Here is a 126,433-nt window from a genome sequence, read left to right as displayed (position 1 = left end):
CACCATTCAACATCCCCATGAATTAAAATAGGTTGTCACTGAGCTGTTCTGGGGACCACGGCCGCCCAAGAGGAAAGATCTGTTTTCAGACAGTCGAGCAGGAAAGGCTCGTCCCTGCCACGGGCAATCAGTCCCCCAGAGTCAGATCCAGGCCGAAGAGGGCAGACAGGACTCAGGCGCCACTGCGCCGGGGACCAGGGACAGGGCTCCCTGTGGGGGCCGCCTGACGCGTGCCTCCTCGCAGATGCGGGCGCGGGCCATGCTGGGCGCGGTGCTGGCCATCACCTGTGCCGGAGCCGTCTTCTCGTTCCTCCTGAGACCTGGGGGCCTCCTTTGGGGTGAGTAGCAATAAATTACAGTCTTCTGAAATCATAAAGGAACTGCTTGCAGCCACCAGATCAGAAAGCATCGTGAGTTCTCCAGAGTCAGGTAAGACTGCTTCAGTGTTCCTTTGGCTTTCCAAGAAAAGAATGATAATTCTTGAGTTTAGAAGGATTAAAACACAACTCTTTCTGAAAAATAACTGACTTTCTTATGATTACACAACAGAAAACTTCCATTTTACTTGCTCGTATATTTAAAAAAACATTTCTTTGGGAGTCGGTGTGTGTTCCTTGACCACACAATCATTTCTCATTAAGTCACTTCTGTGTCGTATTTTCTGGAATCGGGGCTGCAATGCCAAATTCAGTTGAGAAAGGTGCAGCTGTGCTTTGGTTGAAATTGTCACAGCTCAAACTCTGCTTTTGTTTTGGAAAAAAGAAAGAAGTCTCAAACACGGAGAAAGATGTTCCTGGAGGGAACAACACAGGAGGGCGTCTCTGGGAGGCTCTCTGGCCACCAGTGTCTGCACCAGGGGCCTCGCCGGTAGGCTTGCCTGCTGGGGTCATCAGGGGTGGACGCTATACTCCCCCAGCCCCTCCTTAGAGACCCTGGTCATCCGCAGGCCTGGCGAGCCGCCTGAGTCCCTACAGTCAGCTCCACCCCTAGGGAGCCTCCTGCTGGGGGCCCCCATGTCTCCAATGTCAGTGAGTGTGGGCTTCGTAGCCACAGGGACAGTTGCACCAAAGCCCTTCTTGGACTCAGGTGCTCCTTGAGAAACCGGCCTGGCCTTTGAGGCCGAGAGGAGGCCAGTGTGCAGCTCCGTCCCTGCAGACGGCTGACAGGGCCACCTTCCTGTCTGTGAAATGGAGAAAACTGGAAAGTTCTCTACTGTGGTCCTATTTGTGAGTGTCACTGAGATGCTCTGTTTCAAGTACTGAGTGCATGCTGTCTGGACAGCACAAACTGGCAAACACAAGCGCCACCTCCATTAAATGTCCCCCACCCTCCAAGCCCAGTAAACCCACCACCCCAAGACCTGGCGCAGGAGGAGTTGCAGTAAATGCTTGTGAACTAACTGGTCGTTTCATCTCACACTTATCAAAGTCCTAGTTCTACAGAACCATAGCAACAAAGCCATCACAAGCAAGAGCTTTTCAATAAGATAGAAAAGCACCTGTGCACAAGAGCTCCAAGCGTGGGAATCATGCACGTTTGTAAGAGCTGGGAAAGACGGCAGTTACAGCTTTGCTAGAGCAATTTTTACTCTTTCCCCACCTTTAAGAGGTTTTCCCTTAAACTTTCAGTATACATATACATAATACACAGCACAGAATTTGATAAAAACACTGTACTTTGCACTGATGTATTGTTCATTGGAGCATTTCGAAGCTAATTACTCATTTACTTTTGAAAATTTCTTACTTAGAAAATATTATTAGTCATACTGTTTATAAAGTTTATAACCTTTAATACAACGACGCTTTTTCCAATTGACAAGCCATCAGTCATTTAAACAAAACAATTGCATGTTAACTTTCTGTTTATTTATTTTTAATGGAACTGAACTCCGGGAGTTGGTGATGGACAGGGAGGCCTGGCGTGCTGTGATTCATACGGTCACAAAGAGTCGGTCACGACTGAGCGACTGAACTGAATGAACTTGATTTAGGGCTTCCCAGGTGGCGCTAGTGGTAGAGAATCAGTCTGCCAATGCAGGAGATGCAAAAGACACAGGTTCAGTCCTTGGGTCGGAAAGATCCCCTGGAGGAGGAAGTGGCAACCCACTCCAGTATCCTTGGCTGGAAAATCCCACGGGCAGAGGAGCCTGGCGGGCTGCAGTCCCTGGGGCCACAGAGAGTCAGACAGGACTGCGCGCACAGCTGACTTAACGCTGTGCTGTCAGATTTGGGTGTGCAGCAAGGGGATCAGCTACGTGAGCGGTGCTAAGTCGCTCAGGCGTGTCCGATTCTCTGTGACCCCATGGACTGGAGCCGCCAGGCTCCTCGTCCACGGGATTTCCCAGGCAGGAATGCTGGAGTGGTTGCCATTTCTTCCTCCAGGGAGCTTCCTTACCGGGGATTGAACCTGTGTCTGTCTCCTGCACTGGCAGGAAGGTTCTTTACCCCTAGTGCCACCTTGGAAGCCCATACTTACATTTGTGTGTGTGTGTACACACGTTCTTTTTCTGATTCTCTTCCCTTGTAGGCTATTACAGAATCCTGAGCATACAGTTCCCTGTGTTATACACTAGGTCGTGATTGGTTAGCTATCTTTCACACTGAAGGGTTGAACTTTCTTTGACACATCGCCTTCATCAGCTACATCTCTCCACAGCCACAACCTCCATGACAGACCAGCAGACTTCTTGTCTGAGCTGGGCTATATCACTCAGGCTCACAGACACGAGCTGTCGGTGGCTCCGTCACCTGCCCAGAGCCCGCGGAGGGCACCGGGCACGAGGACCAGGCCTGGACCACGGGTGTCCGTGGGAGTCCAGGGGGCGCCCCTCAGGGTGGGGCCTCTGCTGGAGGGCTGCTTCTCCCCATGGGGTCTTAGAGATGGCACGGCTGGGGCCAGGCTCACACCCAGCTCCCGGGGCCACACGAGGACACAGCACACACGTGGCAATCTGGCTGATAAGCACTCAGGAACAGGTGCCCTTAGACTGAACTGTAGGGCTGTTTGTGTCGAGTCTTCAGGTCCTTTCCAAAAACTCCACACAGAGTGTTTCTCGTGGAAATCACGTGCCTTCATCACCACATGGATCGTGGTTCATTTCTAGGGGTTTGTGCAAAGTTGAGACCGAAGCGCAAGGATGTTTATGGCAAACGTAGCTGTTAGGAGAGAAGCAGATGGGAAAGAACCAGGGACAGTGGGGGCCCTGATGGGGGGAGGGGAGGAGGGAGGCGGTTGGGGGAGGGGAGGGAGCAAGGAGAGTGGCAACGGGATGGAGGCCCAGAACCACCTGGTCATCACTGCATCAAGCTGGACACAGAAAAGAAACCTAAAGGGGCGCAGACTTTGTGAATTTTGAGTTTGATCCTGTGATCCTTTATCGTAGGAGAGACCGAGGAGTCTCAGGTCAGGGGCATCGTGGAGGCAAGCAGGCTCCTGGTGGACAAGTCCATCTACGCTGCGATGAGAAGGTCTGGTGCCTGGGGGCGGGCGGTGGGGCGTCTGCATGGATCTGCTGATCTTCATCTTCATGACGTCCCCCATTCTACAAATTAGGAGCTGAAACTCACAGGGTTTATTCATGCTTCTAGGATCGTGTGCAAGTAGCTGGGAGCCTCATTCGGTCTCAAAGTCTCTCTCTTAGCAAAACAGAGCAAAGGGCAGTGACGCAGTGGGAATTCAATGTTTCCCGGTTAGAAAGGCAGAAGAGTGAGCCTGGCTCCTGGAAAACTGCCCACAGACTGGGGTGGAGGGCATCTAGACACACAGGTGTAACTTTACCTGGGGATTAAATCTGCCCACCAGTCTTTTTGAATAGTTAGGAAACACCTTGATTTTAAACAGAACCAGCTTTGAGGGTATCATAGGCTCTCATTTGTTGTCATTTAGTTGCTAAGTCATGTCTGACTCTTGCAACCCCATGGACTGCAGCCCAACACGCTTCTCTGTCCGTGGGATTCCTCAGGCAAGAATCCTGGAGTGGGTTGCCATTTCCTCTCCAAGCACTGCTGCTGTTGCTGCTGCTAGGTCGCGTCAGTCGTGTCCGACACTGCGCGACCCCATGGACGGCAGCCCACCAGGCTCCGCTGTCCCTGGGATTCTCCAGGCAAGAACACTGGAGTGGGTTGCTATTTCCTTCTCCAATGCGTGAAAGTGAAAAGTGAAAGTGAAGTCACTCAGTCGTGTCCGACTCTTAGCGACCCCATGGGTGGCAGCCCACCAGGCTCCAACTAACAAAATCTAAAACGCAGGTTTTACCTTCACAAGTGTGCTCTTTTGTTGGAAACTAGGCAATCATTATATAAGCTCTCAAGACTCAAAATATCACAAGGCAGTGGTCGATTTATTTCAAAATTTCTATTATTCCCACCAGAAAAAGCCCCTATTGTCCACATTGGCTGCAACCAAGTTTTATTTATTTTATAAAAATTTGAATCAAAGGGGAAAAAAGAGAAGAGCTATTTCCCATGAAGTCAGACTATGTTAGCATGTCCACAACCGTGGTGTCAGCTGTCCATGAAGTTGGGGCAAGGACAACCCCGCGGGGCTGTGAAGGGCTGCCCCTCCTGTCCGGAGGTGACCTGCCTTCCCGGAGGGGGACCTCACTCCTGACACACAGAGTTCACAGCATTTGTGGCCTGGGGGCTTTGTTTTAAATGCAGATGTTGAAACAAAGGCTACTTGCTTACTATGCTAACAGTGGATTTTAGTAACAGCAGAAGAAAAGCGCTAGAAACCTTGAAAGCAGGCCGCCCCACTGAAACCAGAGCCCCCAGACAGCTGAGTCCTGTTGCTGCTCAGCCGTGAGGAGCTGCTCCACTGAACGTATGCACCCGCAGCATCACAGCCTCGGGGCCTCGGGGTCTGACACCAGGACGGCTGCTGGCTCCCAGAGCCCCGCCCAGTGGTGGGGACCCACACGTCCAGCCAGATTTTTTTCAAGTTATATAATTTATTCACAGTGATAGCCTCAGAAAGATTAATTAGTACTTAAAATAGCCTCATGTGCATGTGTGTGAAGTCGCTTCAGTTGTGTCTGACTCTTTGTGACCCTGTGGACGGCAGCCTGCCAGGCTCCTCTGTCCTGCCATACCCTGCTGCAGGGGCTCTTCCTGACCCAGGGATTGAAGCCATGTCTCTTGCATCTCCTGGACTGGCAGGCAGGTTCACCAGAAGCCCTTAAAATATCCTTAAATAACATTAACATTATTTCACAGTAGGCTAGAAAACTTATCAATTTAAAATGTGAGGCCTCCTCATCTAAACAAAAAGTGAAAGTCTACTGCAAAGGATAGCGTGAATCCGTGGCAAGCACACGGTGAGCCGCTGTCTAAAAGCGCCAGAGTCTCTGCTTCCACGGCGACGCACAGCAGACAGGCGCCGAGCAAGTCCACTCACTGCCTGGATTTTGACGAGCAGGCTGACCTCACACGGCTGTGACAAGGGTCAAGTGAGCTTGCTTGTGCAAGTCTGTCTCTTCCCCTCCCGGCAGACTGTCTGCACTCGGGTCCTGTCCCTTCACTCACTCCCTGGCCTCACATGATTGATTATTAAGTGGTCACCAAGCACCACAAAAGAACAACTGACTTCACATCTCCTCTTCGTGGGCTCCCCAGGTGGTGCTAGTGGTCAAGGACCCTCTGGCCAGAGCAGGAGACAAAATGAGATGTGGGTTCAACCCCTGGGTCGGGAAGGTCCCTTGGAGGCACCCCACTCCAGTATGCTTGCCTGGAGAAGCCCAGGGACAGAGGAGCCTGGCGGGCTGCAGTCCCTGCGGTCGCAGAGAGTCGGACACACCTGAAGCAACTGAGCACACAGGCGCTCACTCCTCTTTGTGCCTAGAAACCCCCACAGGAGGGAAGTTATTTCCCCATCGCAACTTCTGTCTTTTTCCAAACTCCCTGAGCCCACAAGCCGCGCTGCGTCCCGGGCGGCAGAGGTCATGGAGGCCTCGGTTCAGGAGGCCGTGAGACGGGGTCGCCTGAGGTCTGGAGCTGCCCAGCCGCCCACAGGTGAGCACCCAGGGGGCAGGGCTGAGCGCAGGGAGCTGGGGAGGGCCCTAGCAGGGCGAGAGGCCTGTGCCACCCGCTGGCTCACAGGACAGGCGAGCAGCTCTCGAGACACTGATCAAGAGCCACGACATCCTGGCTTTGCTTGGTGGGAAATCACTGTTGCTCTGCTGTTGAGACTGGGTTTGGAGAGCCAGCTCAACAATCTCAGCATCCTGCTCTATGGTGTGAAATAACTGAAAGATTCTTCCAAGGCCCCCACCGACCCGGTTAAAACTTGAGGAAACGAGTTTCTGGGGGAGGCAGCATGGTCCAGGGAGACTAGGATGGCCGCCCCACTTCTGAGCAAACTGCTTCTGAGGACCTGCCGGGGCCTCTGGGGTCGAACGTGTTCCCCCTGAAAGGAGCAGTCACACCGCGGTCCACTCGGCTGGGCGCAGGCAGACCAGGAAACGGGGCTGTGTCCCACCAAGGACTCCGCTGACTTAAGAATCTGAGTGGCGTTTAAGTGGAATTCCATTCCGCTTCAGAACGGAAGTGCTTTCGAACGTGAGGCCCAGCGGTGAGTCCTAGGACGAGGAACTGGAAAAACAGGATCGGTTTCAGTGAACTTCTGAAGACTATTCCAGTGTGGTACCATGAGCTACTTAGTCTCTGAGTTTTTCCTCCCAACTAGCTGTAGGTTAGTTTAATGCTGATTTACTTTAGAATGAGACAGACTCAGCTAAATTGAGGTTAACCAGAAGTCTCAGATACTAGGCTTAGCAGTTCAGTTTAACCAACTTTACAGCAACCAAAGACCCACTTGAAAACCATTTCGAAGGATGGTCGGTCCGTGGTCCTGTCCTGCGGTGATGACTGTGGCCATCAGTCCTCAGCCTGTGTTCACGCTGCAGAGTCTCAAAGTCATCACCCGGGTCTGCGGGTACGGGTGTTCGTGGAGCTTCAGTGGACGGGTTCGGTCCAGGCCAAGGTGCAGAAGTGAGACCCTGTAATCTAGGGCGCTTCTTGTTATTCCCATCATCAGAATAGTCTAGAAGATTCAGAATGCAGCGCCAGTGCAGGATCCAGACGCCCCTCCCAGCCCATCACCGGCTGGCACCGACAGCCTCACACTGGCGCCCTCCCTCCCAGGTTCATTGGAATGCTGGGTTTGTATTAATGCAGCTGCAGTCATGGCCCTTCTCGTGGGCCTCGTTTGTTAAACTCCCGTGTGAGCTTGAGCATCTCCTGGTATGATGCATTTTTGCCCGTTTTGTTCAGGAATGCCTATTTCTCCATCAGCTGAACAAAATCGTGGCCTAAGCTTTATTCAGCTGTCCACAGAGTCATTCCATAGAGGTTGTACAGTGAACATTAATAATTAAGAAGGTATTTTGTTTCTCCTCCCTTTGAAATCGGGATGTATGCCTTCCGGTGTTTTGTTAGTGAATATCTCATTTCGTTGGTATCTGGTCAGTTTTACGGCATTGTCTTTGAAGATTTATACGAACCATCTTGGAGAAACGATTTCTTCAACTAAGAGTCCTTGCTTGTATTTGTCACAAATGGCAACAGAATTGGCAAAAACCCAGAATAGACCATTTTCTGGGGGCCCTAAAACTAAAAAGATTTATAAGAAGGACCCAACATCATCAACATGAAGGGAAAAGGAGGGTTTTGTAGAGGGACACGTGAGCATCGTTAGGAAGCATCTGAGGCAGGGTTGGGGGCTGATCAAGGCCATGCGGTCACTGCCTTCTGGGGCTGGGGTGGCGGCAAACCAGGGGTTCTACAGCCCGGCTCCCAGTGCTCATCTCTGGGGCCAGAACACTCAGAATTGCTTTTCTAAAAGATCACAAAGCAAAGAAAAAAATTTAAACCCCACATTCCTAGCAGTGAGGACACTCAAGAAGGGTAAATGAGAAGGGTTGATTTCAAGGAGAAGGACGGGCTTCCCTCCAAGAGGGACAAAGTCTCCATGTGAATCCTGCCAGCAGGGGTGGGGACAAGGTGAGGATATTCCCTGGGCAGGCAGGCTGTCTTCGCAGCAGAGGGCTGACGCCCAGGGCCTTCCCTCAGATGCTCTCTCGGAGGCGCTGCTGAGCACGATCGCGAACCTGTCCGGATGCCTGCCGCACATGCTGCCACCCAGATGTCCGGACACCTGCCTGGCCAACAAGTACAGGCTCATCACGGGCGCCTGCAACAACAGGTACTTCCCGGGGTCGTCTCACCTGCAAATTGGATTTGAACGTGGCAGATGCCATCAGGAGGGACGGTCCCTGGATCATCTGAGATTTTGTTAACGCGCGTACTGACTCTACACAGTGACAAGAAGCGGCCCAGCCTCTCCCTTACATACACGTCCCCAGCACTCCTGTGTGTGTCTTTCACAAGACACAGGTCTCAAAGGCCTTCAGCTCCCCACAGACAGGAACCACTTTCACCAGGATGTTAGCTTTAAAACTCCCCGGCTTCCCTGGGGCCACCCCAGTTCTCTTCCGCCTCTTCCTCTGCATGTCTGCCGTCCACACTCAGCCCGCTCCGTCTGGAGGTCAGTCAGTTGAGGCAGCGCCCAGGTGTCCCAGGTGACCCCTCCACCTCCCGGTCCCTGCACCGTGAGCCCCACGGCCCGGTTCCGGGGAGACTGTACCCACAGACGGGTGTGGAGCCGTGGACGGCAGGACCAGGCCCTAATCTCCTCTGCCCAGGGCTGCACTCTGCTGTCACCCCAACCCCGACGAGGGGGCGGCCCAGCCTCCCTGCTGGTGGGCTCGAGTGGACACAGCATCCAGGGAAACGAGGGTGAGGGCCAGCCTCTCCTTCCGTGGTGCCAACTGCATCTTGCGTCCCAGTGTTTACAGTGACCAGATCCAAAGGACCAACAGGAAAGTCACGCTTCCTTTTCTGCCCAAATCATAAAACACCTGCCCAGAGATCTGGAGTGACAGTACCTTGAAGCCGGGTTTGCTGTCTTATAAATAAGCCACTGGGGCCACTAGGCTGAGGGTCAGCCCTGAGGTCACTGGTTCTCTGCAGGCTCAGACCCGCCCTCTCTAAACCAAAGTATTATCACATCCAGTTCTTATCAGAAGAGCCTCAGAGACTGTCAGGCCCCTGGTGCCCGGCAGAGAGGAGCTGGTGCTCAGACAGCTCTTGGCGGGCAGGGGACACTTGTCTCCCTGTGAAACTCCCCTCCAGAGACGTCTCCCCCCACTGCTTGTCAGCTCTGCGATCATTCCCAGTGAGGTCACTAATGCAAAGCTACTAAAGGAGCCACGTGCTGGGGACTGGGTTATCCCGCCCCAGCCAAGCAGCTTCCAAGAGCGGGGCCAGGAGCCTGGAGGGGGCCCGACTCGGGGCCACGAGGCCCCCCCACGGTGCCCCAGGTCCTGCCCAGAAGGCTGGGTTCTGAGCCCAGAGTGAGACAGTCACGAAGACCAGGGGCCCTCCCAGGAGTTGCTGAAACCCAACAGTCAGTCAGCAAAAACCCCGTCGCCTGAGCAGTTAGGTTAACACTTGCGTGATTCTTGAGTGAAAGAGCAGCATTTTAAGGGATTTCAATAAAGAGCAGCCGCTGTAGCCAATCAGAACACCGCGTGAAGGCTGACTCACTGCAGCTGATGAAACTCCGTCCTAAAGTGAGCCCCTCGAGTGGTGCTGGAGAACAGCGGAGGGTTGATGCTAGAATTCATGCCCATCCCATCCTTCAGATGTGCAGAAGGGAGCGTCACCACCTTCTGCTGCTCGTCACGCCCGAGAGCTGGGCTGGGTGGGAGTCACGGGAGAAAGGAAGCACCTTGTTTCCAGGGTCAGGAGCCACGGGTGGCCCTGCCTCAAACAGACGCTTAGAGACAGTCCTCAGCGCACGGCTCCTCTACCTCTCAGGCAGGACACCAAATAAGTCACATTCACGTAGGAATGATGGACGGGTGTTATAGTCCATTGGTAATAAGTTAGTGTCAAAACCACTAATTTTTTAAATAATTTATTTTAATTGGAGACTGATTGCAATATTGCAGTGGTTTTGCCATACATTGACATGAATCAGCCATGGGTGTCCATGTGTCCCCATCCTGAACCCCCCCTCCCACCTCCCTCCCCATCCCATCCCTCAGGGTCATCCCAGTTCACTGGCCCTGAGCACCGTGTCTCATGCATGGAACCTGGACTGTTGATCTATTTCACATACGGTAATGTTTCAACGGTATTCTCTCAAATCATCCCACCCTCTCCCTCTCCCACAGAGTTCAAAAGTCTGTTCTTTATATATCTGTGTCTCTTTTACAGTCTTGCATATAGGGTCATCATTACCATCTTTCTAAATTCCATGTATGTGTGTGTGTTAATATACTGTATTGGTGATTTTCTTTCTGGCTTACTTCACTCTGTATGATAGGCTCCAGTTTCATCCACCTCATTAAAACGGATTCAAATACATTCTTTTTAATGGCTGAGTAGTAGTCCATTGTGTGTATATACCACAGCTTTCTTATCCATTCATCTGTTGATGGACATCTAGGTTGCTTCCATGTCCTGGCTATTGTAAACAGTGCTGTGATGAACACTGGGGTACACGTGCCTCTTTCAATTCTGAAAGCCACTGATTTTTCAATATTTATATTTACAAATACTTTAAAAGCTTTAAAAACCCTCAGCAGGTTGCCCCAGTTCTTGAAGCCTTCACTGCCTAGATGTTCTAAGTGCCTGCACATCAGATGCAGGGAAGAAGCTGGGAAACCTAGATCCTGGTCTTCTCTGACTCAGACGACTTTGCCACATAACCTCAGAAAGCCCAGCACAGCTGTCACCTGTTCACCTGCAAACTCCAGCCTCGCTCCTGTCTTTCTGGAAAACTCTGTAACCACCAAACACTCCAATGGCTATTACTGCCATAGGGCTGTGTTGATAAAGACCAGGGGACCTTGGATACCACAACTTTGAACAAAAGAATCCATTTTTACAGAACAGAGCAAATTTTTCTCTAACAGAAAACTTCCATATTTTTCTTTTCTCTTTGAACAAACATTTCCATTCTAATTTGATTTTTTTCCTACATCTAGGATACTTTATGATTAAAAGGATTTTATTTTCTCCTTTTACTTAGTCCTTTACTTTTACATATGTTCTTTAGGTATCTTATCCTTATATTTTGTAAATGTTTATATTCGTGTGTTTATTTTACATATTTACATATTTGATCACATATATATAGATTTACTATTCATGTCTGATTTGCTCAAGGACTAGTTACCAACCATTCGTCTCTCATTTTCTTGTTGTGAGAAACATTTCTGGGACATTCTGATTCTTCAGCTCAGTTCAGTTCAGTTGCTCGGTCGTGTCAGACTCTTTGCAAACCAATGGACTGCAGCACGCCAGGCCTCCCTGTCCATCGCCAACTCCTGAAGTTTACCCAAACTCATGTTCATTAAGTTGGTGATGCCATCCAACCATCTCATCCTCTGTCGTCCCCTTCTCCTCCTGCTTTCAATCTTTCCCAGCATCAGGGTCTTTTCAAATGAGTCAGTTCTTTGCATCAGGTGGCCAAAGTATTGGAGTTTCAGCTTCAGCATCAGTCCTTCCAATGAATATTCAGGACTGATTTCCTTTAGGATGGACTGGTTGATCTCCTTACAGTCCAAGGGATTCTCAAGAGTTTTCTCCAACACCACACTTCAAAAGCATCAATTCTTCGGCACTCAGCTTTCTTTATAGTCCAACTCTCACATCCATACATGACTACTGGGAAAACCATAGCTTTCACTAGATGGACCTTTGTTGGCAAAGTTATGTCTCTGCTTTTTAATATGATGTCTAGGTTGGTCATAGCTTTTCTTCCAAGGAGCAAGCATCTTTTAATTTCGTGGTTGCAATCAGCATCTGCAGTGATTTTGGAGCCCAGAAAAATAAAGTCTGACACTGTTTCCACTGTTTCCCCATCTATTTTCCATGAAGTGATGGGACCAGATGCCATGGTCTTAGTTTTCTGAATGTTGAGCTTCAAGCCAACCTTTTCACTCTCCTCTTTCACTTTCATCAAGAAGCTCTTTAGTTCTTCTTCACTTTCTGCCATAAGGGTGGTGTCATCTGCATATCTGAGGTTACTGATATTTCTCCTGGCAATCTTGATTCCAGCTTGTGCTTCATCCAGCCTGGCATTTCACATGATGTACTCTGCATAGAAGTTAAACATGCAGGGTGACAATATACACACTTGACATGCTCCTTTCCCGATTTGGAACCAGTCTGTTGTTCCATATCCAGTTCTGTTGCTTCTTGACCTGCATACAGATTTCTCAGGAGGCAGGTCAGGTGGTCTGGTATTCCCAGCCCTTTTAAGAACTTTCCAGTTTGTTGTGATCCACCCAGTCAAAGGCTTTAGGGTAGTCAATAAAGCAGATGTTTTTCTGGAACTCGCTTGATTTTTCGATGATCCAGTGGGTGTTGGCAGTTTGATCTCTGGTTCCTCTGCCTTTTCTAAATTTAGCTTGAACATCTGGAAGTTCACAGTTCACGTACTGTAGAAGGCTGGCTTGGAGAACTTTGAGCATGACTTTGCTACTGTGTGAGATGAGTGCAATTGTGCGGTAGTTTGAGCATTCTTTGGCATTGCCTTTCTTTGGGATTGGAATGAAAACTGACCTTTTCCAGTTTGATTGATTCTTATCAATTGATTCTTATTAATACCTTAATATTAATATTGATTCTTATTAATACTTTTTACCTTGAGACACCTTCATGACACAAAGTCAGACTCAAAGTCATTTGTAACATCAAAATGACAGCAGGCAGAACTCTGCCTCATCAGGAACTTTATGTTTTTGTCAGTAAATCTTGACCAGTAGAACGAAACTGCAGATCCGTCTGTTTAAGGAAAATATTCCCATTTTCCTCTTTGGCTGAGTCCATCTCACTGTCTGATCCGCCAACCAAGTGACACTTGGTCTCTCTCAGAAAAGGCCTGACTCACTTTTGATTCAAATAAATGGATGAATGCAGCCATCCCACTTCTGAATAGAGAACACTTCAGGCAGTTCCAGCGACCTCACTTTCTAGCAGAAACTCTGTCCTCCAAGTAAACACGGGCGACGGGAGAGGGCGGGTGCCCTGAGAAGCAGGACGGGCGCGCCTGTGCGGGGAGCCCCGGGCGGCGGTGCCCGTGGCGCGTCCCGCGTTCCCTGAAGAGACGCGGCCTCGCAGGGGAGCGGAAGCGGAAGCGGGCGCCGGCGCGTGGGCGCGCAGCACGCGGCGCGCGGGTGCTGGGCGGGCGCACGTGCGGCCGGGGAGGCAGTTCTCGCGAGACCACGGCGCCGCGCGGCCCCCGAGCGTCTCCGCGCCGCGCGGGCCTCGCCGGTCCCCCCGGGAGCAGCTGCACCGCATGCCTTCCCCAGAGACCGGTACGCCAGGTCACCGCCCCGGCCCGTCGCTGCCTCCCGCCGCCTCCTGGGCTCCACCACAGCTCCGGCCTTCTGTCTCCACAGAGCCCACCCCCGCTGGGGAGCCTCCAACACAGCGCTGGCCAGATGGCTGCCCCCCGCCTACGAGGACGGCGTCAGTGAGCCCCGAGGCTGGAACCCCCGCCTCCTGTACAACGGCTTTCCCCTGCCCCCGGTCAGTGCTGCCCGAACAGGGCTGCATGGAGTCCCAGAACTTGGCAGCCTCCCCTCCCCTGGGGGGACCCAGCCTCTGATGAGGCCTTGCCCTGCAGGGCCGGCCCCTGCGGGTGCCCCTGTTGGGGTGGCGGGGCTGGGTACTTACCTTCTAGCCCAGGAACTCTGGCTCTGTTTAGCCAGAGAGCGGACCAACGCAGAGTCAAGTTACAAGTAGATGGAAAACAAGCCACGCTCAAAGATGCTTATAATTGATGAATTCACTCATTTACGCAAAGATGGCAATTTCTACCTACTCCCAGAGGCAAATCATTGGTCAAACTCATACCTCATCTGCTGATCCCTTGGGTCCAAAAATGGGTCACCGGTCCCCAGTCTGACTGGTTGCTTCGATGAATAAAACAGCGGGTGGTCTCCACATTCCTTGGCTCATGGAATGAGCGAGGCTGCACCTCTGTGCCTTTGCTCCAAAGTCGCATCTCCTGTGAGTCAGGGAAGGGTCTCCGGTTTTAAGGACCCATGTGGTTAGATCAGATCCCCCTGGAATCTAGGCTCACCCCCATCTCCAGTTACCAAACCTGCTAAGTCCCTTTAGCCATGTGATGTTGCCATGGGCTCCAGGGGTGCAGGCGTGGACATCTCTGGGGGCCATCACCCTGCTACCAGTCCACCCTCTGACCCCAGAAATGTCAGACCCAATCCATGTGCAACCCCCCCACCCCATCCAAGGCCCCCATAAACTCAGCCATCACAGATCAACTCAGAATCCCATCTGATCTAACTCTCACCGTTTTCAGCGTCCCAAGTCTCATCCTTTGAGTAATCAGAATCAGGGCTGGGAAAGCTCTGGGTGCGAGCCCTCCTGGGGCAAATCCTCCCTCCTTTGGGGCCAGTGAAACCAGAAAGCAAGTCTGCCCCAAAGTGCAGTAGTGGGACAAGCATAGGACTGCAGGTGTACACGTGCGGGGTCACAAACACAGAAGTGGAAAAAAGAAGCCACTGCCACCAAACAGGTCTGAGCTCAGGCCCGCAAGCTCCACGGGCTTCAATGCCGGGGAGCACCCCTCTCCCTCACCCCCCGGGCACCACCCGGGCACCAGGCACCCCCTCTCAGCCATGGACTATCTGGAGCTAATCTTTGGAGGATTCAGTCTAATCTCCACACCACTCCCGGAAGATGAACATTTTGTATTTATTTACAAAAGAAGAAACTAGTTCAGTTCGGTTCAGTTCGGTCACTCAGTCGTGTCCATCTCTTTGTGACCCCATGGACTGCAGCACGCCAGGCCTCCCTGTCCATCACCAACTCCCAGGGTTTATCTCATGTCCGTTGAGTCAGTGATGCCATCCAACCATCTCATCCTCTGTCGTCCCCTTCTCCTCCCACATTCTTGGCCCCAAATCAGCACAGAGAGGTTAATCTCGAGGAGGACAGTCGGGGGGGTCCCCAGGGACCCCATCTTCCCCCAGGAGCTCCAGGGCCCTAAGCACGGCACGGAGCCCCTGAACGCAGGCTCACTCCTTGGCCCCTCACTGCCAGGTGCCAGCTTCCCCACGCCCGCGGGCAGGTGGCTACTGCACGTGACGGCCAGTCTGCCCCTCCAGGTCCGGGAGGTGACCAGACGCGTCATACACGCCTCCAATGAGGCTGTGACGCACGACAACCAGTACTCTGACCTCCTGACGGCGTGGGGCCAGTACATCGACCATGATGTCGCCTTCACGCCACAGAGCACGGGCCCCGCTGCCCCCGGGGCGGGGGCCGACTGCCAGCTCACCTGTGAGTCCCGAAGCCCATGCTTTCCCATACAGGTAGGATTTCCGAAGGTCCCTCACTTTATTATGAAACTAACAGATACCACTTTAAAATGTCAGACACGGGTCACTCTTGGTCCTGTTCCCAGGGCGGGGGTGTTAACAGCTGTGATGAATTTCCTGTCTTTTCTGCCAGAAACTATCTCCACATGTATGGGTATGAAATTGTGTGTGAATGGGCATTTCCTGGTGGTCCAGGGGCTAGAGTGCCAGTTCAGCCCCTGGTGGGGGGACTGAGACCCCACAGGGCCAAACAAAAGTTGAAATTATCAGTCCACGGGGTCACAAAGAGTCGGACACGACTGGGCACGCACACACACCTTTCGTCCATCTCTTGTGTCCTACTGCGTGCGTAATGTGAACGCGGCCTGAGCCGCTTACTAATAAACCTGATACATGGCTCCACGTCATCAAATGGACAGAAACTGGGCTGTTAAACGACCCTCATTACTCAACTGTGTTCAAATTACAACTTATTTAACCAGTTCCCTTACTGGTGAGCATTGGGGTTGGTTGGTTCCAGCTTTGTCGCTATTGTCAGCTGTCACATGTAGTGAAGCAGAGAACAGCTCTGCCCTGAATCCTGGGCGCACCTGCCTTCCTAACAGACCCCTGGGATTCAACCGCTAACTTTCAGGCAGGAGCTTGGGAGCTTCTGACGGAGCTAGCAGAACGGTTCTCTGTTAATATTCTTCTGGTTTCCCCCCTGCCTGCAAGGAAGGAGATGTACAGTTAGGGTTTTTACTGGACTCCTCCTACAGTGACTTTTCCTAAGAAAGTACCTCCGAGGCTGGCAAGGGACATTTCCTCCCCATGAGCAAAGACTGCGTGGGCTGGGAGGCCTCACTCACACTTACTCCATAACCCTCAGCTGAGCAGCGATTCCCCACGCGGAGCCCTGAGCTAGGCAGGGGACTTGGAGGGACACGGGCCCCACCCAGGAGGAGCTTCCCGGTGGGGGTAGAGGCAAGGAGAGCCAGCATACGGGGCGCCCCCCAAGCCTCACACCCACACCGCTGGAATCCGCAGGGGTGGCCCCCCCAAGCCGGGCAAAACCAGAGGGACGTCTGGGGGAGCGGGCGTCTGCGCAGCTGCGGGTCAGTCCGATCCCCCTGACCTGGGGGAGGGCTGGGCGCAGGAGAGCGCCCGGGCAGGCAGAGAAAGGAGGTGCTGTCGGTCTGGGCAGCCCGAGCGCCTAGCGCCTCTGGGGAGGGACCCAGGATGCGCGCTAACCCGACTCCCGCTCCCCCGGCGCTAACCCGACTCTTGCTCCCCCAGCTCCCCGCAAACGCCGCGGGCCCCGCCTGTCTGCCCTTTTACCGCTCCACGGCCGCCTGCGGCACCGGGACCCAAGGCGCCTTGTTCGGCAACCTGTCTTCCGCCAACCCGCGCCAGCAGATGAACGGGCTGACCTCGTTCCTGGACGCGTCCACCGTGTACGGCAGCTCGGCGGCCTCGGAGCGGCGGCTGCGGAACTGGACCAGCGCCGAGGGGCTGCTGCGCGTCAACGCGCGCCACCGGGACGCGGGCCGCGCCTTCCTGCCCTTCGCGCCGCCGTCCGCGCCCCCTGCTTGCGCGCCCCAGCCAGGCGCGCCCGGAGCCCGCGCACCCTGCTTCCTGGCCGGCGACGGCCGCGCCAGCGAGGTCCCCGCCCTGGCGGCCCTGCACACGCTGTGGCTGCGGGAGCACAACCGCCTGGCCACCGCGCTCAAGGCCCTCAACGCGCACTGGAGCGCGGACACCGCCTACCAGGAGGCGCGCAAAGTGGTGGGCGCTCTGCACCAGGTGCGCGTGGGGGCCTTGTGAGCGCCGCGCCTGGGTGCGCGCGGGGCTGCGCGGGCCCCTGGGGCGAGATTTACACCCCCCTCACTTCTGAAACACTAGGCCCCTGGCACCCCAGTGGAAGCTCCGCCTCCCTGGGGAGGACAATTATCCCTCTGGCGGTGATCGTTCCACAGGAGACCGCAGCCGCCGCAGCCATAATAACGCACGGCCCACCCGTGCGCCCCAGATGCCAAGACCATTCTAAGTGATTCGGGGGGATTAGCTCATTTAATCCTCATGGCAGCCCTTTGAGAGGGATCCCCCAGTTACAGTGATTTATTTCGGAGACAATGGAGAAAATCAAAAGGGAAAGCAATCTGTATGAAATTTGCAAATTAGCAAAAAGATTGATTATGATACTTTAAACCTCAAATCAGAGGATACTGGATGGAGTGTCAAGTTGGCCATTCTCAGCTGAGTGATGTTGGAAAAATTACTTGCACCGGTCAGACACCATTACTGAGTCCACTGGTCTCACGGGGCTGATGGAGGGTCTTGTTTTACGTCGGTGGTCTCAGCTCTCGGGTCTCTGATGTGGCCACTCCTGCAGCAGACCCTCGACGGCAGCCCTTTAACCCCTGTGTTACAAAGGAGGAAGGTGGGTCTCCTTCAGGTCCACACGGTGACCTCAAGGTGGGATGGGCCTGCTTCTTGTCCACCTTTGGTTCCCGGTAGTCCAGGCACTGAGGGGTCAGAACAGAGGCCACTGAGCCCTGCTGGGCCAGGCCTGGCCTGGAGGGCGTCTGGGGCTATCTCTGACCCAACTCCACAAAGGCCGAGAACTCGGGAATTTATTTGGAACAGATAGTGTTCCTGTCTCCTGTTCCCCTGCCAGGTGGCATGCCCCTCAAAGACAACCCTGGGGGTGCGGCGGCCCCCAGGCTTATGCAGGAAGAAGCCCCTCCCCGTGGCCCAGGCTGGGACCCAGTGTCTGGACCGGGCTCCCATCAGCTCTCCTTTGTCCGCAGATCATCACGCTGCGCGATTACATCCCCAGAATCCTGGGCCCTGAGGCCTTTGGGCTGCACGTGGGCCCCTACAGGGGCTATGACCCCAGCGTGGACCCCACCGTATCCAACGTGTTCTCCACAGCCGCCTTCCGCTTCGGCCATGCCACCATCCACCCACTGGTGCAGCGGCTGGACGCCCGCTTCCAGGAGCTCCTGGGGCCCCTGCCTTTGAGGGATGCCTTCTTCCGGCCCTGGCGGCTCCTTGAGGAAGGTGGGCACCCCCAGCCCACCCTCAAGAAGAGGAGCCAGGTGGCATCCTGCCTGCTGGTTGGATGCGCTTGAGAAAATCAGCACAGCCAAAGCGTTTTTTAAATGGCAAACATGGTTCATCAGACTCTCTCCCGGGTTCTGAGTTTCCAGAATTCCCAGGCAGGGCCCTGGGCGCCCTCGGCCGTCTAGGCTTCGTTCACTGGTCTGCACTTTAGACTCAGCGAGTGCTTCCTTCTGCTGTCATGTTTCTGTGGCTCAGAAACAAACACAAACACCCTGCCCCTGAGCCGCCATTTGGTCCCTTCTGATGCACATGGTGGTCGGGCTGTTGGGGTCCGGACAGGGGACTCCACCACCAGGCAGCACCCTAAGGGCCGGAGACCTGGGGATCCCTGCGGGGGGATGGAGTTCCTGAGCCCATGAGAGACGTTTGTTCAGAAGCAGCCGAGTTTGCCGTCGAGGCCTGGTTCTGTGTCCCGGACTCACCCGAGGGTGCACCTTTCTTCTCTGCCACCTCCAGGCGGCGTGGACCCTGTCATACGGGGTCTGCTGGCAAAACCGGCCAAGCTGCAGGTACAGGACCAGCTGCTGAACGAGGAGCTGACGGAGAGGCTCTTTGTCCTGTCGGACGCGGGGACCCTGGACCTGGCGTCCATCAACCTGCAGCGGGGCCGGGACCACGGCCTGCCAGGTGGGCCTCCATGGGCAGCGAGCCGAACCTGCGGCTTTGCCCACATCTAGGAAGCGGCTTGTAAGGCACATTAGTCGTGAGACTGAAGGCCGTTCAGCTTTTCCCAGACCCTGGAGCAGCCGATGTCCTGAGTCCCCACCCGGGGAAGGGGCCCAGGTGTCCAGCAGGAGTGAGTCGGGGAATTGAGGCTGTTTCCCGGACACACAGCAGCACGTCGGGTCCCAGGATGCAGTGTCCACCTCCCCCCGATCCTCTCTGACTGTCTCGGGGCCAGTGGGCACTACCCCACTGCCTCCAGACTGTCGCTGGTCCAGTCTCCTGGTCGCTGGGGAGAGTGAGGACCCTCTTGTCAGACCTAGACTCTGTGATAAAGACACAACAGTGCTTTATCTCTCCTTTGTCCAGGGAGGGAGACAGGTGGGGAGACAGTCTGCCAGGCGTCCCTGATGCGGGCAGGGATGCCCGCTGCCCAGAATGCATGTCCCAGAGCCTGTCCCAGCCGTGGCGCCGGGCTGAGGCTGAGCCCTCCTGGGGGAACCGCCCAGGCCAGCAGCGAGCAGCAGGGCAGGACTCCCCGCTGGTCTGTGGCCAGGCTCCGAAAGCCCCTGCCTCCCGGGCTGGAACGTTCCGGTGCAAGGTTTGCCGGGTGTGGGGCCTCCAGGCGCCGCTGTGACCTGGACCCTGTGACCACAGCCCCAGCTAGCAGGCGGGCGGTGGGTGTCCGCATCCCCGGGACAGGCAGCTTTGGCTGTCTCCCCCAGGGTACAATGAGTGGCGGCAGTTCTGTGGCTTGTCCAGGCTGGAGACCCGGGCTGACCTGCGCGCGGCCACCGCCAATGGGAGTGTGGCCGACAGAATCCTGGACCTGTACGGGCACCCCGACAACATTGACGTTTGGCTGGGTGGCCTGGTGGAGAGCTTCCTCCCGGGGGCACGGACCGGTCCGCTCTTCGCCTGCCTCGTGGGAAAGCAGATGAAGGCCCTGAGGGATGGCGACCGGTAGGGGCCCCAACCAGCTCACTCTGAGGGGCCAGGGCGGGCGGTGCAGAGGGCTCCCCTCCCAGGGAGGGGTTTCATGCAAGGGGAGAAGGGAGCGCTCTGGGGCTTAGGTCCGGTTCGGGGCTCTAATGGCGATGCGGCATCTGGCGAGGAAGGGAGCCTGTTTGCAGCACTGGAATTGCCCTGCGATCCTTCCGTCGGGCTGGAGGAGGGCCCCGGGCTGGTCCTGCAGGGTAGGCCCTCCTGAGGCTGCAGGCCCTCTTGAGGCTGGAGGCCCTCCTGAGGCTGCAGGCCCTCCTGAGTTGAGGCTGGAGGCCCTCCTGAGGCTGGAGCCCCTTCTGAGGCTGGAGCCCCTCCGCATCACTGTCACTGCCAGGTGGGGGCAGCCCTGCCCCCAAGACCCCGGACAGCCCAGTGCGGTGCCCTGCGGTGGGTCTCAGGCCACGGCGGGGGCTGTGTGGGCATCGGGGTGGGTAGGCGTGGTCGGCGGGCCTGGCCTGGGCTCTCACAGGAGTGTCCTCATGTGTGTCCCTGCAGGTTCTGGTGGGAGCATCGGGCAGTGTTCACGGAGGCCCAGCGGCGTGAGCTGGGCCAGCACTCGCTGTCCCGCGTCATCTGCGACAACACGGGCCTCACCCGCGTGCCCCGCGATGCCTTCCGGGTGGGGCAGTGGCCCCAGGACTTCGAATCATGTGACCACATCCCGGGCATGGACCTGCGCGCCTGGCGGGAGGCCCCTCCTCCAGGTACTGGAATGAGCTTCTCTTCAAGGGTCAAGGTCAGGGTCTGGGGACAGGAGCCCTGTGTCTCAGAGGGGAGGGGAGGCTTGGTCTGGGGGCGTCCTCCTGCTCAGCTGCCCCCTCGGCCACAGCCTGTGCGTGCCCAGGAACCGCTGCGACTCCCAGGCTCAGGAGGGTGGTCAGATGGCTGAGACCCGTCCCCCGCCATGCGCGGTGTGGACTGTGGTTGCCTTTGATTAATGGGGTTCCGGGGGATGGGCGGGAAGCTGGGCAAGGCTGATAGGAGGGGAGGAGTTAGAGGCCAGACCAGGCCAGGGGGTGGCGGGAGGGCCAGAGCTGGGCAGCCCGGAGGTGCGTCCTGCCCGGAGGGAGGAGACTGGGGACCTGACCCTCCGGGAGGCTGGGGGTGCAACCCCAGAGGAGGGACCTGAAGGTTGCCGCTCTGACTGTGGTCTCCGGCCGACCTCGCCCAGACGACCCCTGTGGCTTCCCGGACGCAGTGGAGAACGGGGGCTTCCTGCTCTGCGACGAGTCTGGGCAGCGGATGCTGGTGTTCTCCTGTCATCACGGATTCCGGCTCCAAGGACCGGAGCAGGTCACCTGCACCCAACGTGGCTGGGACTCCCGGCCCCCGGTCTGTCGAGGTCAGTGGCTCAACGGGTGTGTCTCTGCAAGACTCGACCCCAAAGTCTGCATTTTTCAAATTAGGAATAACTTGTATAATATTATAATGTAACATAATATGCTGTTCATACTGTTCATGGGGTTCTCAAGGCAGGAATACTGAAGTGGTTTGCCATTCCCTTCTCTAGTGGGCCATGTTTTGTCAGACCTCTCTACCAAGACCTGTCCGTCTTGGGTGGCCCTACACGGCATGGCTCATACTTTCATTGAATTAGACAAAACTGCGGTCCATGTGATTAGATTGGTTAGTTTTCTGTGATCGTGCCTTTCAATCTGTCTGCCCTCTGATGGAGAAGGATAAGAGGCTAATGGAAGCTTCCTGATGGGATAGACAGGTCGGTAGATGCCCAATATGCTACTGGAGGTCAGTGGAGAAATAACTCCAGAAAGAATGAAGAGATGAAGCCAAAGCAAAAACAACACCCAGTCGTGAATGTGACTCGTGACAGAAGCAAGGTCCGGTGCATAGGAGCGTGGGATGTTGGGTCCATGGATCAGGCAAATTGGAAGTGGTCAAACAGGAGATGGCAAGAGTGAACGTCGACATTCTAGGAATCAGCGAACTAAGATGGACTGGAATGGGTGAATTTAACTCAGATGACCATTATATCTACTACTGTGGGCAGGAATCCCTTAGAAGAAATGCAGTAGCCATCATGGTCAACAAAAGAGTCCAAAATGCAGTACTTGGATGCAATCTCAAAAACAACAGAATGATCTCTGTTTGTTTCCAAGGCAAACCATTCAATATCACGATAATCCAAGTCTATGACCTGACCAGTAATGCTGAAGAAGCTGAAGTTGAATGGTTCTATGAAGACCTTACAGGACCTTCTAGAATTAACACCCCCAAAAGATGTCCTTTTCATTATAGGGGACTGGAATGCAAAAGTAGGAAGTCAAGAAACACCTGGAGTAACAGGCAAATTTGGCCTTGGAGCACGGAATGAAGCAGGGCAAAGGCTAATAGAGTTTTGCCAAGAGAACGCACTGGTCATAGCAAACACCCTCTTCCAACAACACAAGAGAAGATTCTACACATGGACATCACCAGATGGTCAACACTGAAATCAGATTGATTATATTCTTTGCAGCCAAAGATGGAGAAGCTGTATACAGTTAGCGAAAACAAGACCAGGAGCTGACTGTGGCTCAGATCATGAACTCCTTATTGCCAAATTCAGACTTAAATTGAAGAAAGTAGGGAAAATCACTAGACCATTCAGATATGACCTAAATCAAATCCCTTATGATTATACACTGGAAGTGAGAAATAGATTTAAGGGACTAGATCTGATAGATAGAGTGCCTGATGATCTATGGCTGGAGGTTTGTGACATTGTACAGGAGACAGGGACCAAGACCATCCCCAAGAAAAACAAATGCAAAAAATCAAAATGGCTGTCTGAGGAGGCCTTACAAATAGCTGTGACAAGAAAAGAAGCGAAAAGCAAAAGAGAAAAGGAAAGATATACCCATTTGAATGCAGAGTTCCAAAGAATAGCAAGGAGAGATAAGAAAGCCTTCCTCAGTGATCAATGCAAAGAAATAGAGGAAAACAACAGAATAGGAAAGACTAGAGATCTCTTCAAGAAAATTAGAGATACCAAGGGAACATTTCATGCAAAGATGGGCTCAATAAAGGACAGAAATGATATGGGCCTAACAGAAGCAGAAGATATTAAGAAGAAGTGGCAAGAATACACAGAAGAATTGTACAAAAAAGATCTTCACGACCAAGATAATCACGATGGTGTTATCACTCACTTAGAGCTAGACATCTTAGAATGTGAAGTCACGTGGGCCTTAGGAAGCATTACTACAAACAAAGCTAGTGGAGGTGATGGAATTCCAGTTGAGCTATTTCAAATCCTGAAAGATGATGCTGTGAAAGTGCTGCACTCAATATGCCAGCAAATTTGGAAAACTCAGCAGTGGCCACAGGACTGGAAAAGGTCAGTTTTCATTCCAATCCCAAAGAAAGGCAATGCCAAAGAATGCTCAAACTACCGCACAATTGCACTCATCTCACACACTAGTAAAGTCATGCTCAAAATTCCCCAAGCCAGGCTTCAGCAATACATGAACTGTGAACTTCCAGATGTTCAAGCTGGTTTTGGAAAAGGCAGAGGAACCAGAGATCAAATTGCCAACATCCACTGGATCATCGAAAAAGCAAGCGAGTTCCAGAAGACATCTATTTCTGCTTTATTGACTATGCCAAAGCCTTTGACTGTGTGGATCACAATAAACTGTGGAAAATTCTGAAAGAGATGGGAATACCAGACCACCTGACCTGCTTCCTGAGAAACCTGTATGCAGGTCAGGAAGCAACAGTTAGCTGGACATGGAACAACAGACTGGTTCCAAATAGGAAAAGGAGTACATCAAGGCTGTATATTGTCACCCTGCTTAGTTAACTTATATGCAGAGTACATCATGAGGAACACTGAGCTGGAAGAAGCACAAGCTGGAATCAAGATTGCTGGGAGAAATATCAATAACCTCAGATATGCAGATGACACCACCCTTATGGCAGACAGTGAAGAGGAACTCAAAAGCCTCTTGATGAAAGTGAAAGAGGAGAGTGAAAAGGTTGGCTTAAAGCTCAACATTCAGACAACTAAGATCATGGCATCTGGTCCTATCACTTCATGGCAGATAGTTGGAGAAACAGTGGCTGACTTTATTTTGGGGGGCTCCAAAATCACTGCAGATGGTGACTGCAGCCCTGAAATAAAAAGACGCTTACTCTTTGAAAGAAAAGTTATGACCAACCTAGACAGCATATTAAAAAGTGGAGACATTACTTTACCAACAAAGGTCCGACTAGTCAAAGCTACGGTTTTTCCAGTAGTCATGTATGGATGTGAGAGTTGGACCGTGAAGAAAGCTGATCGCTGAAGAATTGATGCTTTTGAACTGTGGTGTTGGAGAAGACTCTTGAGAGTCCCTTTGACTGCAAGGAGATCCAATCAATCCATCCTAAAGGAAATCAGTCCTGAACGTTCATTGGAAGAGCTCATGTTGAAGCTGAAACTCCAATACTTTGGCTATCTGATGCGAAGAACTGACTCATTTGAAAAGAGCCTGATGCTGGGAAAGATTGAAGGCAGGAGGAGAAGGGGATGACAGAGAATGAGATGGTTGGATGGCATCACCGACTCAATGGACATTAGTTTGAATAAACTCCGGGAGTTGGAGATGGACAGGGAAGCCTGGCGTTCTGCAGTCCATGGGGTGGCAAAGAGTCAGACATGACTGAGCAACTGAACTGAACAGAATATAAATTATATAATTTGTGTGCATGCATGCATGCTAAGCCACTTCAGTCATGTCTGACCCTTTGCGACCCCATGGACTGTAGCCGCTATCTGAGGTTATTGATATTTCTCCCGGCAATCTTGATTCCAGCTAGTGCTTCTTCTAGCCCAGCATTCCTCATGATGTACTCCGCATATAAGTTAAATAAGCAGGGTGACAATATACAACTTTGACGTACTCCAGGCTCCTCTCTTCCTGGGGATTCTCCAGGCAGGAATGCTGGAGTAGGTTGCCATGCCCTCCTGCAGGGGATCTTCCCAACCCAGGAATCGAACCTGTGTCTCTTTCATCTCCTGCATTGGCAGGAGGGTTCTTTACCACTAGCGCCAGCCCATGATAACTTTTATAATATAACATATAATATTATAATGTGAAATAACTCACATAATATTGTCCAGCAGCTGTACTTCAATTTAGAAAAAGAACTGAAAGGAAACCCCCGATGCACACACACATAAAAGCCACTCACGCAGAAGTGCCTGTGGGCATCATTGCCTTCCAAGGACTGTTTGCCTGGATAAAGGATGCCCTCCCAGGGCGACGTCTGGATGTGTCTGCTGTCACGTTAATTAGCTTTCCATTAACCAGCTCTCCATCACTCCCAGGGTGGTGTGTGGTCATGCAATTTGTGTGTAGGACACGTCGAATCTCTGGACGCCTGCCCCAGCCCAAGTCTCCGGGAATCGGCCCAAATCGAGGGCTAGTTACTTAGACACGGAAGCCTGAGGACTTGGCGTAGTCGTGGGTTCAGGCAGGAGACCGCGGGGGCTGCACACGCTCCCCATTTTGGGGGCTCAGCTCAAGCCCGGGGGGCAGGTCTTGGCTCCCGCTGCACGCCTGGCGTTTCCTCGGTGGTGGAGGCCCAGTGTGGACCGTCGGGCTGGACGGGGCGGGCTGACACGGACGGCGCCAGTGTCTCCCAGGGAGGCCGAGTCTCCACGTCTGAGCAAGGCCCAGTGGCCTGCATGACCTGTGCCTCCAGGCCGTGTCCTAGGGGCCTATCCCAGGCCAACTGGGGGTCACGGGCCTGGTGGCTGCTATAGACGGGGCGGGAGAAGCGGTCAGGCCAGTGGGGCAGAAGGCGGCCACGGGCCGAGCTGAGTCCTGAGGGACTGAGGGGCCCCGGGGGGGTTTCAGGGAGTGTTCTCCTCAAAGGGCAGGAGCCAGGAGGTATGGCCCCGGCCTGGGGTGATGTCCCCCTGCTCCGGCCGAGAGACAGGACTGGGGAGGGGCTGGCCTCCTGGGGAGGGGCGTGGGGGCTGGGCACTGACCTCCCGTCGTGTGTGCAGACATCAATGAGTGTGAGGATGAAGTGGACGCCCCCTGCCACGCGTCCGCGCGGTGCAGGAACACCAAGGGCGGCTTCCAGTGTGAGTGCAGCGACCCCCACGTGCCCGGCGAGGACGGCAGGACCTGCGTGGGTGAGACACAGCCTGTGTGCCAGCCGGGGGGGTCTGTGCCACGCGCGGGTGAGTGCAGGCCATCGTCTGCCCTTGCTTTCCCCACTGCCTTGTCCTCTGACGCTGGGTGGGAGCAGGCCTGCAGGCTTGTGCCTGAGACACAGGAGGCCATGAACCCTGGGGGGCGGTGGAGACCCTGTTGTAGACGCTCAGTCTCAGCCCCCTGAACTGTCTGTGAGGGGGATTCACGCTGTTTGAGACTTGTATGCTGAACAGAGAGGGTCAGCAGCTTGCTCGGGGTCAGACAGCCTCGCAGCTGCAGATCTGGAATCTTGACTTGACTTCCAGCTCCTGCACCAGCTCCTGTTACCAGGGCAAGTCATCTCAGTAAACTCCCGCAGGGGGATCAGAGCTTAGCACAGAGCAGAGCTCCGCTCCAAGAGCAGCAGAGGCGAGCCGGGAATGGATGGCCAGCGGGACAGAGCTTGCTGGGCTCGCAGGGTTGGGGCACCCAGGCCAGGTCTGGGGTCGGGTGGGCAGTCTGGACCCAGTCATCGGCTGGCAGGCTCACCGGCCGGCTCCGCCCTTGTTCCAGACACCGGGAGGCTCCCGCGGGCGTCTGTGGTCTCTCTGGTGCTAGGCGCCATGCTCATCTGCAGTCTGGCCGGCCTCACCTGGACAGTGCTTTGCAGGTGGTAAGTCCCCACTTTGCAGCAGCTCCCCACCTTGGGCCTGGCTGATCTGAAGCTGGTAGAGATTGCCTGCTATCTCCTGATGCCCGACTGTGTCTAGAGCCATCTGTTTCCCGACTTGCCTTCAGCTCCAAACAATGAGGGTGGAGCGACCCTACACAGCAGAGGGCGTCCGCCGTCTGCATGGAGACTCGGTGATCCCAGATCGCTGGTCCAATTAAGCAGTTGTGCTGAACGACTCTCATTAGGAGTGAAGGTTCTTGTTATGAAGGTTTCTCAGAGAAGAGAGATCATTCCTGAATAAAACCTTATTCTTCATTCCTCTCCCTTCCCTCAAGAGCAGATCCCTGAGAAACTGGGAAATTGAAAGGTGAACTTTTATGTTACAAATGGCCGGGTCTGTGTGTTTCTGGGGGTGAGAGCCCAGTGCAGAGTTCCCCTAGGGGGACCCCAGCCCCACCCCCCACCCCCCAGCCTGCTGTGGCCTCCCATCTCCCGGCTCTGCTGCTGGGTGTCCAGTGCCACTTAACAGTGGCAGTCACTGTGGGCAGACTGGCCCAGGGCCCAGGCCCACCGCCCTGACCAGCCTCTGACGCCGGCGGACCTGCAGGTCAGCCTGGGGGCCAGCTCTCCTCTGCTGGCTGCAGGAGTCCTGCTTCTAAGACCTGGGTGCAGCACCCAGCCTGTGTCCACACGTCACGTTGACCCTCTGCTCCCGGGGGCCTGTGCCTCCCTCACATTGGTAGATGACTTACCCTGACTGCAGACCACGAGTCTTAGAGGCGGGTGGTGTCAGGAAACGGCCCTTGTGTTTTCACAATCCCTTAGTCCTGAAAGCTTAGCTATTACCAGTTCTTAAAACCCTTGGATACTGAGAAATCAGTTAAGCAATGAAAATGCAAGCAACCCTAATCAGCTGGCCCTGTAGCCACCTGCTAAACGCGCCCTCTGTGAAGCTGGTGTTACCACAGCATGGCATTCGGGTGCAGTTTTGCGTTTGCAGAGCTCACAGTCAAACGTCAGTCACCTTACTGTTATGAAGAATGCTGTTCCTCCAGCCCCCACGCTCGGGAGAGGCAGCTGTTTTCTTCATTATCAGCAGCGTGGTTGAAATGAGCACCTTCCTGAGGGACTCTGGGAGGGAAGCACCTGCCACACTTGACTGCAGACTCTGGAGCCAACGTGGCTCTTACCTGAGTCACCTGTCAGCCCGTGGTGGGAGGGAGACTGCTGGTGGAGAGCGGAGGGGCAGGAGTTCTTTATGGGGCCACGCGGGCCTCTGCACGAGCCCCCGAGTCCCCGTGGGGCCCTGGACACTCTGCATCCTGGAGCCGTGATGGGGGGAGCCTAACCCACAGCCCCTCCTCCCAGAGGCTCCTCTGACACTGCGGCCCCGATGATTTCAGCCCCGCGGAAGGGAGGGGGCTGATGGGAGAGACAGAGAGACAGACAGGGAGACACCTCTCAGGACACCGCGCAGCTGCTCTGGGGGCCTTGACCTTCATTCCGCGTTGATTCTCCCGCCCCCCCCCCCATTTATTCCTCCCCTATTATTCTGGATCTAAGCCTGTACATTTTGGGTTAATGACTATTAACATCATTATTTCAACCAGAAATATGCCAGCATTGACATGTTTCCACTGAAAGACTGATCCACAATCAACTCCATCAAACCAACTGTCCAATCAGCTTTCTTCATGCAATAAAAATACACCACTGTTTACATTGTTTATCTCATTGAAATTATATTCACCAAGATAAATATTTTTCTGTGTAACTTTGGCACGAAAAGCTTGATTGTGGTCGGTTGTCTGGGCACATCCATCTTGCTGATCAGCCTCCAGTCCTGAGAGCTTCTCTGCCTAGTTACTCCTGCGACCTGAACTTCTCAGGTCAACCCTTCCGGGCTAAATTTCATCCAGATCGCGTGAGTCAGTCATCAGTCTGCCAGCGGGAACAGAGAAGTGTACACCTCAGTTCCTCCCAGGTGCTCTCGTTTCATCGTCTGACCCAAGTTTAATTTCCCAGCCTGAGTCTCAGGGCCTGAGGCGGAAGTCCTGAGTCTGTTTAGGACAAGCCTCATCCTGTGCCTTAGGCAGCTGGCAGCTGCATTTTGCACTGTTTCTACTGGAATGCGATTGTAGTGGGAAAGAAGTGTTAAATCACATGCTTCCCACTTACCCTGAGAAGCTGGGGTGGGGGCCCAGGCGGGGCAGCCTCCCCTGGGCCCAAGGGCTAACCTTCTGTGCACATATCTGCTTCCCCATCCCGCCTCCTCGTTACGGGGAGGTGACCCGCTGGGAGGCTGTCCTCGCCCGCTCTGCCAGCCAGAGCCCAGAGCTGGCCTGAAGGACCATCCCTCACTGTCGCTGTGAGAGCGGCTGCAGACGGCGGAACGTGTCACACAGAGCAGTGCTGGTTTGTTGCTGTCAGTGTTTTGCCATTTATCAGCTTCTCTTTGAGAAACGCATAGAGCTATGCTCTTGTGTTAAGAGGCTGAGGGGAGGCAGTTTCAGCCCAGTTTTCCTGCCCCGCCATCCAGCGAGGGGACCCGGACTCGGGCGTCCTGCCCCACTATCCAGGGAGGCTGGTGTCCCTCGTGGCCCCTGGCCCAGCAGAGCCCATGACTCCGTGTTCCGTGGGTCCCATCTCAATCGCCCTGCCTCCTCCCCTCTGCCCCGCACAGGGCCCCGGGACCCCCTACTTGGGACCCAGCCCCTTCAACACCCGTCCCTCCCCCCACGCCCTCCCCCAGGGTCGCTGGGAGCTGAAGGCTGATGGCCCACCCTGAGTCGGGCATCCTCACCTCTTTGGACGCATTTTTGAAAGTCCCCACTGGCTCAGTGTGAGATTGTGTCTGAGAAGCGGTCCAGTCACCCCCACTTCCACACCGTGACCTCTGCTGTCCTTCCCGCCCTTCACTCGGGGTGGTGCTGGGCTCCCCGAGGCAGAGTCTCCTCAGATGCTCCAGCAGGGCCCAGGCGTCTGCCTCCAGCCGCGCTCCACAGAACTTCCAGTTTTGTTTTCTAAACCAAGATGTTGGCCTGAATCTAAAGCATGGCTCCGTGTTTGATGAGCGAGCTGGTGCCCCTGGGAGTGGCCCTTAGAGGCTGCCCGGAGCAGGCCCCTCTAGGTGACGACCACTGAGAGGGCATGTTTATCCACAGGACACTCGCCGACCCCAAGTCCTCCCTGCCGCCCCTGGAGGGAGAGGGAGAAGGGCCTTCCTGGCTGGGCCGTGGGAAGACCCGGGACGTGCGCGCTCCGCCGCGGGACACTTCCGCAGGGCTTGCAGAGCAGGTGGGTTCACAGCGGGCCTTCCTGAGGTTTGCAACCTCGTGAGTGTCTGTCAAGACCCATGGAGTCATCAGAAGCACTGGGGCTGCGAGCGAGCGCATCAGCCTGGCCCCTCCTGTGTTTCTATCTAACGCCAGCTCCACCCCCCAGGGCACCTTCCCTCTGCCCGGTTCCTTCTACGAACTGCGTTCATGGGAGATAACAATTTGTCAAAGTGTTAACCTACTTGTTAAAAAGTAGAGGCACATTGGAATCAATGACCCGGAGGGAAAGGACTGGAGATACCTTTCATTTGTACGAAAGGCTTCCAGCCCAAGGGTCCCTCTCCGGCAGCAGCGTTCGCTGTCTTTAAGTACCACTTGACGCTGCCTGGAAAGGAGCCAGAAGCTGAAAGAAAGCGTCGACTTTTACAGTGCGCTTCTTAAGAAAAGGAAACAGTTAAAATCAGTGTGAAAAAATCAGTCTAAGCTTGCTTTTCACTACTTTTACCTTATAAGCGTGAATGACCCCAATGGTGTTATATTTAAAAAGTCACTGCTATTCCCCGGGGCCTGCCTGGAACTCAGGGCTAGGTGGTGTTCAGAGCCAAAACCATCCCGTCCTTGGAGGCGGGGTGGAATCAGCCTTGGCACCTGCCTGCAAGCCTGGAACCAAGAATACTGCCCCGTCCCCGTCCGAGCAAGGAGGGGCCGCGAGGCGCCCAAACCAGGCCTTCGTAGCGACCCCGGAGCAGCGCCGCAGTGGGCGCTTCAGCAGCCTCCGGGGGCCGGCGCGTGGCTTCCCGTTGGTCTGAAGCTCAGCAGGGCTTCTCTCCCTAGGGCCCGGCCTGTGGATCCCAAGGCCTCCTCCGCAAGTAGGAACCCCCACCCCTGTGTGGGGCGCGTGTGCCGCTCGCGGGCCAGAGTCAGACAGCGCTGACGGCCACCTGGACCCTCGCACGCCGCCCACTGCCTGATCAGGACACGCTGACCGGGTCCCAGTGAATAAATCCCACCACCTTACGGTCGTCTGGCTCTGTTTGTAAAGCGCAGGGGGCGGCCCCTCCTGGGGCGGGCACGAGGGATTATTTACACATTATACATACATGTTTGTAAGCGCACCGGACGGCCCCTCCTGGGGCGGGGCATGAGGGATTATTTGCACATTATACATACATGTTTGTAAGCGCACCGGACGGCCCCTCCTGGGGCGGGGCATGAGAAGGTGTTTACAATTTTACCTGTTTCTGTTTCTGAACCGTCCCCTCCGGGGAGCAGCGGAAGCTCGCCTCCCGCCCCCACACCGGCCTCCCCGCCTCTCGCATCCGCCGCCTCTTCCGCGACCCCCGCCTCCACCCGCGCTTCCTCCCAGCCCCGCTCCTGCTCCGCTGATTCTGCGGGCGCCTCGTCTGTCCCCGCGGGCGCCTGGACCCGCGTCCCTCCTCCCTCCTGTCCTCCCGGGAGCGGGGATGCCCGCGGCTGAGGCTGGGACGGGGTCAGGGAGTCGCCCGGTCATCTGGGAACCTGCCGACTCCAGGTCCCACTTCCCAGCCCCGGCCCCACAGCTCCGGGGGGTCTCTGCCCCTCCCTGTCCCTCCCTCAGCTCGGTCATCCTCCAAGGGACCCCCGTGGGCTCGTGGGCGGTCCTGGGGGAGCATCACCCCTGTTCACACAGGGAGCTGGTGACTCGGGGACACTGGGCAGGGAGTGACAGCTGGGTGGTGGCGCTGGGCTTGGCCCCAGACAGGCCCCCCCCACCCCGCTGGGTCCTTCCTTCTCCAGGACACAGGGAGCCTCCTCCTAGTTAGAACCGGGAGCAGAGAGGTGCCAGTGGCCTGCGCCTGTCTGGCTCTGAGACCACGGGAAGGTGGGGACAGACAAGATCCTGCAGCTCAGCTCTGTGCCAGCAAGGAGGGAACCCGAAGGTTTGCTCTGCATGTTTAGGTGTTGGGCTGAGAAGCAGCTGTTACTCTTTGTAACCTGAAAATACCACCTCCCCTAGGTCCTGGGTCAGCCTGTCCGTGTTCCTAGGTTCTTATTGTTGATATAAGACCCGTTAATGACATAACGATTAGGCCACCACAGGAGACCCCTGACCACCCTCCCTTCCTGCCCCAGAGAGGAAGCTGGTCCCTGAGCCACCCACTCTGTGGGAGGATGGCACCACCTGCTGGGGGACTGGGGCATCTCTGCCCACGGCTCTCTGCCCAAGCATCCCCAGGTGTCCACTGAGAGGACCGCCTCTTTGGGGTCAGTTCAGTTCAGTCGCTCAGTTGTGTCCGGCTCTTTGTGACCTGGACAGCAGCACGCCAGGAATCCCTGTCCATCACCAATCCCCGGAATCTCATCCTCTGTCGTCCCCTTCTCCTGCCCCCAATCTCTCCCAGCATCAGGGTCTTTTCCTATCTGTGCCTCAAACACGGGCAGCCTCTGCCTCTACCTGCTTCCTCTCCTGGGATTCCAGTGTCACCACCGTCCTGTCGACTGTCACCCTGAGGGGCCGGGTCCCGTTGGGGTCATAGCACAGCGGGCCAGCAGGTTGAGCGGTGAGGTGATGGGGGAGGAATAGCAGCTTTACTCAGAAGCCAGCAGGCTGAGGGAGGTGGACTGACGTCCTGAAGAACCATCCGAACTTGGGGTGGAACTCAGGCTCGTCTGTACACGGGAAGGGGAAGTGGAGGGTTCCGGACTGGGGCTGAATGTGTGGGGCAGCTCTTAGAGCCCCAGCTTTAAGGACGCACAGCACGTCCATGTCCCTCTGCCTTTCCTGTGTGAATGTGTGGGGCAGCTCTCAGAGCCCCGGCCTTAAGGACGCACAGCACGTCCATGTCCCTCTGCCTTTCCTGTGGGCTGGCCCGAGGTCCTGCACACTCTTGAGTTGTTAGCACATTTCTACACTTACCTCTGCTTATTCACAAGGCTTCCAGGCTGAAAGCGAACTTATCCACAGTGAGTTTCAGCCATGAAACGTGTCCCTGGAAACAGCGGTGTTTCTCTGATGTTTGGCTCTTGAAGAGCAGGGCTCAAGTGACAGGAGACAGGCCCAGAGAATGGGGCGGGGCGCCAGTGTGTGTCAGCACCCTTCTGCTCGCTCCAACCCCTCTCCTGCCCAGGCCTCCGGGCACCCCACAGGCATGCGCCCACCGTGAGGGCCACCCTGCCAGGTGCCCCAGCTTTGGGACAAAACACACTTCCCATGGAGGGAATGTTCTCAGAAAGATTCCCATGGGAGTCAGAGAGTTTATTTCACTGCGAACATTCTCAGAGTTGTTTATAATCAGTGATAAACTGCAGGAGGCGTCTTACCTGAAGGTCTGAAGACGAAATACTCGCCAGTGTCCCGTCCTGCACGAAGCCTTCCTAGCCCCGGCCTCCCCCGCGGGTGAAGGGGAATCTGTGTCCAGGGACCCTCTGCAGTGAGAGACACTCGGCTTGGTTGGTACTGAGCTCATGGGATGAAAAAGAAAAAAACAGTAAATACACAGCAGAATGAGACTGGGTGGAAAGCTTCGTCAAAATCTCCAAGAATGAAAGTGGGGGCTCCCCCGGGGATGGCCAACCGGAGTCCACCCACGCACCTCGTGCCCCACAGGCCCCACCCGGTGCAGCGCCGTCTCCCAAGCCTTTCCATGCCCGCTGGGCTCCGGGGGGACGTGTCCGCGCTGCTTTGGGAGGATGGAGGCCCCAGAAAGCCAGAAAGCCTCTGCAGAGGCGGGGCCGCGGGGCCTGGAAAACCCCAGGGCCGCGCATGTTTCAGTCCAGGGTCGGGTGACTTCTGTTAGAGTTTTGCTTTTACTACTTTCATTGCAAAAGAAATGGGTAGCGCTTTAAGCTGGTAAAGAATCCACTTGCAATGTCTTGGTTTGATTCCTGGGTCGGGAAGTTGCGCTGGAGAAGGGCAACTCTGTCCCAGCTCCCCCTCAAGGCTGAGCCTCTGGCCCCAAGGCCGTGGAGGTGCGGTGGGGGAAGTAGCTTTCTCGAGGGTGGTTGCTTGTCCACCAAACCCGGCAGGGACTGGGCGGGGGGTGCCGCACGGTGTGGACGGTGCAGGCTCGACCGCGTCCGCCAGCGGCTCCGGGGTCAGTGCTTTGACCCCCAGGCTGGCCCGCTGGGAAGCCGGACATGGTCCCTCAACACTGGCCCTGCTGCTGCAGTGGAAACCTCAGCTGGGAAACCTATTTTCTTAGCGGGCGGAGGCACTCCTGGAGATGTTTTACAGTTTCCGGAACTTTTGGGGCCAGGCCGCGGCGCTTTGATCCGGAGCACAGCGGGCCCGCCCCGTGGGCGCCGGCCCGCCACAAGCTGGACCGCTTGCGGCTGCGGCCTCTCCGGGGCTCCCATCCGCTGAGGCCTCTCCGGGCCCGGCCCCAGGGTGCGCTGCGTCAGGACCCAGCACCACCCGTCGGAGGTGAGCGAGCAGGGTGCGCTAAATACCCGCAGAGAATCGGCGAGGGAGCCCTCCCGGTGCGAGCAGGCAGCCCCACGGGGTGCGGCTCTCGGGTGCCCCTGTGTCCTCTGGCCACGGCCCCCAGACCCTCAGGGGGCACCCTGCCCGCGGGTGGCACCCAGGCGTTTTCCCCGTTGGGCCTGTGCTCGGGGGGCCTGGCCTCCCGGCCCACGTCCACGGCCCTCCCAGGGCGGACGGCAGTCTGCCGCCGCTCTCCGTGCTGAGGCCTGGATTTACAGCAACCTGCATCGGGGCAGCTCACCTTCGGGGGGACACGGTACTGTTCGTAAGAAATGCTTCCTTCAGAAGCTTCCATTGCCAGGGCTGACCACAGAAATTCAGAGGAAGGGGAGGAGGCAGAGGCCGCGACGATCTATAGCCAGAAAACGAAGGTTTGGGGGAAATAGGGGGTGGGGTGTTGAGCTTGGCAGCGGCTCACGTCTTCGCCAGAGAGAAAGCGAGGCGGTTTGTGCAGTTTCACCGCGCGCCGGCCGGAATGCGTCTCTGCAGATTCAGAAATCCGTTCCTCCTCTCGTGTTACAGACCCAGCCGAGGGCTGAGAGGGTCGCTCACATTTGCAGTTGTGTGTTACTGAACTTTACGAGGGAAATTACCCGGTCTGGTGGACTCCGAGTCTCGGAGCCGCTCCCCCCGCGAGCGGGAGTCTGGGGTCCTCGGTCGCCCTCCAGGTTCCACACCAGCCTCCCCCGGGCCCCAGGCCTCAACAGTGGGGGCAGGCTGACCTCTTCTGAGGCCTGCCTGCGGTCAGCAGCCCGGCCACCTCAGCAGCTACTTCTGTCCGTCGTGTCACTGCACAGGCTCAGTATGGACGGACAGACGCGATCCGCCGGTGCCCGCGGGAACCGGGAAACACGGAACCCCCGTCGGCCAGGTGTGCAGAGAGGCCCTGGCCGGCGAAGCTTGGGGGTGTCACAGGAAGTGAAGTCGAAGGGACCGCTTAAGTAAGCCAACATCACTCAGCATGGCACCTAGCGGAGGGCCTGCTCTGGGAGAACTGGCGGGGGCCTGGGGTGGGGGGCAGGAACCTTCTGCAGGGCAAAAAGAAAGACTGAAGGAGGGAAACAGAAAGGGAGGGTCTGGGGCGCCTGGCGGCCCTGTTTGGGGTGAGGAGCCCAGTGCCGGCCTGGCGCATGGGCTGTGCCAACCACGGCGCTGGGCCGGGGGGAAGTGGAGCCTCTGCAGGGACATGGACGCTCCTGAGGGTCCCGGGAGGAGCGACTCCATCTGGGGCCTGGGAGGTTATTTCAGGACAGAAAACTTGCTGTTTCATCCCCTGAAGTCCACAAACCCGCAGATCCACTGGGGAGAGGAACAGTGGGTGCCAGGCTTCACGGGAGCTCAGCACTGAAGGCAGAGAGCAGGTGGGCAGCTGCAGGTCCGGAGCAGACAGCAGCCAGTCCCAGAGCCCTACCCCCTGCCCGTCGTCAAAGGGATGCGCAGAGGAGTCTGCCTGCACACCGCTCCCGTCTCTGAGCCTGGGGGTCCTGTGTGGGGCCCGGACGCCACCCCTCCAGCCGCCTGGTCACTCTCGGGCTCAGCGGGTCTGCAGTGATGATGGTGACAACAAACTTGACGAGACGCACGCAGCCCAGTGTTCACTGCGGCCAGGACATGGGAGCAGCCCGTGTCCGTCACTAGCGGATCGGGGACAGAAGATGCGCCAGGTGCAGGCAGTGGGCTGTCACTCAGCCATAAAAAGAATGAAATGATGCCATTTGCCTTTATGGACCTAGAGATTATCATACCAAGTGAAGGAAGTCAAACAGAGAAGGAAAAATATCATATGATATCTCTTAAGGTAAAATATATTAGAAAAAAAAAGGTACGAATGAATTTACTTACAAAATAGAAACAGACTCAGACCAGAGAACACAAGTGTATGGTTACCAGGGGGGAACAACTGAGGGAGGGATAAATTCGGAGTTTGGGATTAACGTATACACACTATAAAATAGATAAACAAGGTCATACTGCATAGCACAGGAAACTATATTCAACATCTTGTACTAACTTAGAATGGAAATCAAAAAGGAATATAAATAAATGCACACATATATGTCATATATAAAACCAAATCACTTTGCTTTACTTACGAAAGCAATACAGTATGATAAATCAACTGTACGCCGATATAAAACTATTAGTTAACTGGTGACAGTGGCAACCCTGGGGGTCCTGACGTGAGTCTCCGTGCAGGTGGACCCAGCTCACTGGTGGGCTGGTGTGAGTTTCTCATTTCTCTTTTCTACAAACACCTCAGACACTGAGCACAAGCTCATTCAAATCTTTCAAAAGCTGGGCTCTGGACTGTAAAAGTCCTTCTTGAGAAAATAGAGTTGTCTCAAACTGCCATGTGAACTATTTTTTGTTGGCAGTGTTTAAATCCACTTTTCTGCAACCCCCAAACTGGAAAAACAATTTTCGTTTGGAAACGCCTGGGCTGACTGGTTGTTGAGACTGATCTTTTCCGGGGTTTGCGGTTTTGCCCAGGGGAGTGCTTCCACGTGTGTGTGGCGCGCTGACTGGTTTTGCTTGTTTCCAGCCAAAATGTGTGTGCTTCCTGCTCCGACTCAGAGCCTGAGGTGCTGGGAGGTGGACGGTCCACCCTGGAGGGCCTGGGAGGCGGTGAGCCCTGTGGTGGCTCAAGTGGGAAAATGGGAGCTGCTGGGTCAGGTCAGCGAGCGTGGACCCGCTTCCTGGGGACGTGCCAGGTCCCCGGCCCCTCAGATGCTGGGGAGCTCGTGGTCCCTCCGCTCCAGGTGAAATGTCCTCCATGGAGCCGGCCAAGCAGGGGGTTGGGGGGCTGTGAACAGAGCCATGGGGCCCAGCAGGGTGGCTCCTTCGGATGAAGTGGGAGCTGGAGATGTACACCCCGCACTCGGCTCCTACACAGAGGGGACAGGGCCAGCCGGGGATGCCAAACTCGTCCAGGACCACTGCCCCCTGCCAGGACCACTGCCCCCTGACGGGGCCAACCGGGGTGCCAAACTCGGCCAGGACCACCACCCCATGATGGGGCTAGCTGGGGGTGCCAAACTCGGCCAGGACCACTGCCCCATGATGGGGCTAGCCGGGGGTGCCAAACTCGGCCAGGACCACCACCCCCTGACCCCACGTGGCCAGCCGCCTCCCTCCTCGGTCTCCTCCACGTCTGCAAATCACCTATTTTCTGAGACGCATTCATGACCCTGAATTGAGACTCAGCATCTCAAGGCCACCGACGGGCATCACTGAGCACGGTCCGCGCCCAGCTGAGGTCCGAGCGCAGACTCTGCTCCAGCTGGCCTGGGCACAGGGGCTCCCTCACCCCCGCTGGGTGCCGTCGTAGTTCTGTGCTCGGGGTGATGTTTCTATTTAAAGTGGCCCAAGCACAGCGCGCAGAGTGGCTGCGGGTCCGCGGTCCAGGAGGCAATGACGTGCCTCAGGAGCAAACACATGGCTGAGCATCCTGCAGATGCCGGGCTGCCGGCCGAGATAGCACGGTCCCTCAGCCGTCTGTGTTAATATGGCGTCTTTGCACAGAAGCGCAGGAGGACGAGGCTGTGTGTTCCTCTGCTGACCAGTGTGACCCCAGGCCAGCCCCGGGTCAGCTAGAGCAGAACCACCAACCTCTGATCACCTCCCAGAGCTGTGTCTGGGTTCCCCAGCACCTGGCCTGAAGGCAGGAACAGGTGCCTCAGCCCGGAGGGTCTGGGAACGCCTGGTCAGCCCCAAGGTGGCCAGCCTGCCCTCAGCAGCTCTGAGGATCTGTCCTTTGTCTTCACGGCCTCCAGCCCTGCGGGCTGTCCCCTGGGCGTGTCCAGGGCTGGTCATGCCGCCCTGACAAAGAGTACAAGGAAACCATGACTCGAGCACTTCAGGCTCAAGGAATCGCACCCCTGGGAGCAGAGTCAGCCGCCCACCCACTGGGGTGTACGCCCAGCCCTGCTGACCTCCTGCTGGGTCAGAGTGCTTTGCAAGCTATTCCCTGAGCAGCCGGCCTTCCTGACAGCAGTGACCGCCTCGGGGCCCGCCCCTCATCCTTGTTTTGGAGGCTTCCACGGTGACTCAAACACCCTCTGTCTTGGCGAGGCTAAGAAACAGAAACAAAACAACAAAATGCATCCAGTGGGGCCCTGCCAGCACCCCCCTCAGGGACCCCAAGACTCTGCCTCTCACACCACGATCCACCCTCTGCCACCAGGAAAGTGAAGCTGAGTGTTTCCAGACAGAGGCCACTCGCCAAGTCAGGGCTGGGCTTGCTTGGCTGGACGAGAATCAGGGAGACAAGGAGCTGAGACCGTGCAGCACCTGCAACAAACAGATCAGAGGCGCACCCGCAGATGGGCGCCGCCCGCTCTCTGACCCCACCCCGTCCTGCGCCGGGCACTCAGCGCCGGGCACTCAGCGCACCCGCAGATGGGCGCCGCCCGCTCTCTGACCCCACCCCGTCCTGCGCCGGGCACTCAGCGCACCCGCAGATGGGTGCCGCCCGCTCTCTGACCCCACCCCCGTCCTGCGCCGGGCACTCAGCACCGGGCACTCAGCGCCGGGCACTCAGCGCACCCGCAGATGGGTGCCGCCCACCTCTGACCCCACCCCGTCCTGCGCCGGGCACTCAGCGCCGGGCTGCAGGAAGCAGGCTACACACTTCCGGAGGAAGTCTGATGATTCAGTGCAGGCCCGTTCAGACCGTGAACCTAACCGGGAGCCCCCAGACTGAGCCACATTGTTACCAAGACAGCTACCGTTAACACAAAGGAAGCCATCTGTATGGTCCAGGCTTAACAGTCCAGCAATACAAGCGAAAACTATCATTTGTGAACTTTTGACATTTTGAACTGTGAAATTGCTCAATTAGATAATTTGGTGCAGTTACACACCAAAAGTAGTATCTTCAAAATGGCATAAAGAAAGCAGAAAAATAGTCCTAAGTTTACTGTAATAATTAGATTCAAAAATTCTCAACAAACCATTTGTGAGTACCAACTCTATTTATGAAAAAAGAAAAAACAGAGGCTGACCACCTACAAATCACCATCCAGGCCAAGAACAAGCAGGACATCCAATGCCATAGAGGACGGGAAGGAAACAAACAGAACTGTCCTTATTAAAAAAAAAAAGATTGGGTGTGTATAAAATCTAAAACCTAAGAAAAATATGCAAAATCTTTGGAAAAGACCATAAATCCGTGCCAAAGCCTATTAAAGAAACTGTTTAAAAATGTAGGAATATGTCATGTTTATGAATGGGAGGATTAAGTGTTTACAAAGTCAACTGAATTCTAGACTCAATGTGATACCAACCCTAACCGCTGCAGGGAGTCAACAGGCGGAAACCAAAACATGCTGGGAAAGTCCAGGACCCCATGGACACGGAGGGTCCTGCAGAAAAGACTCAGTTGGATCACTCCCGCCCGGGCGTTGAGAAGATGCTCGCACCCCTGTACCAGCTCAGACAGTGGGCACTGGCGCAGGCTGTAGCAAAGAGACGAGGGACAGACACAGAAACACTCAAACAGGGGAAACCCCCCGTCAGAGCGGCCACCGGTGTGGTGGGGAAGGAGGGTCCTCTCCGTGGGACAAGGGCCCTACCCCCAGGACGGGGCAGCAGAGAGGGGGACTCACGCTGCCCCGCTCCAGAGGCTCCGATCTGTGAGAGAACATGACTCTAGCTTAGGTTCCTGCTCCCCAAATGCACGCGTGGGCTACACGGGGGCTCAGCTGATAAAAAATCTGCCTGCAATGAGGGAGGCCTGCGTTCGATCCCTGGGTTGGGAAGACCCCCTGGAGAAGGGAAAGGCTACCCGCTATAGTATTCTGGCCTGGAGAATTCCATGGACTGTACAGTCCATGGGGTCACAGAGTTGGACACAACTGAGCAGCTTTGAGTTCACTGATGCGCTCTTACTGGGAACCCAGCGGGCAGACCCAGTCACCACGACACAGGCATGAACCAGGGAGACGCGCAGGTGGATGTGAGTGCCAAGGACAGTGATGGAGACGAGCCGGGGCGGGCAGAAGGCGCTCTGGATCCGCAGGTCGGGGCAGGTCGAGCTGGGATGCGCGAGATGCCCGGGACCCACCACGCGGCCCTCCAGGCGCAGGCAGGGGCCGTGGCCAGCTCAACTTTCTGTCACAGAAGCAGGGTTGACGGACAGCCCCAAGTGCAGGGCGCAGGTGGCAGGCCCGGCAGGCTGCGGAAAGGAGCACCCCTCGGGCGGGGCTTCCAGGTCACCGAGAAGGTCGCTGAGCTGAGCGCAGGGCAAGCAGAGGTCCCGGAGGGTGTTCGGAGGAGACTGGAGATCCAACCGGGTCTCTGCCCAGCACGGGGGCTGCTGCCCGGGATGCTGGGGGCCGCTCTGAGCCGGGTGGGACGCCCGGCACCTCCCCCCAAAGATGCCCCTGTCATCTGAGGCATTGACCAGTTTCCAAGCTCAGAACCTGCGCGCCATCCTGGATGGAGCGGACAGCGCGAGAGAGGGGCGGGGTGGAGGCAGGGCTGGCAAGGAGAGGCGAGGGTCCCTGGGACGCGGCGGGCCGGCCGCAGGCCTGAAATCCACGGACTGACTCCGCCGGCCTGCCCCGCGCGCAACCCTGGACACAGGTCCCTCCGGCGGTCAGTTCTTCCACAGCAGGGAGCTTCGGATGCGGGGTGAGGACCCAGCAAACACAGCCCAGCTCTGTCTGGAGCAGTGTCTCTCATGGCTCTGTGGCTGGGAAGCGGGAATCTCTGTAGGATGAAGCCTGGGGCCGGGTGGCACGTGGACCAGAAGGTTGGGGAGAGGGTGGTCAGGAGGCTTCATCTGCTGAGATGAAAGCCCTGGGCAAGGTCATGCCCAGACAGCGCACACCGGCGGCTCTGGGACTAATCTTCAGCGCCAACAGCTCCAACTCTAGCCAAACACCAGAGACGCCTCCCAGAGAGAGCCCCAGTGCGCAGCCTCCTGATGGAACCCACACCGCAGGTCCAGCTGCCCCGGCTGGGAGATCCCAGAAGCCTGAGTGGGACCGAAGCCATCGCTCCCGGTTTATGGACAATCCAGGTTGCTAATGGCTTCCTGCGCACCAGTGATCACAAGAATGCCAGGAAACCAGCTTCCCACGAGGGCACCGCGGGCGAATCTGCAGGAAACACATTGAGTTTCGTAAGATCCCCTGACTGCTGCCCTGAGATGAGAAACCCCAGCGGGGGGCGAGGCGAGCAACAGCTGCCAGCTGTCCCGAGAGCAGACGCCTGCGCTGCTTCCTGCCAAGGACCTCGGCTCCCTTGTAGCTAAAGGTGCGATTTGCCCGTGAGGGACTCAAACACGGCCGTGACGACAGCTTGCACCCCGGCTCTGTGTGGCCAGCATGCCCACCCCCTCCCAAAGACCCCCTACTACTGGAGGGCAGCTCCCTCCCCAGGAGGGGTTTTGCATGTGAGGGGCTGTGTCCTCAGCCCACGGGGGTGGCCCCGGCGGAGGGCACTGCCCCAGGCCACTCGATCACAGCCGTTTCCCAGGCCATGAATGGGGCCTGGTGAAGGGGACGGAGCTCATCTTTCTGGGGGAGCCGATGACGGGACATGGAGGCCACCGAGATCCACGTCTTCGACTGAGAGTCGGGGCAGCTGCGAGAGGACGCAGACAGGAGCTCGCCCACAGCCAGCCTCCCTGAGTGCGTTTGCTTTCCCAGGGCCTCCCAGGGAAACTCGTGTCCCTTCCGTGGGCTGAGCTAGATGTCCATCATTGGCAAGGAGGTTCTGACAGCTCTAGGCTGTAAGGCTGGGGCTCCACGCTCACCTTCTGCGTTTCGGCCGGAGGGTGTCAGCGCAGCCTCCGAAACATCTCCCGGCGTCAACGAGACTCAGTGTCTGACTCCAGGGGTGGAAGTGAAGAGGAAATCCACACCCAGTGGCGTCTCCCTGCACGAGGAAGGCGCTCTTTGTCCTGTTTCACATGAAGAGAAAGGGAACCGGGAGAGGTCAGGCCAGGCCAAAAGTTAGGCAGGTGGGATGGAGGTGTCCCGAGAAGAACTCAGAGCAGGCTGGCTTCCGCCCAGCACACTGACTCTTGTAAGGAACAAGAAGGAAATCAAAGAAGCTCTCAGAGCCCAGAGGCGGAAGGGTGGTGTTTGAGATGCCCTTGTGGTGCTGTTTCGTCGCTGTCATGTCTGTCTCTTTGTGACCCCGTGGACTGCAGCCCTGCAGGCTCCTCCGTCGGTGGGATTTCCCAGGCAAGAATACTGGAGTGGGTTACCATGTCCTTCTCCAGGGGCTCTTCCCGACCCAGGAATTGAGCCCAGGTGTCCTGCACTGGCAAGCGGGTTCTTTAGCCACCAGGGAAGTCCTTGAAACACCCAAACCACAGGTAAAGCTTAGATCGTCCCCAGGAGCCGATCTCCTTCCTGTTCTCTGACCCTGCGAGGCTGCAGCAGTGCTGGCCGTGGGCGAGTCACGGGAGCGAAGGACCCAGAGCCGAGGGCGCCTGGCTCCCCGGCCCTGCAGGGTCTCGCCAGGGCAGCAAGGGGCTTACGGGCGGTCCGCAGAGCTGCACCAGACTGAGACTCGGACGGCCATGCTCCCCATGGTCCCCACGTGCTGACCCAGTCCGGCTGCCCCCCAGCTCCCACGGATCTGCAGGTCTGCAGCCCCTTGTGCTCCAGAAGGCCAGCTGAGGGCCTGACTCCAGGGGTTGTGCCTGGTCGTCCAGTGGGTAGGCCACAGTTTAGAGTGGACTCGTTGTATTGTAAGATTTAGAGAAGAAAATGAAATTTCTAGGGCTTTTCCTGGACCTGAAAACAGAATGTTTAAGGAGAACGGATGGTGGGACTGTTCTAACTCATTTTTAGGAAAATCAAGGGAGGTCCTGCAAGACCTCCCTGGGGTCTCTCTTCTCCAGGGCTCCATCGCCGTGGCCAAGAGGAAGCGGGAAGGAAGCACATTCCTTGTCTGCTCAGTGAAGGGGAGCAAGTCCGCCCCTCTTGAGGAGGGCTGCTGGCATCAGGGCACGAGGCGAGAGGGCACCATCCCATCCCGGGGGCCAGGACAGCAGCTGCAGTGACCACAGGGGGCGCCACGGCCACGCGGCGGCTGGCAGCAGGGTCCCTGCTCCCCGCACCCAGGCCCGCAGCCTCTAACCCTGTCCAGCGACCTCGTAGCCTCGCCTGTCTTCAGATATGTTATTTGCAAAAAAGGATCATCACAATCGGCCTCCTGGTAAGGATCTTCACCTTGAAGAGCAGTGGAGCCACTGCTGATGGAACATGAAGAGCAGAATCAGCAGTGACTTTGTAAATTCAATTTTTACTTTATGAAGATGTAGGTCAGGAAGATCCCCTGGAGGAGGTCATAGCAACCGACTCCAGTGTTCTTGCCTAGAGAATCCCATGGACTGAGGCACCTGGCGGGCTCCAGTCCATGGGGCTGCCGAGTCGGACACGATTGAAACAACTTGGCATGCACGCAGGCATAGTTGATTTACAGGACTGTATGTAGCAAAGTGATTCAGTTTCACAACATTGAGGCCTCTGACACAGTCCAGCAGCCTCATCGCCTCGCATCCAGGGCGCCCAGGCCGTTCTCCGGTGGAGGCCGTTGCAGCGTTGAGCAGAGCTGCCTGTGCTGCCCTGCAGGCCCTTGTTACTTGTCTAGTTTAGATAGTGTGTGCACGTCAATCCCAGACTCCTGGTCACCCGTCCCCACAACCGTTCCCCTCTGGCAGCCGCAAGTTGTTTTCTGTGTTGTCAGTGGGTCAGTTTTCTCTCTTGTAATAAGTCCACTTGTACTGTTTTTTAGATTCCACATGTGAATGATATGATGTTTGACTTATTTCCCTCAGGATGGTCATCTCCAGGTCCATCTTTGTTGCGGCCAGTGGCGTTGTTTCTGTCTTTCTTGTGGCTGGGGAGCGGTCCATAGTGTGTCTGTGCCAAGTAGGAATTCACAGAGACAGACGGAGGGGCTCCCTAAGGAGTCTGTGCCTGGCTGGGACGTAAGAGCTCAGGAAAGACACGTGGTAAGTGGACAGCAGCTGCGCGGAGCACTTTCCTGGAGGGGTCGGTTGCCAGGGGCTCAGGCGGGGAGCAGAGGAGGGTGCAGGGTCACAGGAATAGCTCAGGTAATGAGGATGCAGAGAAGGGCAGACGCAAAAGCAGGACAGGGGCATGCAGGGGAGGGCCCGGGACTCAGTCCCACAGGGAGGAGGCGGGGGTGGATGCTGCATCCATGAGTACCCCCCGCCCCGGCGAGAGCTGGGGTCCGCTGTCGGCCTTCCGTTTCCAGTTACTCTGGGTCAAACAGGCGATGTCTTCACTAAAACTCTGTTGCCTTTCAATTCAAGCCTCTGAAATATTCCAGCAGCCTCTCCCTTTCCTGTTTGCTGAGTGCTCTTTTAAGAAGTAGTGGTGGGACAGGGGTAGGTCTCTGAGCCTGGTGGCTCCAGGAGCGTGGCTGTGCGTGCTCGGCCAGAGGGGAGCCACACTCAGGCATGTGTTAGAGCCTGGGCCATGCCAGGCGCTCAGCCTGAGCCCCCGCTGTCTGCACAGCAGGAACAGGTGGTGTGGAATTAAACTATATATATCAACGGCCTGGGCACAACGTCCTGGTAAGCTAACAGAAACATAGCTACAACTGCAGTTGAGCACAAATTCGAAGTCACATCTCAAGCACCCAGCCTCCCGAAGTTACAGAGCTGTGGTGTCTGCGGAGCACGCAGGGAACGCGGGGCTTCTGGCGGCATCCGGGGTGACGCGCGGCAGAAGTCGAGTTAGCATGCGTGCTCATAGTCCCCAGTCTGCTGCAATGAAGAGCTCTGGCCTCAGTGTCCCAAGAAGCGGGTTTGAGTCTCGGGCCCCCAGTTCCCAACATCTGTGAGTGTCGGGGCTCTCGGGTGCAGTGGGCGACCCAGCCTGGCGGAGACGCTCCGCGGACAAGAGGCCAGGGTGGCACCACATCCCGGCCCTGTGACTCCACCGACACTGAAGCACGCTCACAAGAAATGACGACCCCGGCTGTTCTCGGCGTTAATTTCTGTGCTGGGAGGGTTGCGGGCGGGCAAGCGAGGGACGCTGGCGGCTCGCGGCGGCTCGCGGCTCTGCAACTTGGGGCAAGAGATGCGGCCTCGGTCAAACCATCCAGCAGCACCTTTTCTACGAAGCCTGAGATGACGCTTGCTCGGTGTGGGAAAAAGGAGTTTACAGTGGAGATCAGACAACCCCACACCCTCTCCCTCCTCAAACCTCCAGGACCGGGAAGCCACCCAGGGCTCACACTCCCCGCCCCTGACCGTCTGTGCCAGCGACAAAGGACAGACTCCTCCCCCCACAGCCCCCACTCCACCCCGGTGACACCGCAGGCCCACAGGGCAGCTGTTTCTGCCAAACAGGCTTCCTGGCAGCGGTGACTGGGCCAGCGCCGGGCTGACAGTCAGACTTACAAAGGGGCAACCCCGACTCCAAGGCCACTCTGTTACATTAGAATGCCAGGCAGAGCTGTCTGGGGAATGACCCTGAGAGCCGGCGGGCTTCCTGCCTCTGAACAAAAACCTCAGACGCTGAAGGAGAGAATAAGACTGAGTCACTTTCAACGAATTTCACAGACGTTGAAATAGGCACCTCTGGAGTTTCGGGAACCTTCCAAACTCAAACGTGACCTCACTGTCAATGCTCAAGGTTTGGGTTTGAGAGTATCTGTTACCGTAAACATAAAAGGTGGAGAATCCACAAGATTTCAATCAGAAGGCTTAACACTCCACACCTGCAGAAGCAAGAGCGTGTCTGCCCAGGCCTTCATCACAGGAACTGCGTTCAAGAATCAGGATGGTCCCCAAAGGGGCGCCCCCAAAGGAGCGAACATGTTCTGAGAGGAGCCGATGGGGCAGGACACACACGGGACAGGAAAGATGTGGACTAGGAGAGACGGGAAAGGACAGACAGACACGGGACAGGACAGGACAGACAGACACGGGACAGGACAGAGCAGACAGACATGGGACAGGGCAGACAGACACGGGACAGGACAGACAGACATGGGACAGGACAGACGGGACAGCACAGACACAGGACAGGCTGCAGGGACCCACGTGGGCTCAGATCTGGGTCCCGCAGGGCTCCCACCGTGGTGGACCTGGTGCCCACGCCCACCTCCTGCCCATTGTCTCTCCTCTGTGGTTACAGGTCGACCAGCGCCACTGTTGAAGCCAAGGCTCCCACCGTCCACAGTGGGGATTCCAGGGAGTTTAAGGCTCTTGCAACTTTGGGGAGACCCACTCCGATCACTGTCCTGCTCCCTCATTTTCTGTCTCAAAGGTCCTGGGGTCCCGTGGCTACAGCTGCAGGAGGTGATGAGGGGGTAAAACCAGAAAAACCTCAAGTTTCCTTCCTGAAACTTTGTCAGAAAATACTTTCTTTGCCCCTAAATACATTAAAAATGCATGTGATTCACTAAGCTCATGAAAGAATCTTCTGGCAAATCATCTGCAAATGGAACACAGCTATTTATGTCATTGCATGCGTGCTCACTCAATCATGGTCGACTCTGCGTGACCTTGTGGGCTGCAGCCCACCAGCCTCCTCTGTCCATGGGACTCTCCAGGCAAGAACACTGGAGTGGGCTGCTGTGCCCTCCTCCAGGGGATCTTCCCGACCAGGGATCAGAACTGTGTCTCCTGCACTGGCTGGCAGGTTCTTTACCGCTGAGACATCTGGGAAGCCCCATGTATGGCCCTGAGCACACATTTTCCCCCACAGGAAATAGCTGCAAATATTTTAGGAAGGCACTAGGAATGTTTCCACACATTCTCCTTTTTCTTTAAATGAGGACCTTATATTTTTAAAGGAGATGTTAGGCTAGTACAGAGACGTCACTGCTCCCCAGCTGTTGAAATTGCTTAAATCTGTATTATCTTTCTTATGACTTCACATTTTTATTATGAAATATGCAAAAAATACGTAAAGCTAATTGACAGCTTAATAAATTATTATAAAGAAACTCATGAAAACCATCAAGATCAGGAAACTAGATGTTGTCATAATCATCTCAAAGATGAAAAAAAGGGCTTTCTTAGTGGCTCAGATGGTAAAGAATCTGCCTGTAATGCAGGAGATCCAGGTTCAATTCCTGGGTCGGGAAGATTTCCTGGAGAAGGGAATGGTAACCCACTCCAGTATTCTGGCCTGGAGACGCCCATGGACAGAGGAGCCTGGGAGGCCACAGTCCATGGGGTCGAAAAGAGTCGAACACGACTGAGTGACCTAACGTTCACTTTTTTCACTTTTCATAATCATCTCAAAATCCCCTCATGTGCCTCTTTCCAATTCCCGCCTATAATCTAATCTCCCTGTTGGTTTCTTTATATCAATCTCTCTCCCTACTTTCTAAAGCAAGACACAAATGACTTTTGCCAGTTTTACAGCATCCATCTTCTTTCCATTAAAATGGCATATGGCAGTCGACTCTGCGTCAGCCACTGACCAGGCAGGGGCCTGATCTGTCTCCTGGTGACTGCCGGGTGGCGGGCAGCTGAGCTCAGGTGGGCCAGTGAGTTGACCCCCTCTCTCAGGCACCATCCTCGGGCTGAGGCAGCTTCCAGGCGAGCAGCATTGACCGTGAAACCCAGGTGCCCCAGGGGGGTTGGAGCCGTGCCCCACCATTGCCCTTGCTCAGAACCTGCCTAAAGGCAGCTCTTCCCTCACTCCCCAGCTCAGACTTCTGTCTTTCCATGGACAGGGGCCTCAGTACCCCCCAGGGCTGGTTGGCGCAGCTGCATGCGGCCAGCACAGGGCTGGTCTTGGGGAAGTGGGGGTACATCTGGCCGGTCAGGCTCCAGGCCCATAACCCGGCCTCCATGTCCCCCTCGGCCAGCGTCTCTGTTGACCTTTGCCCACATGCCCTTCTGCAGCCGCCCCACCCAGGTCTCGGGGCTCCGGCTCCTGGCGATCCTGAAACACCCAAGCGCACATGCGGGGAAGTGTCTTCACTTCACACAGAAATGTCACGTGACATCTGTCACTGGAAGAAAGAGCGGAGTCCTTCTCCCCACCTTCCTCCATGACCCACGAGACCCGCAGGAGACCATCAGTGACGTGGACTCAGCACGACTGTGAAAGTTCAAGGGTCTTGCTACAAGCTCTTGAAAGATTTGGCAACTTTAAAAAATATTCGATCCTTAATCTTCCCCTGATCTATTTTTTCTCATGATATTTCCATGAACGGTCACGATGCGCCTGTAAAGACCCCTCATGTAACTCCCAGGTCCCTTCAGGACCCCATCCTGTATCCCACCTGGGCCCAGGGCACCACGGGCTGCACAGCTGTCCACAGCCACGCATTTCTGGCCACAGAGCCAGAAACGTCGGAGGGTGGGGTGGGGGCTGCAGCTTTCTCCTGGGAGCTCACCCCGACCCGCCCGAGACTCTCAACAAGGAGGCCAGCTCGGTTCCCAGGACAGCACTCAGCCATAGGGAAGAGAGTCGAGTCCTCTTCGAATACCCTCAAGTTCCCCTTCCCCTTTCCGGTTTCTCTGAAGGGTTCAGCCCCTCGGGGACCTGCCTCCTAGATCGGTTCATGAAAGGAAGACCCGTACTCTTTGGAAACGTGGCCCGTTTATTGGAAAAGAAAGGCATCGTTACATAGTGCAGATGTCTCTTTGGTGACGTGCTGATTACAATGAACAGAAGAAAGCCACTTGCTGCCGGCAAACATCTGGTTAGAAGGGCCAGTGAGCATGTACACACTGCGTCCTCCGCGCGGGCCGCGGGAGGGCGCAGACGGCCCACCCTCAGCTGCAGAGCTTCCTGGTGACTCAGATGGCCACCCGGCGGGTTAGACAAAGCCACCCCAGTCCCCACGTCCTCTGCACGAGGCCACCGCTCAACCTCGGGCACCTTCAGACTTCACACGCTCCAGACTGTGGGATCTCATACCTGAGCAACTTACATAACCATCCACCTCAGACAAAGTGAACCATTTCCTGTCTGCCGAGATGGGTGCCAAGGTCTGATTATTTACCCAGTCTGCCCTGCTATGTGAAGAGAAGCCCTGTGCCCAGGAACACTGGAGCTTGTACTGATCTGATCACCAGTGGTGTGCGCTCAGAAGTCCAGCCGACCGTGTGTAAAGCCACCGCCCGCCCCCTGGCTGGAATGTGGCCCAGCAGGCACTGGGGTCTCCTGCTGCGGGGAGGAGGAGGGCTGGGCTGGATCCAGGCTTTCAAAGTGCCTGGCACCTACTGGATGCCGCCTGGAGACCTGCCGCCTCTCCCCCACGCCCGTGATGGGCTGCACACAGTACCACCAGCTCCAGACTTGCTCACATGGACCGAGGCGGCCAGGTTCCCAGAGGGTATCCCGTAGGAAGCTCGGGCAGGCACCATGTCTGCGCCCAGCACAGGGCCCAGCTGGCGCTGGACGCTCACGTCTGAGAACCTAGCAGGAGACCCAGGGGCCTGTTTCTCAGAACACAGACCACTTTGCATTTGGAACCAAACAGGAGGTTCTGGTCGATTAAAAATACAGAGACCATGAGGTATGAAAGTTGTTTCTCACTGAATCCTACGAGAACTTGAGCGGAGTGGACGTGCTGTTTCTGCCATATCTAAAGCTAAAACACGGGTGAAATTTCATCAAACATCACACGCGGCGGGGATACGAATGAGGTATAGGGACCGGCTGCTTTTCTTGAACGCACTCTCACAAGCTGAAGTCAGAAAGTCCCCGACACCTGCGTTCCTCCCATCGGAACGGGGATGGAGAGCGTGGCGGCTCGTCCGTGGACGCTGGCAGGCGAAGCCCGGCGTGGCCGTAGGCGATGCTGGTGGGGACTCCGGCGGGGCCCGCGGAGCTGCAGTGGCCGAGGGAGGGGGCACGGGGGCTGGCGCTGGCCGCCCGCGCTCCCGCCACACGTCCGTGCAGACTGTTCTGTTTGCCAGGGACGGATTCTCTTTCAAATCCTGTGTCCCTCCTCCGCCGGCTCCACTCTGCACGCTCCTGGCGCTGGGACCCAGCGGGACTAACTTTCAGTTGAGAAGAAACGGTGATACTAGGTGAAATCAATTAGGAGCCTAAATGATTGAACTGTGCAATTTAATAGTAGCACCAATTTTTCATTAAAAAACTTAAATAGAAACCTGAGAAACCTTAACCTGGAGTCAGGACACGTGTCTGCCCCGTGGTCGGCTGGACACTCAGGCCGGGGCTCCCCACGGCGAGCTCACACGGGCCTGAGCCGTGGCCCCCGCATCCCGGCCTCGCTCCTGGGGGCCGGGACAAGCTCCGGGCTCGCGGACACTCAGGGCTGCTTCCCCGTGGAGTCTCCCGGACATATTGGACAGCAGGCCCCACTGACCCTGGCGGGCGCTGGGCAGTCAGCCGGCTGGCAAGTCTCCACGAAGCAGGTGACCTGCCCGTCCTGGAGGGGAGAGTACGGAGCCATCAGCCCCAGGAGCCGCTCCGGGTGTGCCCAGCCCGCTGGGCTGGCCTGGGGGGTTCTGGAGTTAAAGGGCAGCTGACTCCCCTCCACAGCAGACACCCCGCTCCTTCCAGAGGCTCCCTGCTGCCCCCAGCTGTCAGCCTCGCCCTGGGGATCACATCCTGCATGCTGACCAGACTGGCTATGAGGAGCTGGTTGGCAGGGCTGTGTCCAAACTAGACAACCAGCAGGGACGCCAGACTGCTGCTCTGCCCGCCCAGGGGACAGACCCGTCCCCAGCTGGCTCCCAACTCCACCCGCCACCAGGCCCGCCCCCTCCACTCGCTCCGAGACAGGGAGCAACCCCTCCCACGCTGACCAGGGGCAGCGGGGTCCCTGTACGGTTCTGGGGGGAGAGCCCCAGCTCCTGAGGGAAGAGGGAGGGGACCCCGCAGCTGAGAGCTCTGACTCCTGGGGCCCGCCCGGGCGCACACTCACACGGCATTCACAGGCAGTGCAGGGGTCCTGCGTCCACTCAGCCCCGTCCGCGTGCGAGCTGCCGTCAGCGTCCACGCAATCTGTGCCGAGCCGAGACTCGAGTTTCTTTATCTGCAGCAAAGCAGATGCGCGGGCACTCAGGCACAGCTCAGCGCCCGCTCCCACTCTGTCACTCGAGATGACATCTCAGGACGGACGAGAGAGACCCCAAGCCCAAGAGAGACGATGGGGCTGAGAGACCCCAAAGCCCCTCCTGGAGCTTCAAGCGCGTCCCAAACCTGCATGACAACCGCCTGACGCCCCCGCCACCCGTGTCTGAGGCCAGAAGTGCCTGGGCCAGAAATGCGGTGCAGCGGTGTGTAAAGAGGAGAGGACCCTCGGACAGCAGCAAAGAGAAGGCGGATGCAGGACTGGGCAACAAAAACGTTCTCAGCGGCTGCTCAAAGCAGTGCTGGGCTGGGACCGCTCCGGAGCCTGACGGCACACGGCCCCCGCTGGGGGCAGCGCTGAGGCTGACGGAGCCTGGGGGCCCTTGGGCCCTGGTCGTGACCCTCCAAAGAGCCCTGGCCCGGATCCCTCGGGGGCACCTGAGAGGGGAGAACCCCCTCCTCAACCCGACCACTGAGACTGAGGTCCAGGACAGGCGCTGGGGGTGGTTTTTGCTGTCCCGCCTGCCTCCTTCCTACCCTGGGTAGCCTGACCTGTCAGCAGAGTGGTCTGACGCCCCGCCCTGCCCTCCATCCCCTCTTGGGGGTCAGGGGTCCAGCCACCTGGAGGCAGGCACTAACCCCACGGTGGGTGCAGCCCCCACGCCTGGGTCCTTGGGACACCCCGTGCGGTCAGCTTGGGACCCGCATGGGTTTGTCTCTGGCTCCAGGCACGGGGGCGCTTCCTGTCCAGGCCCTGACCCCGCAGGGTGCTGAGCTAGGCCAGGCCCTCCCTGACCCCTTCCTCCTGCCTGTGGCCCGCTCACCCAGCACCCAGGGCCCCCTGGGCAGAGGAGATGCCGCAGGGCAGACACACAGCGGCTATGGAGTGGCCAGCATGCCTCTACTTGGGGCTGAACAGAAGACGCTGCATCCCCCGAGCTGACGACTGAGGCTCCCGGAGGCGGGAGGTTCCAGCTTCCGAAACCTCCCCCAGCACGACCGGAGACTTGCAGACTCCTCAGCCTGGCATCTCACTCCCCACTCCCGCTACGTGAGCGCACCGAGACCCCCGTGTGTGCCCCGGGGTGGGGTGGGGCATCGCCCTCTGCAGACCTCGGGGATGGGCCCAGGACCTGCCTTTGGATGTGTAGCTGCCCCCCACCCCGCCATCCAAGGGGACCTGACCTCTGTCAAACCCCGTGCCTCTGGGTGCAGGGGCCTAACCGCCATCCCTGGAGGGGCAGCTCTGGGCAGGACTCATGGCTTGAATTCTGCGTGGCCCTGACCTTGAGCTGCTCGTGGTGTGTGGGCTCCGTGGCCACTTTGGCCAGCATTCTAGGGGACCCTGTGCCCCTTCTTAGGCCAAGGACCCTCAGTACTGGAAGTCCAAGAGCAGCTCCGTGAGGCCTGGCCGGAGCCAAGCCAAAAGCAGAGAGAGAAATGTGGCCTCGCTGAGGCTCCAGGGCCGATGATAAAGGGCCACCCGAACACACTCTCCTCACAGCCACGGAGGGAGACACGCAGCCTGGACAGGAGGCTGGGGGACCGGGGGCCGGGGTGGTGTGGGGACGGAGAGCCGCCCACCTGCTTCCTGAGGTCCGTGATGGTCTTCTGCATCTCCAGGACAAACTCCCGGAAGTCGCTGGTCCCTGCCCCCTGCAGCTGCTCCAAGGAGAGGTCCGTGGTGTTGCTGGGAGGCACCCGGGGCTTCCCGGCTCTGCTTGGAGAGGCAAGGGGCGCTCAGGGATGGAGCCGCTGGCTGCAGCTCCTGGGCTGCAGGGTGAGGCGCATGGGCGGGCAGACGTGTGGGGCATCCCGCGCGCCCGAGGGTCGTACCTCGGCACCTTCACGGGCCCCGTCTCCCTGGCGGGCTCACCCTCCTGGTAGCTGAACCCGAGAGACCGCCTGCCTCGGAAGTGGTAGGAGAAGGCGCTGAGCCGGCCCCGGGACCTGCAGTCTGTGAGCAGAATGTACACATGTCAGGGTTGGCGACTCTCACGGAGGACACCAAGGACGTCTGGGCAAGAACCATCCCTCCCGAAGGACACAAGAGGTGCTCACATCACAGGGGACGGAGGCGCCCTGTACTCTGCGCGAGGGGCCTGGAACCCGTGGCCCCCCGTGCTCCTCCCAGCACAGTCCAGTCCCCGAGTGGGGCACACACCTGCCGTCCTGCCCCACCCAGGGGACTTTATTTCAGTAATTTCTACAGTTATTTCAAAACGGCACACTGGTGTGGATTCCTCTCTCTGACTCATCAGCCCACAGAGGGTGAAACTCATCACTGATCCAAAGAAAAGATGTTCCCAGGTGGAGCTGCTGGGTTCCCACGTGTGCTACTTCCATACTTGGATTAAACAGAAACTCGACCGAGGCACAGCTCGAGGCTGAGTCAAGCGGCCCCTTCGCACTCAGGGAAGCGAGACGCCAACAGCAGTCGACGTCTGGTCCTGTCAGACTGAACTCTTTTTGTCCTGCCACTTTTTAGGTACGACTTTCGAACTAAAAGAAAAACAGATAAAGCTCACAAAGCAATTCTTTTAAGTTGTGTCACCTCAGGGCTATGCCTTGGATAGCTAAGAGGAGAGGAATCCAGAAGCAAGGAGGTCAGAGCTGCGTCAAGCACCCACATCGCTGCCCGTCCTGCTGCAGAGGCCTGGGGACAAGTCTGGGTCAGCGTTCAGGTTCGCAGAGGACTTGGTTTTGGGGGCAAAAACAGCAAATCTGAATTCGTTCCTTACTCGACAGCTATAGGGGGTCTGGTAAAGCTATCAGAAAATGGAGTTTCTGTACCTAAAAAGAACTGGCTTTTCCCTATGATTTTCAAATAGAACTGCTTTCTGCAAACACAAAAATGAAATTCTTTGCCATATATGTGGAAAACTGTTGCAATCTTAATAAATCAAAGTATTTTTTTTAAGAAAGAAAAACAAGATTCCAAGTTCCCAAGAGCTATAAAAATAAGAATTAAATACTTTGCAAACTTGGGCATATACAGAGCAAAACTTCAAACTTTAAGTGAATTCTACAACACTGTAAATCACATTCATTATATACATATATATTTAGCACATTGTATATTACACGCACATCACATATGTGCAGAGAGAAGCCACCAAGACTCACATCACACCCGCACGCACAGAATGTGTATCAACCCAGATTCCAATACTTACTAATGAAAAGAACAGTGAATTAAGACCAATTGCACTCATCTCACACGCTAGTAAAGTCATGCTCAAAATTCTCCAAGCCAGGCTTCAGCAGTATATAAACCGTGAACTCCCATATGTTCAAGCAGGTTTTAGAAAAGGCAGAGGCACCAGAGATCAAATTGCCAACATCCGCTGGATCATGGAGAAAGCAAGAGAGTTTCAGAAAAACATCTATTTCTGCTTTATTGACTATGTCAAAGCCTTTGACTGTGTCGATCACAATAAACTGTGGAACATTCTGAAAGAGATGGGAATCCCAGACCACCTGACCTGCCTCTTGAGAAACCTGTATGCAGGTCAGGAAGCAACTGTTAGAACTGGACATGGAACAACAGACTGGTTCCAAATAGGAAAAGGTGTACGTCAAGGTTGTATATTGTCACTTTGCTTATTTAACTTATATGCAGAGTACATCATGAGGAACGCTGGGCTGGAAGAAGCACAAGCTGGAATCAAGATTGCCGGGAGAAATATCAATAACCTCAGATATGCAGATGACACTACCCTTATGGCAGAAAGTGAAGAGGAACTCAAAAGCCTCTTGATGAAAGTGAAAGAGGAGAGTGAAAAGGTTGGCTTGAAGCTCAACATTCAGAAAACAAAGATCATGGCATCTGGTCCCATCACTTCATGGGAAATAGATGGAAAAACAGTGGAAACAGTGTCAGACTTTGTTTTTTTGGGCTCCAAAATCACTGCAGATGCTGATTGCAGCCATGAAATTAAAAGACGCTTGCTCCTTGGAAGGAAAGTTATGACCAACCTTGATAGTATATTAAAAAGCAGAGACATTACTTTGCCAACCAAGGTTCGTCTAGTCAAGGCAATGGTTTTTCCCGTGGTCATGTATGGATGTGAGAGTTGGACTGTGAAGAAGGCTGACCGCCGAAGAATCGATGCTTTTGAACTGTGGTGTTGGAGAAGACTCTTGAGAGTCCCTTATACTGCAAGGAGATCCAACCAGTCCATTCTAGAGGAGATCAATCCTGGATGTTCATTGGAGGGACTGATGCTAAAGCTGAAACTGCAATACTTTGGCCACCTCATGCGATGAGTTGACTCACTGGAAAAGACTCTGATGCTGGGAAAGGTTGGGGGCGGGAGGAGAAGGGGACGACGGAGAATGAGATGGCTGGATGGCATCACCGACTCTGTGGACATGAGTTTGAGTGAACTCCGGGAGTTGGTGATGGACAGGGAGGCCTGGCGTGCTGTGATTCATGGGGTCGCGGAGAGTCGGACACGACTGAGCGACTGAACTGACTGACTGACTGACTAATGGGAGCAACCTAGGCTGGACTTCTTTAGGAAGAAGACATGGGACAGAAGACTGGATCCTGCACTTGCATCCACCGGCATGGCAGGCCATGGGCTGGGGCTCGGGGCCACCTCGTCCATGGCTGTGTGACCCGTGGGGTCACCCTGGGCTTGCGGCTCCGTGATCTCACCACAGGAACGGGCTCTCAGGGTTTCCCTGCTGCAGCATTCCCTGGGTCTCTGATCACAGTTTGAATACGGCCAAAACTACGTTCAAAAGAGACCGTGCAGTCAAGGTTACCCACGACCCAGGATGCGGAGCAGGAGACTCGCGGGGGGACAGTGGCCCCTGAGCAGCCGGGATGGCACATCCAGAAACGGGCTCCTCGGGCTCCCAGAGGCCACAGGTACCTGCCATCGTCCCTCACTTCCTCTGAAGTGTTTACAGCATGTCTCTCTGCTCCCATAAGTTATTCCAGGCATTCAGGACACACAGCACACATTTAAAAAATCCACTTTATGTCTGACACACTTTTCACATGTTCCTTATTTGCCTTTTCCCTGAAGGTTCGGATATATTGTTCAGTCACCAAGGTGTGTCCAACTCATGGATGGCAGGCACCAGACCAGGCTCCTCTGTCCATGGGACTCTCCAGACAAGAATACTGGAGTGGGTAGCCTATCCCTTCTCCAGGGGATCTTCCCGACCCAGGGATCCAACCGGACTCTCCTGCATTGCAGGCAGGTTCTTTACCACTGAGCCTCCAGGGAAGCCCACAGGTACGAACAGGCAAGCGATCAAATACAGACGTGTGGGAGGCTTTCAGAAAAACTGGGCACTGACCACATTAATGTTCTGCCCCATTTCTTTCACTAAGTATCTTAGCTCTCATACTAACTCCCATCTCTTGGCCTTACAAACTCATCACAGTCACTCACCACCTCCAGCTTCCACAGCATTGCCCAGTGGGGACGCTCAGGGCTGGCCGCCTGCTGGCCCTGCTGTGCTGACCCCGGCCCGCGCTCCGCCCCCCGCTGGCGCAGACGGGAACCCGAGCCCACCTTCACAGCAGTCCTGCCACAGCCGGAGGTCCACCCGGGGGATCTCGTCGCAGCTGCTGTAGCCGTGCGGGAACTCGGCCACGCGGAACACGTCCCTCTGCACACGCGTGATGTTGTCGGCGTTGTCGCACACGATGCGGGCCAGCGAGCTCTGCTTGATCTGGGTGAGCTGGGCAGGAGTGAAGACCCCCGGGTTCTCGTACCACAGCCTGCGTCCCCGGGGCGAGATCGAGGTCAGAGGGAGCCTGGCGAGGCCGCAGCCCCAGGAGCTGGTTAAGACTCTCCTCACGCTCGGCTCCGCTCACGACGCAGACCTGCGAGTCACGTGCTTAGGTGACAGAGCTCTGAGCAACCCGAAAAGCAGAGCTGAGGAGTCCACACTAAATCAGCAGCGGTCACTGCTGCACCAGTGCGGGCCACCTTCTGGAAACACCCCTGCATGGGGCACCCGCTGAGCTCCCGGGAGTTTACCTGTCCCCATCCCGAAGGCGCCTGAACTGCGTGCTGAGCAGACACATCAAGGTGGGTCCCAGGCGGCTGCCAGGCACCAGGTCCTCCACCATGAGGGCCGGGAACAGGTCAATGTTGAGTGGGGAGCCGTACAGCCTGTGAGATGAAGTGGAGCCTCAGACTCAGCGCCAGGGCCCAGGGAGCACCAGGCGTACGGTCGTGTCCGACCCTCTGAGACCCCATGGGCTGCGGCCCAGCAGGCTCCTCTGTCCCTGGGATTCTCCAGGCAAGGACACGAGCAGGTTGCCGTTCCCTTCTCTAGTTAGTAGCTTTAGTCCTGTCCGACCCTCTGCGACCCCGTGGACTGTAGCCCACCAGGCTCCTCTGTCCCTGGGATTCTCCAGGCAAGGATACTGGAGTGGGTTGCCATGCCCTCCTCCAGGGGATCTTCCCGACCCAGAGATCGACTTCTGTATCTTCTGCACCTTCTGATCGACTTCCCGTGTCTCCTGCAACTCCTGCATTGAAGGCAGATTCTTTACCGCTGAGCCACCTGGGGAAGCCCAGACAATTCTTCTACCCTCCCCCAAACCAGTATGCTAAAGCCCTAACGCAGGGGTCTAAGGGGGTCTACAGGAGGTTCCCAGTGCACAAGAGCAGAGCCCCCACGATGGGACCAGTCCCCTTCTGAGAAGACAAGAGAGACAGAAAGACAGACAGGGAGAGGACCCAGGGAGACAGCAGGACAGAGAGACTCCCCTCCTTCGTGAGCGGACTCGGGAAGAAGGCGGTGGCGGTCGCTCAGCCGCTCAGCCGTGTCTTGACTATTTGCCACCCCATGGACTGTAGCCCTCCCGGCTCCTCTGCCCACGGGATTCTCCAGATGAGGACACTGGAGTGGGTTTCCATTTCCTCCTCCAGGGGATCTTCCTGACCCAGGGAATGAACCTGGGACTGACTCCCACACGGCAGAGAGATTCGTTACCAACTGAGCCACCAGGGAAGCCCAAGACAAGTGTTGTCAGAAGTGGGACTTGAACCCATGCCTCCAGGGAAGGCTGCGACCTGAACCAGCACCCTGGACTGCTCGGCCATCCTGACGTGGTGGAGAGCATGGCAAGAATGGAAAAAGCCTCATGCTGTTCTCCATCACGATTTGACGCAATTCAGACCTTCATTTAACAATGACAATCCAGCTCTTTCTTTAAAACATCTATCAGTCGTATTTTAAAGAAACATTCCTGCTTCCTGTTTATACACACATGATAAAATACACACACACAGATATTTATTACACAAAGTTAAGAGAAGCCCAGAAAACGCAGGAAGGGAAACTAAAACCAAACCTTCCCGACCCGGTTGACTCAGAGACAACCTGAGGTCTTCGCGTAAACCTTCCCAGTTCCTATCGTACATGGGCGTGAAGACGAAGCTACAAACGGCTGAAGACACACACTCCAAAGATGCTGGCATTCTACCCAACACTGAAAACGCGCTTCCCGTGAGGACACCACTTATTAATGGACACTGTACAAGAGACTAAGTCAGCGAGGTTTACATGGTCAAGAACAAGCTCTTTTGTCAAATTCTTCCAAGTCCTACGCATCTTATAATTGAAACACCTCTTCCACCTCCTCGGACCCGGGATGCTGACTGTGGGCAACAGTGGGCAGGGCCATCTGCAAGCTGCTCACCTCGGGAGTGGGGTCAGCGTGAGGCCGCCCTCACCGCCCCCAAGTTCAAGGACCTTCACACTGAACTTTGGTTCAGATGGAAATCGTCAGGAAGAGCCAGGCGAGTTTGGTTCTCTGCCTGAGAGGGCTTTTCCCAGAGGAGACACCCCGTTCCCAGGTGGGGTTCCCCTCTGTCTGCCCCCACCTGAACAATCGGCCTGCACGGGAGGCCCCCACGCTGGCGGCACAGACCCAGACAGAGACAATGCACCTGGCCGATCACAGCCCCCAGCCCAGGGCGCTCTCCACTCACACCAGGCTGCTGGGAATGGGTCTGGTCAGACACCACCCACACAGCGGGGACTTCTCGCTCCTGCAGCTCCGTCCAGAGGCCTCCCTTCCCTGGTGGGCTCGTGGGCCGAGGCTGGGACCTGCTGTCCGGCATAGCCTCTCCTGGACATCCCTGTCACCCCCACTCTCAGTCGGGCCTGACACAGGGGAGGGGGGACATGGGACCCCCGTGTGGGCGGGCCATGCACTCGGCCCAGGTCCCCCAACCCCCAACAGGGCAGCGCTGGAGAGCAGATCCTTTGCACGGTGGTGATGTAAGCTGGGCAAGGGACAAACACTGGGGAAGTGACCTTGTCCCTCTGGACGAGAACAGCAGAGGACATTCACGTGTGAAGGACACGGACCAGCCACACCCGAGCTGAGCGGCCCTGGGACGCAAGTCCTGGACAGGAGGTGTCCGTCGACGAACCCGGCCACCTGACGCCGTGACTTAAACCAAGACTGAGCATGTAGCACTGAGCAGGTGGCAACGCTCACTCACAACCCGCAGTGAGCCACGAGTAGGCTGCCACTTTCCCCAGAAGGCACGGGCCCACCAGGGGAGCACAGCTGGGCCTCAGGGTTTCAGCCCCTAACTTAGGAGCCAGCGGCCCACCTTCTGCAGAACAGGAAGGTCCGGAGCACACCGACAATGAGCCTTCACAAGAAAGTACCGCTTCTCTTTCTAGAACAACGCTTCCAACAACAGGAGCTACTGCACGTGCAGTGACCCGCCGACCAGCGGCTCCGAGGGTCCCTGTGAGCGGTCAGCTCCCCCGAAGCCCAGCTCAGACACTCCACACCCGCTGAGCAGCGGCTCCGAGGGTCCCTGTGAGCGGTCAGCTCCCCCGAAGCCCAGCTCAGAAACTCCGCACCCGCTGAGCAGCGGCTCCGAGGGTCCCTGTGAGTGGTCAGCTCCCCCGAAGCCCAGCTCAGACACTCCACACCCGCTGAGCAGCGGCTCCGAGGGTCCCTGTGAGCGGTCAGCTCCCCCGAAGCCCAGCTCAGAAACTCCGCACCCGCTGAGCAGCGGCTCCGAGGGTCCCTGTGAGCGGTCAGCTCCCCCGAAGCCCAGCTCAGAAACTCCGCACCCGCTGAGCAGCGGCTCCGAGGGTCCCTGTGAGCGGTCAGCTCCCCCGAAGCCCAGCTCAGAAACTCCGCACCTGCTGAGCAGCGGCTCCGAGGGTCCCTGTGAGCGGTCAGCTCCCCCGAAGCCCAGCTCAGAAACTCCGGAATAAATGTCATGACACACAGGAATGGAAGAGCTGGGTACACTGGATACAAGGAGAGAGGCTCGTGGGCCTCGAGAGCTCGGTCAGCCCACAGTCTGGACGCACAGGATCTGGGGAGCAGGCTGGCGTGGCGGGAAGCCCCTCTCAGCAGGCCTGATGAGCCCAAGCTCAGCTGCTGCTTTGCCCCTGGGAGGATGGGCTGTCCAGGGCTTCCCGGGGCCCCTGCCCCATGTGGCGGGTCTCCTCACACCTCTGTCCCCCCAGTCCAAGGACGTCTCTCCTGGGAAGGGTTGAAGCTGTGCCTGCAGGGCAGGGACCCGGGGGATGTGGACACATGTCAGGGCTCAGGACTCACCGTCCTGTGGCACTGGGGCCACTGCTTGGGCTCCAGGGCCACACTCAGCAGCCACACTCAGCAGCACACTCAGCAGTTGCACTCAGCGGCCTCCTTTCTCTAAACTCCAGACTGCACCCCACCTCCCGGGCTCAGCCGGCACAGACGGAACCTCAGCTCCCGAGAGCTCGGCCCTACCCCCGCGGCCCCCACACCCACCGCTGCAGCTTCTCCCGGATCTCGGGGCTCTTGATCTCGTTCTTCAGGTCCTCGAAGGTGTGGGCAGCCGACAGGTTGCAATAGACACGGTACTCGTGGTAGGGCGGGATGCCGTGGTCGCGGCCGCGCTGGATGTTGATGGCAGCCAGGTCCAGCGCCACCGTGTGTGCCATGGAGAAGAGCCTCTCGGTGAGCTCCGTGTTGAGCAGCTGGGACGGCACGCGCATCTTGCCGGGCACGCCAAACAGGCCGCGGAGCAGAGGGTCGATGCCGCCCTCATTGACGATGCGGAAGGGGGAGAAGAAGGCCTTGTGCAGAGGCACGTGGCCCAGCGCCAGTGGCCGGAAGTCCTCATCCAGCCGCTGCAGCACGGGGTTGATGAGCGTGTGGCCGAAGCGGAAGGCGGCCGTGGCGAAGGCGTTGACGATGCCGGCGTTGACGCCCGGGTCATAGCCGCGGTACTCGCCCAGCATCTTCACGCCCGCCTCACCCAGCACCTTGGGCAGCCAGTGCTGGTAGGTGATGTGCTGCATCTGGGCGCCCACCAGCTTGCGGGCCTCGTGGTAGACCGTGTCGCCGTCCCAGTGCGGGTTCAGCGCCAGCAGCGCGGCGGCCACGCGGTTGTGCTCGCGGAACCAGAGCGTGTGCATGCTGGTGAGGCCCAGCTGCTCGTTGGCGCGGTGGTCGCCCGCCAGGAAGCAGGGGATGGGGCTCTCGTGCTCACCTCGCATGCACTCGGTGGGCGGCCCGGCGGCGAAGGGCAGCAGCGGCTTGCCGGAGCGCTGCACGACGCCCTGGCGCAGCAGCCCGCGCTGGCTGGCCAGGTCGCGGACCGCGCGGGCCTCGTGCTCGGAGCTGCCGTACACGTTGGAGGCGTCGATGTAGGACGTGAGCTGGTTGATCTGCTCGCGGGGGTACACGGAGTTCATGAGCAGCGACGTCATGCCGCTGCCGCACACGGGGCTGGAGCGCACGAAGAACATGCAGCGCGCCCCGCTGCGCGCCCGCGGGTCGTCGGGCGGCAGGGCCACCGAGAAGCACGGCGGGTCGTTGCTGCAGGCCGAGCTGCAGTGCTGCCCATCAGAGAAGCGGGCCTGGCTCAGGGCCACCACCGTGGAGTCCAGGTCGTGGTCCAGGAACTGGCCCCACTGCATGAGCATGTGCGTGAACTGCTCGTCTGGGGTGATGACCTCTGAGCCGATGAGGGCCGTGGACACCAGGCGGGGCATGGGCAGTGGGTGCCCGTGGTAGCGCCGGCCCGGGTCGATGCCACGCGGCGTGTTGAAGCCGTTCTCGTACACGGCCTTGAGCAGGCGCTCGAAGGCGGTGAGCGAGGCACCCCACATGGGGTGCTGCAGGTTGTTGCAGGTACCATCGTGCGTGCGGTACTTCTGGTGGAAGCACATGTCCGAGCAGTTGTTGACGCGCCGGTGGGCCGTGCAGCCCGACAGGTTGGCAATCAGGCTCAGGTACTGCGGGGACACGAGGTCATTGTAGTGGTAACCTGGCCGGGGGGCAGGAGACACAGCTGAGCAACCCGAGGCTGGGCCTGCTGGACCCAACTCGTGCAGGGACCCGGGAGGGGAAAGGCAGGGAGCTGAGCAGGTTCCAGCAGCACCAGCGCCTGCTCCCGCCGCAGGCCCTCCCGGGCTCCACGCTCATCCGTGCTTGTGCGTGCTCTGGTTGGACACATCCAGAGCCTCTCAGAGCCGAGCAGGATCGACCAGACCTGGACTTACAGGAAGCGGGAGCCACAGGGCCCTAAACACCCACACAAAGGGCAGTGAAGACCCAGGGGGAGGTGATCAGACACTCGGGGAGGTGGGCTGCCCCAGAGGAGCTTTGTAGGGATAGGACACTGGACTCCCAGCGCCAGCTGGCATCCAGCATCAGGGTCAGACCTGAAACTCTGGCAGCTCCTGCCTCCCAGAGAGAAGGCAAGGCTGGTCGCCTGGTCAGTCACAGCCACCCTGAGGAAACCCAGTCCTGAGCCCAAGAGCCAGCCCGGGAAGCGTTGCCTCCCACACGCTGCCTAGACGCTCACCCACTTTGGTCCTGCAGAGCCTCACGGGGGAGGCGTACATGCCAAGGGCAGGCAGAGGGTGGCGTGACCCCCCGCATCCACACAGCACCTGCTGGGGCCCCACCAGGGCCCTTCCTAGCACTCCTGGCCTGGACCCAGGGCCTCCCAGAGCTCCCCTCTGCCCAGAGGACCTGAGGATCAGGGCCCAGGGCCGGGCCAGCACAGCCCCCGAGCTGAGCACACTTCTCGTCCCCACCGGCTCTACCACCAGGCCTGTGAGAAACACAGCACTGTCCCCGCTCAGGCCAACCACAGTGACGATGCTCGCCACAGACGCGGGGCCAGGCGGGCTGGACCCGCCCCGGGAAGGGGCTGTGGGGAGTGGCGCCGCGGGGTACTGACTGGTTCCGTTGAGGTCCACCATCAGGCCGTGCTGCACGTGCTCCTGGATTAGCTGCAGCGTCCGCTCGAAAATCTCCCCGGCTCGGGCCTGCTCCACCGTGTAGGGGTCCCGCGGGTACCGAAACAGGGCCAGCAGATCGTTCGGGGAGCGAGTGCGGCTGGCGGGTGTGTGGGGCGAGGAGGCAAGAGCGGGAGAGACGACCGAGAACAAAGGTCACTCAAGAGTCACCGCGGTTAACCGTCTGCGGCTACGCGTCTACGGACACGAAGCACCGCACCTCACTCATCCCACGGCAGGCAGCAAAGCAAGGGGCAAAAGCAAAAGACACGAAAGTAAACAACTCGTTACGTCAACAGAGAAAGACACAGTGAGTCTATCTTAATTCAAACGCGGCAAAAACACTTGGGGGTTGCCAAGATGAGCGAACGCATGAATGGCTGAAGAAAGACTGTTTTTGCCAGCTCAGTGAGTAACGAGCCCAAGGAATGAGCCAAAGGTTTCCTGAGACGTTCTGTTTGTGAGTCACAGGCCAGCTTCTGCTTGGAAAGGACACACCATTCTGTTATCTTAGCCCCAGAAACGCTAACACAACGCTGCTCATGATCTGCGAATTAAAACACTGCTTTATGCACAGGAAACAGGTGAGAACTTGGTGCAGGAGAACCGCATGCCCTCTGAAAACCCAGCCCACAAGCGGGTCACAGCTCACTGCGTCTGCACGTACCTGTCAAACAAGTGTGTCCGCGTGGAGTTAATGGCTCTGTCCACTGTTGCGATGGCTTCGACGATGGACGTGGCCACAAATGGGTCCCCGTTCCGACTGACATCAGGAACTAGGAGGCAGAGGTCGCAGGTTACCAGCAAACACGCACACGGGTCACGGAGCAGAGACCGAACGCCACGGCGCGGACTCGACTCCAGTCTGCTTCTGCTCCCCTCCCAACCTCAAGTTTATCACAAACCCCACCAGAAGCTGTCTTCACACTGCGCGAGAGATGTAGGCGCTTTAAAATCACGGGGCTCCCCACAAAGGGTCAAAGAAGCTGTAGCTGAAAACCCCGAACTTCTTCTAGCAAACGGGGAGCTGACAGGGAGGCCACTTCAGGTCCACCAAGCAGCCGCCCTGCCCTGCTGGGCTTTAACCGCCGGTGGACGCTGTGACACCTCCTGCCGAGGGGCAGACAGCCCTCCCGCTGCTGGGCCTCAGCCCACTCACCTCCCAGGGCTCGGCTGCCCCCAGTCCTAACCCTCACGGAGGATCAGACATCCTACAGCCAGCCTGTGTGTGTGTGCTCACTGTGCTCACACACACGACACAACACGTGCATGCTCACACACACAGACGCACACTGTGCTCACACACACAACACGTGCGCACACACACATACACACACACGTGCACTGTGCTCACACACACATATACACAGACGTGCACTGTTCTCACACACACAACACATGCGCGCACACACATACACACACACGTGCACTGTGCTCACACACACATACACAGACGCGCACTGTTCTCACACACACAACACGTGCACACACACACACGCGCACTGTGCTCACACACACAACACGTGCGCACACACACATACACACACACGTGCACTGTGCTCACACACACACACAGACGCACACTGTGCTCACACACACAACACGTGCACACACACACACGCGCACTGTGCTCACACACACAACACGTGCGCACACACACATACACACACACGTGCACTGTGCTCACACACACATATACACAGACGTGCACTGTTCTCACACACACAACACATGCGCACACACACATACACACACACGTGCACTGTGCTCACACACACACACAGACGCACACTGTGCTCACACACACAACACGTGCACACACACACACACACGCGCACTGTGCTCACACACACATATACACAGACGCACACTGTTCTCACACACACAACACATGCGCACACACACATACACACACACGTGCACTGTGCTCACACACACACGTGCGCACACACACATACACACACACGTGCACTGTGCTCACACACAGACACGCACTGTTCTCACACACAACACATGCACACACACACATACACACGTGCACTGTGCTCACACACACAACACGTGCGCACACACACATACACACACGTGCACTGTGCTCACACAAACACGTGCGCGCACACACATACACACACACGTGCACTGTGCTCACACACACAACACGTGCGCACACACACACACACGTGCACTGTGCTCACACACACAGACGCACACTGTTCTCACACACACAACACGTGCACACACACATACACACACACGCGCACTGTGCTCACACACACAACACGTGCACACACACACATACACACACGTGCACTGTGCTCACACACACAGACGCACACTGTTCTCACACAACACGTGCACACACACACACACACACGTGCACTGTGCTCACACACACAGACGCACACTGTTCTCACACACACAACACGTGCACACACACATACACACACACGCGCACTGTGCTCACACACACATATACAGACACACACTGTTCTCACACACACAACACGTGCGCACACACACATACACACACACGTGCACTGTGCTCACACACACATATACACAGACGTGCACTGTTCTCACACACACAACACATGCGCACACACACATACACACACACGCGCACTGTGCTCACACACACAACACGTGCACACACACACATACACACACGTGCACTGTGCTCACACACACAGACGCACACTGTTCTCACACAACACGTGCACACACACACATACACACACGTGCACTGTGCTCACACACACAGACGCACACTGTTCTCACACACACAACACGTGCACACACACATACACACACATGCGCACTGTGCTCACACACACAGACGCACACTGTGCTCACACACACAACACGTGCACACACACATACACACACACACGCACTGTGCTCACACAGAACACGTGCGCACACACACATACACACACGTGCACTGTACTCACACACACACAGATGCTCCTTGTGCTCACACAACACGTGCACACACACATATACACACATGCACTGTGCTCACACACACATACACACAGATGCACACTGTTCTCACACACACATGCGCACACACACATACACACGTGCACTGTGCTCACACACACATACACACAGATGCACACTGTGCTCACAGACACAACACGTGCACACACACATACACACGTGCACTGTGCTCACACACACACAGACGCACACTGTGCTCACACACACAACACGTGCACACACACATACACACACACGCGCACTGTGCGCACACACATACACACGTGCACTGTGTTCACACACACATACACACACAGATGCGCACTGTGCTCACAGACAACACGTGCACACACATATGCACACGTGCACTGTGCTCACACACACATACACACAGATGCACACTGTGCTCACAGACACACGTGCACACACACACGTGCACTGTGCTCACACACACACAACACGTGTGCGCACACACATACACACACACGTGCGCGGCTGCTGAACCTGCTGCCTCTGAAGTTACCGCTTTCTTTCCACTGTCCCCTCTTCATTCCTTTTTCAATTAATAGCATTTCACTTTTCTAGCATTTAGTTTGCTAAACAAAACAGCTTTGTTCCAACCAAGCTTTTACCTTTAAAAATACCTCAGGACAGGTCACCATGAACGTGCACTTTAACAAACTTAATGGTAAATTTTTTCCTTCAAAATACACAAACCTAGAAAACTCGACATGGCTGAAAACGCCCTTGGTGAGATGCTGCCTTCACGTGGTTCTGGGTGCATCCCCTCTTCTGGGAGCACCCCCTCCCGGCACTGATCTCAAACAGAGCCTGAGTTGGATTTTGTATTGTAGTATAGCTGATTGCCGGGAGAAATATCAATAACCTCAGATATGCAGATGACACCACCCTTATGGCAGAAAGTGAAGAGGAATTAAACAGCCTCTTGATGAAAGTGAAAAAGGAGAGTGAAAAGGTTGGCTTGAACCTCAACATTTAGAAAACAAAGATCATGGCGTCTGGTCCCATCACTTCATGGGAAATAGGGAAACAGTGGAAACAGTGTCAGACTTTATTTTTCTGGGCTCCAAAATCACTGCAGATGGTGATTGCAGCCATGAAATTAAAAGATGCTTACTCCTTGGAAGGAAAGTTATGACCAACCTTGATAGCATGTTAAAAAGCAGAGACATTACTTTGCCAATGAAGGTCTGTCTAGTCAAGCCTATGGTTTTTCCAGTGGTCATGTATGGATGTGAGAGTTGGACCGTGAAGAAAGCTGATCGCCAAAGAATTGATGCTTTTGAACTGTGGTGCTGGAGAAGACTCTTGAGAGTCCCTTGGACTGCAAGGAGATCCAACCAGTCAGTCCATTCTAAAGGAGATCAGTCCTGGGTGTTCACTGGAAGGACTGATGCTAAAGCTGAAACTCCAATACTTTGGCCACCTCATGTGACGAGTTGACTCACTGGAAAAGACCCTGATGCTGGGAGAGACTGGGGGCGGGAGGAGAAGTGGACGACCGAGAATGAGATGGCTGGATGGCATCACAGACTCGATGGACATGGGTTTGGGTGAACTCCGGGAGTTGGTGATGGACAGGGAGGCCTGGCGTGCTGTGATTCATGGGGTCGCAAAGAGTCGGACACGACTGAGCGACTGAACTGAACTGATAGCTGATTAACAGTGTGTGGCAGTTTCCGGTGGACAGCAAAGGGGTTCAGTCACACACATGTATCCATTCTCCCCCAAACTCCCCTCCCATCCAGGCTGCCACATAACATTGAGCAGATGCCTGAAAAGCACAGTATTCTCAACACAGTATTTTTTCATATTCTCAGAATTATAGTAGAAGTTTCAAGCCTCAAGGATTTTTAAATCACTAAGATAATAAATTTTCTAGACTTTTAGCAGTAATACTAGATGCCAAAATACATGGAGTTATATCAAAGTTTTGAATGAATATAAATTAGAAATCTGCATTCTGTTCATACTAAGTCAAATGAGTCGAATCAAAATGTCATAATTTTTTCAGCTGGGCAAAAACTCATGAATTTTCTAAAACAAATACTATATTAACATAATACATATACACACAAAAGCTTTTCTGGTATGCTTCATAAAGGCTTGAGAGAGAACGACAGGAAAAAAGAAAAAAAGGCAGAAAAACTGAAGAAATGTAAACTAAGTGGAATGGGAGTGAAACAGGAAAAGGGAGACAAACCAGAGCAGGCAGAGACCAGCCCAGCTGCTCACCAGAGTCACACGCGCCCTGGAGAAGAACAGCGATACTGGGCATTTGTAGTTTACAGAAAATCCGAGATAATGCTGTTATGCATCTGGATTTTAAAAAGTGATTTTTCTCGGGCTCCCCTTGCTGCTCAGCTGGTAAAGAATCTTCCTGCAATGCGGGAGACCCCGGGTTCGATCCCTGGGTTGGGACGATCCCCTGGAGAAGGGAATGGCTACCCACTCCAGGATTCTGTCCTGGAGGATTCCATGCACTGTATAGTCCATGGGGTCACAAAGAGTTGGAAACGACTGAGCGACTTTCACTTTCAGAAGTTTTTCTGTTAAATGGTAGTTTCAGTGATATAGAATTCCATTATTTTCTGTTGACCAGTTGCGATATAATTATTGTAATAACCAAAAATATAATAGTAACAGATGTTTATCAGTTATCACAATCAATAGCCAGACAAAACACAAAACATAATTACACTTGCAAGCCCTAAAGGAAACATGATCAACCTAACAATATAAAAACTGCATACGGTTTAGGGTTAAGCAGCATGATGCAGAAGTGCATCTGTGCACACATCCTCAGCCGCCCTGCTGGCCTGGTGCCTTTATCCATTTACGGTAAAGGCAATTATCGGTACGTGTGACAATTACGGGTATGACATCACCATATTCTTGTTTTGGGTTTGTGTGGGTCTTTTTCCTTCTCGTGTGTTTCCTGTCTACAGAAATCCCTTTAGCATTTGTTGTACAGCTGGTTTGGTACAGATGTATTAACTTTCGCTTGTTTGGAAAGCGTTTGATTTCTCCATCAAATCTGACAGAGTCTTTCTGGGTCGAGTATTCTTGGTTGCTGGCTCTTCTTTCACCACTTTAAATATGTCATGCCATTCCCTCTGGCTTGCAGAGTTCCTGCTGAGAGATCTGCTGACAGCCTGATGGGAGCTCCCCTGTATGTTATCTGTCATTGTCCCCTTGTTGCTTTTCGTATTTTGTCTTTGCTTTTTGTCATTGTGACTGCTATGTGTCACTCTTTGGGTTTATCCTGCCTCGGACTCTGTGCTCCCGGACTTGGGTGACAATTTCCTTTCCCACGTGAGGGAGTTTTTCAGCTCTTTCTTCAAACACTCCCTTGGGTCCTCCCTCTCTTTTCCCCTCCGGGACCCCGACGATGCAAATGCTGGTGCACGGGAACGTCCCGAGGCCTCAGGCTGTCCACGCCTTTTCACTCTTGCCCGCATTCTGCGCTGTGGCGGTGATTTCCACCGTCCCGGCCTCCAGGTCACTTACCTGTTCTTCTGCCTCAGCTAATCTGCTACTGATTCCTCCCAGTGCACTGCTCATCTCTGTTTGTTTGTCTAGGTCTTTGGGAAACATTTCCTGCATCTTTTCCATTATGTTTCTGAGATTTGGGATCATCTTCACTATCGGTATTCTAAATTCTTTTTCTGGAAGGTTGCCTATCTCCAATTCATCTGGTTGCTTTTCTCGGGTTTTATCTTATCCCTTCATCTGGGACGAAACCTTTTCATCATGGTTAACTTTCTGTGATGTGGTTTTGGTCCTAGCTACTGTGGGACTGCAGAGAAGGCAACGGCAAGCCACTCCAGTACTCTTGCCTGGAAAATCCCATGGACCATGGGGTCGCTAAGAGTCGGACACGACTGAGCGACTTCACTTTCACTTTTCACTTTCATGCATTGGAGAAGGACATGGCAACCCACTCCAGTGTTCTTGCCTGGAGAATCCCAGGGACGGGGGAGCCTGGTGGGCTGCCGTCTATGGGGTCGCAGAGTCGGCCACGACTGAAGCGACTCAGCAGCAGCAGCTGCACTGTGGGACTGTGGCCCTTGCTTCTTCTGTCTGCCCTCTGGTGGATGAGGCTACAAGCCGTGTATAAGCTTCCTGATGGGAGGGACTGGTGGTGGGAAAAACTGGGTCTTGCTCAGTAAAAATTTAATCCAGTTACCCACTGATCCCGCTTTGTGGGTCGTGCAGCCTGGGGTCTACAGGCTCTCTGTAGTGGTGACCTCCACGGGGACTTGTGCCAAGGGGCCCCTTCCAGGACTGTTGCTGCCAGGACCCCCATCCCTGTGAGGAGCCACTGCTGACCCACGCCCTCACAGGAGACCCTCCAACACTGGCCGGCAGGCCTGGTTCAGTCTCCTGTGGGGTCAATGCTCCTGTCGCCCGGATCCTGGCACATACAAGATTCTGCGTGTGCCTTCCAGGAGTAGACGCTGTTTCCCCCAGTCCTGTGGGAGTCCTGTAACCAAATCCCACTGGCCTTCAAGGTCAGGCCCCGGGGGACGCCCAGTCCCTTTGTCAGACCCCCAGGCTGGGAAACCTGCCGTGAGGCTCAGAGTCTTCCCAACAGCGGGAGAACTTCTCCGGTGCTGCTGTTCTCCACATTGTGGGTCGCCACCCTGGGGGCGTGAGATTTGATTTTATCATGCGTGCACCTCTCCTGCCACCTCACTGTGACTTTGTCATCTTTGGACACGGGGCAGCTTTTTCTGGTGGGCTCCAGTGTTCTCCTGTCAATGGTTGTTCAGCTGCTAGCGGTGATTTGGTGTACTCACAGGAGATGAGACCACAGTCTTCTACACAGCCTTCTACTCTGCCATCTTGAACCAGAAGCCTCCTGCATTAGGTAATTTTTAGAACCTAACATTTTTATAGGTTTTATGTATCTAATGCCACATGTCAGACAAACGGACAGGACAATCTTACACAATTCTATCAACTGACATTTCATTATTACCAACGACTCAAGTTGAATTTGTTTTTAAATCAGGAAATTCACTGATTTAATTTATAATCACCCGAGTCTAATATAATGGGAAATAAGGTCATTTAACATAAAAAAAATAAATAAAAGAGACATGCAGATGTGCCTTTACTGTTGTCTGCAGGTGCCCACAGGCTCAAGGAACCACCTGGGGCATCCATATATAAAATTGTATTTTTTCCATTTTTTTTTATACTTAAAAAATAATGTTGCTTTAACATGAATTAGTTACACATGAAATATAAAAATAACATCCCACCCACAATCTCCAAAATAACCACATTTTAGTGAATTTTCTTTACCCTTTTTTTTAAGGTACATAAATATGTTTTTGAATTACTTTTCTATGACTACTGCTTGGGAAAAAACAAATTCAACTTACCAAGTGCAAGTCTGGGTGGAACTGTAAGACATATGAAAAGCTACAGGCTTGCATTTTACCCTGTTTGCTCGGAACCAAGGAGCACATCTGAGGTTTGCAGCTCTAGGATGGTGGAGAATCACTGCCAGTCGGCACAGAGCAGGCCCGCCAGGCCCTGGGGCAGGACCAGACCCAGGGAAGGGGACAGTCCCTGCCCTCGCGTGGGTTTCAGATGAAGATTAAGCACACCCCAGGGCTGCACGAGGCCACACCCCCCCAGAACAGACAAAGCAGAATGAAGGGGCCCGGACTCCATAGCAGGAGCTGCGTCTGTGCTTCTGCCAAACGGTGGCTGCAAATTACATGGTGCAGAACTCGAGAGGGTGTGGGCGACCACTAAACCAACTACAAAACCCAGAGCGAGGAGGCCCTCCAAGCAGCAGCCACAGCGTTCTCAGAGCCTGGGGCGGGGGAGGGGGCGGCTGTGCCTCTGGGCCGCGCCGACCTTTCTGCAAAGTGGACGTGCCCTGTCCTCTAATGGCCTCCAACCTCGCAGGGCGTCCACTCCGCGGCCTCACCGTTCACGCTGAGCACCATGCTGACCGATGACTGCCCAATCGTGTTCCGGGCCACGCACTCGTAGCGGCCAGCGTCTGCGGTTCCAACGTCGCGGATGGTCAGGAACCCCTCAGGGCTGATGTGAAATTTCCCGCTTTCTGTCACCTGAACCCCATCCTGGAGCAAAATAAACAGAGAGGACGCGGGAATCAGAACAAGGACCCGAGGGGTCTCTCCTGGGGGAGGGCCACCACATGCTGGGGCCTCGCGAATGGAGCCCTCCTGATGGTTGTTCTCAGACCCGCCAGACATTGGGACGATCCTGCCCACCGCATATCCAAGGGCGGGAACCCCTCCTACCTGCTGGCAAAAGACCCAGAAAGCTTAAGACACAAACCTCGCTGTGTGGGACTTTGCAGGATCTCAGGGCACAAAAGGTGGCCTTCGTGGGATATGTGCTGGGCTGGGGGTGCAGAGTGGGGCACCCAGTGTGTGGGAGCAGCCAGGGCAGGTGTGTGTCACCAAGGAAGGCCAGTGACCTCCCAGGACAAGGAGGAAGCAAGGGAGGCGGAGGCGTCAAGGCCCCGAGGACCCTACCTCCCTCCCAGGGAACCACTTCATGACCTCCAGGAACGTGGCTTATATTAAACAATTTGTTCCCAGTTGAACACAGACTAGCGTTTCTGCGCTGGGCTCAGTGAGAACAACACAGTGAAACAGGACACCAGAAAATCTGTCCAGTGATTGTGGGACCAAGGACCCAGCAAGAGGGACTTCACTTCTGCTTCTGTCACCAAGAAGGACCTGTACGGGCGAATGTCCTGAGTCTGTCTTGTTCAGGTCAGCTGTCTCCCCACCAAAGCAGGTCTGGATGCCCCAGCCCTTACCTTGTTCCAGGTGACAGCAGGTTCTGGCTCGCCCTGGGGACGGCAGGGCAGCTGCACGTTGCTGCCCACCTCCACCGTCATGTCCCTGGGGACGCTGGTGAACACCGGGGTGACTGCAAGGCAAGGGCAGGGGCTGCCGCGCACAGAACCCAGCAGCTCAGGGTTTGCAGCAGAGGCCCCGCCCCCGGTCAGGGCAGGCCCGGGGCACCGAGTGCCCTCACTGTGGCCGGGCTGCGACCCCATTTCCTGCCGAGAAGAAGCCGGACAGGACCTCTGGGGCTGCCAGCCTCCCTGTGAGTGGCAGCCTCAGAGCAGCGGCCCGCCTGTCCACGTGGCTCCTGACCTGCGTGCGAATCCAAGGCCTCGATCCCCAGGACCTGGTGATGAGGCAGGAGGCAGGGCACCAGCTGACAGCCCCACTCACGGGCCATCCACCGTCCTGCCTGCTCAAGACCGGAAGGAAACCCAGAGCCCATCGGCCGGGTCAGACCCAGGCCCCAACCCCTATCGACACTCTGCAGGCAGAGCCTCCAGACCCCTCCCCTAGGCCAGGCCACCCATGACACAGGGGCACAAATTAGCAGGGGAAGCACAGCCCTCTGAACTGCAAGAGCCCACCATGCCCATGACCCCCATGGGCAGGGTCCCCACAGCTGACATGGACGAGTCTGGCTATGACTAAGGCCTCAGGATTCGAGTCCAGGGGTGGCCCCCTGGGGGAGGGCGAGGACCACCGCCTACCTCGGGGCTGGACGGCCAGGTGCGCAGCGACCCTCTGGGAGCCGATGATGTTCACGGCCTGGCACTCATACTGGCCCTGGTCATGCAGGGCGACGGCCAAGATCCTCAGCGTTCCTGACGATAGCACCAGGTGGCGCCTGTCCACCGACAGCTGGCTCCCTGCAAGGCGGGGAGGTGCTCTCAGCGACACGGATGCAGGGACAGGAGCCTCGCCTTCCTCGGGGTAGTAGACGGAGCCTCGGGGCCAGGCAGAAGCCTGACTGAGGGACGGAAGGATCGAGCAGCTTCTGTCCCTGGGTCTGCATTCCCAGAGATGGGCCTGCCGCCCTGGTCCTCGATGAGGACAGGTCTAGCCGGATGTGCCATGGCACTGGGTCACGCCTGATTCTGCTGCTGTGGCTTGCCCAGGGCACTGTGCCCCAGGGAGCAAAGTGGGGCAGAGTGGGTTGCTTCCCTGCAGGCCACTCACCTCCTTTGGTCCAGGCGATGACGGGCTGCGGGTAGCCTTTTGCCTCGCAGTGGAACTCAACCGTCTGGCCCTCGATGACAGCTCTGTCCTGGGGCGTCACGGTGAACTGAGGCAGTGCTTACGGGAGGAAAGACGCAGAGACGAGGCATTTAGGGGACAGCTCTGGGTGCAAAGCCAGTCTCCTTCCCAGAGGGAGGCCCCCCGCCAGGGCCCACCAGGACCCCTCTGCTGGTTCGGCATCCCAGGGAGGGAGGAAGAGGCTGCAGTAAAGGATGAGGAGCAGGAAGAAGACCACGCCCCGGGTGCTTCTCAGCGTCACACGCTCACGTCGTGTGGAGGCCGTTAGTCCAAGAGCACAGAACTCGCTAACAACCAGCCTCGCTTCCTGCAAAGGGAGGTTCATCTCCTCAGCCTAAACCAATATATTTGCAAACGGGTAAAATGTCATCTAGTGCAACTGTGTGCCGTGACAGGAGGTACGTTATTATTTCTGGGTGAAAGAGACAAAAGCAAATTACAGAATAAATATATCCAACGTAATTCCACCTTTATAAAAGCAACAAGCCAACTTCCCAGGTGGCGCTAGAGGTAAAGAAACGGCCCGCTGATGCAGGAGACGGGGGCTCAATCCCTGGGTTGGGAAGATCCCCTGGAGGAGAATATGGCAAACCCCTCCAGGATTCTGGCCTGGAGAGTCCCATGGACAGAGGACCTGGCTAGAGTCCATGGGGTCACAAAGAGTCGGACACGACGGAAATGACTTAGCACACACACAACAGCCACAAGCAAAACCAAACAACATGACTGTACGGCCATACGTGCAGAGAAAGAGCCAGAGGACAGATTGAAAGTCACCAACTTTTAGTGACTCTGCTGCCGCCGGAGCCTGGAAAAGCTGATGGGGAGACAGAAGGAGGAAAAACTTGTTTTCTGCATTCACACTCCTGTGCCGTCCCAGCACTTGTCAACCAAAGTCCCACTCTGCAATTAAATTTGAAAACTATTCATAAACTCATTCTCGCCACTTAAGCACTTTGGAAATACACAACGTTAAGTCTTAGAACTATATATACTCTCAGACTCCGAGTTCAGAAATCGACCCTAAGGAAATTCCAAGATGTGTGCCAGACTTCTAGACAACAGTGAATTGGCACGCAAACCACTGTCGCATGGAGAGCACAGCAGAGACACGGAGCCCTGACCGCCCGATGCCTCCGGGCGGCAAGTCAACGTGTCAGCAGTCCCATGGAGGGTCCGCAGGGACGGGAGAAGACGCGCAGGCTCTGGGACAGGGGGTACCAGGAGGAGCTCCGGGGCATCTCCAAGGAGGCCAGAGAGGCGGGGCTCCATGCGGCGGGCCTCACCTTGGACGATGATGAACGCTGTGGCATGGATGCTGTCCACGGTGTTGGAGGCGAAGCAGGTGTACTCCCCGCTGTCCTCCTGCTCCACGTTCTGGATGTAGAGGCCGCCAGACGGGGTGATGCTCACCCGAGGGTCCGTGGGCACGGGGCTGCGGTCGCCCCTGGTCCAGGTGATCTGCGGCGGGGGGTGGCCCGTGGCGCTGCACTCCAAGGTCACACTCTCCCCGACCAGCACCTCTGTGTTCTGGGGCTGGATTACAAACGCCGGGCGAGCTGTCGCGGCAGACAGAATCGGAATCAGCATCCGCCAGCTTAGCAGACGCTTCTGCCTGGGTTTCCTACTTACTCTACCTACTGACCTCTAAAATGAGAAGAACCAATTCAACCTAACTGCACGCTCTGTCTCCTTTCCTTTTCACAGAAACATGCAGACCATAAAGACGCACGGCGTTAGGTCAAGCCAGCGTCAGCAGGGCTGACCAGCGAGAACCGGTTCCTTTTTCAAACATGGACTGAATTCTGGTGCAGCCTCTTTTGATGATTCTAAAAGCATTCTGTCAGTCTTGTTAGTAAGTAAACCTTGCTAGTAGTTCTTACTGGTTATAAAACACTGCTTTTAAAGGGTATTTAGAACATACAGAAATAACAAATTTCCCTCACAGAAAGGAAAATACAAATGAATAGTATGATAATAGTTTTCAACTCTAAATCCAGAAAAAAAAAAATCCATGTTTATTATTGAGCTCTTATGGACAGAAACAAAGGTTGCTTCTAACACGTCAGGAGTGCAAACTGCCCCGTCCACCAGGTCAGACACGTGGCCACGTACATCAGATCCAGAAACTCACTCACCCTCTGTGCAGAAATCACTCTGCCAGGACTCTACCTCACAGGTACTTTAATAGGCTTATAGAAAAATACATGTTTTTAAAAAAGGACTTATTACTGTGCTGTTTCTTTGGGCTGACATCCTTATCCACAATTTTCCAACCCAAAAAGCTCCAAAAATAAGTAATCTTTTTGTAACTTCTTCGTTTACAAACCTTGATCTATCTAGCCCAAAGCTACTTACAGCCTTCATCTATTCCACTTACTGAACACTCATAGGATTGAACAGGAGTTTATATATTGATTACGATGTTATCTGAGATTCTGCGACAGTTTAAATCAGAGCAAAACGGTGGGAAAGGTACAGGTGATAAACACTAGTTAAAAGAAAACTGGTTGCCTCTGTATAAAATCAAATCAATCTTAAGGCAAAAAACACTGACAGAGGTGAAAGTGTTAATAATCAAAGTTTAATTCACGAGGGAGATAAAAATTGCCAACTAATATGCCCCTAATAACAGAGGTTGAAAATAGATAAAGTACCTTTACCCCTTTGTGACTCATGGAAGCTTACAAATGGGTCCAACATCATTATCTGTATCGTAGGACTGGCACTTCCATAAAGGGCACAGCGCATATACTTTGGGGTTTTTAGGCCACAAATCTTTTGAGTATGATTATATTCCAATAAGACTTAATCAACAGACACCGAAATCTGAACTTCATTTCATTATTGTGTATTCTAAAATACTATTCTTAAGTTTCTCAATCACATAAAAAAGGCAAAACATATTCTTAGAGTAAAGATCTTGTAAAACCAGGCAGTGGTCCAGGTTGGGCAGCTCCCAGTCTAGGCTGACTGGCTGCCCCTGGCTGCCCCCTGGCTCTGCAGTGACCTTCCCATCCCACTGGAGGAGACCCTTCACGTGCATTTCTGGGAGCAAGGCCAACAGCTCAGACTGGTGTACTAAGGAAGGCTCTTGTTCCTGAGAAACAAACGAAATTCAGATCAAAAGAGGTGAGATTTGGAACTCTCGGGCCAGAGAGAAACTCTACCCTTCCCTGTTAACACGGCAGCTGTGCTAAGGACTTGCACTGTTCACGTTCTGCTCTTCCCTTCTGTCCTGATGAGTACCTCCAGCACTACACCACTCTGATCAACATCACGTGGGCTTCCCTGGTCCTTACAAACAAAGCACAAGCTCCTCCGTGACCAGGAGCCCTGTCTTGTCTGGCAGACTCACAGCTGTGTGGCTCTGCAGAGATCCTGGACACCTTGCTCCACTTGGGGAACCTGGGATTAAAGGGGTTTGACTTGGCTGCAGTTATCTGCCCTGCACATTCCTCTGAACTGGTGTCTGAGAGCCGGGATTCTCATTCATCAGTAAATCTGGACTATGTCTCTGCTGGGATATACTGAGGCATACAAAGTTCTCATAGTAAGACTAAACAAAGAACCACAGAAACCATTCATCCTGCCGCCGAGGGTATTGCAAGGCCCTGAATCACACAGCACAGGGGAAACACAGACCCGGCCCGCTCACATGAGGATGACCCAGAACCGTGGAGGCACCACGGCCAGCTTTGCTGTGTCCAGCGGCCCTGGGACCAGGGTCACCCCCAGGCTTTTCTCCCATGGCCAGCTCCTTTTCCGGCCAAAGTCCCACGGGTCAACACTTGGACAAGAGGAGGGTTTGTAACCTGCTGTGGCCCAGGCCAACCCAACGACGCGGCTGTGCTTCCTTTGGCTCCAACTGTCTTTTCAGATCAGGTACCAATACTTTAGATACGGGAATTTTGCACCAAAATTCAGATTTGGGGTTTCTTTTAAAGTCGCCAAGGCCCATAGCACAAGAGCAAGCCCACTGCCAAGGTCAGCCAGTGAAATGCCCTCAGGACCACTGCAAGCAGAGGTATCAGGCAGGGACACTTGTCTCCCAGGTGTCCACAGCCCTCTGGACAGTGACCCCAGCAGCGGCTACCCGCAGCCACGCTGAATGACCACCTGCATTAAGGGTTGGCGGTGGACCAGAGCAACGGTCGGGGGTCACGTGTGACCCTGAGCCGACCCTGAGCCGACCCTGCTGCTAGAGTGTCAGCTGGGACACCGGCTCTGTCTCTCACCACTAGGGGCAGAGAGAGGGGGGCGGAAGGGAAGGAAGGGGATTCGGGGAGGGCTGAGTGTCCGAGGAGCTCTGTGCCTACCTGGAGACCGGAAGTACCTGAGGGTCACCTCCTGCGTCTTCACCTCCCCGGCCACGTTCTTCGCCATGCACTGGTAGATGCCCTGGTCTGTCTCCCGCGTGTTCTGGATCATGAGGGTCCCGTCATCCAGCAAGTTCAAGCGGGAGTCGGTCTTCATGCTCAGCTCATTGCTATAACGACAGACCCGGATGGCTCAGGTCCCCAAAGCACAGGAAACACCCAGTCCTCTGTGGGCGTCTGGTCCTGGCCCAGGAACCCTGGCCTCGAGGCATAGAACACTTGAGGTGCCAGAGAAACATCTCCTCCTCTTTGCGTTCCCTCCAGGGAGGGGCAGGCAGGGTCAGGTGGGAGGAGGAGGAAAGGTCAGGGTGGGCAGTCACCCAGGAGCTCCTGGGTACCGGATGGCTGGGACCCAGCGCCCAGCACCCCTCTGACGGCTGGGACCCAGCGCCCAGCACCCCTCTGACGGCTGGGACCCAGCGCCCAGCACCCCTCTGACGGCTGGGACCCAGCGCCCAGCACCCGTCTGACGGCTGGGACCCAGTGCCCAGCACCCTGTCTGACATCAAGCACTCAGCGCCCAGCACCCTGTCCGATGTCTAGGACCCAGTGCCCAGCACCCTGTCCGATGTCTGGGACCCAGTGCCCAGCACCCTGTCCAATGTCTGGGACCCAGTGACCAGCAACCTGTGCAGAAGCACTCACTTGTTCCGCAGCCAGATGATCTCGGGCTTGGGGTTGCCCTCGGCCCTGCAGGTGAAAAAGACGGTGTTGCCCAGGGTGACGTCGGCATCCTGCGGCTCTGATGTAATCCGTGGCCTTTCTGCGCCAAAAGGAAAGCAGAGCCTCTTGTCTTGGTCCCAAACCACCATGCAAACAAGAAGCCAGAGCAAGTCCCTCTGGTTCAAGAGAAACTCGCATGTGTTCAAACCAAACACACTCCCGTGACAACAGCCAGCGGGCCTCTCCACGGAGAAGACAGTATTAGAGCGAACCACACAGCACTTCTAGGACCTGATGCCCACCGTGGGACCCCTACCACCGGACGGCCCTCACTGGCATGGGCAGGACACGGAGAGGCCACAGGGCAGCCCCAGGGCTGAAGTCAGTCACCTGCACACGGGAAGGGCCAGGAGCCCGCTGCAAAGGGATGGTTCATAAAAGGTCACAAACGGTGACCAGCAAAGTGACTTAACTGCTGCGTTACCAGGAAATGGAGTGACTTTGAATTGCAGTTGATTTTGTTTTTAATATATAAATATAAAGATGATACTCTGGAGAAACCAATTTTCCCACTCCAACGGCGTGGTAAACCAAGGAGTTGAGTTCCTTGGCCTTTACTTATACGGGAGATTCTGCCCTGCAGGGTCTGACTGATCCTTTTCTCATGTTTGTGGTGAGGGGTCACGCGCCTGCAGGCAGCAGACAGGTGAACTGGCTGGACAAACCCAGCCTCGTCCACCCCGAGTGGCCACCGCCCAGATCCAGACACAGGAGGCAGCCAGCTCCCAGCCGGCAGCCCCACACCCTACCCAAGGAGCCGCCCCCTCCCACCACGGGCCCCGCCACCGAGCAGCTGCAGCCTCTGAAGGCAGATGGTCAGAAGGAGCAACAGAGGACCTGATTCATCTCATGTTGTCTGACAATAAAACCCACGTTTATTACCAAATAGTTTCCTACAGGTGCTCCAGAGACAGACTCTGCAGTAGGGACTGGTGAGGCCCAGTCAGACTCGCTTCGTGGGGTCCCCAGGGATAGACGGACGCAGGGCTGCAGGCGCCCCGCCCTCCAGAGGCACTCACCACAGTCCAACTCCTCCGGGGTGATGGTGGCCACCGACCGGCCCTGGATGCGCCTGGGATATTCACAGGTGGCCGCGGCCTGCGCGTTTCCTGACCGCGCGTAGCCCTTCAGCAGGTCCGCCAACCACAGGATCTCACAGTCACAGCGAAGCGCGTTGGAGTCCAGGCGCCTGCACGGAGGAGGCTGCACGTGAGACCTGAGACGCAGACATGCAGGGCTGACCCAGCCCAGATGGACCTGTGGTGTGGGGGCTGCAGATGACGGAATCTGAGCAGGTCCTGCCCAACCAAGACGCGACCTGGCAGGACCCAAGCTCCCCCCGCTTGGCAGAACCAGAGCCGGGGAGCAGGGAGCCCAAGCGACACAGGAAAGGTGGTGCTGAGAGCGATCAAAGGCGTGAGATATAGGGGGGAAGCAGAACCGACATGGGCTGGCGGAGTTGGCGCAGGACAAGAGCCTGCGTGAGATGGGCAACGCAGGAGTCCCCAAACCCAGCACCACTCCGCCACCCGCTGTCTTCCGGGGTTACCTCACGTGACCTTGACACTCCCGAGGGGCACCTCTCAGGGGCTGAATGATCCTGCAAGCCCCCAGGGAGGGGGCCCGTGAAGGTGGACACAACCCTCCCAACAAGTGGAATAGGCAGGGTGTCACCTCCGCCCTCGGGACGATGGCCGTTTACATGGCAGAGCCCAAGGTGAGGGGTATAACAGGGAGACCAGAAACCATGGCTGCCTGACCTGACACATGCTGGCAAGAGGCCAGAAACCAGCTCTGCTCAGACCCCAGCTGCAAGCTGGCCATGCTAGGCAGGGGGCTGCCCGCAGGCATCCACTCAGCTCCCCCCACGGGCCAGGGCTCCCCGCGAGGCAAGCCCGACGTCACACCTCCCGCCTGCGTGTCCGAGGCTGGCTCGGGGTGGGGGGAGTGGCAGGTAGGGCTGGCCCCTCTCCAGACGGTCAGCTCTGATGAGTGTGACCAGTGGGGTCTACGGGGCTCCACACAGACCCTCCAGAGCTCCCCCTGCCTCAGGGACCTGCCCGGCGCCCACTGGCCCCTCAGCCCTGCTGGGAAAACATCAGGACCTCTGTGCTGAGGACGGGCCCCAGGGACAGTGGGTGGGCAGGTGGGCCCACGCAGGTGACACTGGCTGGAAGCCCCTGGCTGCACGCTCCCCTCGGTCACCCGGGGGTTGGGGGGAACTCGATGGAGCCGAGAAGTCAGAGGTGTTGCAGATGGGCAGAGGCCACGGCGCAGGCAGAGGGCGGGACCGAGGGCGAAGGCCGAGGGGCAGAAAGGCGGTGGGGGGACAAAGCCTGCCAGCCTGTGCCGGACTCAGGGAGGCGCCATCCGCCCTGACCCATTCAGGTAACGCCTGCTCTCTTATCTGTTGGAGAGGCAGCAGTTATCTTATCTGCCGCCCTGGAATGCAGCTTGAGGTTTGGCTAGAGATTTCTTTCTCTTCTTTATCCTGAAGAAACAGACTGTACATTGTGAGGAAAGCTTGTGAGGAGAGAAACAGAAGTCCACTCTGGGTGCAGGCTCGGCAATCTGACCTTTCTGTCTCTTTCTTAAGTCCAGTTCATTGTTCACACTCAGTAATGTCTAACTGAGAAACAACGGCCTCAGAGAAACAGCACAGAAGCCGTGAGGCGGCGTCTTCCACCAGCACGAGAACTCCTCGGTCTGTCATCGGTCCTGTGAGAACGACTCGGTTCAGTTCTGTCAGAACACCTCGGTTCTGTCATTGGTCCTGTCAGAACTCCTCGGTCTGTTAGAACACCTCGGTTCAGTTCTGTCAGAACACCTCAGTGTCATCGGTCCTGTCAGAACTCCTCGGTCTGGTCAGAACTCCTGAGTTCTGTCAGAACACCTCAGTTCTGTCATTGGTTCTGTTAGAATTCCTCAGTTCTGTCAGAACTCCTCGGTCTTGTCATAACTCCTTGATTCTGTCAGAACAACTCGATTCTGTCAGAACACCTCAGGTCTGTCAGAACAACTTGGTTCGGTTCTGTCAGAACACCTCAGGTCTGTCAGAACAACTCGGTTCTCTCAGAACAAATTGGTTTGGTTCTGTCAGAACACATCGGTTCTGTCAGAACACCTCGGTGTGTCATCGGTCTTGTCAGAAGTGATCAGTGTGAAGATAGCTTCTTTTCAGAGATCTGAAAATGGACAGAATTCAGTTGTGTCCACGCCTCAAGAAAAGGAATGGAATACAGCTTAGAGATTCTTTCTAGGCTGATGTTATTTCCACCAATAAAATATGTTAGCATGGAATTAAAAGCTAATTTGAAGAATTTAAAACTGATTTTTGGGACAGTCTCACTTGCCTAGTGTGCTAACCTGAGGCCACATTTCCCGAGTCAGCTAGGCTTGGTTTGTGGCTCTCATGGTGTAATCCACCCTCCCTTCCTGAGGCACATCCAGAAGGGCGTGACATCCTCGAAATACCCAGTGAAACGGGAGGTAAAAGCACAGCATGGAGAAGCCATCTTTGCTGGGAAGACAGCATACAGGTCAGTGTACTTACAATCTTTTCATAGATTCCAAGCGATTAAATGTCCCTGGAACCAAGTGTGTAATTCGGTTGTTATGTAAAAACCTGTTGAAAGAGACAACAAACCAAAGAGATTCTTTAAAATACTTCTTCAGCACGTAGAAAAAGGTACACACAGTCAAATCAATCAGAGTTTAAAGAGTATCTCGGTGACTGCCTTTGTGTAATACCAATGAACTTGGGAACAACGCTATCGAGCAGAGAAAGTAACTAATTTCCCCATCATATCGCTGTGCCCTCTTCTGGCCTGTCGGGGAGAAGCCCGGATTCCCTGCTGGGACGCCCCAGAGTGTGGACAGCTGAGGTGCTCTCTGTTAGAGGGGAGGGGCTGAGCCAGGAGCTCCAGAAGCACAGGAGGCAGACAGGACTTACAGCCTCTCCAGCTTCGGCAGGCGCTGAAATATCTCCGGGTCCAAAGTCTCTATCTGGTTGAAGTGCAGGTATCTAGAGAGGTTTTCAGAAAAGGGGATGAGAAACAAGCTGCACACAATTCTGTGTTTCTACAGAGCTACGGAGTTTCGCTGAACACGTTTTCTTTAAGTCATTCGAATCCACACATCAACAGATAACTCTCTAGAGCGCCTATGCTGTATGCAGATCAAATGCAGTCATCCAGCAGGAAGGTTAAAGACCGTGGAAAACGGGGCACAGACTTTAAATGGGGGACGGAGCGTGAGAGGAAGGGCCTAGCTCGCCCACCGGGCCTCTTCCCCACCCGTGGGGGCGGGACCAGGGATGCCCAGCTCCACAGACACGGACCTTTCTAGAAAACCCAAAAGAATCTTCACCTCAACACACACACAGGTATGTGAACGCCTTCGTTCCAACCGTCTAACTCACAGGTGGATTTAGAGCCTGACTCACGCTTCAAAGGGACACTGGGAACGCTGTTTCTCAGCTGCAGAAACCACCAGCACACAGGTCCACAGAAGGAACCTGCCTGAGCTCAGTGAGACACAGCACCTCCTCAAACGCCCTCGGGTTACAGAGCGCCAGCGCTCAGACGCTGTGCATTAAGATGAGTCCTTGCTTTCTATAACGGACACGTTTCCGTGAAACCAAGTTCTCCTGGCTTTCCTGAGTACTGCTCTTCTCACTGTGAAAGCCGGAGGGTTTTTCCCTCAGAAGAACGACTAAGTCACGTTCTGACAGGTGTCTCCGCAGGAGCCCCTCCTGACAAGCTGGCACGCCGGGGTCTGCTCTCCCCCCACGCTGGGAGGACACACAGTGCCCGCGCGGGAGCCAGGCTACTGGGCCGCCTCCCCCTGGTGGCCTGGTGGGGCTGGGCTGTGCCCCGCGTCCTCCCCGCCTGCGTGGGGGCCTCAGGGCAGGGTGGCCAGGGCAGGCGGGGGGAGGAGAGCTCTGTCCTGACTACCGAGGACGCGCCCCCAGCAGTCGGCGTGGATGGCCCAGCCGGGCTGACCAAGGGAGCCCGCCCACCAGCTAGGCCCATGGTGAGTCCTGGGCGAGGACAATGGGGAGAGACGGGGAAGCTGGGTCTAAAAACCCGTGAGCCGGCCCCGCAGGCAGCCAGCCCCCCGATAGAGAGGAAATGGGCCCAGGGCAGGAACGGGCCCCACCCCGCTCTGTGCCTGACACCGGCCTGCAGGTTCCGGGAGGCCGGCGCGGCTCCAACAGAGGGGCAGAGACCAGCGCGAAGGACACCAGGCAGCTGGCGACCTGTGGCCGCAGCCCCTCACGAGGTTCCCCGCTCTGCGTGTGCACCGGCCCCACGGCCTCGCCCAGCCTGGGAGCGGCGGGGGGCATCCGGACGCAGCCCGTTAGTGAGACCCCTGCACGAGCCTCGCCCAGCCCGGGAGCAGTGGGGGCATCCGGACACAGCCCATTAGTGAGATCCCTGCACGAGCCTCACCCAGCCCGGGAGCGGTGGGGGGCATCCGTACACAGCCCGTTGGTGAGGCCCCTTCAATCGATTCACTCAAATGAAGTCTAAACACTCGCACTGGCCTGCCCTCCTCCTTTAAGGCCTGAGAGGGCAGAGATGTTGGGCAGACAGGGCCTCGGCCTCCCCCCAACCAGCCCCGGGGGCAGGACTGGGCACACACGGGGTGGGGGGGTGGGGCTGAGCCTGCTCTCCCTGGGGACACGCCCCTTCTCCCGCACGGGCCTCCACGCAGGTAGGCTCAAGTCCAAGCCGCCTCTTCACCCCCAAGTCTCAGCAGCAGAGACCCCTGCCCAGAGCCTCCTGGGGTCTGCAGGACGGGCCCCAAGTCCCCAGACTAAGGTGTGACTAAGTGGCACCTTGGGCGGGGGCGTGCCACTCCCTTCCTCCCCTTTCGCGCAGACTCGGTCTGTTTTCCTCCAAAACACAACCCGGCTCACTTCCCCAACCCCAAGGCCGGAGCCTCACCTGGTTCCTGAGTGCATGTCCTGCCCAGCCCAAGCCCTTCACACCAAGAGGGACGCGGGGACAAGCTCCAGGAAGCCTCCCTCCCCCGCACCTCTCCAGACGCCCACGGGTCCCTGCGATGGCCTGACCTCTGTGCACGCAGCCCTCGGGACAACCTCCCCCCAGTCCAGTCCACGCCAAGCACAGCGGGCCGGGAAAGCAGCTTTCAGCCAAATAAATAAACAGGTATTTAAGCACGAGCCCAGCGTGTGCTTCGGAAGCTCCTGCTTTGGGTGAGGCCTCCCCAGTTCCGTCTCAAGGTCTCTGGGGAAGCTTCCGTGTCCTGCCAACCAACAAAACACCAAAGACCTCCTCCTCCACTGCGACATCGCGGGACCAAACTGCCTGGCACATGGTGACTCTAGCCCAGTGCTGGCCAGCCCAAGACTGGCCAAGTAATAAGCAGGTCAGAGAAACGCCTCTGACCAGGAACTCTGCTTAAAATGGACAGGCTGACTTCACAGCAGAGCAGGACTTCATACGAGGCCCTAGAAACGGCATCCGGTGTTCCCTAACTGGAAACACTTGGAGGAAAGTTTATTTTCCCCACAATAATGATGTCATGAGCGAGGGAAGTAGCCTCGACGTGCAGATTCACAAACAGGAAATGCTGTGCAAGGACAACCGCCTCCTCGTCCCCACTTCTCCCCAGAAGACCTCCAGCTGCTCGGACCTGTTTGTGAGGCTGTCTCCAACACAGAGGGGCAGAGGTCAGCTGGTGTTACTGGCCCTTGTCTGGGAACACAGGGCCCAGGGCGTGAGCGGGGAGAGGCATCGCGGCTTTGTGGTCTGCATGCAACACCCGTGTCCCCCAGCACAGACATGCATCGTGCAGGCAGCAGACGGGGCCCGCTCTCCGGGTGAGAGGTGAGGGGCAAGTAACATCCAAGACACCCAGAGCAGGGGGCACTTACAGTTGCTCAAGGGAGGCAAGCCCCTTGAAGGCTTGCCGGTCAATCGCCTGGATCTCATTCTTGTACAGATAGCTGAAACAAGAAACACGGGGTTAACACGCGCCAGGCTGGCACTCGGAGGGCGACGAGACTTCCGCTAGGGCCTGGAGACAGTGTCCAGGCTCACGATCATGTGAGGACACGAACAGAACGCTCACACAGTACTGGGGGCTCCTCTCTATCTGGGGAAAACCTCCTACTGGAGACGTCAGACCACCGCACCCCAGACGCACGGATTGCTGGCGGGCAGCTTATGCATGGCTGACAGAGCACATGCTTCAGAGCCTGAAGAAAATAAAATTTCCTGACAGGTAAAATGCACTGAAGGGAACGTTCTGTGACTGACACCAATACAGTTTCAAACGTGTGCACCTGTGCTCAGTCGTGCCTGACTCTTTATGACCCTGTGGACTGTAGCCCGCCAGGCTCCTCTGTCCATGGGATTCTCCAGGCAAGAATACTGGGGCGAGTGCCATGCCCTCCTCCAGGGGACTTTCCAGACCCAGGGATCAAACCTGCGTCTCCTGCATCAGCAGGCAGATTCTTTACCACTGAGCCACCTGGGAAGCCCACTTTCAAATGCCCAGAAATAATCTAGGGAATAGAAATTGTAAAGACTAAATTGGTCTGGACCCAGTCATCCACTCAAATCCCATTCTTCTAAAACAGAAGCAACCATGGCTAACTGAAGAACCACGCAATGGGCTGGTGCCTATTTCTACAAGGTCTGCAGGCTAAGAACGGTTCTTATGTCTTTAAATGACTGAAAATTTCCAAAGAAGAATGTTTGGAGACGTGTGAATATCATGTGAAATTAAAATCTCAGTGTTGGAAAATGCAGCTGTGTTGGCCCAGGGCCACACGACCTCACTTACGGTCACCTGTGGCTGACACTGTGCTCCCTGGAAACCCACCCCTGTGGTCCTCAAGGCCTCAAGTGTGCACTGCCCATCCTTCCCAGGATGAGTCTGCCAGCTCCGGAAGGGGCCCATCGAAGATGAAGACGTTCACACCGAAGTGTCCGATTCACCAACCCTGCAAACTCGTGTGTGCTGAGTCTGCCCGTCTGCCCAGGACCTCAGAACACGTCTCTACCGTGGCCACCTATAGGCAGACGTGGAGACACCTGACCCGGGTGCCCCTCCATCACTGCTGCGGGTAGACGGACGATCAAATCCCACACTTCCCTGCAGGGTAACTTGGGCAGGCCCTGCTCTGCACGCTCCCTGATGGACAGTCAAGTCCCACACTTCCCTTCAGAGTAACTCGGGCAGGCCCTGTACTGCACACCCCCTGACGGACGATCAAATCCCACACTTCCCTGCAGAGTAACTCAGGCAAGCCCTGCTCTGCACACCCACTGAGGGACGATCAAATTCCACACTTCCCTGCAGAGTAACTCGGGCAGGCCCTGCTCTGCACACCCACTGAGGGACGATCAAATCCCACACTTCCCTGCAGAGTAACTCGGGCAGGCCCTGCTCTGCACGCTCTGTGGCTCGGCTGTTGCCTGTCCCCCCGCCTGGCGAGCAGCACCGCTCTGGCTCAGGCCTTCTCCCAGGACATGCCCTCTCTGACCGACGTCTGCAGGGAGTCCAGCGGGACCAGGGCTGCAGTCCTACCAGGCTCCCTCCCCTCTTACTGGGCACCAATCTGCGGAGGCCACGTCACAAGGAGCTGCAAGCCTGAACCTAAACCAGCCAGAAGGCCCCCATTGGAGGCCTGGTGCCAACCTGACAGGACATTGCTTCTCCGGGTGGGGGATTTGAATCCCTGAGCTGCCACTGAATGCTGATTCTTAAATAAGAACACACGCTTCTCTGCCTCCATTTCTTCCTGTGTAAAATGGAGGGAATAGCAGTGCCTTGCAGCAGGGGGCCCCAAGCTCTGGGATCAGATGTCTGATGATCTGTGGTGGAGCTGATGTGATAATAATAGAAATAAACTGCATGATAAACGTGACACACTTGAATCATTCCTGAAGCCACCCCCACCCCCATCCAGGGAAAAACTGTCTTCCACAAAACCGGTCCCTAGTGCCAAAAAGGCTGGGGACTGCAGCCTTTCCGGATCAATCACTGAAATTCCACAAACACACAGAGGCTCTGGAACACAGCCCCACACATGGTTACTCCTGTCCGGGTCTCCCTGAGTTCTCCTATTGCAACTCCTCTACGAGCTAAGTCTGAAGGGAGGTTTCTGTGCCCACTTCTTAAAAACAAATCAAAAGCACAGCAAAATGTCAACACTGACATCACCTTGCATGGACTTCAAAAAGATGAGAGTAAAGAAATACTTTCAAAGAACATGAGCAACAGCTGGACCACGGCATGCTGGTAAAGACATCAGGGATAATCCATTTTCCCTAAAAATAACTGGGTATTGGTCATGAGTGAATAAGAAAGCATAAACAATTCTCTAATTCATCACAGAGTTTACCCTTTGATTATGAGTTCTTTCTCAAGGGTTCATTTCATCATGAGGATATCTTAGTGCAGGGGAAGGTTTATTCCTTACCCAGAAGTCACTGGGGTTCCAGCAGGTAAGGAACACTCACCAATTAAATAAACACCAAGGATAAAATATATACTTATATGCAGAGTACATCATGAGAAACGCTGGGCTGGATGAAGCACAAGCTGGAATCAAGATTGCCAGAAGAAGTATCAATAGCCTCAGACATGCAGATGACACCACCCTTACGGCAGAAAGTGAAGAGGAACTACAGAGCCTCTTGATGAAAGTGAAAGAGGAGAGTGAAAAAGTTGGCTTAAAGCCCAACACTCAGAAAACGAAGATCATGGCATCCGGTCCCATCACTTCATGGGAAATAGATGGGGAAACAGTGACTGACTTTATTTTCTTGGGCTCCACAATCACTGCAGATGGTGATTGCAGCCATGAAATTAAAAGACACTTACTCCTTGGAAGGAAAGCTATGACCAACCTAAATAGTATATTAAAAAGCAGAGACATTACTTTGCCAACCAAGGTCCGTCTAGTCAAGGCTATGGTTTCTTTTTTCTTTTTACAATATACTAGCTTTTATTTTACTTTCTAGTTACCTTTATCAGTGAACTTTCTTTCTTTCTTTTTTTTTTTTGTTTGTAAATATTGCTGTATATGTATATATTTTATTTTTTTTTAGTTTATTTTTATTTATTTATTTTTTTGTGATTTATTTTATTTTATTTTTTTAAATGAGGCTTTTAATTAATGTTTGACAGAGCTGATTCAAGTTGAACAGACTAAATTTCTTTAAACAAACTTACTTATACTCCAGAGTCCTTTAAAAACTTAATAGCATTTATACATTGAAGGTATTTGATTTTCTTGTAACTAGCACTTCAAATGCAACAAGCATTTGACCCAACAAGTAAAACTTTCTACAGTTCATAACTTTTATAAATAAAATAAATTAAATGTACAGTGAATAAGTTCTCTGAAATATTTAAATATTTCTGCAGGTTTAGTAACATCGTAAAATACATTTCAACTAAAATTCACAAATCTAAAAACCTGTTAGGCATTTTTAGGCGTTTTAAGTTGGAAATGAAGGCCAATGTTACATCGTAATATGCCAATTACAAATAGTACTTCAAATAGCAAATACTACAGTTTGTCCCAAACTTTAAAAACTATTCATGAACTCAACACTGAACTATTGATGGCTATGAGAATTGTTTCCTAGCCTTTTTGAAAATTCCACCCCTTTTACATTTAAGGTAATTATTGATAAGTACGATCCCGTAGCCATTTTCTTTATTGCTTTGGGATCAAGTTTATACACTCTTTCTGTGTTTCCTGTCTATAGAAGATCCTTTAGCATTTGTTGGAGAGCTGGTTTGGTGATGCTGAATTCCCTCAGCTTTTGCTTGTCTGTAAAGCTTTTGATTTCTCCTTCATATTTGAATGAGATCCTTGCTGGGTATAGTAATCTGGGCTGTAGGGTATTTTCTTTCATCACTTTAAGTATGTCTTGCCACTCCCTTCTGGCCTGAAGAGTTTCTGTTGAAAGATCAGCTGTTATCCTTATGGGAATTCCCTTATGTGTTATTTGCTGCTTTTCCCTTGCTGCTTTTAATATTTGTTCTTTGTGTTCGATCTTTGTTAATTTGATTAATATGTGTCTTGGAGTATCCAGTGGTCATATATGGATGTGAGAGTTGGACTGTGAAGAAAGCTGAGCGCCGAAGAATTGATGCTTTTGAACTGTGGTGTTGGAGAAGACTCTTGAGAGTCCCTTGGACTGCAAGAAGATCCAACCAATCCATCCTAAAGGAAATCAGTCCTGAATATTCATTGTAAGGACTGATGTTGAAGCTGAAACTCCAATACTCTGGCCACCTGATGCAAAGAGCTGACTCATTTGAAGAGACCCTGATGCTGGGAGAGATTGAAGGTGGGAGGAGAAGGGGACGACAGAGGATGAGATGGTTGGATGGCATCACCGCCTCTATGGACATGAGTTTGAGTGAGCTCCGGGAGTTGGTGACGGACAGGGAGGCCTGGCGTGCTGCGGTTCATGGGGTGGCAAAGAGTCGCACAGGACTGAGAACTGAACTGAACTGAGGATGAAACAATCACTTCCGGAAGCTTCTCAAACATTCGCACTGCATGTTGCCCCGTCTCCGAGGTCAGTGCCTGTCAAGATGGGCCCTAGTGATGAGGTCCAGGGAGCTGGGGGAGGAGCCGGACGGCAGGGTCACGGGTCCCCTTCCCACCACAGCTGCAGCCCTTCCCTGGGCCACCTCCTCCCGTTACCACCACTGCGCAGCCCACCCTTGGTGACCCTGGGACCAACCGCTGTGGGTGTCTCAGATGCCTTCAGGTTGGAGGTGGGGATATATATTATATAATAATATAAAAATATTATTGTTAAAAATTAACTTAAGTGAAAAATGCAGTATCCCGAACTACTTAACTGGAAATGTAATCACAGAGTCAATAATAAGTTGCTCTTGGGTAATTCAAGCCCCCCAAAAGTTTAAAAATTAAAAAACAAAAAAGAGTAAACTTGCACACACACTGCAAATACTGGCGATCAGTGAGCACATTCTGCTTCTGCTTTCTTCTGCAGCTTGTGCTGTGCTGTGCTGAGTCGCTCGGTCCTGTCTGACCTTTCGCGACCCCATGGACTGTAGCCCACCAGGCTCCTCTGTTCATGGGGATTCTCCAGGAAGAACACTGGAGTGGGTAGCCATGCCCTACTCCAGGGATCAAACCCGAGTCTCCCGAATTGCAGGAGGATTCTTTAACATCTGAGTCACCAGGGAAGCCCAAGAACACTGGAGTGGGTAGACTAACCCCTCTCCAGGGGATCTTCCAGACCCAGGAATCAAACCAGCGTCTCCTGCATTTTAGGCGGAGTCTCTACCAGCTGAGATACCAGGGAAGCCCTGTCAGGATATTACACTGCTTTAAAATCAAAAACCAAAACGTAAGTAAACAAATGAAAACTCAAGAATAAATAGGAGACCTCTCCCTCATTTTAAAAATAAGCAACAAGGCTTAGTGTGAAGCCTGCTAATGAAAAATTAACATACTGACACTAAAATGACAGAGAAAACTGTGTAAACGCAACACTTTAGGGAGCTCCGTGAAGGGAAATGCTCAATAAAGAATTAATGTTAGCTCTTGATCACCAGCACCCTCTCATCTAAACTCAACAGGACCGGAGACAGCCAGGTTCACACGAATTACATCACTGACATAAATCCCTCGTTAAAATGGCTCTAGCTGAACAGTTATCTAAAGTCCTAAAATGGAGAGTAATTTCCTCAAAGCACATGACACTCGCTTCTGATCTTAGAACCAGCAGTGTGCCCAGGGTTTTGTTAAGGTTTCCAACTTCAGAAAAAGTGCCCGTGAAAGTACTGAACCAAGTGGGCCGTTTTCTAACTGCAAAACTGACTTCTACGAGCAAATGCTCTCAGTGCTAATAAACTCATTACTTCAAATCAATTCTTATAAGGGAAATAAACTTTAGATTAAAATAAGAGATGAAATCACTCGGCGAAGATGGGAAAGTTATTCACAAGTTAGTGACATTCCAAAGGGATTCGTCATTTCCAGGTTCCATCAGCCCACAGCTGAAGACATCCCAAAACTGCCCTGAAAGCGCAGACCCACAAAACACGCGTCAGCTGCTCATAGCAGCAGCTGCACGGCTCAACAGGGGTTACCATTACCAGACAGTGATTTTCAGAACTGCAGTTTTTAATTTTATCCAACCTACTTACTTAAGGCTTAGCAGATAAACCCTAGAAATCACACCGAGCAGCACCTGATCCTGGTAACAACTCACTTAAAAAATTTCAGTCAAAATTTCACTCACCTTCTAAAAACAAAACCTCTTTTTCAGTTGAATGTATTTGCAATAATTTACAACAATATGGAAGTTAGCTCAATGATTAAACAGTCCAAATACAGACAGCAGACTCTGGTGTAGAAAACTAGTCACGACTTACAGGTATTTCAGATTCTCCAAGTCTTCAAACGACCCACCAGGTATGCTCTTGATGTGATTATTGTTGAGAAGCCTGTGGAAAAACGTTTCAGTAAGAATTTTACAAACGACGACACCTCCGAATTGTGTCACGGAGGTTGTTTCCACGGCCCTGGAGAAGGTCACGCAAGGATCAGCCGCAGGCCTTAAAACTGACACTTGCTAAACGCAACTCGACACAACCAAGGGCAGCATGGGTGCTGGACAGGACGGTGTCCACACCCATGCACACGAGCGGCCCGCGTGCTGTGACTCCCTCGCTTCTGCACAAAGCGGCTTGCCCTCTCCCGCGTCTCTCCTGTCCTCCACCCCGGCCAGCTGGGAGGCCCCGCTGGAGGTGCGGGGTGTCCTCAGGGGGTCTCTCTCCAGGGAGCCTTGTCACAGCGAGGGGTGGAGCCACACATGCCCCCACCAGGCTCACAGCCCCCAGGCCTGGCACAGCGCCCTGCACAGACCAGTCACCTTCTGGGGGAGAGCCAGAACCCCCTCCCACGTCGCTCAGCACAGCCCGTGGCAGCCTGGAGTCGGGCCCCTTCCCTCTGTCCCCCCGGGGGTCTAAACACTGGGACACAGATGGATGGCACCCCACCCCGCCAGGATCCACGGGGGCTCGGTGGGGGATCGGGGGGGAGGGGGAGGGCTGTCCCTGTGAGCCTGCCAGGGAGGTGTGGCCAGCACAGGCCTGCACCAGACCCAGAGGATGGACAGGCTCACAGCTGTCAGTCGAGACACAGGGACCACGGCCATCCACAGGCACCTCCATGTGCAAACCCCTCTGGCAGGCTCGGCCTCTCCCGCCCAGCCACGCCCACCCTCACGGTCGATGGGGGACCCCAAGCCCACAGGAGAAAGTGGTGATGGTCTGTGCATCTTGTCCTACCAGTTCCCAGGACAATGTTTGGACTTACAATGTGTTCAGGTTTCTCAGCCCCCTGAAGGCTCCCGGCTGGATCTCTCTGATTCTGTTAAAGCGAAGATCCCTGTGAAGAAGCGAGAAATGGATTATTCACAGAGAAAGCTGCCAGAGTCCCTAGTTCTGTGTCACCTTTAAACACTCAGTTTCCAAACAGCAGTAGGCGTTTAAGAAATTAAATCTCCCAATTCAATCCTTGGCTGAATCAGCTCTGGGAAAAGACTGATAAAGACACAGATATTTGTCTGAATAACAGGTGAACCTGTTCACATTACAGTTTGTTTAAAAGATAACTACGGGGAGATGTTGGCGTTCAGTCGTGTCCGACTCTTTGCAAGCCCCACGGACTGCAGCACATCAGGCTTCCCTTCCTTCACCATCTCTTGGAGTTCACTCAAATTCATGTCCATTGAGTCAGTGATGCTGTTCTCTTCTCCTGCCCTCAATTCTTCCCAGCATCAGGGTCTTTTCCAGTGAGTCAACTCGTCACATGAGGTGGCCAAAGCATTGGAGTTTCAGCTTTAGCATCAGTCCTTTCAACGAACACCCAGGACTGATCTCCTTTAGAATGGACTGGTTGGATCTCCTTGCAGTCCAAGGGACTCTCAAGAGTTTTCTCCAGCACCACAGTTCAAAAGCATCAATTCTTCGGCGCTCAGCTTTCTTCACAGTCCAACTCTCACATCCATACATGACCACGGGAAAAACCATAGCTTTGACTAGACGGAACTTTGTCGGCAAACTGATGTCTTTGCTTTCTAATATGCTGTCGAGGTTTGTCATAGCTTTCCTTTCAAGGAGCAAGCATCTTAATTTCACACAATCTTGATTCAGTTTGTGAGTTTGTGAGCCTGGTGTTTCACAAGATGTACTCTGTATACAAGTTAAATAAAATAAATAGGCTGACAATACACAGCCTTGCTGTACTCCTCTCCCAATTCTGAACCAGGCTGTTGCTTCATGGAAGGTTCTAACTGCTGCTTCTTGACCTGCAACAGGTTTCTCAGGAGTCAGGTAAACTGGTTTGGTATTCCCATCTCTTTAAGAATCTTCCACAGTTTGTTGCAATCTACACAGTCAAAGGCTTTCATGCAGTCAATGAAGCAGATGTTTTCTTGGAATTACCTTACTTTCTCTATGATCCAGCGAACGTTGGCAATTTGATCTCTGATTCTTCTGCCTTTTCTTAACCCAGCCATACATCTGGAAGTTCTCACTTCATGCACTGCTGAAGCCTGGCTTGAAGGATTTATTTTTAATTTAAGGATAATTGCTTTACAATATTGTGTTGGGTTTTGCCATACATGACATGAATCAGCCATAGGTAGCTTGAAGGATGTTGAGCATAACCTTGCTAGCATGTGAAATGAGTGCAACTGTATGGCAATTTGAACATTCTTTGGCATTGCCTTTCCTTGGGACTGGAATGAAAACTGACGTTTTCCAGTCCTTTTCCAGTCCCGTGGCCACTGCTGAGTTTTCCAAATTTGCTGACATACTGACTGCAGCACTTGAACAGCATCATCATGTAGGATCTTAAACAGCTCAGCTGGAGAGGTAAGAGTCCCTTCAGACCCATCCACACACCCCCACCAGCCCATGGGAATGCTCAGGTCTCAGTGTTAAGACAACCAGCAGGACAGATTTGCAGGGACTGGAGAAGGGAGTCGCCCACAGGCAGGCATGGAGACTCGCGGTTCCTCCTGTAACTTCCAAGCTGGAACTCACTGCTCCAGGAAGGGGTCTGGCCCCAACACTCAGAGTCACAGAGCCCACTCAGCAAGCGAACTGGGAAACGAGTCTATTTCATGTGTACCTCTCAGCACGTGAAATAAACGCACGAGCAGAACAGAGGCTAGACCAAGGGCCTGAGAGACCAGGGCCCCTGGTGGGAGCCGGCGGGAGGCAGCAGACGCGAACGCAGAGCGGCTGGGGTCAGGCCTGGGGCCGCATGAGGGACAGCAGATCCACTAAGCTGCCTGTTCCCACCCTTCTCCGCCTGAATTAAAAATCTATCAATTGAACAAGCAAGAGAGTCCCTGGAAACGAGACACAAAGACCCCTTTCTTTAGCAGAGAGTCTTAGAAACATGAAAACTCCTTACTCACTGGTTTCACCTCTTCCATCACAGTCCAACAGGGATTTTTACGGCTTGGACCGTGTCCCCCCAGATTCACATGTTGATGCCAGACTCCCAGGGCCTGAGACGTGACCTTATTTGGAGAAGGTGTCCTTACAAGGGTGACCGAGTTAAGTGAGGTCACTGAGGTGGCCCTGCTCCAAGGCAGCTGGTGTCCTTGCAGACCGGCCTGGGGGAAGGTCAAGGACTGCTGTGGGCCTCTGGCACCGGGGGGCCTGGCTCAGGTCCCCGCCTCGGCTGCAGAAGGGGCAGCCTTGACCTTGGGTGCACGCCTCTGGGACAGTGAGAGGAGGCTCCAGTCTAAGCCCTGCTCCTCCCCGTCACGGGGGCTCATTAGGACAGCCACGGGGATTCACGGGGGCTCTGGGGCAACTCTCCTGGGATACTGGCTGAGCTCATCCAGTGCTCATAATTTTTGCAGGAATCTCATCATTTCTATAGCTGTAACTGATGACAGAACACGTTCTAGTTCACGGCGAGATAAGAGACTCTTGGGGAAGTGTGTGAATCCCTGAAACCGCCTGTGTCCACGCTGGGCAGCGAGTGAAGCACACTGCCTGTGGGTGTCCGATTCCTCACTTTGGGTCAAGTTCTCAGGGCCCGGGCAACGACGGCCAGCACGGACCCACCCAAGCTCAGGCTCCGTGACGACCCTGTCGCCACCAACATGCTCCCCAGGAGCCCCCTCCCCCTGCACGGACAGCCTTGCACTTTCAGGTCAGTTCAGGCGCTCAGTCGTGTCCGACTCTCCGCGACCCCATGAATCACAGCACGCCAGGCCTCCCTGACCATCACCAATTCCCGGAGTTCACTCAAACTCATGTCCATTGAGTCAGTGACGCCATCCAGCCATCTCATTCTCTGTCATCCCCTTCTCCTCCCGCCCCCAATCCCTCCCAGCATCAGAGTCTTTTCCACTGAGTCAGCTCGACGCATGAGGTGGCCACAGTATTGCAGTTTCAGCCTCAGCATCAGTCCTCGTGCTTTAATGGACGGGAGTTCACACTCACGTTCAGACCAGCACGGTGGACCCTGGGGGAGGAGCTGGGGGCAGACCGGAGCAGCCCCCGGGACCCGACCCTTCCCGGAGGGTCCTGTGTTTCTCTCGACGCCAGCGGGCTGAAGGGGCACCACCGTCACCTGGCTCTGTCCGCCAGAAGCTCAGCGCGGCCGTGGCGGCCCCGCCCAAGGCCCCGATCCCAGGGCAGCCTCAGGACCCAGCACCCTCCAGACAGGTCACAGCGCCGATTCTACCTCCTCCACCGTGGACACTCGGCCAGACCCGACTCCTCCGAGCTGAGCCCCGAGGGCACGGTTGAGTCTGCAAACCGGACCCGGGATGCGACTTGACCGTGACTGCCCAGCCCACCAGGGCCACGCTGCCCACAGCCCTCCTGAGGCCCAGGCCACGTGCAGCCCCCCGACCAGGCCTGCAGCCGCAGCCCCGTAAGTGAACCGTGCAGGGCGGCCACTCCCGATGCAGTGCATAACCAGCTTTATTGTTTCTAATTGACCAATTTAAATGTTCAGTTTTGGCCACGACGGGGGCGGGCCTTCTCCAGCTGCGGGGAGCGGGGGCTCTCCCTGGTTTGGAGCTCTTTTTCCTCAAGGGACAAACCTCAGAGCTCTGGACACGCCCCCACGTCCTTTCAGGGAGTGACCGCGACCTGTGCCCAGCACCCCTCCTTCCTCCCCCACTCCGAGCTGTCCTCAGCACCGCACTGACCCTTCGGGCCCCACTGGCCCATCGGTCCCCATGGACCCATCCGTCCCCACTGGCCCATCAGACCCCACTGGCCCATCGCTTCCCACTGACCCATCCCTTCAAGACTGGCCCATCGCTTCCCAACGGGCTCACAGACTCAGGTCATCAATGATGTCTTCACAGGGCTGACTCCTAGAGGAGGAGCTGCTAGACTGAAGGATAAACACGCGTCCTGACGGCTGATATCCGTGCACTTGCTAACCGCCCATCAATCCACAAACACTCATGGGCCACACACCCCGTGTGCCAAGGGAGCCTGGCCTCAGAATTTGCCCAACATCTTGGGAGGTTTCTGCCCAACGTCTTGGGAGGCAGCCCTTGGGATCCCGGTCTCAGAATCTGCCCAATGACTCGGGAGGCAGCCCTCAGGAGGTGCCCTCTCAGGAGATGGCCCTTGGGGTCCAGACCTGGGCTCTGCCCCCAGCAGGATGCGGAGCAGCCAGGGCCCCAGGAGCTGGAGGTTGACATGCGAGAGCCTGGGGACCAGGAGGCTGAGGGTAGCCGCACGATCCGGGTGGTGGGGGGCAAGGACCCCCAGAGCCGGGGGAGGGCAGCACATGGCAGAAGGTCAGGGTGGCCCATGGACCGTAGCGACAAGCGTACCCTCCGAGCACAGGTCCCCAGCCCCTGCACAGGTGCACCCCCGGCCCTGGACGCAACAGCAGGATTCGGTGCATGGTCTGGGGAAGCAGTTCCAGAACGCCACTCTGTGTACCCAAGCACGTCCTCCTGGCCTTAGAAGTCTCCCTGGACCAGATTTGTGTCAAGGACTCGCTAATCCCCCCAGAAGTGTGTCACCGACAGGTGCAACAGGTACCCAAATCACTCCAACTTAAAAACACAAAGGGGATTCCCTGGTGGTCCAGTGGTTAGGACTCCGGCTTTTACTGTTGAGAAAACAGGTTTTGCCGGGAGCCAGCGAGGGAAATCCTACCCGTGGCAAAGGTCAATTGGGGAAGAGGCCTGACGGGCAAAGGCTAATCAGGACTCGAGGAACCCCCTGGACTTACCTGAGCATCTACCCCAAAGAAAACCGGAGTCTGACTGCCTTACTATCTTACGCCTCTTACCAAGTCCTCTAATACTTACGGGGGCTTCCCCCCAACCACCTTTCTCTGAAAACATTAATTCAGAGCTGTAGTTAAAAAGTTCTTCTCGGCTTAATAGGAGTGTTCCAATCCAAGCCCCTCTGATAGCTTTCTAACTTGCATGACAAGTTTGTCCGGGCTCTTACAATTATGAATGTGACTGTTTACAGCCTCCCAGCCATGCAAGGACAGAAAGCCTAATATTCTAAAATACAGGAATCTGTTGAAGAAGTTAAAATTGTTAGAATAGTACTAAAAAAGATTTCATTGTTGAATCAATGCTTGCTGCAAAGTTTCCTCTATCTATTGTATCCTTGGAAATATATTAATCACATATAGAGAATATAAGTAGTAGCCTTTGATTTAACCACATCAGATCTTAAGTTAATAAATTCCTTTCTTGTAGCTCACTACACCTGTGCCTTATAGGAATGTAACTTTGTCATGTGTCTAGCACCTGACTTTAGGAAAATCATCTTAAAAGAATATAAGACTTTTTCTAGCTAACTAATCTTTGTTAGGAGAGAGGGCCATAAACTGTTAGCAGGCCACCTGGCCAGAAGATGATGTAAACCACCCAAAACTTTTGTATATCACAAGACATACAAAAAAATGAGCCCTGATCCTGATAAGGGTCAAGACTGCTGACCCTGCGTGATTTTGGCGTGACTCTATACCTCTCTTTCTCTATTTTTTATGTGCACAGCTTAGGGTACAAAAGCAGCACTGGAAAATAAAGTTTTGGGCCTTGCTCACTAAAGCTTGGTCTCCCCATGTCGTTCTTTCTCTTTTTCCGTCCTTTTCTCTATTCTCCTTTTTCTGGTTGAGATCCTTGGAGCGCTGGGCCCTCTGCGTTTACTTATCTGCCTGAGCTTCTAAGACCCACTCGAGGGGGTGCCCTGGTGGGGTACTTCCAGTGATTCGAGAGGGCGCCTGCGGCCTACGTAAACCCCGTGCTGGGGTTTTATTGGTTTCCTGCGTAAACCAAGGAATCATCAGCCCCTGTCTCTCTCTCTGATGCCGACGCCGTTCATCCCGAGGATACCCTGGGCCACATCAAGGCTGGTCCCCGATAAGGTTTCATCCCTAGTCTGGGAGCTAAGCTCCCACAAGCCTTGTAGCACAGCTAAAAAAAAAAAAAAAATTCAACCAAGTAAAATAAACAAACCAAGAAAAACAACAATGCAGGTCAGCAAAGCAAAAAGCAGTGTCTGCCAGTGAAGCGCACGCAGGTCTGGGGCAGAGCCGGAGCAGAGGCTGCAGGCAGGGCAGGGGTGGAAGGGACGCTTGTGCCCGTCACGGGGGACGGTCCTGCTGGGAGGGCTGGACACGCCATCTCTGCGGGGACAGAGCCCGCGCGCACACAGGGCGGATCAGTGTCCCCTGCACCATGAGACGGGCGGTCCCTCCCAAGCGCCCAGGGCACCCCTCTCAGCCCCATACCTGTTAAAAACTGCTTCACTTTCAGAGATGGAGCTGTCCCAGGCCAGGGAGTCCTGGCTACCCAGGCTCCAACCCTTGTCCCTCTCCCTGTGGCACAGGTGACCCACGGCCAACCGTGAAGTGGACAGGCTCAGAGTCACAGAGGTCAGGGGTGTCCAGCCAGTGGGGCAAAAGGCCAGGCTGCCGGGTCTGCTTTTTCCTCCCCACACTGTGCAGACTTCTGCAAAACACAGAGAGCCTTGTCTAACGTGGCAGCAGTGTCTGTCTGCGGGGAGTGCGCTGGTGTTTCTGGGGGACAGACAGGCCTTGCGGGGTTAGCTGTGCAGACAGCGGGGCAAGTCCAGGGCACTGGAGGACATGTAGACCCTTCTCCAATGGAACCCACAGGGCCAGGGGGTGTGGTCCCAGTGGAATCGTGCCCCCTCCCCAGGGCTGGTGGTTCCCACCAGGAGGGCAGGTGTCAGGGTCTCCACTGGCTGTCGCCCAGAGGACGGCCCCCTGGAGCCCTCCCAGGGGTGGGCAATGTGCAGGCCCCCGGGGGTGACCAGGGTGGGTCCCTCCATCCCCAGGAAGAGCTCTGAGTTTCCTGCCGCGTCCGCGCTCCATCTGAAATCTCAGCTCCCAAAAAAAGGCCGTGTGGGCGGGGGTGGAACACGGCATGCGGGACGCGGCATGCTGAGCCCCATTTCTGTCGTCTCCCCGTCCAGAATTTAAAGCTCAGGAGACAAGGGGCCCTCTCTCAGCTCACGGGCACGGAACTTTCTCTGGGAGCAGTGGGATGGGGGGCTCCCTCAGCTCTGCTGATGGGTGCATGGCCTCCTGGAAGGACCCGGGATGGACCCCGAGCCGCCACCATCTCCTGGCCGACAAGTCCTCCTGCGAGGCCCCCCCACCCGAGGACTCCAGGCTAACATGGGCCTCGGAGCTCCGACGAGATGACAGCCCCTTCGACAAGGAGAGGAATGCCCTGCTTGGGGCAGGGTCCCATCCCAGCTGGGCCTGCCTCCCCAGCTCAGCATCCTGAAGAAGGGACCCAAATCAGGTCAACTCCTGAGAAAACCGATCAATTTGGCCAAGTTTGGTTCACTGGGTAATATCTATGAATAAAAAGCAAGAAAAAAACCACGGTTTTCTTCTGACAGAGAATTATTAAAAACACTGAAGAAATGATTCAAAGCACAGGACAGAAAACTACTTCAAAAGAAAACTGACTTTGGGAAAGAAAGCGAGGTACTGATTCATTCACAGGAAGGACACAGGTAAACGCACTTCTTCCGGTTTGGCCTTAGCGTTCCAGCAGCTAAAAAAAGCAGCCAGGAGGAGCTGACAGCGCTTCAGCAAACGTTGGGAGAGGAGAGCTCACAGCGTGGGGAGGACCCCAGTCTCCACCTGCCAGCCTGCGAGGATCACGGGGCAGCAATAGCGTCCGTCACCCTGAACATATCTCTGATCCTGACGACCTAGGATGGTTCAGAGATGGGGGCTCTGGGAACAGCTCTCGGCAACTAAAGGGAGTCCAGGAGAGTGGACACTCCAGCTGTGCAACCTCCGCAGCCGCCCCAGAGCCAGCAGGGAGTTCGCTGCTCAGATTGGGCCCAGCTCCATCATCAGACTTGCCTCTGCACTCAGGTGGCTCCGTCATTTGTTATGCATCTCCGTGGTGTCACCGTCACTGGGCCCCAGTGAGCACGCGCAGGGACCGACCCGCGCCCCCCACCCCAGACGAAGCTCCTCCCACCCCGGGATGGGGAGGCTCCGGATGAAGGCGCAGCTGCCGAGCTCGGGAACCCACCTCCTCCTGGCAGATCAGGGCGCCCTGCTGCCCCTTGCAGAGCCCGCGCGGGGCACTTCCACGGCCAGGCCCCACAGGACGGGTGTGCCTGACTGTCCCCCTGGAGGCCAGGCAGAAGCTTGGGTGTAGGCCCACGTGGTCTCCATGGCGACCCCTCCACTCCGCCCGTCACAGCCACAGACCGGGCAGAGCAAAGGGCCTGGTCTGATCGCGCACACCTGCGTTCACACACCAGGGTATGCAACTACGACATCGGGAACCATTACTCTAGTTTCAACCATTTAAAAAAATGCAAGAGGCCTTCTGGTGGCTCAGTGGTGAAGAGTCCGCCTGCCAACGCAGGAGACACGAGTTCTGTCCCTGGCTGGGATAAGCCCGCGCGCCACGACGCCTGCGCTCCAGATTCTGGGAGACGCAAACGCCGAAGCGGACGCCCTGGACGCCGCACTCCACAAGGACAGACGCCATCGCAGCGAGAAGCCCGCACGCCGCAACTAAAGACCCAGCACAGCCAAAAACAAATCGATTTACTTCTTAAAAACGTGCAATGCAAGGCTCACAGGACAGTAAAAGGGCCGGCCAGCCACGGGCGCGCGATCTGGAGGGGGTGTGGTGGCGGCCCAGGAGATGAACCGTCTGGGGCCTCACTGTCGGGACCTGTTCTCAGGCTTCATGCAAACGCGAATCCTACTCGCCTCACAAAGGAACAGAACGCGTCTGCTGCTTCACGCCGTCAGTCCTCTGGGAAAAACGCCCAAGCTTCTCCCACGGCTGTTTAAAAATGAAATCAGTATTTCTCCTGTTTTCCAGACCCGCTGGCCAAGACTTTTCCAAGGCCGAGTCTTCGCATCCCAGGAAGCCCCCCGAGCAGGGTGAAGCCGAGGACAGCGTGTGATCAGCGGAAGCGAGGACAGCGTGTGATCACGGGAAGAGTCCACCCGCCCATCTCTCGGGCACATGGCCGCCGGAGCAGCGGCCTGGACGACCGTGAAATCCGGGCTGCCCAGCTCAGTGAGTCAGAGCAAACACGGCGGCCCGACGTCCTCCTGATTAGCAACAGCCCAGCGAGCAGCCGCACGGCCGGTTCCCAGCAGAGCCACGCCAGCTCCGCCCAGGCGTGGGAAGCGGGCTCTGCTCTGCCGGGGCTGACGGTCCTCCCGCGGGAGGAGCTCGCCGCGGCGCCCTGCAGGGTCTCCGGCTTCCTGCTCTGGCCTGTGGAAGCCCGAGTCTGCGGGGCTGAAGACGCGGGGCTGGGTGCCGGTCTCGGGGCCCTCCTGGGCTGCTGGCGGGGCTGTATGGTTTCAGTGCCCGAGGAGCCCCATCCAGGGCTCATCCAGGCCTCGCTTGGGAAGCAGGAGGAGTCTGTGAGCGGGTGTGCACACATGTGTCCAGCACGCGCCTCCGACAGCCTCGAGGCCCTGATAGCCAGGCTGAGGGGGTGCCCCGGTGTCCCAGTCTGACAGCAGGCAGGGTCACTGACCAGGGGAAGCTCAGGCGTCCAGGTCCAAATCTCCACCCTGCTCTCTGCTGGACCAGGCGTCGACCTCTCCCATCCGCGGTTTGCTCATCACTGAGTAAGGGGACCGGGGCCACACCGCTCCTGTGAGAGTGCGACCTGCAAAGCCGGAGGCTGGCCGCTGACGTGACGGGGCAAGGGGGTGGGCAGGGGAGGGGGCACAGGTCACAGAGGGGCCCCCGCAGACAGGGACAGGCCACGCCTGCCGCACGTGCGGGAGCCTGCATCTCACACTCAGAGGAGAGGAGCAGAAAAGGGAGTTCACCGGCCTGAAAACACACAGCCAACCGGGCAGGCCAGGAGGGCCTCGGGCCTCATCCTCCACGCTGACCATGTGTCCCTCAGACCCTCCTTCCTGGCCCAGCCTGCCAGCCGCCAGCAACGCAACCTGAAGCCGTCAGTGAGCATGTGAGCGTGTGTGTGGAGAGAGGCTGAGGCTGATCACCTCCACGGGCAGACTTGCTGTGCAGTGAGGCCGCCAGGCCCACCATCTGCAGGCAGGTCGGTGGGCTGGACGCGCGGGGAAGGGCCACTGTCTGCCCCCAGGCCCCGCTTGCGTCTCTTCCCCGAAGCCCCCTCAGCTCTCGGGAGGAGGTCCCCCTGCACCGTGGAGGGCACTCCAGGTCTCTCAAAGGTCCTGACATACATATCCATCTCCTCCAAAAGCATTTTCACAGAAACCTCTAGGATAACACTGGACCCGGCATCTGAGAACTGTGTCCCAGGCAGGATGACACAGAACACTAACCAGCACAGGCACCCAGGCGTGAGACGCAGCCCACTGGCTGCAACAAGCGTGATCACTGGTTGTTCCTGCAGAGACAGCCAGACGCGCCTGAGTTCAGCAAAGTAAACAGATCCATCGTGTTATCCCGCCGGGCACTCACCCGACACTTGGCTGACCGGCAAGCGGACAGTCACGGGCCCCAGCATGGACCAGGCCTGGGAAGGGGATCTCTGGTTCCACCACACAGGCTGACCTTCGCCTGCTGTTGCATTTAACACCACGGAGGAAACGGACCAAACAGGGAATCAACAAATCCTGGCACCAAGCAGTGACCCTCCACCCAGAGCCTTCGGGAACATCTCACCAAGGCGGTTTCCTGCACACACAGAACTTAAGTGTTCAGGAAAACAGGACACAGTAGCCCAGACAATTACTGAGAGAACACACTTTAGGGAGCAAACAGGTCATCTCATCAGTCAGAAAACAGCACAGGACGACAGAAGAGTGGGCTGAATAAACGCAAGAGGCCCTGGAAGGGCTGGGTCTGCAGTGAGTCGTCGGGAAGGGCTCTGAGGGAAGGGCACACAGAGGAGCCCCGTAACGGGCACAGAGGTCGGTCCAGGCGGCGCGGCCCCTCCAGAGCCTGTCTCCAGTCTCAGCCCAGGGGACCCTCCAGCCTCACTCGGGATCACGACGCCAGCCTGACCCGCCATGCTTGCTTCTCCTTGGCAGGAATGCTGGCCTAGTCCCCCCAGTGTACTGCTGTTCAGACTTCTCACGGTCTCGCAGTCCTTCTGAGTGAGAAATCGAGAAGCTTTAATGCAGCGCCAACTGTATACAAAGAACTGGGTTATCTCAGCACCAGAATCCTGAAGAGAACTGAGAAAATAATCACTCTGATCATTTCCTGTTGGGTTTCTTTCTCCCCAGACCTCATTGAGCAAGGTCACCAGACGCAGAGCTCTGAGAAACTGCAGAAAACGAGAAGGGAGCTTCTCGAGGGCTCAGGAAAATAACGAGGAAGCTGGACTTTAAAGCCAGTGCACCCGAGCTTAGGGGGAAAGAGACATGGGTCTAAGATCTCTTCCCTGGCTGTCTCCTTTCTATAACCTTCCGTTGGGCTTCCAATCCCACCCCTGAGCCAGGGGGAGTGGGGGTGGGGAGGGGAAGGACCGGGGACAGATCTGCTTTGAGATAGAGAAGCAACGAAGACAACATGGAGCTGCCTCACGGCAGTGGGGTCTGCTCAGCTCAGCACGCGTGCCTGACACTCATCAAGGACACCAAAATGTTGGGGGGCGGTGGAGGGACAAACAGGCAGATGGATGGATGGATGTAAGAGCAAATGAACAGACAGACGATGGAAGAGCGGATGAATGGATGGAGGGAGGGGCAGATGAGTGCATGGCTGGTGAAGGAAGGACAGATGCATGAATGGATGGGTGGATGGGAGGGCAGATGGAAGAACGTGATGATGGACAGATGAAGGGCCGATGCATGAATGGATGGACAGACAGGGTGACACAGGCACTGACCCGAGAAAATGACACAACCAAGTAACATGCACGAGAGAACAAACATTCAGGATTAACAATTGGCCAGTTGGCGCCACGCCAACACAAACATCCCACATACTGGAATAAGTGACAATGGTGACTAACCGCATCCACTTTAACTGCTGTTTTTAAAGGTCAGAGAGCTGCTCAGCTGGTTTAGAAATACCGTCCACTGCAGGAAGTGACGAGTCTAACCCAGGCTCTTCCCCTAAAGGAAGCTGCAACCAGGAAGAGAAGCATAAATTCACAAGTGCTGCAAATAAGGCAGCCCGCGTTCCCAGGGGAAGGCTCACTCGTCTGCATCAGTCCTGTCTCTTTCTGCATAAGGTATCTCCCGCCCAAGGGCTGTGCCTGGTCTCCCCTTTTCCCGCGGAAAGGGAAAATAGCAATCCAAACAGTACAGAGGCAAAATATTCCCATCTCTACCAACCCCAGGCTTTCATTTGTTTAAAGTAACTCTGAATTTTCATTCACATCCTTAATTCTCAACAAATATATCAGAGCTGTGCAGAAAAGGCATTTTAGGAAAGTAAGGAAGCACAGGAACTCACAATCACAGAGGGCTTCCTGGCCCCAGGACCAGGAGAGGCACCCTTGGCCTGCTGCCTCACAAGGGGGCTGTAGGTGCCTCTTAAACATTTGGGTTTGGCCCCTCAAAGAAAGCTGCCTGTGTAAAACGCACAGAAAACTAGCCTAGCAGTATCTCCTGTCTGCACCACACGTGTCTGCTCCAATTAAAGGCAGAGCCCCCCGATAACTGGCCAGCCCTGCCCGAGCCCCAGCATCCCAGCTCCCTCCCCAGACCTCCCCAGGCACAGTCATCTTCCTGTCTGTTGGGAAATGAACCCAGATGTGACCAGAACAATGGCGCTCACGGCAGAGCATCGACCATGCAGGCTGTGTCAGGCGATGCACACGCATCCCCTTCACGCCCAGGACGCCGGTGCAGCTGTGGACCTGCCTTCCAGAGAGTGCGCGTGCGGAAAACTGGGAGAAGAGCCTGCAGAGCTGGACCACGCCCGACGCCGGAGGCCATGTGACCGCACGCCATGCCCCCACAGACCACGCCCACACCCACAGACCACGCCCCACATCGGAGGCCATGTGACCACACACCACGCCCCCACAGACCACGCCCCACATCGGAGGCCATGTGACCGCACACCACGCCCCACAGACCACGCCCACACCCACAGACCACGCCCCACATCGGAGGCCATGTGACCACACACCACGCCCCACAGACCACGCCCACACCCACAGGCCACGCCCCACAGACCACACCCCACATCGGAGGCCATGTGACCACGCGCCAAGCCCCAACCACGCCCCCACAGGCCACGCCCCACATCGGAGGCCATGTGACCACAAGCCCCGCCCCCAACTACACCCTGCACACCCACATGCCACGCCCCACGGACCATGGCCACAGGCCACATCCTGCAAGGCCGCAGGGCTAGCAGAGCTGTCTCTCACCCCCGGCCTGGGTCTGTCCCCCCTAACTCGTCCTCCGTCATTAAAACCGTGGCTCTTTTAGCTCCCTCTCCCTGCCCAGGAGACCAAATCGAAGGCAGCGGTGTCCACGTCCACACCAGGCACCTGGCCTGTAATATCTCCACCCCGAAGGGTCCTCCTGGCATGTCTCAGAGAATTAAATTTAGCGACTCTGAACTTGATGGAACCTCAAAGGCAAGATACTTTCTCCCCTGAGAGGGTCAGGCGGAGACTGCAGGAGTCCTGCTGTACCAGCTGTTCCTAACTGACCATGTAAGCCCTGACACCCTGACCCCTAGGAGGGCCTTGAGGCGTGCTGGGGACTTTGCCAGGCGGGCAGCAGGTCCCCAGACCTTGAGATCACAGTGCCTCCACCTGGAGCACGGAGGACACCGTGTGCCTGTCATCCCCAGACGCCCACCTTGAGAAGGTCCCCACTTGCTGAAGTCCACCTGTGCGCCCACTGGTTCTTGCCTATCTCTATCATCAGGGAGCTCAGAGATGAGACGTGTGAGCTAGTGTCCCTTTCAGGGTCTATCTGGTGTCGTGTTGCTTGCATTTTTGTGCTCTTTGTGACTCTGCTGTTTAAAACCTCCCCCGTCATAGTGCTGAAGGACATCCGGTCACAGAGAAACGCTGCGTGGGGGATGCGCCTCCTCCAGGCATGAGCTGTGTGCTCTGTCCTGAGCCCCATCTGCACCGATGAGTCAACAACAGATGCTCAACAGGAGTCTGAGAAAGGAAGCTCACGAAACCACGGATCAAGTGGTGACTACGCTGTGACCAGGGCCTGGCTGGACCCTGACCCTGCAGCTACCGGGGCAAGGTTTCCTGGTGGCTAACTCTCACAATTCCAAGAATGACGAGAATCAACCTTAAACTCTCCCAGCTCCTCCCTCCACACATCTCAGGGCCCTAAGGTGACCAACAGCCCAGCAGGAACGCCCAACCTCGGGCCACAGACCTCAGACCCCGTAGGAGACAGGCCACAGCCAGGGGCAGCTGAGACTCAATGTGAGGCAGGGAGCCCAGGGAGGGGTGCAGCTCTTGGGATGTGCTGAGACCAAAGCCTCCGGAGAGAGAACCAGTGACAGTCGTCAAAGCAAGGCTACGAGCGAGGAGACATGTGCACACACCGCGTCTCCAAGGTCAGTATGAGAGGCACCCTGGAGACCACGCTCCCTGCAGGCGCAGGAACCTCCTTCCTCCACAGACTCGTGCTTGGCCTGGCTGAAGCTCCTTGGTTCAGCGGGAGGTGAGCCGTGGTGCAAACAGGGGACACCTGTCCCAGTGGAAACATGGGCTGTGTCCAGGGAGGAGCTGGACCAGTAGACCACAACACACAGACGTGTCCCTGACGCAGACCAAGCAGGTTACACACGTGCCCCAGAGTCATCAGATTACACACGTGCCCCAGAGTCAGCAGGTTACACACGTGCCCCAGAGTCAGCAGGGAGATAATCCACGAGGCCTGCAGATTACACAGGTGCCCCAGAGTCATCAGATTACACACGTGCCCCAGAGTCATCAGATTACACACGTGCCCCAGAGTCAGCAGGTTACACACGTGCCCCAGAGTCAGCAGGGAGATAATCCACGAGGCCTGCAGATTACACATGTGCCCCAAAGTCAGATTACACAGGTGCCCCAGAGTCATCAGATTACATACGTGCCCCAGAGTCATCAGATTACACACGTGCCCCAGAGTCAGCAGGGAGATAATCCACGAGGCCTGCAGATTACACAGGTGCCCCAAAGTCAGATTACACAGGTGCCCCAGAGTCATCAGATTACACACATGCCCCAGAGTCAGCAGGTTACACACGTGCCCCAGAGTCAGCAGGTTACACACGTGCCCCAGAGTCAGCAGATTACACACGTGCCCCAGAGTCAGCAGGGAGATAATCCACGAGGCCTGCAGATTACACAGGTGCCCCAAAGTCAGATTACACAGGTGCCCCAGAGTCATCAGATTACACACATGCCCCAGAGTCAGCAGGTTACACACGTGCCCCAGAGTCAGCAGGTTACACACGTGCCCCAGAGTCAGCAGGTTACACACGTGCCCCAGAGTCAGCAGGTTACACACGTGCCCCAGAGTCAGCAGGTTACACACGTGCCCCAGAGTCAGCAGGGAGATAATCCACGAGGCCTGCAGATTACACAGGTGCCCCAAAGTCAGATTACACAGGTGCCCCAGAGTCATCAGATTACACACGTGCCCCAGAGTCAGCAGGTTACACACGTGCCCCAGAGTCAGCAGGTTACACACGTGCCCCAGAGTCAGCAGATTACACACGTGCCCCAGAGTCAGCAGGTTACACACGTGCCCCAGAGTCAGCAGGTTACACACGTGCCCCAGAGTCAGCAGGTTACACACGTGCCCCAGAGTCAGCAGGGAGATAATCCACGAGGCCTGCAGATTACACATGTGCCCCAAAGTCAGATTACACAGGTGCCCCAGAGTCATCAGATTACACACGTGCCCCAGAGTCATCAGATTACACAGGTGCCCCAGAGTCAGCAGGTTACACACGTGCCCCAGAGTCAGCAGATTACACACGTGCCCCAGAGTCAGCAGATTACACACGTGCCCCAGAGTCATCAGATTACACACGTGCCCCAGAGTCATCAGATTACACACGTGCCCCAGAGTCAGCAGGTTACAGACGTTCCCCAGAGTCAGCAGGTTACAGACGTTCCCCAGAGTCAGCAGGTTACACACGTGCCCCAGAGTCATCATATTACACACGTGCCCCAGAGTCAGCAGGTTACACACGTGCCCCAGAGTCAGCAGATTACACAGGTGCCCCAGAGTCATCATATTACACATGTGTCCCAAAGCCAGCAGATTACACAAGTGCCCCAGAGTCAGCAGGGAGATAACCCATGAGGTGCACAGAGGCCTCCTGAGGTAGGTGCGCAGCAGCCCTGAGAGAAGGCGGCCAGCAAGTTTCCAAGGATCCCTACCGCTCGCACATGGCTGTGGAGCAGGAGGGGCGCCTCCGGGTAGAGGGCAGGGCGTACCCATGGGCACCGTCAGATGGGCGCCTGGTGGTGGGAGATGCCGCTGGCATCCTGGACGAGAACCTCGGAAACGCGGCTGACTCCTGGAGCCCAGACGCGGAGGATCCATCCCGAGGGTGGGGGATCCCCATTTCCTCCTGTCACCTTTACTGCCTCTCCTGTCGCTCCTACAACTACCTGGGACCCACACCAACCTGCTGCCTCATCCTGGGGGGAAACCCTGGGTCCAGCACTTGGCTTCCAAGCAATCCAGCCATGATCTACGGGTCACAGCGCCAAGGCTGTTCACCAGCTGCCACGATGATTAAACGGGGCACCTCAGTGATGGGCAAAACCCTTTTCAGAAGGAGATTCACGCTTTTAACCACCTGATGCGAAGATCTGGCTCACTGGAAAAGATCCTGTTGCTGGCAGAGTTTGAGGGCAGGAGGAAAAGGGGGTGACAGAGGATGGGATGGCTGGAAGTCATCACTGACTCAGTGGACATGAATTTAAGCAAACTCTGGGAGATGGTGAAGGACAGGGAAGCCTGGCGTGCTGTAACCCGTGGGGTCGCAAAGAGTCAGACAGGACTGAACAGCTGAACAAACACCACCTCTATTAACCCATGATGGTGTCCATTGCAGCCCACAGCGGGGTCTAAGCCAAGGGGGACGGAGCAGGAAGCTTCAGATGCCGAGGGCGTGGACAGCAGCCTCTCTGTTCCCCAAGTGAGGGAGCCAGGGGCCCCCCATGAGGCCCGGCGCCCAGAGAAGAGGACGCGGCAAGGGCAGCGGCCAGAAGCCGCCATCCAGCCTGGGCTCGAGGGGAGCGCGAGGTGCCCCAGAGGCTGGGTCCTCCCGGGCATAGAGGCCCTGAGCAGCAGCCCCAGAGCTCGTGCACCAGGTGCGGAGGGCACCCAGCGCCTGCCGGGCAACGTGGGCCCCTGCGATGAGTCCCGAGAGCAGTCGAAGCCCTGACCCCTCACCGTCATCGCCCGCTTGCCCCCGCCCACCCCAGCCCCCTGCTCAGCCTAGAGCCACAGATTCGGGGTGGGCGGGCCTGGGTCCTGGTTGCTGGAAGAGGGCTGCTACCTTAAAGGGCCAGAAGGGAAAGGCATTCTTGAGTCACAGCGATGCAAGTCTGCCTTCCTAGCTAGCTGGGTGGTGGGTGCCCCAGGCCACTGTCCACGGGCAGGATCTGCAGACCTGGGCTGGAGCTGACTCCCCAGTGAGAGGCCGCGTGAGGGAGGCACATTGGTTTAATCCCCCGAGATCCTGTGCCTGCTCGTCGTCCCCCAGGCTGGAGGCCCCACCCAGCGCGACAGCACCCACAGGCAGAGGGGGACAGCGAGGCTGAGCGATTCTCAGTTTTATAAACTCTAGACTTGGACCTGTGAATGCATTATCTGATTACTTGCTTTGTAAGACACAGGTGCGGAAAAATTTAATGAACTTTTTTACAAAATTACAAAAAACAATGGGGACTTCTGAAAAAGGTGGGCAAACAGGGTCCACACTTACTCTTTGTCTGAAACAGCCAAAAAGCTGACAAAATACCTGAAACAACTATTTTCAAGACACCGTCTGTCGGTCAGCAACGGACAGGGTCCCGACGGAGTACACACAGGAAGTGAGTCCAGAACTGCGCCACGGCACTGCCCAAGAGAGGAGGTGTGCCATGTCTGGGGAGAACCCGGACGCCAGGACACTGAGGTCCAGGGACAGACACCAGGAACCCGGGGCTTCGAGCGTGCAGATGATAAAACCAGAGCAGAGGGCAGCAGGAAGAGAAGAGAAAACCCGAAGAGAAAAAGCAGTGAATCCAAAAGCTGGGTTTTGGCAAAGATCAATGAAACTGAAAAACCTCTATGCAGACTGATCAGGAAAAAAACACATTTCTGACTTTGGGAACAAGAGACCTGATCCCTACAGACCCTCGGTGTTGAGAGGGTGATGAGGGCCAACTTTCCCACATGACGTGGCCAAGCTCCCAGCTCCCCAGGCTCACTGGAGAAGGAACAGCCCCGACAGGCCTGTGTTTACTGAAGAATCTAAAGTCACGGTTTAAAACCCTCCCACAAAGCCATGGTGAGCGCAGCCGGGAGCTTCCCTGGGAAGCAGGACCAGACATTTAAGCACCGCTAAGCCCCGTCCACCTACCAGAGCTCTCCCCAGAGCCGGACGGGAGGCTGTGCCCTGCACCCGCTCTGCGATATGCAAACCAGACAAAGACATTCCAGGAAAGGCAAACAAAGCCCGAGTCCCTGGCGAACAGAGGCGCGTCCAGCTGCCAGGGGGCACGCGGGGGGCACAGAGGCTCGTTATCCCAATTGTGGCGACGGCTGCAGCGCGCCGACACGCACCAGGTGCACACCCCCAGCACAAGTGGCTGCTTTCCTGCCGGCCGGCTCTCCAGGAGCCTCTTCCCTTTCCCAGTAAAAATTCATCCAGACAGAGGTCAGAAAGTGGGCCATCGCCACCTGCTAAGCTTCCACCGCCGGCCTGACCAGTGAGCCAGAGGGCTGTCTGTGCACCTCTGAGCTCCGGGGGCTCCTACCTAGTCCCGGCTTCCCCAGGGCTGGGCATCCAGACACCACCCCTCTCCTTACGGAGCTGGCCACCGGATAGGGACAAGCCCCCATCAACACAGGCGTCTGAAGGACACCAGGCAAGGGTAAGGAGAGCCTGGGACACAGTGTCCACCCAGGATCTTTGGGAAAAGTTCTTCAGGTCAGCGTCTCCTCTTCCCTACCCCTAAGGGAGTTGAAAAGCAAAGGGGAAAAGGCAACAGTGTCCAGAATAAAGGAACTAACCAAACCTGCAGGGTTAACTGACCCTGTGTCTAAGCCAGGAAGGGGAGCCGAAAATTAAGTCCTGAAACAACCGACACATTCTTACCTAAACTTTTTGCCGGTTTTGATTGAGTCACGAGTAATTGTTGGACTGAGCCATCTCAGGGCTTCCCTGTGTTGTCTGCAGACAGGCGGCATCTGACCAAGAGAGGGACAAGTGTGATTTCTGTCTTTCCACATTAACTCCAAATAAAGAAAATATTAAAATATTAAAAGGCAGAGACACTACTTTGCCAACAAAGGTTCATCTAGTCAAAGCTACGGTTTTTCCAGTAGTCATGTATGGATGTGAGAGTTGGACCATAAAGAAAGCTGAGAGATGAACAATGTTTTCGAACTGTGGTGTTGGAGAAGACTCTTGAGAGTCCCTTGGACTGCAAGGACATCAAACCAGTCCATCCTAAAGGAAATCAGTCCTAAATATTCATTGGAAGGACTGATGCTGAAGCTGAAACTCCAATGCTTTGGCCACCTCATGTGAAAATCCATCTCACTGGAAAAGCCCCTGATGCTGGGAAAGACTGAAGGCAGGAGGAGAAGGGGACGCCAGAGGATGACATGGTTGCACGGCAGCACCGACTCAATGGACGTGAGTCTGAGTGAACTCCGGGAGCTGGTGATGGACAGGGAGGCCTGGTGCGCTGCGGTCGACGGGGTGGCAAAGAGTCGGACACGGCTGAGCGGCTGAGCAACAGAAAACACGAATCCCTGGACGTACGAGCTTAGAAAGATCGCAAATTGGCGCTGACGCTGTTCTACACACCAAACGCATCCTCTTGCCCACTGACAGGCGACACACGGAATGCAGTTACCATTTCAAGTCCAAGGAGGAAGCCCAGGGAGCAGTCAGCCCGCAGAGACACACAGTAACACGTGGGAAGTCCAGAGTGACTACTTAAGCGTCAAATTCAGTGCTGTCTCATTGCTTTTAGATGAAATTCACCCCAGACTGCATTTGTAAATTAACTGCATTTTCTTGTGTACTCCAAAGTATATGAAACTGTCACAATTAAAATGCTCATTAAGCCTGGACGCTAAGTTGGGAGACCTGACACGCCGGGCACTGGAGGCCCCAGCGCCTCCCCGGGAACACGCGGGGAAGTGGGGGTACCAGGCCCGACTCGAGCTGGGGGCGACCCGCCAGCTCTGCCCGGGCTGCGGCCCCCAGGCCTTCACCACAGCATCCGCTGCAGCGTCTCCCTGTGAACAGCGCCCTGGAAGAGCCCGCCGGGCCAGCAGGAATTAGCGCATGGGCGAGGACCTTCCAACTCTGACCCACTTTTTCAACCTGGTAAGAAGCAGCTCCGGAGACGGCGATCCTGTGTTTGCTCTGCTGACACTTGACCCTGTCACCTGGAGCGTGTGCGCAGAGGCTCTGAGCCGCCGGCCGCCTCTCGAACAAGAGGCCCGCGTCCCCAGGCAGGGACCCCCCACCAGCCTGGCGTTGCCAGGCCGAGCAGAGCCTTCCGGGGCCCCGCCAGCCACCACAGGGGTCCGAGGGCCCACACGCGTGTGTTGGCACAGTCCCCAGGCCCCTGCTTGTGAGCGAGGCTTGTCCCCTGCACTGAGATCTTCAGGGAGGAGGCCAGGGTGTCGCCAGACAGAGAGGCTGAGTCACAGGATGGCGCGGGGGGCCCGGGAGCGCAGGGGGCGGAAGGAGCCACGAGTCCTGGCGTCTGGAACCTGGACTAGGCCAGAGCTGCCTCTGGCTCCAGGGTCAGCCGCCTGTGCGGTGCTGTCTTTTTACAACTATGCCCTGACTCATTAACGACACAAAGGAGGGGGGCTTCCTAAGGCCTGCCTGCTGCAGCTTCCCAAGGCGCATCTGCCAAAGTCAAGCTGTGTCCCAACTGAGCAGGGACCCAGGTCCTGCTCTCGACCGGCGGTGTCTTGGCCCCCTGGAAGCTTCCTTGGTGCCCGAAGTCTCCTGTCTGCCCACAGCGGGCTGGGCGTCCGCGGAGCTGAGGTCTCTGGATACCGCAGGGCTGTTAGCGGTGGGAGGAGGTACTTGGTACACCACCATTTTGGAAAAATAAACCACCAGCATGCACATACTTAAAAAATGTTTTTATGGTGCTTTTGAAATGCATTTGAGCTGTATTAATAAACGCTTTGACTTCATCCCAGCAGCCCGTCTAAAGCAGAAATCCATTTCAGGTGAGCCTCAGGCTACAGTCAAGGTCCCGGCTGGCACAAGTGTCCTGCAGGGACCATGGCCCCAGTCACGGCTGCTCACATCTGCTGACCGGGTCCATCACCCACCCACCCCGGGGAGGAGAGGCCAGCCTGGCCCAGGGCCAAGTGCATCCCCAGGTCAGCAGAGAGAGAGGGAGATCCCCAAGCCCCAAGGAAGACAGGAGACGGGGCAGGTGAGCAGTTCCCTGCTGGAGACCCCAGACCCCTCCTGGCCTGATGGGACCCCCAAGGGAGCCCCCCTTCCTCCCTCTTGCCACCTGCTGGCAGAGACCTCAGCGCCCTGCACAGAGGAGCTCGTGAGAAACTGGGTTCTCCATCAGCCAGGTCCGGTGTGGGCCCAAGAGGAAGGCAGGGGCCCGACCCATGCCAGGGGCCGCACCAGGACCTTCTCCGAGTGTGGAGAAGGCGCAGACCACGGGTGCCCCTGGCCCAGGCCAGCAGAGCTGACAGCGTCCAGGGCCGGCCTCCTGCAGTTGCCCTGGCCAGGCGCACCTGAGCAGTCACCCTCGTCACAGGGCCACGGGGCCTCCTCCCTGGGACCCTGTGAGGTGGGGGCTGGAACACGGCTCGGGCCCAGACACAGAGGCCACCAGAAGTGGGTGGAAGTGGGGCCAGCTGTTTGGCTGGCGGCCTGACCCCGGGAAGGTGCTCTCACCAGCCCCCTGCATGCTGTGGGTCAGGCCGCACTCCCCCGGGCCGCCCAGCCCATGTCCCCAGGACCCCTCCAACACCAGGGCTTCCTGTCACATGGACGGTGGCTTTGGAGTGGCCTGGAGGATGGGATGGGGTGATTCCCATGACCTCGCAGAGGCAACAAGAACAGATCAGAAGGGGGGAGAGGGGCAGAGGGTGACTCGTGGGGCAGCAGGTATAGAAGGAGACCCCCCAAAGGCGCGGGCCGAGGGGAGGACAAAGCAGGCAGGGTGAGGGTGCAACCACGCGTGTTTTATCGCCGGTTGTTTAATCCCCACCATGAAGAACTTCTACTGCTGTGCTGAGCAGAGTGAAATACTCAAAAGTTAAACACTTAATTCTACAACAGTTGAGCTGAGCATGACACCCGATGTGGAAGGCCTCCGAAAAGCTGCAGCGCCAGAGCGCAGGGACCCCAGACAGTGGGGTGGCCAGGACCCTGCTTCTAAGGTTCCGAGTCAAACTAGAATCACATGCTTTGGACCAGGGCCTGCTCTCAGACCAGGATTTCTAAGCCCCAGCCACGAAGCAGAACGATCCTCTCGGACCCCACGTGGGCATAACCCTGAGACACCATGATGGGGGACAAGGCTGATGCTCCTGGTGATTCCCAGTCAGTCTTTCCGGGGGCCGAGGGGACGGGGAGGAGGGGAGAGTCCTGAAAGCTACGGGATAAGTGATGGCTGGAGTGGCCAACGGACTCCAGGGTCAAAGTCTCCCCTTATCCTCACATCCTTTCCGTCCCCGACTGCTCCCAGATCATACTTTGGATGGAGAAGAACAGCAGCTGCAGGAGAGCAGAGCCCTGGGAGAGGAGCTCAGAGTGAGTACGGACTACCTCTGCACGGGCAAAGCCGGTGACGTCACCGCGTCCCAACGAGCAGCCCCCCAAGAAGGCTCCAGACTGGACCCCAGAGCAACACCCCTCCCCAGCGGGCCTTCCTGCCAGGACCGGCTCCTCCATGAGGCCCCACCCACCACCACTGTCTCCCTCTAGGCTCCCAGTCCCGGATGCCCAGTGGAACCCTTTATGGAGGACTCAGTTCTCCCGCGTCCCAGGTCTACACTGGCACGGATGGGGAGCCTCCTCCCCAGGTGCCTGTGTCCACACAGCTGTAAGACAAGTGTGTGTTCACACCACAATTCTCCAGGCCAGAATAAAACCTGGGTCTCCCACATTGCAGGTAAATTCTTTGCCAGCTGAGCCACAAGGGAAGCCCAATTTAGGATTTCCTGGTGGCTCAGACAGTAAAGAATCTGCCTGCTATGCGGGAGTCCAGGGTTCAATCCCTGGGTCAGGAAGATGGAAAGAATTGACAACCCACTCCAGTACTCTTGCGTGGAAAACCGCATGGACGGAGGAGCCTGGTGGGCTACGGTCCATGGGGTGGCAGAGAGCCGGACACTACTGAGCGACCTCACTTTCACACTACCGACAACCCCGGCAGTTCTCAGGGACCTAGTAAGCTCAGCACCCCCGCCTCCCCACAGAACCCACGAGACCACGCGAGGTCATTTCTCGGCATCTCTGAGAGCACAGGGAAACAGGAGGGTTTCTGAATTCTCGCCAGGGTCACCCATTACGTTGCCCGCCCTGCCCACCCTCGGCAGTTTTATGAAAATCCAGGAGGTTCTGTGGAGAATATCACCTCCCGCAGGGCGCTGGTGGGCCCATTTTGGCTCTACCACAGTCGTCTTTTAAAATACTGACCTTTTAAAAAAGCAATTAAGACGTGAGGGCAAAGCACAGTACACGTATCTGACTCTGGCAAGACGTGAAAAACGGCTTCAGGGTCCGTGTTTTTCCCAGTGACTCACCGAAGAGATAAATCACGGCCTCCAGAAACCCCTCAGTCGGCCTGTGGCGACGCGTCCTGCGCGCCGGCCCGGTCCTCGGGGGGCGGCCGGCGAAGCGGCCTGGGAAAGGGCTTCCAGGCCGGGGATGAGTCCCACCGCGGACCCCGAGCAAGGGCCGGCAGGCGGGCGACCGCGAGGAGAGCCCGCCTACTTGGTTTTAAAAGAACACTGACCGCCCACTTCCTGAATAGTTCACCCCAAACTTTACAACTTTTGCAGGCGCCTCGGCGGTGCCAGAAGCACTCGGGCTCAGAGAAGAGTGGAAACTATTTTTGGCATCCAGAAGGGCGGCTGCGGGCCGCCGAGCGCAGTCGGCGCCTGGATCGCGGACTGCCTTTTCCGAGTTTGAAACTTTCTAATCAGGGGCGCATCCGAACAGGCCTCGGGCGCGGCACCGCGGGCGGGATCCCCAGGGGAGCGCGGGGGTGGGCACGCGGCGCGCGGTGCCAACTGGAGCGCCGGGTCCCCATGGCCCCGCCGCGGCGCCCCAGCTGGAGACGAGGGCGGGGACGGGCCCGCGCGCACACCCGCTCGCAACCCGGCTCCGCCCGCGCCTTCCCGCACTCGGAGCGCGGCCCCTCCCGGAACGCGACGCAGGGGAGCCCGAGAGGGCCGTGCGCCCACCGGGGGCCAGGCCGGAGGCTCTCCGCGCCCCGCCGGACGCGGGTCCGAGAGGAGGCGCCAGGAGGCCCCCCCGGAGCCGGGCCGGGGATACGGCGCCCCGGGCAGGAGGGGGAAGCGCCGAGGCGGAGCAGAGGGGGAGGGGAAAGGGACGCGGGAGAGGGGGGCGCCGGGCTCCCGGAGGAGGAGGCCCGAGCGGGCGAGCATCAGGGCCGGCGGGGCCGGCCCCGACGACTCCCCCGGCCCGCGGGGACTTCGCGCTCCAAACAAAGGCGGCTCCGGAGGCGGCGCGCGCTGCGCTCAGGTCCGCCCCCCGTCCGGCCACGGAGGACAAAGGCCCCGCCGCACGATACCCGGCCGCCCGGCGCGCCCAGGTTCCCGGGGCCCTGCCCCCGGCGCCCCGGCGCCCCGCGCCCCGCAGCACGACCCTTTCCCCGGCCGCCCGGCGCGCCCAGGTTCCCGGGGCCCTGCCCCCGGCGCCCCGCGCACTCACAGGATAGAGGTCTGCGGCGCCACGGCGGGCACGGCCTCCAGCAGCAGATGCATGCAGCGCACCGTGGTGCGGAAGCACAGGCAGCGGCTCGGACACCCGTTGCTCGGCCTGGGGGCGACCTCGGCCAGCGCCCCCCAGAACGAGCACAGCACAAGCGCCAGCAGGCAGGGGCGCGCGGCGCGCACGGCCATGACCCACGGCGCGCGGGGCGCTCGGGCGCGCGGACCGACAGCGAGGGCCCGGCGCGTCCACCGCCGGCTCCGGACTGCGCCCGCCCGCCGCCCAGGCGCGGCCCACGTCCCAGCTGTGCGCCGGGGGCGGGGGGCGCCAGCTGTGCACATGCGCGCGGCTCCGCCCTTCCCGCCCCCACCTCCCCGAGGGCCGGGGCGGGGCGAGGACCTCCTGCCCGGAGCTCGGCGGCGGGGCGGCCCCGGCCCCGAGGCACAAGTTGGGCCCCTGGGGTCCAGTCCCAGGTCCGCGCTCACGGTCTGGGGCCTCGCCTAGCGGCCGTTGCCACACGTGTGCAATAGGAGCTTTTGTTGTTTCAGAAAACACTCCTAGAGGACTTCGCAAGTTCCAGGCAGGATTCCAAGCGCTTTCTCTCTCTCCCCTCTGCCCTTCTCTGCCCCCTGCCTCCACCGCGTCTCTCTCCGTCTCTCTTGTTTCTGTTTGGCTGTCTCTGGGAGACCTGCCCCCAGACAAGCCGCTGCAGAATCAGAGCCAGGGGTCGGGCTCCCTGCCTGGGCCCACGAGGCCTGTTAAGCGCCCCTGCCTTCTCGCCTGTTCTCCCGTGCCAGCCCCAGCCCTGTCCTGCTCAATGCGGACCCCAGGGCCCGGTGAGAATAGAATATGTTTGGGTAGAGGTCTGTGTGCAGGGTTGGCCAAGGTGGACGCTTAGTGTCCTTTAGTTTCCTCCCTTGTGGCCACGGCTGGAGGAACCCAGGGGGCCTTGCTGGAGCCCTCAGAAGACACGGTGGGGGCCCTGGGCCGAGCCCGTCTTTTCTAACACCTGGCTCCTGTGGGTCCAGTTACAGCTGAGGAGATTCAGTTCAAAGTCACATGGTCACCACGTCCCAGCGTCGAAGAGGAGCCTGGTTCTGTTCCGACCCCCACTGTCTCGTGGCCAGTCTGATCACTGGCAGAGAGGTGGTCTCCCCAGTCTGCTGTGGGGATGGGGCAGCGGGCAATTGCCAGTGTCAGCAGACTGCCGCCCGTCTGTGGTCCCCAGGGCCTGACTCTGGGGAGCTGAGTTGGGGGCTGGCCCAGTCCCCCGGAAGCTGGAGTTCTGGAACTACTGGGAGCAGCTTTCCCAGTCTCCAGGTGCTCGGACACGCCAGCTGGGCGGCCTGCGTGCCCACAGTCACGAGTCCCCCAGGGCTTCACACTCTTTCCCAAACGCTGTCTGATTGCCCCGCACGAATTTCAAACTTAGGTCAGAAACCCCAAACCTCTTTTGAATCTGAATCTCTGATGAGATCCTCTAAAATGTTTCATCAGACCCTCCAGCCCAGCTGTCACCCCTGAGGTCCTCACCCACCTGTGTGAGTTGAAAATCCCTGTGGATTCCAGTTGTTCCTTGTGTCTCGGGCAATTTCTGCTCTCCATCCTCCCTGCCACAACCATCAGTAGTCCCAGCCCAGCCCCTCACCCTGGACTCCCACTAGGACCCCACTGGGCCTACCGGCCCCCTCCCTGCAGCGGGCAGAGAATGTGCTGCCGCTTTGACCCTGCTACCCCTCCCCAAGCCAAAAGTCTCCAGGCCCCTTGGGTTTCAGTGGGTAAAGGCCGCTTTCCATTCACCCGGGGAGCAGGCGTCTGCTGCAGCACACATCCTCCGCCTCTCCGTCCGGTTCAGCACCAGCTGTGGCTCATACGTGTCCATCAGGCTGGGCTGTCGCCCCCAGTGGTTTCATCAAACATGAGTCCAAGTGTTGTGCTGAAAGTGTTTTGTAGATGAGATTGACAATGATGAGCCTGGGCAAAGGGGAGTTCCCTCCGTAATGTGGGGGAGCCTTATCCACTCAGCTGAAGGTCTTTAGCGTAGAAACCACTGAGGTTTCCTGGAGAAGAGATTCTGCCTCACGGCCTCAGCATCCGCTGCCCCTGAATTTCCAGCCTCCAGGCCTGCCTCTGAAACGTGCTCCAGCAGTGCCCACACTGCAAGAGGGGTTCCTGAACTCTACCCTCCCCCCGCCCTCCCTCCCAGCCTCCCCTCCTCACAGTTCAGCAGGGATACTCTTACCTACTGGGCTGTCTCTGCTTCTGCGTCTCCTGGGCCGTGTGTCCCGCGTCCGCCCTCTAGAGGCCCAGGGAGGCCTTACAGCTCCGGGATCTTGACCTCCTGGTTCACTGTGGCCACCAAAGCCTCCCAGGTTTTCTGTTGCCCGAGCCCACATGCCTGTGTTTCTCTGCGCCGACCACTCCCCGAACCTCACTTTCTGCCCCCGATCCTGTTGTCTGTCCTACGGTAAACATTCCTTCCTGGTGTGACCCTGGTGCCTGCTTAGAGGCGTGTTCAGAGAGACCAGGATCCCCGTGGGATGATTGGTGCTCAGTGAGCAGCATCCCGAGCTCTGCAGTGTGTCACGCGGCTGTGAGGGTAGGATGCCCACCCTCCTGCTGTCTGGGCTCTGGCTCAGGGCCGGGCCTGCACAGGACTGCTGTCCACATACTTGAGTATCTAAGCTCGGTGACATCCCAAAGAGATGTGAGTATCCCCAGTTTGCAAATGCAAAACCTGATGCTCAGTGAAGAGTGTAGCTTGTCCAGGCCCCATCACTCATGACAGGCAGGAGAGGGTATGGGATGCTAACTTGGCATCACCCCTAACAGGCCCTGATCCAGAACCTCATCTATTGAGCTGGCTGGTGGTGAGAGCCCCCCTCCTGCAGGTCACTGGGCCCGGCCTGTGCCCTGCTGGTCCCCGCTGGCCTTTTCTGGAGACTCACTAGGGCTGCGGGGGCCACCCTCCTGGGGACGCCGGTCGCCCCCATAACCACGGCCTCCCGGCAGAGGTGACTGATGGCCAGTTTCTCCCTGCTCAGTGGCCACGCCCCCCCAGGGGCCCAGGCTGTGCTGAGGAGATACCCAAGTGCCTGAGGGGCCCCCAGGGACAGTCTGCACTTCCTGCTACTTCCAGGGCAAACCTGCCTATCACTCTTCAGGAGTCTGTGAGGAAGGGAGAGTGGGGTTTGGAATAAGACAGACTAGCGGCGGCCTCCCCAGCTCTGTGACTCCTTGCGACCTTCTCGCCCTCTTGGAGCCCCAGGCTCCTGCCTGTAATGGGAGGAGGCCGTCTCACACTCACAGCCAGTGCTGAATACCCGGTGAGAGGTGTGGGAGCGTCCCCACCCCCACCCCCGGGGACGAGCGTCCTCCTGGCGGGGAGGTTTCCCGGGTCTGGAGGCTGGGGGGCCATTCCCAGACGGTGAGTCAGCCCTGGAAGACCTGGCTGTGCCTGAGACCGCCCCCCACCCCCAGGGCCTCGCCGGCACCTTCCTGCCTGGCACCAGCCCACTCGCTGGCAGCCCGCAGGGAGGGCATGGAGGTGCTCCAGGGGAGGTACTCCAGGGGAAGTGCTCCTGGGGAGGTGCTCAGGGGAGGTGCTCCTGGGGAGGTGCTCCTGAGGAGGTGCTCCTGGGAGGTGCTCCAGGGGAACTGCTCCTGGGGAGGTGCCACAGGGGAAGTGCTCCTGGGGAGGTGCTCCAGGGTGTCACGGGCAGCACTGTGGCCAGCAGACACGACAGTCCTGGAGGCCAGAGGGCAGGGTTCACTCCTTCCCGCCTCTCTGCAGCCCCTGGTGCTGCTGGCGGGGCTGCACACGCCAGCCGTCCACAGCCCATCTCCAGGAGGGCTTCCCCTATTTGGCCTCATCCCCGTCTCCTGTCCTCGCAGGGACACCCTGGCTTAGGGCCTGGGACGCCCTCCCCTGACACTGGCCATGTCTGCAGCAGGCCCGTTTCCGGAGCAGGTCACGTCCTGAGCTTTGGGCAGGACTGGGTGCTGGACAGACAGCCAGGCAGGGTGGTGAAGAGCCCAGGTCCTGTCCCCACGCCCCGCACACCAGGCTGCCCCGCTGAAGGAAGGGAAGGACTGGGACCCGGCCTGGCTCACAGGGGGCTCCCTGCGGGGTGAAGGGGGCGGGGTCGTGCCAGGTTAGGAGTGGCTCTGTCCCAGGCACAGGCAGGGCTCTGCGCTCCAGAAACATCTGCAGATAAGCCCGAGCCTCCAGAGTGCAGGGCTTGCTGTGGAGGACCCGCGCGCGCAGGCAGAGCCGCGGACCTGCACGCTTGTGCTCTGGGTCTCACTCCAGACAAGGACGTCGGCCATGCTGGGCCCCCGTGCCGCTTCAGGGCCGCCTGAAACCCCCACCCCAGGAACGCGCACAGCCCTGTACACACGGTGTCCTTTTATTGTCCTGAACTAGAAGACCGCTTCTCAGCAAAATGGGCCTGCGGTCAGCTTGTCGCCAGTTACAGCCCTCCTAGTTGACAAGTGCCCGTGTTTACTGTAACCCACATGCCTCCCTTTCCTGCACCCACTTGTCGAGAAGCTGCTGTCCTTACGTCAGGCAGAGCCTCTTTTCTTACATTTAAAAAGAAAAGGAGCTGTTCAGTCACTCAGTTGTGTCCGGCCCCACGGACTGCAGCACGCCGGGCCTCCCTGTCCTCCACTGTCTCCCGGAGTTTGCTCAAACTCACGTCCGTTGAGTCAGAACAGGTGACTAAATAACACCCACTTAGAGTCATTTTAAGCTGAGATGGACGCAGCCCCAGTGGGCTCGGCCCTGGGGCTCCAGCCACCCCTTCAGAGCTGGGCCCGTGTAGCTCTGGGGGTGATGGTCAGCCAGCCGCGGGCCTGGCCCTGGAGCCCGGGTTCCCTGGGCCAAGTCATCCAGGGCTCCCGTGTTCTCCTGGAATGCTCAGCCCCTGCAGCCCGGCCGGCACTGGGCACAGATCCTCCAACAGGAGCTCTACCATCGGGGGGCCTCCCCAAGGGTTTCACCGCCCAGGACGGCTGCTGTCACAGGACCGCACCCAGGCAGACTGTCGCAAGCTGCCACCCTCCCACCCCGCCTGCAAGACCGTCTCTCTGACAAAGGCCCCTCGAGGCCTACGTCCTCCCCTCCTCATGAAGGTGCTCGCGCCCTGTCTCTGGGGTGGGGCCCAAGTGTTTCTCCCGGGACCCCCGTGCACGCTCTCCCAACGCCCGCCTGGGGTCAGCCCATGTCACAGGCCGGCCTTCGGAGCCGCCAGGGGCAGGGACCCTGCTTCCCGCCCTCCACGGCTTTGAGCCCCGAGGCAGTGGCTCGCAGGTAACCCTCCCGGAGACCACGGAGGCCTGGACCCTCCACTTAGAGTGTCTGAGCACGTGCCTCCCGCTCCAGCTCGCAGTCTGCTGGCTGCAGGCCTGCCTGGGGCCTGGACGGCAGGCCTGGGTGCAGAGAGTCATGGCCACAGCGGGGCTCTCAGGTCCTGGGCTCCCTGCCGCTGTGAAGAAAGTGCACGCACGTGTGCAAAGGCCCGAGACAGACGTCTGAAAGAAACGGGAAATGGGACGTCGTCTTCCACAGGCGGGCTCAGCCTGTGGTTCCATCGCGCTCCCCGACCCTGGGCTCTCCCAGCACAGACTCCAGAGGGCTGTGTCTGCAGTCACTGACCACCCCAGCGGCAGGTGAGCCTCCGCCTCCTCCCCTGAACTGACTGGAGCTCCGGTCCCCTGAGGAATGTTCCAGAAGGAGTGTCACGTGTGGGCGCAGGGCAGGGGAGGTGGGAGAGCTCTCACTGGACCATTGGTGCCTGGGGGGCCCAGACCCAGACGCCCACGGAGCCCTGAGCAGGGTGTCCACCAGCGTTCCCCAAGTCAGCCGGCCTTCAGGTCTCCTTGAGAAAAATCTTAGCGGAGCTCAGCAGGGTCAGCGTCTGCTGTGAGGAGCTGGGCTGAGAGTAGAACTTCCCTTGGTCAGTTCAATTCAGTTCAGTCGCTCAGTTGTGTCCGACTCTTTGCAACCCCATGAATCACAGCACGCCAGGCCTCCCTATCCATCGCCAACTCCCAGAGTTCACTCAAACTCATGTCCATCGAGTCGGTGATACCATCCAGCCATCTCATCCTCTGTCGTCCCCTTCTCCTCCTGCCCCCATCCTTCCCAGCATCAGGGTCTTTTCCAACGAGTCAGAGCTTCCCTGGTGTCCCTTCAACACCACTTTCCTGGGCTCCCGAGCCGGGGCCTGCCCCTGCCCTCCTGCTGAAGGCCCTGGGCCCGACATGAGGCCGGACCAACTGGAACGTCCGAGCCTGGAGCAGAGGAAGGTTCACTGCGGGACTGAGCCAGAGGAGCAGGCGGCCCTTCTCAGGAGACCCAGGTTCCCCAGTGGGCTTCAGGGGCAGTTTTAGGGGCAGGATGTGGGGCAGGGGTGTGGGGTGTGTGCCTTCCTTGGACGGGGGGTGGAGATCAGGGCAGTGCCCGGGACCCTGGGCTCAGCCTGCAGTCCGTCGTCTGGGGCGGGGGCCCCAGTCCCTGCAGCAGTGCCACGGGTCCAGTGCTGGGAATCCTGAGGGGACAGGACTCTTCTCCTGCCCAAGGCTGCACCTTTGTTTCCTGGTCGCCCCTCCC

At 56.4% G+C, this 126,433-nt stretch overlaps 2 protein-coding genes and 1 long non-coding RNA gene across 5 annotated transcripts; 2 read left to right on the top strand and 1 right to left on the bottom strand.

Moving 5' to 3' along the window:
• Positions 1-244: 244 nt before the first annotated feature.
• TPO (thyroid peroxidase) lies at positions 245-31,146 on the top strand. Its single transcript, XM_055427970.2, has 16 exons — positions 245-338; positions 3,386-3,470; positions 5,842-6,011; positions 8,070-8,202; positions 13,475-13,604; positions 15,209-15,415; positions 16,697-17,203; positions 18,211-18,463; positions 18,983-19,153; positions 19,915-20,152; positions 20,690-20,898; positions 21,366-21,536; positions 26,190-26,321; positions 26,896-26,995; positions 30,160-30,292; positions 31,108-31,146. Exons 1-16 carry the CDS (start codon positions 245-247, stop codon positions 31,144-31,146), a joined length of 2,772 nt encoding a protein of 923 aa, XP_055283945.1.
• Positions 31,147-43,442: 12,296 nt separating this feature from the next.
• LOC148777515 (uncharacterized) lies at positions 43,443-47,493 on the top strand. Its single transcript, XR_016037936.1, has 3 exons — positions 43,443-44,446; positions 44,535-44,711; positions 46,870-47,493. It is a non-coding gene; the product is annotated as an uncharacterized LOC148777515 (long non-coding RNA).
• A 1,784-nt stretch (positions 47,494-49,277) lies between these two features.
• Positions 49,278-120,277, bottom strand: PXDN (peroxidasin). Of its 3 annotated transcripts, XM_055427810.2 has the most exons (23): positions 119,818-120,237; positions 94,572-94,643; positions 93,626-93,697; positions 87,117-87,188; positions 84,165-84,236; positions 83,766-83,837; positions 81,232-81,401; positions 80,135-80,252; positions 79,430-79,599; positions 76,397-76,669; positions 75,033-75,149; positions 74,564-74,722; positions 73,823-73,935; positions 72,956-73,112; positions 64,670-64,778; positions 63,945-64,102; positions 61,520-63,023; positions 57,753-57,887; positions 57,282-57,490; positions 53,584-53,704; positions 53,332-53,464; positions 51,599-51,709; positions 49,278-51,100 (listed from the first exon to the last, which is right to left on the bottom strand). In XM_055427810.2, the coding sequence occupies exons 1-23, from the start codon at positions 120,156-120,158 to the stop codon at positions 50,981-50,983; spliced, it is 4,578 nt and encodes a 1,525-aa protein (XP_055283785.2). In that variant the 5' UTR covers positions 120,159-120,237; the 3' UTR covers positions 49,278-50,980. The 3 variants fall into 3 exon arrangements, with proteins under 3 accessions (XP_055283785.2, XP_055283786.2, XP_055283787.2); XM_055427811.2 differs by lacking the exon at positions 87,117-87,188 and having other exon boundaries at positions 119,818-120,265; XM_055427812.2 differs by lacking the exons at positions 49,278-51,100; positions 51,599-51,709; positions 53,332-53,464; positions 53,584-53,704 and having other exon boundaries at positions 57,471-57,595; positions 119,818-120,277.
• Positions 120,278-126,433: the final 6,156 nt, after the last annotated feature.

Source organism: Moschus berezovskii, chromosome 7, assembly GCF_049115385.1.
Source record: "Moschus berezovskii isolate FMDL1 chromosome 7, NW_MosBer_1.0, whole genome shotgun sequence".
Lineage (NCBI taxonomy): Eukaryota > Metazoa > Chordata > Mammalia > Artiodactyla > Moschidae > Moschus > Moschus berezovskii.
The sequence above is the reverse complement of the archived record's forward strand: the minus strand, read 5'-3'. Positions and strand labels throughout refer to the sequence as shown.

Coding starts and splice junctions, on each gene's coding strand:
- TPO (XM_055427970.2), top strand. CDS start 245: ATGCGGGCGCGGGCCATGCTGGGCGCGGTGCTGGCCATCACCTGTGCC. Junction 6,012..8,069: donor AGCTGCCCAGCCGCCCACAG/GTGAGCACCCAG, acceptor GCCTTCCCTCAG/ATGCTCTCTCGGAGGCGCTG. Junction 13,605..15,208: donor ACGGCTTTCCCCTGCCCCCG/GTCAGTGCTGCC, acceptor CTGCCCCTCCAG/GTCCGGGAGGTGACCAGACG.
- PXDN (XM_055427810.2), bottom strand. CDS start 120,158: ATGTGCACAGCTGGCGCCCCCCGCCCCCGGCGCACAGCTGGGACGTGG. Junction 83,838..84,164: donor CTGCCGAAGCTGGAGAGGCT/GTAAGTCCTGTC, acceptor CTCTTTCAACAG/GTTTTTACATAACAACCGAA. Junction 53,465..53,583: donor GGGCCCGTGAAGGTGCCGAG/GTACGACCCTCG, acceptor CTCTCCAAGCAG/AGCCGGGAAGCCCCGGGTGC.